At 40.7% G+C, this 143,225-nt stretch overlaps 7 protein-coding genes across 8 annotated transcripts; 5 read left to right on the top strand and 2 right to left on the bottom strand.

Moving 5' to 3' along the window:
- Nucleotides 1–2,215: 2,215 nt before the first annotated feature.
- LOC147237908 (nardilysin-like) lies at nt 2,216–46,185 on the top strand. Its single transcript, XM_086155978.1, has 31 exons — nt 2,216–2,909; nt 5,326–5,563; nt 7,932–8,013; nt 10,256–10,409; nt 13,581–13,654; nt 13,831–13,926; nt 14,101–14,223; nt 18,596–18,653; nt 19,506–19,579; nt 19,804–19,873; nt 21,870–21,947; nt 24,427–24,547; nt 30,397–30,455; nt 30,794–30,848; nt 30,990–31,094; nt 31,578–31,701; nt 32,070–32,156; nt 37,375–37,494; nt 37,635–37,686; nt 38,072–38,222; nt 40,765–40,892; nt 41,063–41,225; nt 41,395–41,426; nt 41,661–41,799; nt 41,906–41,953; nt 42,075–42,127; nt 42,482–42,565; nt 42,795–42,885; nt 43,107–43,223; nt 44,041–44,130; nt 45,361–46,185. Exons 1-31 carry the CDS (start codon nt 2,689–2,691, stop codon nt 45,580–45,582), a joined length of 3,309 nt encoding a protein of 1,102 aa, XP_086012104.1. The 5' UTR covers nt 2,216–2,688; the 3' UTR covers nt 45,583–46,185.
- A 9,018-nt stretch (nt 46,186–55,203) lies between these two features.
- LOC147237907 (protein FAM163A-like) lies at nt 55,204–73,668 on the top strand. The gene is made up of 5 exons (XM_086155967.1): nt 55,204–55,478; nt 55,897–55,952; nt 67,194–67,297; nt 69,214–69,328; nt 70,054–73,668. Exons 4-5 carry the CDS (start codon nt 69,236–69,238, stop codon nt 70,402–70,404), a joined length of 444 nt encoding a protein of 147 aa, XP_086012093.1. The 5' UTR covers nt 55,204–55,478; nt 55,897–55,952; nt 67,194–67,297; nt 69,214–69,235; the 3' UTR covers nt 70,405–73,668.
- Nucleotides 73,669–74,662: 994 nt separating this feature from the next.
- Nucleotides 74,663–79,894, top strand: LOC147237906 (rab GTPase-activating protein 1-like). Its single transcript, XM_086155935.1, has 8 exons — nt 74,663–75,125; nt 75,676–75,756; nt 75,900–76,010; nt 76,769–76,873; nt 76,945–77,028; nt 77,124–77,195; nt 77,433–77,684; nt 79,466–79,894. Exons 1-8 carry the CDS (start codon nt 75,015–75,017, stop codon nt 79,664–79,666), a joined length of 1,017 nt encoding a protein of 338 aa, XP_086012061.1. The 5' UTR covers nt 74,663–75,014; the 3' UTR covers nt 79,667–79,894.
- Nucleotides 79,895–80,018: 124 nt separating this feature from the next.
- On the top strand, nt 80,019–83,722 carry ebi3 (Epstein-Barr virus induced 3). Its single transcript, XM_086155958.1, has 6 exons — nt 80,019–80,296; nt 81,473–81,587; nt 81,693–81,789; nt 82,330–82,447; nt 82,573–82,736; nt 83,545–83,722. The coding sequence occupies exons 1-6, from the start codon at nt 80,194–80,196 to the stop codon at nt 83,716–83,718; spliced, it is 771 nt and encodes a 256-aa protein (XP_086012084.1). The 5' UTR covers nt 80,019–80,193; the 3' UTR covers nt 83,719–83,722.
- Nucleotides 83,723–84,008: 286 nt separating this feature from the next.
- Nucleotides 84,009–88,072, bottom strand: odf3l2a (outer dense fiber of sperm tails 3-like 2a). Its single transcript, XM_086155947.1, has 5 exons — nt 87,994–88,072; nt 87,648–87,758; nt 85,241–85,363; nt 85,026–85,167; nt 84,009–84,358 (listed from the first exon to the last, which is right to left on the bottom strand). Exons 1-5 carry the CDS (start codon nt 88,040–88,042, stop codon nt 84,013–84,015), a joined length of 771 nt encoding a protein of 256 aa, XP_086012073.1. The 5' UTR covers nt 88,043–88,072; the 3' UTR covers nt 84,009–84,012.
- A 3,071-nt stretch (nt 88,073–91,143) lies between these two features.
- On the bottom strand, nt 91,144–114,451 carry crlf1a (cytokine receptor-like factor 1a). 2 transcript variants are annotated; one of them, XM_086155923.1, is made up of 9 exons: nt 113,726–114,451; nt 108,407–108,685; nt 106,019–106,148; nt 104,555–104,724; nt 96,925–97,082; nt 95,095–95,169; nt 94,911–95,004; nt 93,284–93,472; nt 91,144–93,145 (listed from the first exon to the last, which is right to left on the bottom strand). In XM_086155923.1, exons 1-9 carry the CDS (start codon nt 113,811–113,813, stop codon nt 93,129–93,131), a joined length of 1,200 nt encoding a protein of 399 aa, XP_086012049.1. In that variant the 5' UTR covers nt 113,814–114,451; the 3' UTR covers nt 91,144–93,128. The 2 variants fall into 2 exon arrangements, with proteins under 2 accessions (XP_086012049.1, XP_086012042.1); XM_086155916.1 differs by having other exon boundaries at nt 93,288–93,472.
- Nucleotides 114,452–123,594: 9,143 nt separating this feature from the next.
- Nucleotides 123,595–140,341, top strand: keap1a (kelch-like ECH-associated protein 1a). The gene is made up of 12 exons (XM_086155806.1): nt 123,595–123,876; nt 129,078–129,898; nt 130,756–130,955; nt 131,403–131,559; nt 132,359–132,451; nt 133,111–133,257; nt 133,641–133,747; nt 133,931–134,060; nt 134,806–135,002; nt 137,402–137,607; nt 137,711–137,887; nt 139,860–140,341. The coding sequence occupies exons 2-12, from the start codon at nt 129,686–129,688 to the stop codon at nt 140,036–140,038; spliced, it is 1,806 nt and encodes a 601-aa protein (XP_086011932.1). The 5' UTR covers nt 123,595–123,876; nt 129,078–129,685; the 3' UTR covers nt 140,039–140,341.
- The last annotated feature ends 2,884 nt before the right edge of the window (nt 140,342–143,225 follow it).

Genomic DNA, 143,225 nt, shown 5'->3' with positions numbered 1-143,225 from the left:
CTGTGACCTTTGCACCAACACGGGACCTGTGGGCACAGCTGAAGTAGATGTTTGGGAGGATCTACTGTGAGTGTCCACCTTCACCGGGGCCCACGGAAACCTCTACCTGGTTCGCTCTCTTTCTCTGGCAGACCCACTTCCACACAGCAGATGGTCCTCAGGCAACTCAGTGGGGCTGACCGACTGAGCCTGTGTAAAGCCCTGGGCGCATGACATCTTGATATCTTTCTCTCTGTTTTCCCTGCTTTTCCTACACTTTTGTCTTCATGTCCAGACACAGCAAGTCCAGCCTTGACTTGGGCTTACGCCTCATCAACATCTCTCTTCGCTGGTGTGCATCCAGTTGTAGTCTGTGGCGTGAGGCGGTGTTTAAACAGGAAACTTGAAAGCTGAGTACTGAGAGAATCCCCTTTCGTCGGCTTCAGACCCTCATTCACTGTCTGAGCAGCCCGCTCCGCCGATTCTTTTGAGGCTTGCTCAAAAGGAGCTGTCCGTACGTGATGAATGCCATTCTCTTGCATGAACTAAATGGCTCACTGGTAAACGTCGGACCATTATCAGTTACGGCGTGTCAGGCAACCCGTGGACTGCAAACACTTGCCAAAGTTAGTTGATGGTTGTGGGGGCTGCAATGTTGCTCATGATGTTGGCTTCAATCCATTCAGTGTGCATCCACTGTTACTAGAAATCACCTGGCCCCATAAAAAGGGCAAACAAATTTCAAATGTGGGGAGACGGTCTGACCACTCACATGGCTACAACTTAGCAGGTTGAGGTGTGTTTTAATTGGCCCAACAATGTGTGCACTCTTTTACCTTGTCTTTCAAATCCCGACTCACCCTCAACCACAAGACATGGGATCTCACAAGGTTTTTCGTCCAAGACACACCCGGATGACCCTCAAGTAAATTCTCAACGTCCCGGGGAGGGATCCTTACATCCCGCAAAATGCAGCTATCCTGCAGAATCAGTTTTGTGTTGCCTTTAGCATAAGGTGAAAGCTCCTCTCCTTCCACCACACCGGGCTAGCCTTGTAAAAAGGAAGGTTTCAACCCAGTCCCACTCTGTTGCTTCAAGTGTCTCTGCCAGCTTCTCCAAAAAGAAAAGTCTCGGGTAGCGCATAAGTAACCGTAGGGGTCTCAGGTAACTCTGTGCATCAGTGTTTGTATTTTCCACACTTGCTCTGTACATTTAAGTATACAGGTAGCGTGTCTCAGTGAACAAACTCTACTTTTATGCTATAGCTGTAGAAAGAAGGGACACTTTGCTAAAAAAGGGCTGAGGCTCAAAGGGGAAACTAGAAAACTAATCAGACTGCGGTCGGGGCGACATGGAAGACTCATTCCTCAGGGTCGGGGGAGGCTATCTCCACCGCGGTTAACCCCCTTTTTCTGTTGCTTGGGGCTGAAGGTGACTTTTCATCCTGAGGCGCTGGGCTCTTTCATTTCAACGACAGCTAGCTAAACCACCAACGTCTAACATGACTGTTCTGGAGGGGGTAAAAACAGTAACTATCTCCCCCTTGACACACCCACCACAACAATAACAACACCACCTACCTAAGTGTGTTTTGTGGGGAGTTCGGAAGACCGAGCCAACTAAATCTTAAATTAATGTCGAATGAATAGATAAATAAACAGATAGATATATAACAAATGATTGTGTGTAATATTTGCCCAGCACTCCCAGTGCCCTCTGCCTGCCACCTTGCAGAACGGAAACCTATCATCCCAGTTTGAGCATCGCATTGAGGGATGTCGATGTGGAGAGGGGCGGCAGTCGTGTTGTTATCTGACACCACCTTTCACATCCACTCCAGCTCTGACCATTTATTTAATATGTTGGCTAAGAACATCGAAAACCCCTTGACATTTACCAGTGATGACAGGTTGAACACTCTCTAATCTAGAAGCTATAATCATAAACAGATGGCTTGCAGCTGCTGATAGATTCCGGTTTCCGGGTCCGTTCAGGTGACTGCATCTTATTACTGTCACCGCTGCAGACTGCACGGCGCACGTGTTGACAAAGTGGGCCGCGCCCCTTTATCCGCTTGAACCAATCACGAATTGTGATATTGAAGCAGTTGAACTTCTCGGCGAATCACAGTGCCGCTTGTTGCGCAGCCCCCGACAATCACACATTCTCAGGCCTTTCAGTTAGCGACACTGGAAGGTATTGATACTGTCACCGCACCGGGATAATGGGAAAGTTTGGGAAACAGTTTTAGCTAACGGGCTGTTTGTTTCCTGATATAAAAGCTTGGAATCTTTAGCTAGTGTATGTCTTCGTCTGTAGGGCTACTCTTGCTCCATCTCTGTGGCCGTTTCCATGCACACACCTGTGTTTGGTCGTGCTCACTCGTCCGTTTGGAGGCTGCCCGGGTCACATTTTAGCTGACATCTTGCTGAATAGGACGAAACCACCAGAGACCATGTGTGAATAGCTGTATTGTGGGAGCTCGCCGGTGACAGTTCTGCCTCAAACCGACAGGCCTCCGACTTTTAGCTTCCCCGTGTTGTATTGGACCCGCGGGCTTATCCCAGCATCATACGTGCGCTGAGGCTGACACGGCGTGTGGCCGAGCTGACGGGTAAATCACTGCTGACAGCTAGCTGTCCTGTCGCTTCTGGTCGCGCCCTGCTGTCGGCCCGCAGAGCCACAGAGCCGACACCCTCGCTGCCGAGGATGCCACAGACAAGCAAATCCAGGAACTCTCCTGCCTTAGGTTGTTCGGTATCGGTCCAAGCGGGGCAGCCGGCGCAAGATCCGGACCCAGCGCCGAGGGAGGAGAGCCGGACTGCCGGTGACGCTGCTGGAGGAGGAGGAGGAGGGGTGGAAGGAGGGGGAGAGGACAATCGTGGAGACAGCGAGATCATCAAGTCGCCCAGTGATCCCAAACAGTACAGGTAAGGGATGCTGCTCACGCCTCTCAGAGGACATTTTTCCTAGTCCGTCTTCCAATAAGTTCATTAGTCACAGTTTGACAAATACAGCAAGTGCCTACCAGTGTCACTGGCTTGAGATTCACCAACTGGGTTTCTTCTGGGTCAATACAGAAAAGTGTTGCATTGATAATAATTGATCAGTTGTTACTGTTAACCTTGCATGTTTTTTCCCCCTTTTTTTTAGTTAAATTTTTTTAAATTAATTAATCCAAAAAGTTATATAGATATGTTCAGATTAGGGGCAAGGAATACAGTTATTGATTAGTATTGGACATCACCTGACCTTGTTATCATGTCCCTGATTTAATAGTGGATAGTTGTTTTACACAGTAGTCAATTTGATATGCTACAACATCCATCAATGAAGTGATGTTGTTTGTCTGGTGGGGGCCGGGGTGGGGTATGCGAAATTTGCAAATGAATATGTTTCCTTAAAAATTAGCGTGCATGAAATGTTGATGTTATCCTAATATGTCGGTGCATTCCTGTTTTAGTCTCCTTAGTAAAGAATGATTGTCTGATTTATCTATACTGTCTTTTTGGAGATTTGAGAAAATAAGAGAGACGTAAAAACACACACACACACACTAAAAGCACCACCACCCAGGAACCAACAAATATTTGCAAAATCAAACATTTAGAAATCTTGGACTTTTTTTTTTATAAAGTTGAAAGAGCCCTCTTCCAGACAATATCAAGGAGTTGTTCCAAATGTCAACATAGACTGAGACGAATTTGCATGTTTATAGGAAGCAAGATTACAGCAAATGCAAAATAATGATCTATATCTGTCAAGAGAATTGATTTGCAGAATAGGTTTGAAAAAAGATAGAAATGTTACACACATAATATTAAACAGAGAAGATATTAAAATTCCTCATCACCAAAGTGTAAAACAGACTATATGTGATAGGCTAAGACCTCCATCCTGCTTTGTTTAATCATTGCTTCAAAGGTCACAGGTTGTTTATTTGCACATATAGATTAGGCATTCTTTGTGCAAAATAACTACAAAAAACTAGACTAAAACTTGAAAGCCTATTTTAAAAAAAAGGAGTTGAAAAAAAATTATGTAAACTGAAAGAATGATTGCATCAGTGGCACCTGAGTGAGTTTAAGACAGGCTTGGAAAAATCCTTTAATACGCATAGTCAGATAATGTTTCTACTCCCTCTAGTATTTAAATTATGCATTATAGTACTGTTTCATCATTTATTCCCTCTATTCTGTAGTTATTCTCTGTCTTTGTTATTAATATGATTGTATTTGCAAAGGAAAAAGCATATGAAGATAGTCTTTTTACCTTTGCCAAGGAGGTTAGGCTGTCTTTACTTGTTTGTAAGCCAGTTTGTTTGTTTGTCTGTTTGTCTGGCATCTGGATTAGGAATGAAGAAAGAAAAACAGCCGCACTGATTATTCATGAAGATTTCTGTCCGGCCTCGAGCATTGGTCAAATAATAACCCGTTGAATTTTGCGGTAGATCCAGACATCTTAATTTTTCAGGATGTACTATGACGACCTTGGCAGAGGTGCTCTTCTAGCCTTGTACTTCGAGTGAAAAACTGATCCAAGTCCACAAACCCGTGCATTAGTGCAACGCTGATTTTACTGTTAGTCGTTTTGATGATTTCATGCTACTACCATTCACCAGTGCCTTGGGCATCTGTGGGGCATGTGAAAATTTGCTATGAAGAAACTCCAAACAACTAAGTCTCAAAGGGTATGAGAAGCAGTCAGCAAAGAGACATCTGAGCTAACAATCTGCTCGATGAAAGGAGCAACACCCTACTCATTCCCAGATCAGGCTTGTGCCATCTCATCTTGTCCTCAGCATACCATCACAAATCCCGGGCGTGCTAAGAATTTTTCATATAGTCATAGTCAATCCACTAGGTATGTTTGGGCTTTTTCAGCAAGAGTATTTTCCCGTAACCGATTGTGTTAGATAATTGTTTTGGGTCATAGTAATTGTAATAAATGCTAGCATTACCATCGTAACTAGTTTTAAGTTCAGAGCTGCCAGGAATTGTGCTGCTTTATGCACTTTACACCATCAGATGTAGTAATATTTTTGCGCATAGTAATGGTGCAACAAAATTGTCATCTATGCTTGTGTGAATTTACAGTATATATATATGTACATTTACAGTAAATCCTCGTTAAAGGATGCAATGTATCAGTAAAATGCAAACACGAAGTCCTTTTTTTCCCAAAAGCCTGCTATCTTCTGATTATGCAACTTCTGGAAGCCTTCCAAGGAGCAATGCTTGAGCACATCAGAGGTGGACTATGACTGGAGAAGCCAAGATCTGAAATCTGTAATGTAAATAATCAAGTTGCCTTCTAAAACTGTCTATTTCAATTACCCAAACTCAGGTACATTGTGCTAGACAACGGGCTGCGAGCTCTGCTCATCTCAGACTACAGTGGCCCAGCAGCATCAGAGGATGAGGACTCTGAACCCGAGGATGAATTAGAAGAGGAAGAGGAGGAAGACGAATCAGGAGATGAAACAGGAGAGGATTCTGAGGAAGAGGACGATGATGATGACGACGACGACGATGAAGATGATGACAAGGAGGGGAAAAAGAAGCGAGGAAATGCGGAAAAACAGGTACGACTGTGGAGAGCAATGCAGAAGGTCTTGCAGCTTCAGTCCACAGAAGGACGAGACTTTAGTCAGTGCGAAATGCATTTGTGCCGAACCGAAAGTTTGTCCAATTGATTGCAGATATAAGCAAAGAGCATGGAACTGGCACATGTTTAACTCAATAGGAGGTATTTTTCTATTTAATGGCTTCCATCTCTTCCTTCCCCATCTGAGAAGGATAAAGAAACCCTTTACATTTTGGAATAAGGGCTTAGTGTTCTTCGAGCTGAATCTTCACAAGAGCAGGCCAACTGGGTCACAATGTCAGATGTCTGACGTTTTCACCCAAGCAGCAAACCTGAAGGGGGCACTGAATGGAGGGCAGGGTAATCAGCCATACTTTACATTATACTCATGAATGTTTCCACCGAGTTTCATGGCAACACTGGACAAGTGTCCTTGATGTTCAGCAGAAATGCAAAATGAAATGTAATCAGAAATGAGTCAAGTCTCTTTCCAGTCAGCATCATTGTTTGTAGTCCACATCCTTGAGTTCTAGAGGTTAAATTTGACTGGAACTCAAAAGGAAGGGACTTAACTCTGATATTAATGTTGTCCTGTACTCCAACATACCTTAATCCTCCAAGTTTCAGCATTTTAGTCTGTTAGTCGATTAAAAACTTTTTCATCTTCTGTAATTGGATCTTCTCGTTTCCTTCTATAGATTTTTTTTATATTTCATAGCACTCCTCATGGCCAAGTTCCAACGAGCATAAACTTTCATAACTAACTTAATATGATATCCGGCCTGTCTGCCTTCATGTGCCATGTGATGTTTTGTAATACACGTAAAGGGGGTTTGACAAACACTCTGGACTTGACATCGAATCCAACACTGGCTCAAGGTTTGACTTTTACTGGAGATACAGGGACTTTACTCCGACGCTGTCTCCAACATGTGATCAGGGGCTGGAAAATTCACAGCGACTACAAAGTAAAAGTTTCTGACGCTGACGAGGGCACAGCAGTGGTGAAATCCTTGTTGGTTTGCACCATGTTATGTTTCTCCCCAAATGTTTCATAAATTTCCAAGAGAATTTTCAGCATACTGGGAAAATGAAAATACAAGTGCGTTGTGCAAGATTTGCAAGTTGATCTTTTGGTACAGGACTTTCTATTTCTCCGTCTTACAGAATCAGTCATGCTGTTTTATTTCCTTATTCATTCAGTACAGATCAAAGCTAGTTTTGAAGCATATTAATTAGTGGTGGTTTACTGTCAGGAGTCTTACTGGATATTAGTTTGTTACTCAAAGATGCTCTAAAGTAACTGCTTTGATGCATATCAGTCATTCTGTGACTGATGTGTTTTTTTTTTTCATCTGTGTTTTTCATCTGCACTTTTCGTTACGGAGCTGTTTCTTTGTCTTGACCTGCACAAGGGACTACAGATGCAAATTAGACTGAAGATATAATCTGGTGTGGTGCATGAAATGGTGACATTTATGTTTAAGCCGAACACTGTCCTTTTTGGATAAATGTGAAATAAAACTTTCTTTGAACATTTAAAGTCCACAGCGTCAAGTCACCCTAGGCTCAGATTCAAATCTCTGCATGTCCTTCATACCCGTGGAAGTTTTTTAGTTCTGTTTTATAATTGGAGCTAAATGCTGCCAATGACCAACTTTATTCCCAGAAGCTCTCTCATAAAGCAGAATTTACTGCCTATCCATTCAAAAGGCTGAAAATAACTCATTAGGTCCTTAAGTCATTCAATTATACTATGTGCAACAAATTTTAGAAGGATACATCCCAAGACCGGTAGACAGTGGTTTCAGGACCGCTGCTCATGGACATCTTTTCAAACAAGTCATGCTACTTGTCACTATGATCTGGTCACATAAACAAAGCTACTTTGAAAAGTTCTGAACCGTATCGCGACTTTAGGGGTAAAATTTATACATTTTCGCCGCAATTCTTTTTTGTGATAGCATCGCAACATTTCCATGACCCAACTGTGGGATTAGGTGACCAAAAAAATTGACCGTATTTCAAAGGGAAACAGTTTCCAGGAACTGCAGCAGCGCTGCAACTATCAGCCACTCCCTACAGCAGAGAAGATATTTTACTTGCTCTTAAAAAAAAAAACCCTAGCTGGGTTGTAGCTGGTGGAATAATAGGGTACAGCCAAAGTCCGTAGGCTTCATCCTCTGCTGCCGTGAATGAGCTTGTGTACAAAATATAATGAGTCTTTGTCAGACAGTCATTGACATCGTTCAGAAAATGGCATGGAAAAGCTTCATGGACACAAAGCTTATGCCACATGAGCACATTGTAGAACCGAACTTGATATATTGTGTGTGTGTGTGTGTGTGTGTTTGTGTGTATGTCAGTCTGCAGCAGCTCTGTGTGTCGGAGTGGGCAGCTTCAGCGACCCCAGTGACCTCCCTGGTCTTGCACACTTTCTGGAACACAGTGAGTAATTATAGTAATTACGGTGAGTAGATTTGGATGGAGCAGAGGGGTCTTAGTCTCTATATCACCCTTGTTACTTGATTATGCTTTATATTAAGAGTAACAAGATACTTAGACTACTATTGTAAGTTTTTCTTGTGAAACAAAAAAGAGCAGTCTTTCACCTCCTTGTGAGATGCAACAATACCTCTCAATTGTATTTTGCTCTATTGATGCGTCTGTCAGCGGAGAAATTGTTGTGTCTGTCTCCTCCAATGATTTGATTGGTGAAGATTGCTTCTGACTGGCCATTCTGAAAACAAGCCCTTGCTCATTGTTACACACTGTCGTCACCGCTGTCACCAATGTTTACATCAATATGTAGGGGCAATCGCTAAAGCAGTATGCGCGGAAAAATAACTGTCGTATTCTAATTCAGCCTGGCTTGAATATGCCAGGATGTCTCTAGTTTTGGGAAGTTGACATCCTAAATTTAGAAAAAAACACAAGTACATTAACTGCGATGGGCGTTCAAGATTCAAATGCAAAGCTAGGAAGCAACAAATATTTATGTGGCAAAAAGCCTCAAACTAATGCCCCCATACTGAGATCAATGCAAAAATGTCAGCATGTGGGTTGTTTGGGAAGCTTTTCAGCCCATGGTTATTGGTGTTCTGGGGATCTCTACTTTTGACCTCAACTTATAGCTCCCATACCACATCACCCAAGAAAACTTTTTAATAGGGCTCGACCCAAACACAAGTTTTTCTTTCGCAGTTCCACTCTATTTGCTGAACATCAGCTCGTCCAAGCCAGGGCACGATCAGCTGTTGTCCTTATAGTAATTTAATTTTTTTTATCTGGACCCCTTTTGTTAGTATCACTGGCAAATCTCACCCACGGTGCCCCATTTTTTTGTCAGCCTTCTTTTCCTGCCTTCTCTGCACACCGCTGTGTACCCATCTCCACCCACCTCCTCATTTGCATACAGTGGCTTACTTAATCAACGCCACTTGGGTTGTTATTTTTGCAGACAATTCCAGAGGCCTTTGCTGATGTGCTTCTTCTGCACCTTTGCGTGTTAGTGTATTAAGGGTATCGTGGCCCAACAGCTACAGTATACCGCCAAAATGAAATATCAGGGAAATAGAACATACTGCAGCCTTTCTTCTGTTTTACTTGGGCAATTAATTAAACCCAAATTAAATGGCAGAATATGGGCCATTTTCTTTCTGTATTCACATAATTAGAAAGTTCCGACAGACAAATGTTTTCTATGTTTAATGAAAAAACACCACATGTATTTAGAATTGTTGATTTCGTGTTGTTTTGTTACCAGGTCTCGAAAGGGTTTTTTACTTCTCTTCATGAAGTTGTCTTGAAAATGTATTTTTGTATGCTTGTTTCAAAACATTAAACTGGAATTTTTAAGCCTGACAGTCGGTCATCCGTTTGCCTTCCGTACCCGAATTATTCCAGCAAGTTCCGCAGATTGTTTAAAGATTGTTTAAAATCAGATTTTTGAAATTTGAATAGTCAAATCAAATCAATCAAATCATTGTCAAAGAATCATGGTATATAGTTTGCTTTCTTTTATTTATTGTTGGGATTTCCACTGTCAGTCTAATATACGTAACATATCAAACTAGAGTTGGTCCATAAAAAAAGAAAAAATCTAAAGCGAGAAAGTAACCGGTAGTTTGCTTGAATGTTGCATCATACTCATGGCATGCCAAATTGTTTAAGAATATATTATGGAACTCAACATTTTCTCTTTTGTTAATTGGTGCATGGTGTGTGAACTGCTTTGTTTTGCCACATATTTCATTCGCGCGTCAAAGGAAAAGCCATGCTTGTACGGTGTATGATTAAAATACATGGCTGCATATTTGAGCAGGTGTTTTTTGAAGCCCTTTTTGATTTGATAATTAAATTTTAATTGTGAATATGCAAGTCAGTACATTTTTTCCCCCGATGCTTGAAAGCCAGTGCTTGATTTTCTATCCTAAGTGGTTGTAAAGCCATTTCTGTAAAGTAATGACATGATGGACTATTTGAAGTGAATAGGAAAATAACTGACTTCTAGACAAGGGCTGTTTAATTGTCAAATGCTAATTAACCTATTTATATTTCCGTTCACACACTTAATGGGTGAGGAGATTATTTTATGGGACCTTGAAAGGTTGCATATTGTGGATTTACAGCCCCTCTCTCCCTTTACTGAATCCCCCCTGCTGTTTTTATTCACATCCGTATGTCGCAGTGGTGTTCATGGGCAGCGAGAAGTACCCCTCAGAAAATGGCTTTGATGCGTTCCTTAAGAAGCACGGAGGAAGCGACAACGCCTCCACTGACTGCGAGAGGACCGTCTTCCAGTTTGACGTCCAGAGGAAAAGCTTCAAAGAGGCTCTTGACAGGTGAGAAACGATCAGAGGTTTTTGTGGTCGGAGCAGTCTTTCCGAAAAAGTGGACTTAAGAAGTATCAGGGATTTATAGGTAAATGTCGAAATAGGGGAAGATGAAAACAAATACCTGGGACGATATTCAAAACAAGCTTAAACCCCATTCTTCTGTTTTAGTTTGAACATAGAAACAGTGCTGTTGATTCTAGTATTACCATTTTGGACACACTGTCTGGATGACTAACATAAAGGTCACTGTTAATCCATTTGCAACCATTGAAACAAAGTGATGTATCACCCCGCCGAGCGTGTATCGAAACATACATTGTTTGTATGAACAAAATGCAAATCAATACTATATGTAAATAGTTTTCATTTTTCCTGTTTTTTTTTTCTTTTCTTTAAATCTTGTGTTCTGGCAGCATGGTGGCGCAATGGTTAGTGCTTGTTGCAGCGGTCTATTCCCACAGGGGTCTTTTTGTGCGGAGTTGGTGTGTTCTCCCCATGTCTCCAGTTTCCTTCCACTGTCAAAACACATGCAGGAGGTTCATTGGAATAAACTGTAAAAATTGCCCAGATGAGTGAATGAGAGAGTGAATGGTTGTTTGTCTTTGTATGTGGCCTTGCGTTCGACAGGGTTTCCAGACAGACCGACTCGCGACCGGTTCAGGGTGAATCACAGCTGGGATAAATCCCGGCATCCCCGGGACTCTTAAGTTAAGGAGAAGTAGTAGATAATGGATGGATAAATCTTCTGTTTGTGAAAATAGGCTATGTCCAATCATGTCTTGTTTTTAAACATTAGACAATTTCTGATGGAATTCCAAGTCATTTCTTGATAGGTTTTAGGTAATATCCTTCAAATTTTAAGCCAATGTCTTTCTAAGACCAATAGCTTTCTCAGCTATCTTTGTCATATGCACTCAGTGAAAAGAAAATACACGGTGCCATCAGCACTCTGTGTCTCTCTTAAATTTCAAATCTTTTGCAGCCATTATTCTAATTATCGAGTGCAATCGAGAGTCACTCTGACCTGTGATGTTAAGCTCATATCTGAGCAATGCAGAATTCTGCCTTAACCTAAACCAAGACCTCACTTTGATACCTTTTGGAGTCTGAGCCCAATTACCTCACAACATCTCCCTTAACAAGTTTACCTAATGGACAGTGGCAGCAACTTAATTTGTTCTCATTAAATGTGAAATTATTTGTCGGACAGGTTATTATGCTATAACAACACCCGATGTACTGATTTTTAATTTTCTTAATTTATGAAAACAGCTCCGAACAAGTTAAGGCGTAAATTAAAAATAGCCAAGGTAGCTGAAAAAAAAAAATGCGATGTGTCGGGGACAGAGATGGGCATGTCATTCGAACAACTGTATTCGGGCTCATTCTGAAATAGAAGAAACTTGGCTGTGAAAATAAAGAATGGCTGGTGTCTGCATTGGATCAAAGTGAGATATGACACAAGTTACTTGAATTGAACATGCCCCAGATAAATAAATAAACAGAACATAGATCAATAAGTACACCGCAGGCCCCACATAAGCCAGTGAAATACGGTGTGAGAAAGAAAGACTTGACCCAACATCAGGTCCCGTTGGGTTTGGTCAGAGATCTGAAGCAATAAATGCAGCCAGCTCTACTTTGGCCCCATTTGACCTTTTGCATCACGATCATTTCAAATTCTGACTGGTTTCTCGACAAGCTCTCGAGTTTTGCTGCAAGTTCTACCTTCCATATCCACACAGTGACCAAAGATTTATACATAAATATTTGAAGTGGCAGAATTGTGATGAATGCGGATTTTGCTGAAGTTTCAAATGAAAAGAAAAACTCAGATTCTGTATCCAAGTGAGAACCATCTTTGGAAGTTGTCCCAATCTGATTGGAGATGCCCAATTTTCTGAGAATTGTTGTGTTCATACTGATTCACTAAGTTAAGGAGTTCCCTTCAAACCCGGTGCCACAGTTTTATAAAATCAGACACCTGGCCGTTCAATCTGCATTTAAAATCATTTGGGAATGAATGGGTCATTCGGAAGAGCTCAGTGAATTCAAACACCGTACTTCGTAGGCAATACATCAGTTTGTGGAATTACCTGCCAGATATTCCACACTCAACTGTAAGTGGTATTATTGAAGAATGGAAGTATTCAGGAACAACAGCAGCTCAGTCATGAGGTGTCAGTACCAAAGAAAGGTACAAAACACAATGTGCTGAGACACATAGTGCCCTAAAGTTGCCAACACGCTTGAATCAGTAACCGCAAATTTACAAGCCTCCTCTGGCATTGACTTTTTAGAACAAACACTGCGCGTCGGGGTCTTTATGCGGCGGGTTTTCACAGGGCGAGGAGCTGCATGCAAGCCTTATATCACCGAGCACAATGGCAAGCATCAAATGGAGTGTTGTAGAGAATGGTGGTATTGGACTGTGCTGCAGTGGAAACATGTTCTGTCAAGTGATTGATCTTCCCTGTCAGTCTGATGGATGAGTCCGGGCGTGGCAGATGCCAGGAAAGCGTACCTGCTGTGACTGCCTCGTGCCAACATTAAAGTTTTTTTGGAGAAGCCATAACCGTGCACAGTGCTGCACTTCCCCCTAGTTTTGGTTCAGATAAGTCTTAGTGGATCAATAAGGCATTTTTGCCAATTCCGTGTGGTCATATTTGAAGAAATTATTTAGCATTGGGTCTTTTGCAGTGTAACCATATCTGAGTAACCAAGGCAAGGTTGTTTTGACGTGTAGTAATGGTTTTAGGAGACTTGACCTGCCCGTTCAGATCCCTGACCCCAGCCCACTCCAACTCTGCTAGAATGAACTAGAAAAGAGAAATTGCCCGATACTTCCTGTTCATCCAACACCAGTCTCTAAATTCACAGATTTATTTTTTACATTCATTTACTGTTTTTTTGGATGAATGTGAATATTATTGCCAAGTTTCCTCGTACTTTAGTCCTTTATAGTGTCAATGGTAGATGAGTATACAATGGATTTGACCCACTTTAAGTTTGCGGCTTCAATATGGATGAACCCCGGAGGGTCAATCAGTCTTGATTCTGCACCTTCCTGTTGTCTGTATCAGTCTACATCTGATTGTTTTTTTCTGACCTGCGTGTGTTTACTCTGCTCGTATGTGGCCCCTGATTATGGCCTCTCTCTTCCTGTCCCCCTCTTAGGTGGGCTCAGTTCTTCATCTGCCCCCTGATGATCAGAGACGCCATCGATAGGGAGGTGGAGGCTGTTGACAGCGGTGAGCCTCGGCGTCGCGCTGCATCAGTCCTATGTAGTGACAAGTTAAATTTCAGCTGTTGTACTTGGAATTAAACTTCAGATCTGCCGCATTGCTGTCACGCAGCTCTTTTGCACACCATTGATCGGCGTCTTTCTTTGAAGTCTTAAGTTTCTCTCTTTTCCCTTGTCTTTCAGAGTACCAGCTGGCTAAGCCGTCAGACTCCCATAGGAAGGAGATGCTGTTTGGGAGTCTGGCCAAACCTGGACACCCCATGGGCAAGTTCTGCTGGGGTGAGTTAGTAAACAACCACTGGGACACAGAGTACACACAGGGCCTCCTGGGGGTATGTTCAGCAATTGTGAGGGGGAGTGCTGAGACCGACGCCAAGTGTCTTTTCTTTATGATATTCCTTGCAAATACAATTTTTGTCTGCCACGTTGAAAGATTTGTCGCTCATTTACTAGGGAACGCCCAGACTCTGAAGCAGGAGCCAAAAAAGAAGAAGATCAGTGTCTATAAGAGGTTGCGTGCCTTCTGGAAGAAACACTATTCTGCTCACTACATGACTCTGGCGGTCCAGTCAAAAGGTCAGGAAAACCCCTTTTGTTTACTATACATATGTTTTGACCAATGAGAATGAGTGACAATGTAGTGTCTCTGAGATGCCGGTGACACATTTGGGCAAACCTCAGAAATTGCTCTGAACACCAGAGCATCATCCTCCACAGTCCATTATTTGGTGCTCTGGTTAACACATGGGCTAGATTTGATACAGCGTGAGTGCAAAATCAAAGATCTTGACACTAAATGTATTGACAAAACTTTAGCTGTTATTATCTTTGCGCAGGATCAGCTCCTGCATATATTGTGTCTTGGTGTAACTTTCACATTTGGTATTCAGCAGGTGTAAGTGGGAAGGTCACACTTTTATCCTTGGCAGCGGTGATCACATGGTCTGCAAAGAAAGACAGCTACGGCAGCCTGTCTTGCCTACGGAGCTGTAAATCACAGGTTTCATTATGATATGGTATTTGGCAATATTGCAAAGTCTGCAATGATACATCTGTTGCTGCTTAAATTTGGCATGAATGCCAAGGTCATGGGTGAAACTATTTAATGAATTGAACTAGATTTAACTGCAGTGGACAGCAATAACTACCCATTTGTACAAGTTAGTTGTCAATACAAAACACCTTACTTGTTTAACAGACCTCCTAGAATACAGTGGGAGAGTTGCAGCCTGTTTGGTATTCTTAAATGCAACACAGTCTTAATTTCATAATTTATATTTGTTTTATGACATGAATTATACCAACCATCTGTCAAAACAGATTAGACTTTTGTTATGTGATTCAATCAGGAGGCTGCAATCAAATGAGATGAAAAATTGCCATTTAACACTACCAGTTATATTTATATCAACTCTCGAAAGTCAACTAAAATGTAAATTTGACTAATTTATCGCAGAAAATTAAAACGAAAAGCCATATAACAAGATTGCAAACGTTGTACTTTTGGTTTGTCATTATCCAAATTTTAACAGGGATTTCAAAATGAAAGCAGATCTGAAAATAAATCAAGGTTTCACATTTAAGTTAATTACAGTTGATTATCAGTCACAGGATCAAAATGTTATTTCAATTTCATATTTTATACCTCTACATATCGACAGAATGATGAAAGGGAGTATTTAGAGGGGGATGATTCATCTGCTCCACTGGCTCTTTATTCCAACTGAGTAAACTGAATGGTTTGGCTTTGAGAGGGCGAACCCTGCCTTAACAAAACATAGAGTTCCTCCCTCAACGACGTGATTTCAGGGACTGCAAGGCTGCTTCCCCTTCCCGCCCTGCTGTTTGTGCTCAGATTGCACTTTGGATAGTGGATGTTAGTGACCTTGATCATTAGTGTGAATGCAGCGACCGGCTGCAGCTCGATCGGTCAGCCTCATAGCATTTACACCAGTGGAGAAGTCTTGGCGCAAAATTGGACGGGGCTCCGGCAGCTGCGAGAGTCAAGAGACACGCGGTGCTCGGTGTATCATAACTGCCGAGGCGGTAACATATTACAAGTCATCCGAGGAGGATTTCAACACTCATCTATTTAGGGTTTTCCCTTTCATTTGTCAGCAGTCTGTATTTCTAGGACCAGCTGATTGGTAGATTGGCACAACTATAATTGGCCTAATTAATTTCATACACCAAGTGAATTGTTTGATTGAAAAAGCAATTTGTGGATTAATTGACTATTAATTAAGTGGTTGCTCTAATCACGTTCAGCCGACTGTGGATAATAATTCCCGGAGTCACGTCCAAGTCCTAAATTTCTCAAAATAACGACGGATAAAAATTGCTCCAACAAATTTTTATCCGGGTTTCACTGGAAATATCATGCAACAAATTAAGCACCGCTTAGAATTGGAAGGATGACTGGTGTTGGCATTTGTGACGAAAAACAACAGCCCTCTTCGAAGTTTCAGCAAAATGGTCTTTGCCTCAAAAAATTAATCACCGTGAAATGAAATGTAACACGCTGTGTATAACCAGTATTTTAATGGATAAAATAATGAGCCATTCAAGAACAACGTAAAGTCCAGATTAAGAGGTTGTTCATCATTTCACCATGATATTCTTTTAAATGTTTGTATTAACCAGTGGCAACAGCGGACCCGTCTTAGCCTGCTCTGCTGTCAGAGATGCAGAGGAGCGACTCCTTCATCTATTTACAGCAAAGCCAGATTCCCTGTGTCATGTTGTTTTATTAAAGAATAAAGTCTGTAATTGACCTTTTTCCATCACGCTGTGAGCAATCTGATCTTAAGCCTCACACAGAGCAGCAGTGGCTTTCCACAAGCCAAAAGCAGCTTTTATCAATAAGAAAATTATGACAGAAACACTGAAAAACAGTTCCTTGTGAGTATAATTTGTGTCCTGTTGAGAAAAGGCAGGCTGTGTGGACTATATATAGAAATACACAAAGCAAGTACACTGAATTACATTTTGCCATAAAATGAGGGAGTACCTCTTGCATTAATAGTTGTATTGTACAGACAAATTCCCTCGCCATATGCACACGAAACCATGGCATGATATGAGCAAAAAGACCGCATGTGGTATTCATTGATGGAAAGTGGACATATTCTCAAGGAAAGGCTGATTGTTTCTTTTTAGTTTGTATAAAAACCCACCCAATGTCTATTTAGCAGTATAAAGTTGTTGCTCAGTTAAAGCAGGAGTAGATTGCACATTTGATGCATGTACAAAATAAAGACTGCAGTCTGTTTATTTGTGCCATTTTAAAAGCAGCTTGTGTTTTTTTTTTTAGTCTGTCTTGCCATCTCTTTTTCACTTCATCCGCTATATGTCATAGTATTATTTAAAAAAAAATTTTTTTTGGACAATATTGAATTGAATTTCCCGTCCTTCATGTCCCGTCATCCATCTGGGCATCCAGATGTCTGGCAGAACAAGAACATGTTAAGTTCACTGCAGAAAACAGTCAAGCCGCCCACTTGTGTTTGAATCCAGAATCCTGGATGAGCTGCTGTTTTAAAAAAACAAAAACAAAAACAAAAAAAAACAATGATGATCAAAACACCATGGAAACACGCCCGACCCAAGATCTCGGTACCCAGAGATAGGGTATTGTCGGACTCCTTGTGGAGTATTTATTGTACATAGCAACCAGTAGAGCAATGCAGAGCGCATACTTGCTTTCGGACATGCCCGTTTGGGTTTTCTGCAAATACCTATCCTGTTAGTTAGGGACCGAGGTAATTAATCAAAGCGAACAGGAATGCCTTTTAATAAACTGGATGTTTATCAAATGGCAAAAAAATAAAACCCACAGTTGAAGCTTTTACTGCAAAGTCACACCTTTGCCACGCTTACAATGGCTTGGGCAGGACGTGTCCTTTTTGTGCCGTGTTGTGTACCATAATGAAATCCAGTAGGACATTTGCTTGTCGTCATATATTTAATCTTGATGTTCTTACTTTTATGTCGTTTTTACTTTGGATTCAGACGCAATCTTTATTTGTTACTGCAAACTTTGCAAAATCTCAACATTTGAATTGGAGGTCAGCCCTGTTGCATGTTTGATGGTCCTCTCCAAGTTTGGATTCGGTGGTCCACTGTGATGATGTTATTTTGATGCCTATAGAATAATTGCACCCAATTTATCGTCTGCGTGATGAAAGACTTAAAGGCACGTGTCCAATTCCTGATCAGGAAGTGTTTGCTTTTCAACGTCGCTTCCTTGATTCCATTCAGTTGCACGTCCGGTTCGGAAGAAGCTGCAAATTACTGTCAGGGATATGTTTGGGCCCTTGGTACAAAAAAAAGAAAGCAATATTACAATAATTATCTCAGCGGAAAAAGACACGTGTCAGATTCGCAAGGTGTTTTCCCCTGTGAGAATTATTCACATTCCTTTTGAGGATTTTAATAAAATGCCTTTGGCACAGAGCTTTTTCATATCTTAAACAAATTAGAAGTCTTTGAAAATTGTTTGTTTCTTTTTTTTTCTGATACTTCCCATTATTTCATTTTAATGTGGATTTATTTTTGCATTTTTGGATTGGAAGTAATGAATTGGTCTTTTTAATTGTGTTTTTTTTTTTTTTTCCTTTTCCAATCCAAAACATGACAACGTTTAATTTGACAAGTGTGTAATTTCTTCATCCATTTTCTCTTAATTGGAGGTCATGATATATATTCAGTTGTATTTTAATGTAATGAGCATTTATGAGAGTATCGGAACATAATCCATAGCGATGAAACAATTTACAATACATGTAGCCTCTAATGGCTGCATGCAGAGCGTTGTCACTTCTTCTGCAACAAACAAACCACTTCACACTAAGATCTCGCCCTAACCCAGAATTATGAGGTCTCTACCAGAAATATTGAGACACACTTGAGTTCTAATTTATCCTCCTCCACTTGTTCTGTGCTTTAGAGAAACTGGACACACTGGAGGAGTGGGTTAGAGAGATCTTCAGCAGGGTCCCTAACAAGTGAGTATTGGAGAAGAGCCACTCAGTCCCTGTGATGAGTTGCCGGCGTGATATGGACTGCAGTCTGATATCCTCGGAGATCTAGCTCAGATGTAAATGTCAAGCCGTCCCCTATCTCTTGTCTCCTCGTCTCAGATATGTTTTTTTTTTTTGTTTTGTTTTTTTTTTCCTCCGACGCGAACACCTGAAAGGGATCATTTATCCCTAAAGTCATGCTGCTTCCTTACGCAGCTCCGCTCTCTGTTTGCTTTATGACTCATTTAGTCATCAACATGCATATCACTGGTCTCTGAAACCCACATAACCTCCTGTTTTCAATTAAAGAATGATGGGCTCATGGGTGGATGAAAATTCTTTCATCTAGGAGCTCGTAAAAGAATTTCAAAGCCCCTTCGCCGAAGTAAATTCGTTCTAACTGAGAATCAAGGTCAAGCTTTTTAGCTTGTGCTAATGTTACCCTAGCGTGTAAACAAAATTCACAAAACAGATAAAATATATATTTTTCCTAAAAAGCTATTACGAATAATTGGAAATCAGTATCAGAAAATGTTTCCTCAAAACGAAGTTAAACATTCAACACATATATTTTGTTTTTTTCTGTTTTTGATTTTCTACATAATCTTTACTCCGTCTGTTTTTTTAAAAATGAATATTTTCTGAGCGAGCTGCTGTGTTAACAATAATCCATATCTCCTCCACGGCCATGATATTTTCTCTTTTGCATTTGAAGACATAGGAATGTTTTCAAGGATTCCTGATCACTGATGTTGTCATAGTAGCATTGTTCAGTTGATGCTCATTAAAATAGCGCCATAATTCTTGTTTCCCATAGTTGTGTTTTTGTTTGTACAGCGGTCTCCCCAAACCAGATTTCTCCGACATGCTGGATCCTTTTGACACACCGGTCTTCAGCAAGCTCTACAGAGGTATCCGTCTTTTCAGCACAGCCTCCTTCATACTTTGAAGCACTCTGACTCTGTGCTTTTCTTACCATGGGTTCCGCTGGGGGGGTCGGGAACCACCTGTGGGTTTGCTAAATAATTGGAAGGCTTTAAAGCATCGAAAAATAATATATTCACAGTAGAGGAAGTTTGTAAAACAGATGCACTCAGACATCAGTAACCACCTTTAACTCTTTTTGTATTTGCAGTTGTTCCTGTTCGGAAAGTTCACGCCTTAAATATCACCTGGGCCCTTCCCCCTCAGGAGAAGTACTACAGGTGAGCTTTGTCCAATAGATTTACAGCTTGTTAGTACAAGAAGGGCAGTTTTGATCTTTGGTAAACAATTTACTCAAACTCAATATCACCTAAGGCATCAGTTGTAAAAGGTAAAGTTTACTGGTACAAACTGACTGAGGAAACATGCTTCAATGGAAAACAATTCCTTTTTATGCACATTTAAGCCAGTTACACGAGGCAGAGTAAGAGAATCCTGCTCTTTAGTGTTTGAAATTAAATATGGATACAGTAGATATTGTCATGTATGAAATATATACAGGTAAATTGCATCGACCCAAATTCAATGGTTTATGTTGCCTTGGACCAGAATTTTGTTGTTTTCCAAGTCCAAAGTCCAGACGGGCTTGTCTGGAGCGAGTCAGAAAGTGGTTTTAGAAGTGGGAAACTGTTGTGTCGTGGCAAACGATTTTAAAGCACCAAAGAACTGAATCATGAAAGCTTTCTATGATATGCACAGTTTTTATTGTAGTTTTGCTCCGTGGTTTTTTTTTTTTTTTTTTTAAGCTGGGGAATAGCTCTAGATCTTTCTTGTCAAAGTGATGTTACGAATCATCGGGGTTAAATTTGTGTTCAAGTTTCAAGGTCTGGCTGCATCAAATTTAATTGAGTCGAGCCTAAACTCTTTGCCTCACACAAAATAAGACTTATGAAAGCTTCGAACCGCCTCATCTGTTCTAAAGTGTACGGCGAAAACAAGCATTTTAATAGTTTGCTTGTGTTCCTCCGGAGTGAGAGCGCATGTGTTTCATCAGCAGCTTGCTGTGCTTATATCCAAAATCATTTTAAGCCCTTTAATGCAGTAAAATCAGAACAAAATCTGGGTTGGAAGTGGTGTTCCTTCCAGACGGCCGAGCAACTCACAAGTCTTGCATCTGCACCTAATATATTTTTGCATCAATTTCATCATTTCAACTGACTCTGAATGATGTAACGGACCCAGACACGAGAAAGCATTTAGTTTTCCGACTGGACCTCCGCAGCACAGACAGAAATGTGGATGTTTTAGCCACACGTTGATGACTGATGGAGGTAAACAACAGCGATTGCGTCTACCTGTATGCGGAGGTGACTGCCTCTTCCTCTCCTCCTTGAAAAATGAAAATGGAACTTTCAGAGGTTATTCACATTTGTTATTTCAAGCTACTCACAGGAGTAACACAAACTAGATCAAGTAATCCCAAGAGTAATTTACGAGGGATGATAATGATTTTCAGCGAACAAAAAGTTAAAGGATATTCTGTAGAACAGAAAAAGAAGTGATGCCACAAGAACCTGAAATTTGTTTCTGATAGGTATATAATATTCATCATAAATAAACGGAATCTAAAGGTAAACGTGCAAAGCATCACAGCATCAAATCATGTATTTATGGAGACAATAGATAAAAAAGTGTTTTTCCAGGCATGTGCTTTTGTCATGTGTACTCCTTCAGTTCATCATCAGTTCAGGGTTATTGCTTACACGTCTTATTTTATTTGTGCAAATTTCCAGCCTACTTTCTTGCTATTTCCCATGCTTTTTGGGTGGCATTGCTTGACAATTTAAGAGTAATTCTTTGAGTATTTCCAAATGATTTTAGCTCATTTCCTGAGGATTTTCATTTATTAAAAGGTATCTACTTGACAGTCTGCTCATAGTCGGCAACCGTGAGTTTAAACACAATCACTTTGCTCGAGATGAAAGTGAGAGGACCTTTAGTAAATAGCAGTGGGTTCAGATTTAACTGATTGTCAGGTTGGTAACACAAGTTTCTATGGCTCATAACTGACTCTCTTCCCTTCACTTGAGTGAAATTTCATCAAATGGGTCTCTCTTTTGTTTTTCCACGCCTCCGTCTCCTTTCTCTGCATCGTTGCCTCTTCATGTAAACATAGAATTAGAGCAGCCAAAAGATGCCATGCTTTGCCCTGATTGTAGAGGGATTGCATCAGTGGGTTTTGTTTATCCTTTTCATGCTCTCCCCTCCTCTTTCCAGAGTGAAGCCTCTTCACTACATCTCGTGGCTGATTGGCCATGAAGGCACAGGAAGCATCCTCTCAGTGCTAAGGAAGAAGTGAGTGTTATTGCCTGTGTCTGTTTGTTTTTCTGATTTGAGGGCACTCCAAATCCCAATTAAAAGGTCTTCAATTTGCCCGGTATACATGAGCTTTTCCTCCCTCCCAGGGAGCCCTCTGTGTTTGAACCAATCTTCAAACTATACACTTTGCTAGCCCACTTGATGGTGTGATTCATAGATTCTCATCCCCTGAATGTGGTTTTACAAGAGCGTTTCACCCTCTTGTTGCTAAGTGGCAGAATGATTTGCCAAACCCTCGGTAGTCCCACAATAGTGATAGCCCTCCCAATAGTCCCTTAGCATCAGCACCACTTATAGCATTTGGTGGAATATTCCTATGTTCTGTCCGTGTCTGCTCTTTTCGAGTGTTGATAAGTGATAACAGGGACGTTGAGCTGCACTCTGACTCCTATTCTCAGTCAAACTGAGGTCTTTTTTTTTTCCCCAGTGAGTTTTTCACAACATGATTATTTTAAAAATTGCCCTTTAAAGGCCCCCTGCGATAAACTGGGGAAGGGTCTGCTCATGTGAATGTCATGTCATGGTAATCCTCATTTCTTTGCATGTCTTAGAGCAGGGGTGTCAAACTCAAATACACAGAGGGCCAAAATTCAGAACTGGGACAAAGTTGTGGGCCAACATTGATATTTATTGCAAAGAATCTTCCTCCAGGTATAACAATGAACCTTTTCACAGGGGTCCAAACAAGTTTTGCTCAAAAACTAAATATGGAACAAGCAAAGCTTAAAACTATACAATATATAAGCATGAAACTTTCATCTCTTCTACTTTCTGGCGCGTTTGTGTTATGTCAAGGTCCTTGTACTTGTCTTTGGATTTGTAGTATTAGCGGCACATGCGTGTAGGCTATAATACCGGCGAGCCAGAGTTTGACACCTATTTCTTAGAGCAACAGCTAATTTACAATAAGCCAGAATTTGACGAGAAGAGAGAAAAAATAAAGTTGCAATATTCACACCGAGTATCCAGTTTTATTATATGTGATCATCTTCTCCACAGTGGAAAGTAGCTGACACAAAATTTACAAGTGACTTAGTTAAGGTCGTTACCTCTGCTGTTAACTGAATGTTTGGCAGTTTTCAAGACAATTCTATCAAATGTAAATGTTACTGCCTATTTTTTTTTTTTTTTTTTTTTTTTGATGATGATTTTCAAGTATTTTTTCCCGATTGCAAGTAATTTATCGCTGATTTTTAGCCGCGTTTTAGCTAGATGTAGTAGCAGCTCAGTTGGTAGAATAAGGCATCCTTCTGGTCAGAAGGTTGGTGGTTTGATTCCCTAGCTCCCCCTGATTGTGTGCCAGTGGGCAAGACATGAAATCCCAAGTTGTTCTGATGGCCTGGTTAGCACCTTGCATGGCAGCTGTGTGTGTGTGTGTGTGTGAATGGGTCACTGTAATCTAGTGTAAAGTGCCTTGAAATTGCTGTGAAAGAGCACTATTAGTGGAGACCATTTACCATTTAATTGGCAGGTAATGTACTAGCATTTCATTTAAATGTAATTTTGTGTTCATTTTAAAATCACTTTTGCATAAATATGTGCATTTTTTGCACACATTTTCTTACTATTGTGAGTTTATTTGTTGTTTTTTTTTTCCATTTTGATTAAATTTCCTGTCTGTTTTGGGCAAGTAAAGTTAAATAGTACATTGTAAGTCAAAGGTATTTTGGAAGAAATGAATATAGTGGACACAAAAAATATTTCAACTGGCAGTAAGCTGGTCTTAGACAGTAATATTACCAAATCACAATCTGTCAGCATCAAAAAAAAAAAAAAATCCACAATAGGCTTTCACAGTAAAACAGACAATGTTTGTATTGCGAGGATATACAGCCGAGCCGTACTCCAAGCTGTATAACATTTTCCGTTGTATACATTTTTTATCACATTTTACAGTCCACTGGTTTCAGTTCAGTGCAGGATGAAAGGCCTGTGATATTCAGAACTTGCTCGATATGATTCATTGCTGGGAATATCATCTCTTCTTGTGTGTTGCATCGATGCGCAACAGAAACATATCTTTATATAGATAAAAGCAGACATTTTGCACAGTGTGACAGATTAACCATCTCAAGTAAGTTGATGAAATGCCATGAAAAGCAAAGCTCGCCTCTAAGGGAGGATAGACTCGGAATAGAGTCACACATCTTATTTCCTCATTGTCTGGTTTTAATGTTTGGCTCGTCTGTTCAAGCAAGGACGCGAGGATATTTGTCAAATTGCTTCAATTGAGAAACATGAAGGGATATATTTTCTCATAGCCTGGGTCATATTTGAACACTTGACGTACATTTGCCCTCTAGCCCGGTAGTAGCACTGAATCATGCAGCAGTGCTGCTAAATTTACAAGTTAATTAATTCATTAATGACTCTGCACTCATGTATGCACGTGTGTGTGTGTGTGTGTGTGTGTGTGTGTGTGTGTGTGTGTGTGTGTGTGTGTGTGTCACTGCAGATGCTGGGCCCTGGCCTTGTTTGGAGGCAACAGTGAAACTGGCTTTGACCAAAACACCACCTACTCCATCTTCTCCATCTCCATCACCCTCACTGACGAAGGGTTCCAAAACTTCTATCAGGTATTTGGAATTCTGAATAATGTAGAGATTACTCTGCTTCCCATGCAAATGCATCTACATTTTTAAAAGAATTTTCACAAGATTTGGAAAGAAATGCACGTGCATCTCCATTCGGATCGGCCAGAATTATTCAACTGGAGAAAGAAATTGATGGGTACTGGGGGAAAAAAAAAATAAATCAATATTTGTCTGTGGAGAAATCAGCACTACCATGTTCTGGCGTAACTTGGCTACAGCACCGACTCCGGTTGATGAGGGAGTCATGCAACGTCACTTTCATTCATTGATTGGAAACAAAATGTAGGTCAAACTGATCCACCTAACAACAGCTGTATGGAAGTGCCGGCGGAGAACTGAGCCGAGGGACATCGTGATCTCTACTCCCATGTTGGAAGTTTTGCGCATTTTGGTCCATTTCAGTTATATATAATTGCAAATCGCAGATCACGTAATGAGTCCTCTGATCAGTGATTCGCCTGTCACTGAAACAGTGCGATCTCGCTCCCGTACCGCCCGTGGCTCTGGAAGCTTGATGTTATTTTGGTTTGTTTCATGGTCTGTAAATATATTTGTTTCATCCACAAAAGTGAAACCTGAGTGTTTTTAGAAACCACCCCAGAAAGTAATGCATTGGCCGTTTGGCCTCCCACTATGTGGAAACAGAGTTTTGTCTTTCCTTTATCTTAGCATGCGGAACGAGACGTTTCAGTTTCAATTTCTATTTCTCCACGCATCAAATCTTGTTGAGTCTATCTCTTACCTGGATGTAAGTTTGTTGCTGCTTTTATGATCAAAGTTTACTCGTACTCAGTAGATTTATCTGAACATTTTTCTGCCCACACACTCAAATAGCACTCAGCATCGTGTTGCGCTGGGTGAAATGGGGCATGGGGGTGGGGGGGGATTCATCCACATGTCCAGAAGCCCCTTTTTCTATGTGAATAGTTGTCAGGGAATTACATACCCAAAATGTATTAGGCATGATGATGAGTAGGTTCATTCAAACTATTAGATTATTAGACATTTACTAATTTTTCTGTATTTTCTTTGCTAGTATTGTTTCACATCTTGCAAATTTCTACAAAATCTTTTGATATGTTTGGAGGGAGTCCCCTGATGGTTGTGGCAAATTCTCTCCGATTTTTGTCAACGTCACTGCAATTTTGCAGTTATTTTGACATTGAAGTGAATAAGCTCATTTTTAAAGACCTGTCACAAAAATTTCTGTTTTAATAAATCCATGAAAAGCTTATGCAGAAAACACTTACACAATCTAAACTATGTTACCCTTAACTCTGCATCACCCTCTTGTGGACGTGGAATTTCTTCTTGTTTTCAGCAGGAGTTAAATGATAACCGGGTTCGAAATGATTCCTCCTCAAGTTAGAGGAATAGATTCAAATGGTTTAACGAAAATATGACTGTGCATCACAGAGGCAAAAAATAGGGAAAGAATTCAGAGGTGTTCACTGTCGCCTCCAATTTGCCACTCAGGTGAGATCATAGAGATTCTATTATCCCTATCTTATTATTGTGCAGATACATAAAGATGACACTGTTGACACAGTGTGTTCAGCACAGACAGATAGCAGTATAACTTCAATGTAGCCTGCAGGGACCCAGCTGGCCTATTTATCTCCGTATTCAGTAATACAACAGGTAATTTCAAGGAAGTGATATGTCATCAGTTGCTATGACAACTCTTGTTAACCTGGGAGGCAGTGGGTGATCACTCAGCATGAGGACTGTTTTCTAATCTCAAGTACTTAATGGAAAATGCCGCAGTCAACAAACATGCAATGATAACTGCTTTTTAAATGTTGCCTTGAAGGCTAGGTTCTTTGGTCATCAAGAGCACTACATTTCCCCTCTTCCACTCACCATGAGTTGTTTGGATCAGAGGACACTCTCTTCTCTCAATGTATAAATCTGTGTGAAGTCACTACTAGAACTGCGTGCCCACAATGCAGGAGACGTCGATATGCATTTCTTTGTTCAGATTTGTAAAACTGCACGCATGGTACTCCTTCATAAATCTCAATTATTATCTGGCCTTGAAGGGATTTAGACACTCCCTTAATTAATTATTTGCATATAAAAAGGCTGTGTGCAACAAATAGTATTGGACATGGTAATGAAAACAACAGCACAAGAGAAGGACGTTTTCACTGAATTTATAAGTCATATGCTCATAAGAGAAGTGGAGAAAATGAAAGGCGTGTGATTTTGTGCTCCCACTTCTGAAATTGTGTAAGTTCGACGCTGTGGCTTCTTTCAGTTCAGAGCAAAAGACCCCGGCAGAGGTAAACTTAAGAAAGGGCTCGACCGTATCGAGGCAAGAAAAGTACATCAGATCTTGCCAGGAAAGCATGGCCAATCGTCGAGACTGAAGCTATTTATAGCTCTCCCAGCTACCAAAAAAAAAAAAAGAGAGGCGTGTTGACGTTTAACATATGGATGTATTTACGATACAGCAACGGAAGGGTAATTTGCATGTGTAAAAAAAAAAAAAACAATGCAAAAAAAACAAGCTACATGTTGAGATTGCTTGCTGATATAGAATAACTTTACCGATTTATATATATTTTCAGGTGCTGATCAGTTTGTCCTTGAATTCCCACCATGATCCCAACCTTTTTTCAAATACATTGACACCTTTTGGTTCATTGCAGGGTTTTTTTTTTTCCTTTGTTTGTTTTTTACTGCAACGTTGAAATGGCAATGTCAACCATTTGACTGCGATACTGACAACAGCTTACATTTATACTGCATTGTCAAAACGTGAATGTAAAAGCTTTGAGATTAAACTGACATCTAGCGGAGCTGGACAGATTATTAAACAGCATTGTGTGTTTAAATCGCACAGGTTTACATTTACATATTCCTCTTTTAGCAGACATTCTGCCGGTATAGGAATTTGTTCACTCCCAAATACATGAATCAGGGTATTTTATTTTGAATCCTGCTCTGTGTTTGTGCAGGTAAATGGGTACGCCAGTATTGAAACCAAAGTGCAAGGTTCACGTTGGGAGCAGTTTGGTGTTATTTGTTACGTTTTTGCCTCACCTCCAGTTCACTCTCCATCTGCTTTTAAACGTTCATATTTGCATGGTTTTCGTGAGGTCACACCACTTACACATCACGCTCATAGTGGATCAGAGTTGCCCTCGATTTAACCCTGCTTGGATAATCAGAGAGTATTTCTGAAACAGAGAAAATGGTACGAAATATGTAGCCAGTCATCAGCTGTTTGATGAAGAAGCCATTAATTTTGGTTATTTCTTCACTGCGGTGTCTTGTGGACATGTTAAAAGACACTTTATAGTGCAGAGGTGTCTACATGTCAGGCTACTGTCTTCTACAACAGTGCAAGTGTTATCATGACTAATGAAGTTTTAATGTTTTTAAATGTGCTCGATTATCAAACCGGAGTGGCCATAAATAGAGTCCAGCAGGCGTAAGGTGGAGAGCAGAACACTGACAGTCTTGACATCCAAATTGCAGAGTGCCGCTTGATTATCAGTGACATTCTATCTCAGCGGCAGGTCCTCCCTTCAGGCAAATAAAAAGTAATTCCAACATGAAAATGGTGCAGTGACCAATTACCAACTCACTGAAATCACAGTGGAGGAAAGGTGTTCAGTCTAGCGTACAGATAACGCCATCATGTCCATGAAACATCATCAAATGCACATAAAATTGTATGTGTATAAATATTTATATATATATTTACATGTGTGTGTGTGTGTGTGTGTGTGTGTGTGTGGATATATATATATATGGAATAGGCAAAGAATAACTAGTTGTTGCCGAATTATAGAGGAGCAGGGTAAAATGGGAAAATAACAAACTTTAGAGGAAAAAAAGTACCCTGAATTTCCCAGGGTTCATCACTCATGAGTCAAATCACCTCATTGAACGAACTGCCTCTGAACTGCCCGTAATTAAATTTCCCCTCGGTCAGAAATGTGTTTTTCTTCTCGCTCCAGCAGTTGAATGTTTTTGTAAAACTATGAATAGTGTGACTAGGAGGCTCTTTGGAAGAAGGTCAACGTTTTTTTTTTTCTGCCAGTGCTCAAGTAAAAACTCACTTTTAAAGGTGGGCCTTCGAGTCATCGCGTGCCCAGCAGTTTAAACTTGGGTATGTCAAACTATTTAGATATATATGTGGCGGAAGAGGGACCAGCATATAAAGATTTTAATGTCGGTATTTTGAAATTGAATTGAATTTTTGATATTGAATGCCTTACATTCAATATTAGCATTCCTAAATTGGCCAAATTCAGCTTTTCCTCAGTTCTCCAGGTTTTTTTTTTTACTTTGCTGTATTTTACATCATGTTGCAATAATATACCTATTATTTATTATTTTATGAAGAAAAAATGCCTTAATTGTCACATACAGTTGTACATTGAGCACAACGTCAGCGAAATTTGACCAGTAAATTTAACCCATCATGGATGAACCATGAGCAGAATGCAGCTAAGGAACAGCATCAGTTAGGGGTTCGGTGTCTTGCTCAACAACACTGACAGGCTTGGAGGATCCGGGAATCGAACCGGGAATGTTCGGTTCCAAGAACGATCGCTCAAGGACGAACCACAGGCCTAATTCAAGCATTGAGGGGCTCTTTAAACCGATTGTCTAAAAGCTGTTGCATGCACCCATTGTATCCATAGCAACTCTGAAAGTCACGCTTTGAACTGTTTTACCTCTCTTACAATCAGATCTGTGGAGTGAAGAGCCTTTTTTCACAGTTAATAATTATTCATCTTTATTCACAAAAGCAGAGAATCACAAAAGCAGAGAATATTTTCATTGACACGTTTGAACCTCTACATGAAGCTCAACTAAAGGCACACAAACACTGTTCAGTTTTTAGCTGAAGTTATTTTTTAAAAGGAATTTTCACCTCTTGTAATCAATCGCCATCGCAAGTACATCTGACTGCATTTTTTTGGCCTCAGGTGTATTTATTACCATTCATCAGTCTCGAACAACACATTTCACTTTCTCATGTACTTTTCATTTTGTATTTGCCAAGGAGAATATTATTGAACTGACAACTAAGATTACAGTTGCATTATGGAGCACAAGTTGCATAAAAAGATTTGGGGGTTAGTTCCCTAGACTCTCAATGTATCTGCTTTAAAGCATCAGTTTGAGTTAAATAATTGAATTCTGCCTGGCAGCTTGTAGTGTTCTGGACAAGAAGGGTTTGTTGATATTTTGGATTGTAAGATGATGGTTGATCTTCTTCCAATATCATTACCTAGGTAATCTCAGCAAAATGTATTAAAAAGCGAGAAGCAATTAACTTTTATAATCTTGGAGGCAAATTCTACATCATACACTTTCACTGTACATTAATTTTTATCACACAAATCGGGCATGATATTTTAGTTGACAAAGTAAAACTAGGTTGATTTAAATCTAAAGAAATACCACTATCAAAATGACTAAAGTGTGACTTAGGGATGTTAATATATAACACAGCTTGAAAACAAGACTGCCCATTTCATTAGTTGTCAGTTTTAAAGAATCAAATCGCCGGCATTAAATGTTCAGACCCTGATGTCTCAAACCTACATTCAGCCACATATAACTCTTATCTGGCTGTAAACTTGCGATCAGATACAGTATTTTACTTCTAGAATTCTGATGTATAGTGTTTCTTAAAGAGATCAACATTGAGAAGGTATGTCAATAAAAGGTTGATATAGGTTAGCAATATCATTTGATGAATATATTGACTCTATACTTGATATCCAATTTACATCAGTTTTCATACAAATGACTGAACATGACTAGTGGACTTTCATTTAATGAAAGTAACTCTTTTCTTACAGGTGACTCACCTGGTGTTCCAATACCTAAAGATGCTGCAGACACTCGGACCACAGAAAAGGCACAGTCTTTCTTCCTCTCTCTTTCTCTCGCTCTCACACACACACACACACGCGCAGTACAAGAAAAAACAAATTAGCGACGGCAAATGGCTCTCGTGATTAAACGCAACCTCTAGATTGTGTTTACAGGGATTTTGAGGACATAGTGAGATGGCGTATAAAAACTACATGAAAGAAAACATTGACAGGTTAATGTGTTTGGCTGGTAGTTTCTATATTTATTAAATTTTTATTGTTTATGCTATTCCCCTGGAACTGTGTATTGATGTTATGAAATGTGAGCGTCTGTCTGGGATTAATAAAGGTAATAAGTCTGTCTCTTTGTTCATGCATTCAGAATATATGAAGAGATTCAGAAGATTGAAGCGAATGAGTTTCACTATCAGGAGCAGGTGAGACTCCAAATATTCCTGCTGCTGCTGCTCTCTTAGATACTTTTTAGATAAGTTGTGGCAAATGTTGTTTCCTATGGCCGTAACTGGGTGGGTTGAAGCTCTGTTTTTTTTTTTTTTTGCCTTCTTGCCATTTGCTAGAGTGACCCTATAGAATACGTGGAGGACCTCTGCGAGAACATGCAGCTGTTCCCAAAAGAGGACTTCCTCACAGGAGATCAGTTGATGTTCGAGTTCAACCCGCAAGTAGGGACAACTGTCATTTGAGGCATTAACTGGTCCCGCCTTTTTTTATTCTGAAAAGCTATATCTCATTTTCTTGTTGAAAGGAAGATGTTACAAAAACACCCCACAGAATGTGGAAAAAAAAGAAAAAAAAATACCCATAATTTCTGTCTGATGCATATGTATATTTGTAGCTAACACCTTTCATACAAGTGGGGTGCCGGATACATATTTGTTGGCATAGTACTTGATAGGTGAATATTATTTTGCTTGAAAAGTTAAAGTCTAATTGTGGCTTTTGTACTCTGTGTGATGAAATGTCCTCTGCTCATTGTTCTGTCTCTTATTGTGATCGACAGCTGAAATTGTGCACACAAACACAATTTCAGAAACAATTTAGACGCTGAGAGAAGAAAATTTGCCCTGCTCTCTTGCTCAGTAGTTGACTGTGTGTGTATGTGTGTGCGTGCACGTGTGCGCACATTGCCGCATGTATGCGTACAGGTGATCAGAGCAGCGCTGTCCCTCCTCACTCCTGAGAAAGCCAACCTGATGCTGTTGTCTCCAGAACATGAGGGCCACTGTCCCCTCAGGGAGAAGTGGTTTGGTACTCAATACAGCGTGGAAGGTGTGTATGGCTTGTGTGTGTGTTTGCATTTCTGTGTAGCAGCGCCTTCACACAATGTAGGCATTCAACGAATGCATTGTCTTTTTCTCCTTCTGCAGCGATATTGACCCCGATGCTAGCAGCGAGCCAGCAATATAAATGCCAGCATTTAGCTCTGTCTCTTAGATGGCAGGCAATATTGTTGCAGCTGCATTTACATGAAAACTGTACAAAACCAATATGTCATTTTTTATTAAGTGGGGGGGTTTAAGACACTCCGTTTAAATGACAAATTGCTTTAAGACTTGTAGTTACAGGCGGGGATATAATTAGTTTGTGTACTGAAAGGAGAGACTCAATGTGCTGACAAATGTTTTCCCCGCTCGCAGACATTGACAGGGAGTGGATTGAGCGTTGGACAAGGAACCCGGAGCTGAACGCAGACCTCCACCTTCCTGCCGAGAACAAGTTCATCGGTGGGTGAAAAAACGGGCACCGACCGGGCATTTTATTAGGTGCACTGCAGCGGAATGATAAATGGCCCTTGACCTTTTAAAACAGAAGCCAGGCCTCGTTCTGATTACAATCACCTGATATAAAACTGAACAAACATTTAACAATTATGATAATAAATCACAGTTTAATCATGTCTACTGGGAATTTAATCCAAATTGAGTCAATTTTAATCTAATTTAAGGTGTCGCTGAAGTACTCATGCCGTTGCTATTAACACTCTAAAGTCAATAATATTGGCTTATCTGGTCATTTCTGAGGACATAAAGTGCAAAACCTCCATAACAATTAAAATACTAATACTGCTATAAATTGTCACTCCCGAGTTTAATGGTCCGTCCAGTGGACCCAGAGGGCCATAAAGCAAGTGTGAGACAACTCCGACCACTGTAGTCCGTGACTTTGTCCTGGTAGGTAAGACCCCAGCCAGACCAGGGATCGCAAACTGCACAGATTTGTCCACAGAAGTGGGTGTATTATGAGTAATGGGCGCTTTCCCACTACACAGCTCTGTAAGGACTTGTCTTGGTCCTTTTTGTGTCTCCGTCACAGTAGAGATTGTACCTGGTATTATTTTCGGACCTGCTCTGGTGAAGTTCCAAGCACTACCCAAGCGGATGCCAGCCTCTGATTGGCCAGAGATTGTCATCACTGAGCCGACATGAGACTCCAACCCATTATTTAAAAAGGAACAAAAGCCTGCAACTAGAGCGTCGCCTGTAGCCTCTTCTGGCTCTCCTCTCCTGCTTTTTGTGCGACAAAAAAGCCGTGGGCCTGGCATCAAGTACGCCATCGCCCCTCCACAGTTTGCGTTTTTATTGTAGTGCATAAAACGACGTCACGGCAGTTTCACGCTGTCGAGCTGTGACGACAGCCGCCCACGTCGAGGAGGTGTTTGAAAGTAATGGAAACACCATCCAAAGCGAGTCGAGCTGAGATACGCCGCAAAAGCGCCATAACAGATTGTTAGCACCCAATGATGCCAAGTACACAACACCCAAGAAATGTCACTATTGACATCTAACGGTGGGCTATTGATGATAGGTGATTACTTTGGCTCAGTCAAAGACCTACCTCAGGCCTACCTCCCTCAGGTTCTGTTGAGATTGAGCAAGACTCGTGGAAAACTATCTTCTCACACATGCCTACATCTAAAGACTATCTTTTTTAGAGTTCTAAGTCTCAGCCAAGACTGAGAGTCTTACAGGGTCTCTAATTACAAGACTACAACTAGATTTTTTCAGCTTTTTTTTTTCCCCACCGTGCAACGTATTTATCAGGTATTTGCAGAGCCATCGCTATTTCGGACTATTCCTTTTCCTTCTCCAATCGGTCATGATACATTGGAGATTTGACAACGTACGAGCTGGGCTGTTCTGCCCACAGCTCCACCATCCGCTCCTCCTTCTGGTTCATACTGATGGAGACGTCCATCCCTGTTCATCCATACCGCCAACAAATACCGTCTCTGCCGCCAATACCACTCTGGTGATTGTTTGGCAACCCCTTTTTCCAGCTTTGTTAGAGCTCATCTAAGTCACCATAAAGACTGAAAGATTTGCAATAATATCAAACATGTTATATATTATCGTAAGCCCAAGACTAGGAAAAGACTTATCTAAAACAACTCAGAAAACAGCCCACCTAGATGCTGCTCCAGTAAGCCTCCATTAAAACTCCCAAAATTTTCTTCCGACTTTCAGTTTTTGGTCAGCGACCATGAAAATCATTAGACGCAAAGCCCAGCATGATTGAGATGATAACCAGATTCTTGAAGGAGTGAACTGAAAGGAGAAATAACATACCACTGACAAAAGACGCATTTCTACAAAGTGGAATAAAATTAGTCATACAGTCTATTTTCTACATAGTTATTTAAATAAAATGAATTGGTCACAATGTCAATGATCAAAACTTTAAATCTATTATTTATATCATTTTAAATAATGATGTTACTATTACTGATCCTTTTCTGAAATGATTTATTTATGATTTTCCAGGTTATTTCTCACTTATTTTCAAGCGTTGTCTCATAGGGGTTTTTTTGCGTTTTTTTTTTTTTTTTTCACGCAGTTACTCAATCAAGTGACTAATTATGAATTAGTGACATTCTCTCCCCAGTGTTTCAAACCAATCAAATGAATTTATTGCAGAAATGTGTGTTTCAAAGTGGCAAATAAAAAGACACCATCAAAAAAAACAAAAAACAAGATGTTTACCAGACACAACTTTGTGTTTGGCTACAGAGCATGATATCACTGTGACAAGATACACACTGGAAAATCCAACTCCCCCCTCCGAAAACTGCACCCCGTCTTTTTTTTTTTCCATTCACAAACTAGTTTCTAGTCACTGAAACTCTCACTTGGTCCTCTCTCTTGGTCCTACCTTCTAATAATATGAATGTCAGCAATGACTGAGTTTTGTGTAACAATGGCCACAGTGGACTCGGCTGTGCTGCCTGAACATGGGCAGTATGAAAATCCAGTGTCTCACCACACGCCACGTACTCGGTCACTGAAAAGAACTGTGAAGTTTACGACAAAAGATGGAATATGGGAATTAATAATTAAACGAACCATCCATTATTCAGATTCTGCTTGGCCACCGCTGACCCTCACAGTGGGATTATCAGCCTGATTACTGTCATAGATACTGTAGACACCAGTTGTTGTTGGTTTTTGTTTTTTTAAACTGATCATTTTTGAATTATCTTGTCTATTTGAATGTGTACTTAGATTCTACACAATACCTACTCCACAAACTCCCCTCCTCAAATTAGTGTTCATCCAAACACACAGCTAAGTTTTGCAAGTTAAACAGAGACATGGTTAAGTCAAAAGTGACAAAATAAAGTTTGGGACACGAACAATAAATTTGACAGAGAAATGAAAACAGGCTGAGGGAGAGTTCATCCATCCCTTTTAATGCATATAATTATCAAGCAACTTTTTTTCTCTCTCAACTCTTTCTGTAAACTCAATTCTAGTGCATAATACAAAATTCATTTTTCTGTTTATGCTCACCAGTAAACACAATTTAATTGCAACAGAACGGGAATCTATTTTCTGATTTTGTGATGCGTTTCGCCATGTTTGGCAAATTGTGTCATAGCAGCACTTTGCTTTACTCCTGGGCACAGGCTCTGTGCATCTCAAGAGTTTGGGCGCCATACAAAACGTAAATATAAAGACAATATGATCATATTTTTCAATCTTCTTTCAGCACTGATGATGGTACCACAAATATGACATATCAATTCAAATGTTAATGGAAAGCATATTATGGAAAATTAATGGAAAAATGGCCCCTCCAAGAGGCCAGTAATTAACAAGAATGAGGAGGTCCAACAGTAAAAATTCAGATATATAGATTATAGATCTTAAAACAACCAATCTCAATGTTCAACCGTGAGAAATCTAAGTATTTGCAGTGCTGCCAGAAGGTAGTGAGAATCCAGACATATCTCTTTCCATAAAACAGCAATCACAAAAAAAGAACTATTTGACTGTGACTTTTGACCCAATCAGGTAGCATTGCTTTAAATACTAACATTTTTCCCTCAAGAAAATTTCTACATGAGCTCAGCAACACTGTGAAAAGTTATTGTCAGACAGCTCACCACCGCATCTACATCTGCAGGAGATAAGATTCAGCTATTCAAACCGCAGGCAATATATTAACAATACCCAAACACGCTGCCAACTTATCCGTGCCCAACTCATCTAAGATGGACTGGTGCAAATTGCAAAACTGTGCTCTGCTCTGACAAGTCCATAATTCAGACTGTTTTTGGAAACCATGGATATCCTCCACAAAAAGAAGAGTCCCACCAGGATTGTCCAGGCCAATTTTAAAATCCAGTCTGTGCTGGTTTTGAGCGTGTCAATGTCCTTAATTTGGTAAAACTTGGCGCTTCCCTAACCTGGCCACCACAGCTGAAAGAGCCATACCTTTTCTGGAGCAATTTCAACTGTCATTCATAGGATGCCCTCTTCATCAACACTCCCAGTATCTTTTGTGACTGTGCTGAGCCACATTCTGCACCTGTAAACAACAGAGTGCTGGGCTGACCTACCTGCATTCAGGACCTTGCCACAAACGACTGACACTTTGCAATCCACAAATTTACAGCCTCAGAGACCTTGGCGTGTTGAGCTACTGACGTCATAAATCAAGCTACAAAAGGGAAGAATTCCACTTTCAGAGCTCGAACAATTAGTTCCTCTGTTCACAAAGAGTAAGTTTTAAGACGCTAGATGATGTAACAGAGTGGTAAACAAGCCTCCGCCCAACTATTAGAGGCATGTTGCAGGTATTAAATTTACAATTTCTTTGATCTAATAAAACACTCAAAAGACTTTCTCTGGTAATTCTGTTCTCGAAAACAATAGCATCTTTATTCCATTGAAGTAGTTCATACTCACTATTTAAATTCATGTGCAGTGATATGATGTAGCATCGTGTTTCAGCTATTTGGTGCAGTTCTGGCCTTAAGTCAGGGTGGACTTGTTTTGCACTGTATTGTTTTTATACACTTCTGAGGGTAGCAAAATTGCCATTTGTAATCTGATGTGCAGAAGTCATAGTCTGTTGTTTCTTTTATCAGCCCTGTGGTTCCCTGATATTCAGTAGAAAGGTAGTTTCCAAAAAGGTGATTGGAAACTACTGAGCAAGTTTGAGCTCGGGGAAAGGAGCCATTTTAAATGTTTTACGAGATCGACAACTATTCACGATATAAATTTCTTTAATAGAAATGATCTATTATCATTTCTGTAAAATAAGTTTGAATATTATCTAATTGGCAATAGCTTTTTCTCTTTTAAATTTACTATCATTTTTATGTATGTATTTATCAAATTATGGGATCATGCAATGAATAAATGATGTATTAATTACCATGAAAAAAGCAAGAAATCAAGTAAACTTTTGTGGAAAAAAAAACAACAAACCCTTAAGTTATATACAGAATCCCCCCCCCCCAGTCAGCAAGAACTCAACCCCCCCCAAAAAATCTCAAAGTAATCTCAGTTATGATGAACCAAAAATCAGCGTGACCCGACACCGATTCGTCTGTTTCGTCAAGTGGCCGCATTTTTTTAAATCCCACGCCTGACATTTTGACATATTGGTCATCACGTATTATTAACGCGGCCGTGATGTTTCTGTGCATTCATTCAGCAACCGACTTCACCCTGAAGCCATCCGACTGCCCAGACACTGAGTTCCCTGTGCGAATCACCAGCAGCAACCAAGGCTGCCTCTGGTACAAGAAGGACAACAAATTCAAAACCCTGAAAGGTGAAGTGTGTGTGTGTGTGTGTGTGTGTGTGTGTGTGTGTGTTTGTGTGTGAATCATTTAGTATGCAAGAGGTATTTCAAAGGACATTTAGCATTATTAGGGAGGTGTTGACACCCATTTGTCTTTCCTCCTGCTGCAGCCTACATCAGATTTCACCTAATCTCTCCTGTAATCCAGCAATCTGCAAAGAAGTAAGTTCGGGCTCAGAAATGACCTCGAGAAAATAGTGTTTATTTTCCCAGTAACATTCATTAACATCACTATCTTTACTGCTGTCCCTCGCTCGCTTTCTTCGTGCCTGTTCCCTTTTACCCTCCTTTGTTATTCTCCTTTCCCCTCTCTTATTCCATCTCTCCAAATCTCCTCTTAACCTCCATTTCACCTTGCATCCTTTGCTGCATCAATTTCTCCACATCACTTTCATCTTTTCTCCATCCTCCATCCTTTTACTCCTGTATATGATATCTTTCTCCTAATTTTTTTCCACTATTTTTTTTTTTTTATCTCTCTTTTTGCATTTGCACTTTGTTACTCCCCCAAACCACCACCTAATTTTAACTCCTCCTCGTCCTCCAGCGTGGTCTTGTTCGACCTGATGGTCAACATCCTTGGACACAACCTGGCAGAGCCAGCGTACGAGGCAGAGGTGGCTCAGCTGGAATATAAGCTGGTGGCGGGCGAGCATGGCCTGGTGATCAAGGTCAAAGGCTTTGACAACAAACTACCCGTGAGTGTCTGCAGTCACAGAATAGCACATGTGCAAATTTGGGGACACAACCACGTGCATATCGGCATTTAGTCGAGAATCTTTGTTTTGTTATTCTCCCAATTAACATTTTTTGGAGGGCATCGGTGTTGATTTGGTCTATGAACCACTGGAAAATCTCATGAGGCACTCTTCATAATGAGAAATAATTAAAAAAATTGAAGCAATAAACTTGAAAATATTTTCTCATAATTTGCAGGAAATCAACTTAAGATATTCTACCTAAAAATAAGATTGTAAATACTGTGATATTCACAAGAAATGATCTGAAGATCTGCAAGATATTGTATCAGCTCCCGCAATACCATAAATCAGCTACAAGCTGCATAGAAGTCAGAAAAGAAACCTAACGGAACTGCAAGAAGTTGGGAAAGGTCCAATATTTTTATCTGATACTTTAAATTTAAATGTCAAATAAGAGCTGCTGTTTCATGATTGTAAAAGGGTTTTAAACACATGCCTCATTCTGCAGCGCGTTGGCGCAGTGGTAAGCGCCTCCACGTCACAGCAAGGCACTCCAAGGTTCGATTCCGACCGGGATTTTAGAAAAATTGTTTAATTCGAGACCCTAAAATGCACAGATGTGAACAAGAGAGTAAATAGTTATATGTCTCATCATGACATGTAAATGAGAGACTGAATGTTTGGATGTCTCTATATGACATGTGAATGAGAGTGAATGGTCGTGTCTCTATATTTATTGACCAGCACCGGTCCAGGATGAACCCCGCCTCTCGCCCTGTGATCGGCTCCAGCCCTCCTGCAACCCTGAATACAGGATAAGCAGTGTAGATAATGAATGAATGAATATTCCTCATTGCCGCGCAACATTTGTTATCTCTGTAAAAAAAAGCAAACGAACCCCAATTTTGTAAAATATCCCCTTTTTTCCATTGCCCTTTGCTACGAAAACATCCGAACAAACAAAAAAAAAAAAACACTCTTTCATAGATTTTGGCACTGAATGTATTATTTCATATGATTTCATAATGAAAAATGTGCATCAAAGAAGTCTATGCTGTACTCAAGAATTGAAGGTGTTTTTGTCCAGCAGGCAGTGTGAACACTTCAAATGGGGCTGAAATACTGTTTGTGCTTTATCCTAATTGTGTTTTCAGACCAAACAGAAAAATCTTTGTAACTTATGCAAGTAAAATGAACAAACACAATTCATATATTAATATCCGAGATAAGAAGTGCAGGCTTTTGCTTCTATATTTTGCTGGCTGCACGGTGTTTTTGTTTTCGTTTTTTTTTCCTACCACCATTTCTTTGCATCAACACCCACTACTGGAACACTCATACCGGTGCCCCGCACTGGTCGAAATCCCGTCTGAAAACTAAACACCTTGAAGTCTGGGTGTAAAACACCATCCAGAGGCAGTTAAAATGATGAAACTGATGTGAAAAATGATTCAGTGCGAGCAGCGGCGCAGACGCCGAGAGCCACAATCAGCCTGGCAGGTTCCATCGCAGTAAGTGTGAATGACTGCCGCTTCCTGCTCCGGTTTGTTTCTGATTTTCATTGCAATAACAAGACCAACATGACGCTGCAGGAACAAGATCTTGATGTAAATTTTAGCTCGGAGTATGAGTTTATGTATCATCTAGTCTGTCCGCATAAGTCATAGCTTTACAAATACTGGACCGTCTTTCTAAAAGCCTTTTGCAATGACAAACATGATCGAGAGTTACATCTGCTGGCCAGCGGTGTTGTCTCACAACAAGAAGGTCCCTGGTTTGATTCCAGTGGCTTGCTTCTCCCTTTGCTCGGGTTCTCTAGCTTCCCATCCACTGTCCAGAAAAAAAACAGTAGGTTAACTGGCTTTAAGTGAATGGATGATTTTTTTTTTTGTTTGTTTGTTTTGTTTTGTTTTGTTTTGTTACATGTCAAGGTTAAACATCGCAACCAGTTAGGGGTGGGGATAATAACATTCATTACCAGTTTTCTTGATTGGGTATAAAAAAAATCGTATTTGGCACACCTAAAAAATAATTTGTTCTTTTTCTGACACATAATTTGGCATAGTTAAGTCTACATTTGTATGTAATTCCATTATGTAATGATAAATTACGTACATTTACATAATTTTATCATTTCAGTAGTGATCTACATAATATATTGCAATTGAGGTTATTTTGAATTTGGTGTCAATTTCTTCTCTTGCTGCCTTTTGGGTTGTTTTTGAAAAATTTTAAAAGATGAGTGTCGACCTAGGCATGCCGTTTTCCCATCATTTTGAGCAAGTCATCACAAACAAGATTTGTGATTTTTTTATTTATTTATTTTTTTTTTTCAACTGGATGTCTAATGTGTAGAGAAAAATAGCCCCGGACCAATAACAATTAACCCTGTATTCAGAATCGTCACCAAAGTCGTTTTACTTCGACACGTATGAAGGATTGCCGACATAAACTGGAGACCTATTTGCATTAGCGTGTACACCCCGATGATACTCTTCGCCTGTTCGCCTGGAAATCTTGCTGTCGTTTCCCTCTGCAGCTGCTGTTCCACCTCATCATCGACCACCTGGCCACGTTCTCTGCGCCGCCTGACGTCTTCAGCATGTTTGCAGAGCAGCTCAAGAAAACCTACTTCAACATTCTCATTAAGCCGGAGAAGCTCGGCAAGTAAGTCTCTTTCGCTCTCTCTCCTTTTTTTTTTTTCTGTCTTTTGGTGGTCTCATCAGACTCATCTGCAAGCTTATGACGCCTTCTAGTGGCGAAACGTACCTCGGTCTGTGAACAGAGGACCCCCCCCCCCCCCCCCTTCATCCCCCCATCCACTGTCATCCTCCCAGGGACGTGCGCCTTCTGATTTTGGAACACTCTCGCTGGTCCATGGTAGAGAAGTACCAAGCCCTGACAGCCAGCCTGACCAGCGACGACCTGATGGAGTTCAGCCGCAGATTCAACGCAGAGCTGTACGCCGAGGGACTGGTGCAGGGCAACCTCACCAGCTCTGTGAGTTTAAAATAAGTAGCTGCATTAAAGTTAATCTTCAGGTCTTCCTCATTTCCGCCAGTTTGACTGTGAGTGAACTTGACATTCTTCTTATGATTGCCCCCCCCCCCCCCCCCCCACCCCTGTTCATTATCCCTTTTTTTCTGCCTTTTCTGTATTTTCTCCACAGGAGTCCATTGAGCTGCTTCACTATGTCACAGAGTAAGTCAGCCGTTAAGTCTAAATACACACCCTAATGAAAACGCTGATACTATATCATCAAATAGATTTTTACCTGCCGCGCAACGTCATTTGCATAAATTTAGCTGTTAAATCCATCTAATTCTAATATATTTGCTTTCAATCCCTTATTCTCATTCATCCCCCTCTCGTCTGTCATCACTCATACCCTTTGCCCCCCCACCCATTTTGCGTCTCCACCCGCTCCTGCGGCAGCAAGCTGCACTTCTCCCAGCTGCCGGCAGAGGTGCCGGTGATGTTCCGAGTGGTTGAGCTTCCGCAGAAACACCACATCTGTAAAGTCAAGTCGCTCAATAAGGGGGACGCCAACTCTGAAGTCACGGTTTACTACCAGGTACTGAGCTTAAATATTCCAGGCATCATAATGTGTAATATCGATCGATTTAATTGCCTCTGTTTCACTCCAGTTGTTCCTTCATTGCTTTATTTTCTCTATCCAGTCTGGGCCCAAGGCGCTGAGAGAACACACGCTGGTGGAGCTGTTGGTTGTGAGTACGGTTTTTATTGATGTTTCTTTCCGGTCATTTTTCCATTTTCGCCCTCTGAGCCCACCTGGTCATCACTCCGCACTCTGACAGGTCACTATTAAAATGATCCCTTTTCCTTCAGATGCACATGGAAGAACCCTGCTTTGACTTCCTCAGGACCAAAGAGACCCTGGGGTGAGTGTCTTTAGATTAATTCCGCTGATATTCCGACCGCCATTGAAATCAACATTTTACCGGTATTTTGAAAGAATAAATCGAATTAATTCGCCGAGGATTAAGAAAGAAATGACTGTATCTTCAGAGCTTGATAGATTATGACCCATGCTTTGGTGTAGATACAAAAATACATTAGTATAGTCAACACTCTTGAGTTCTGCTTTTAGGATGAAATTGTCATTTTGTTTCTACTTACGGTTGAATCTGGAATTAGCTTGTTAGCGCATGATACTCAAAGGGGAAAGATCCGTCTCCATTGATCTCCTGAATATGCCGGGTCCTCCCTGTCATGTCCTTGCATCTCCTCTGCAGGTACCACGTCTACCCCACCTGCAGGAACACCTCGGGGGTCCTGGGCTTCTCGGTCACCGTGGAAACACAGGCCACCAAGTTCAAGTGAGTCCCGTGGCCCATTTATTCACCTTTCATCCCGCGAGCTGAACGCAATTCATCTTGAACCCTTTACCAAAACAGCGGCCCAATTCATCTTCGCGTTCGGCCAGATCCAAGCGGCCATCCATCTGTGTGGCCTTGGAAAGAGAAGCAAGTGGAGCTGATAAATGACTAAAAGAAATGCACCATAGCCAATGATCTATCTCTTACCTCCTGAACATTTCTCTCTCAGCACAGAGCTGGTGGAGCTAAAAATTGAAGAGTTCTTGGCTTCATTTGGGGAGAAGCTCAGCGCGCTGACCGAGGAGGCCTTTAACACTCAGGTCTGTGTGTGCGTCTGCGTGTGCGCCAGCGGCCCCATGTGTTAGCCTTTATATATGTGGAAGAGGAAAAAAAAAAAAAGACGACGCCTACCCGAGAAGTTTTAGAAATGTCAGAAGTTGCTCTCAAAGCGAGATGGCGTTCACATCCGTTGTCACATTTCAGTCAGCAAAGCGAGAACAGCGTATCATAAACCAGACGCGTGTTGTTGTTTTTTTTCCAGGTGACCGCTTTAGTGAAACTGAAGGAGTGTGAAGACACACACCTCGGGGAGGAGGTGGACAGGAACTGGGCTGAGGTGGTCACACAACAGTATTTGTTTGACAGGCTCAACAGAGAGGTGAGAGCTAAACACACACACACACACACACACACATTCTCTCACACACAGTCTGTTAAATTTCCAGAGGATGACTCTGCATGTTTGCTCAGTTTTCTGGTCGCACAGTCGAATCCCAATATTTACAGGAATGTATCTATATATAATCACAATCTCTGCTGGCGAATGGAAACTGACATGCTAGATACACAACACTCATTGAGTCTGTACCCAGTTAGGTGGTAGTTTAATTCTGATGTGTTTTTTTAAATATGACTCTGAACAAGGAAAAAAAGAGAATGAATGAGAATCTAACAGTTCAATACATTCTGCTTTTCTCAAAATGAATTTATCATTTTTCAGATAAAACTGAAGTCAGTTTCTTGAATCATTTTGGAGTTTATTGGTTTCTTTTTTTTTTTTTTTTGCTAATTATTAGGACGTGTCTTGCAAACTCCAAAGTGGTTTCATTTTTCTTAATTTTTAATAATTCCTTTTTTTGATGCATATATATATATATATATATATATATAATTCAATAGTTCATTTAATTGCATGACTATACTGGCCTCAAATTTGATAAGTAAAAAAGACTGGATGTACGCAGTCATGTAATGTCACAGAACTTTCACCTTTCATTAAAATCCATAATGAATGTCAAAGATGATAATGTGACTATATATCTGAATATATATATAGCCTCCCTAGTCATGTCATTAAGGGTTCGTGTGTGTGTGTGTGTGTGTGTGTGTGTGTGTGTGTGTGTGTGTGTGTGTGTGTGTGTGTGTGTGTGTGTGTGTGTGTGTGCGCGTACATGCCTGTGTGTGTGTGTTTTCAGATCGAGGCTCTGAAGCAGATGAAGCGGGCAGAGCTGGTCTCCTGGTTCCAAGAGCATCGGGGACGGAACAGCCGTAAACTCAGCGTGCACGTGAGTGGCCGTGTCCTTTTTTTTTTTTTATACGCATCTCTCTGCCTGTAAACACTGTGCACCGAGCCGTCAAAGCACAGATGGACCGTTGCCTTCCCAGCTGACCCGCCTCAGGATTTTATCGGCCCAGAGTTGCTTCAGCGGCAGACTCTTGATGTAGATTTCGCGAGTCCACGGGGGTTCGAAGAAGGGCAGAATTTAGATTTTATACACGAGCGCAGAAAACTTTGGCGGTATGCCTGCACCCCTGACACCAGTCCTGCCTCTACTGCAATTCTGCTCTTTTCACATTTTCATCTTGTGTACTTTATTCGAATAAATCCCAAAAACACTGAAGGACAAATAACTGCAGCTGTAATGGACTGAATCGAACCTCCTTGTTGGCAGATTCTCAAAATCAAATCTCTTAGATGAGATCAGGGCGAATAAGGATGTTGACTTAGATGTCAGTCTTTATTCATTTCTTATTGTGTTTTTGTATAATTACCAGTTTTAGTACTGTGCAAGTTTTGAGTTTTGTCTAAAAATTGATTTCTTTAAGGCGCATTTCTAATTTTTCCTTTGTCGCTACGTACGAAAGAATACACAACAAAGCATCTCGGCCACATCATCTTGTTGTTGAAACATATCTGTTGTGCACCAATAAGTGCTAGTCTGGACTGATTGTCACCCAATTTACTGAAAAGTGATTTGAAAATGAAGGCTAGGGAAGGGTGAGAGTTGAAACATGTTTCATGGATTGCAAGGTGCAGCACAGGGATTAAAACCAAGAAGCCAGCAATAACATATAAATTTACCAAAATGTACTGCATGTTTTTCCAAAAGCCCAGAACCACGCAGAAGGTTCGCTGGAGACGTAGTAACCAAGACGCGTGAATGATTGGATGGTGAATTGCTGAAGTTTTTGTTTTGTTTTGTTTTTATCATGTGAAAATTAGTTTCATATTAGCTTTAGAATGGAAAGAACCTTTAAAATGTACCTAAAAATTACGTATGAAAATCATAAAATGCATTTGAATTGAAAAATTGATTTAAACAAAACAAACCAAAAAAAAAAGGCACTGCATCATCTTATTTCTTTCATTTCTTCTTGTTAGTCCAGCAATTTAACCGAAAGTGTTTTATAAATTAATTCATCATTAGTATAATCACAACCTATCTAGTGCTGATAAGACATGAAGCACAAAATAGCTGCTACAACTCCGGTCAGATGAATCTCTGCTTCTCCAGGTGGTGGGATTTGGCCCAGAGGAAACCGATGCAGATGGCGTTGCTGAGAAACAAGACGAGGAGGGGAAGCAGAGGGATTTAAATAGCTCTACTTATGGCGAGGTGTCCAAACTCACCTTCCTCTCCGCCTCTCCAAAGATGGCAGGCGCCACGGCCATCATGGACATCCCGGCGTTCACAGAAAGCCTGCCGCTCTTCCCCTATCATAAGATACTGGAATGAAGAGCGAGGGGACGTTCGGGATCCGATCCGGACTGATCCACGCCGGCAAAGGCGGCCTCATTCGAAGTGCAGGCACATCAGATGTGGAGGTGAAGGAAGGTTCTTCAGCTCCTCTTCTGTTCCCCCGGGCCCCAGCAGTGTGCATCGGCGAAACGCCTGGAAGTGATGATAGCGTGTTATTTTAGTTAAGTGATAATCTATTCTACTTTCACACTCTCAATTATAGTGTATCCTCGAGAGCGTGAAGCGCTCCATCTATTTCTCTGTCCCACTCTGACGGGAAATCTTTGAATCCAATTCTCATTTGTGCTTCTTTGGTTTTTGCTGCTAACACAGGCATGATCTTTTTTTTTTTTTTTTTTTTTTTCTTGCTTTTCACCGTTTGTGTCTGAGGCCGGGCCCAATTTAGCGCCGTTTAAAAAAAGAAAAACAAACACGAAACAGTTGTGAGAACTGGACAGGCTGAGAGCTCTGAGCTCCAGATGCAGATGTGCGGATTTGATTTCAAGCTCCTGCGTGTGCGACTGTTATTAGCTGACCCGGATCATGCTGTGCTCTGTGACTGTGCAAAGAAATAAATCAATGGGAGGAGAGTGGAATCAATGGAGCGGTCTGCTTTTAATTCAGCTTTGTGGCACAAGTACACTCCAGCGAAAAATGTTTAGACCAAACTCGATTTTAATTTTCAAGTTGCTTTCCCCGTTCATAGTAAAAGTGGAAAGGATTAGCATTTCGACACCCGCTGTATTTTTCCCCCTCGGTAAATGCCAATTCCACTGAAATCTGCAATTTTCGCATGAAGTGAGCCACGTTAAGACAACAGAAATGGAACAAATAAGTATTACTCAGAGCCGCTGAGTGACAAAACGGGTCACTTGAAATGCTTGTGCCACAGCACGGCCTCGACTTTTTAATTTACACCGGTGTAATTTATGTGTAAATCACTCACAGACTCTGTTTCCCCCTGCGGGACATGTTGTTGCAGGTGGGCTTTGAGCCGCTCATTGTAATTAAAAGGATCCAAAGTCATGGGCGGCAGTGTGTTAACGAAATTGACTAATAAAACCCACGGGGGGAAAGGAGGCAGGCCGCCCCCCACTGAAGCCCAAAGACCAGTGATAGCTGCTACCTGGACGAAGGAGGCCGATGCACTCCGCTTAATTAAAAGGTCGTTTTACAGCCGTAAAGGCAGCGCATGATCCCGCACCCCCTGTTTGTCCCACTTTAACCGTTCTACAGTTCCGCTATAACAATTTCCACATGAAAATTGGATGTGGCGGCAGGGGGAGAGATGACGTGACTGATGCCGCGGAGGTGAAAATCTCTTTAGGAAGCTAAAAAAAAAAAAAGAAAGGCCTGTGGCTCAAAAGTGCCTTGGGTATTTTCGATGTATGTATTTATTCTGCTTCCCCTTGAATTGTCTGATTGGCATGCTTCACATAAGCCGAAAAAGAATTGTTTGAATTTAAAATAATTTATCAGGAACAGTTAACTTTAAAGAGGATTAAGTGGCATGATTATATTTTTGTTTTTCTTTTTCAATTTAAACTCATTTTCTTTTTTCTTTAAGCCATTCATTTAAGGGGTCTCCACAGCGAATCATCTAACCCTCTCCTCTGCATCTTCTACTCTCACACCAACTAACTTCATGTCCCCTTTCGCACAATCCATAAATCCCCTCTGGTCTTCCTCCAGGCTTCCCGCCTGGCAGTTCCACCCTCAGCATCCTTCCACGCAGATCTTCACTGTCTTTCCTCTGTCCACGTTGAAACCGCAGCTGAGCGGGTTCCGTATAAACCCCTACAAGCTTAAAAAAAAAAGAATCCAGGCTGAAGATTAGATTTTTTTTTTTTTTTTTTTGTAATGACAGTAAGGATCTGCTCTGATCTGGTGTCAGCGACATGCTGTTCATTCTGAGATATGGCAAACAGATCTAATTACCTTTCGGTTTTTGCCATCTGAGCTTTGCCCCTCTCCCCCCCTCGCGCCTGATCATCTGGTTTAATCTCCACCGTGGAGAAGACAGGTATGAGGAAAGGCCGCCTGGCTTCATAACGCAAGGCCAAAGATAAAGGAACTGAGACGCGGATAGCGATCACTGAATATTTTTAAAAGCTGGCAGAAAGTCTGGTTCATCTCTGCCCGGTAGACCCGCTCTGTGATGAAGACTCCTGATCTGCCACCGTTTACAGGTTGAAAGTGACCTTTTTGAAGTCGCTAACATTTAATCAGGAGCGTTTGCACAGGATGTGGACATCAGATAAATTGGTTGTCTTTTTTTTTTTTTTTTTTTCTGATTATTTTCTGACATCTAATGAGGTATTTTGAGGTGTGTTTTTTTTTTGTGTGTGTCTTTTAACAGGAAGAATCTTTATTTTTATCTTTTTTTTTTGTTTGGTAGGACTTTAAGGTTGATCTTAATTGAACAGTTTACTGATACTCCCTGAGTGTTTTTTATTTCTACTTCTATTTCTTGGGAGGAAAGGGGGTCATTTCAGACAGTTATGTTTGCAATTTGTGTATTGAAAATACAGAAAATCCTTTCTAGGCCCATTCAGCATCGTCACTTAGTTCTCAACACTCATCCAATCCAAAGCCATACATGTAAAACCTGTTCAGTCAATCATTTTAATTCATCAATTTTATTTTGTTGTACCTCTATAAATTAAAGTTAGACTTTTGATTACCCCAAATAGGACATTTTTGGAGAAGACTACAGATTAAGGAAAAAAAAAAAAGATGCCAAGTTTACAAAAGCGGTGCTGACTGAAGTACTGCAGCACACCTCTTAACCACTGAACCCAGAAGTTTCACTCGGACTGACTGTCACAGGACTGAGGCACCGCGTCTTTCGGCCAGCATTTTCTGAACAACTCGTGAAACCCAAGGTGGGGAGTCAGTTCGGTTCATTCTCTCCCTGCTTGATATTCCGCACTTCAACAGCTTCCTCCGACGGAAACTGTGCTCTGGGAGCTTCATCTGAGGGTTTCCATCGCAGAGCAGCTGCACGCTGGTGTGGGACCGAGCGATGGAAACGTGATCAATCATTGCAGTCTGACAGGTGAGTATGGCAGAGGCTCTTCTCCTTATTTTGCAGATCAAGATGTTTCGGCGATTCTGTTTCAGCATTCGTGGGAACCCCCCTGTCTTCTTGCACGATCTTGGCCCCGGTTTAGAAACCAATGTCTGCCAAGATGTGCAGGGATGAGTCGACGGGGCCGTGTGAAATCGGCACCTAACCTCCCAAATGCTCTTTTGAGATGATTGGGAACAATTTTCAGTCAGCCTTGAAGAGTGAAAACCGATTCAGTCATAAAAAGGAAATGGGATGTCATGCTTTAGTTGCAGCGGCCAGGTATCTAGCTGCATATGGGGAAGGACACCTGTTCTCATGAAGAATTGCTGCACTGATTGAACTGTTTTACTTATGAGGACAAAAAGTGCGGCAGAATGAGTAGGATTAACAATAAGGTAGGATGCGGGTGTTGGAGTTTCACTCCATCAACAGATGGAGCCAATATTGACCACCTTCACTGAAAAGCTGGTTGGAGCACTGGACCATCTAGACCCAAGCTCTGCTCCCCGGGACATCCCATAAATGTGCAGATGTTTCAGTCTACTGGGCTCAGAGACCCCGGCGATCTCACGTTAAGACTTCAGCGTCCTTTCTAAACCTGCCGTAATGCCGCCCGTCACGTGTGTTTTCATCACACACGTATAGCCTTTTCATGCCACGTGGCAATTCACCCCTCAGCCCCCTCAACCCACGGCAGGCGGAGGGGCCCAGGGAAAGATGGGGTTCACCGAGAAATAGATCAGTTAGTGTTTCTGCTGTCATAACAAGATTTACTGTTGTTGTGTTCTCCTCGTCGCCGCACTTTGCCGCGTTGCAGCCGGTCTGTCACCCGCAATAAAAGACTCCATATATTTGTAGTTTATCTCGAGCTCCGTGAGATATTTGGACCAGTTTCCCTTTTCGCGGTGACACTTCAATTTCAGTGGCCGAACACAGAGGGTCTCCTTTAAGGTAATTTGTTACGTACATATGACACCCCATTACCCTCAGAGAAGAAAAGGCATTAAGACCTGGGAGTCATGCCAGCAGCCTACATTCCACAGCCTCTATATACATTTTTTTTTTTTCTTAATCCTTCACACATGACACCCATAAAACTAACGTGAAGGTCCCAATGGAGTGTGAGAAGAATGGGATACAAGGGAGAAACAAAGTGCTCAACCAGGGAGTTTCCTTAAACATTGTGTAAGGACACTGATCTCGCCACAGCCATGCCATGTTTTGTCTTAGTAGTCATTTTTCTCCATTTAACCCACATAAAGTTGCTTGCATGGAAAATCAAGTTAAAAATGCCCCCAAAAATCTGTCGTTGAAAGCATAGGAACCTCATGGAGCTCGAGTGGGCCTGATATTAAGGTTTGCTCATTTGTCAGTTTACATCAGTATCACCCAGCGCTACTAGGTTTTCATGGTTCTTGGGGTTAGACGTTATGTTTTTTAAAAAAGTCCCGTTGGAGGGGCGCCGCCTTTCACCCTTCAAGGGAAACACCAATATTTTCCTTCGCATTTTCTGATTGTGCAGATACCAGTAGTGCCTCAGCATTTGTTCGGATCAGAATATCATAATTCAGCCCCTGAGGAATGTAAGTATATCGAAGCGTAGTATTTCTGCTAAATGAAATGGGACTGCGCTGTCAACAGCAGCTGGTGGTCCCACTCGCACAAGCTTTGTGATTTTGTCCCAGAGAGTCGTTCTCAAGCTCTGTTCTGCTGTCAGAAGCCATTCGGTCCTTTGGCTCTCCGTCGCCATCTCTTAGACCGAGAACATGGGCAAAGAGGAGGTGTATCACAAATGCATGCCGACAAGCTTGCCCACAAATCAGAGAAGATTAGACGTGTTACACACAAACACGTACAAGCACGCACAAAAATGAGTGCGCGCGCACGAACACGTGCATCCTCAACTTCACCCGGTGTAAACTTTCCACTGCTGTACTCCGTGTCATTCTCATTGTCATTCTAATTTCATCTAAGAAACCCTGCCAAGGCAGTAATGATCTGGAGTCATGAGGCGGCGGGAAGGGGTGTGTGTGCATACGGTGCATGCCGGGAGGCTGTGCACTTGTGTGTTTGTGTGTGTGTGTGTGTGTGTGTGTGTGTTTGTGTGTGTGTGAAGAGAAGATGAGAGTGGAGGTAAATGGAGGAAAAAAAAATGATGTTTCTGAAGAGAGAGGCCGGGTCAGACTCCCTCCTAGCTGCTCCTCTGGTTGGTTTGTGCGTGCGAGCGTGTGTGTGTGTGTGTGTGTGTGTGTGTGTGTGTGTGTGTGTGTGTATGGATGTGCGCATCGCGTCTTACATTTAAATGAACGGGTTCCACATTTAAGCCACTGTCATGTGTCAGTGCTTCGTTTTAATTTGAGCAATAATCCCAGAACTCCCCACCGGCCTGCCTTCATCAGCTCTCTACTACACAGAGAGCTTCACGCAGTCTAAGACCCTTAGAGTCGCTGAGATGAGTCTTCTGGGGTCCAAGATTATTTTTACATGATATAAAGCTGCTCATTATGAGTGTATTATGATCAAGATGGACCTCATGAGCCGGGACGGTGAGACTCAGCTGAACTGGTGAATTAGAGAGCCAGATGGTGTAACTAAGATTATGACTTCAGTCGCATATAAAATCAGATGTAAGGTAAAATTAAAAGGGACATTATTGTTTATCTGTTATAGATCAACTGCACACATTTTTGCAGCATAAGCAGCTTAAAGTACCAAACAAGTGGTTATTCATTTTTGTTTGTCATTTTTATCCTTTTAGTGAAAGGAATCTTGTATATTCAGAATATCACATCAGATTCTTGCTTTACTCTGGCACTTATTTTATGTGTTTAATCAAAGTACTCAGAAAGTCATGAAAAGGCGCTGACTTGTGGTTTTAAACATATTCTTGGTTCTGAGGGCTCTACTGGGCATCCCTGAAATATTGTCCCCTGCCTTGAGAAGGCATAGACAATGAGCTCAAAAAATTAGCCCCTTTTAGAATTGTGAGGTCTGTTGCTGGATTAAAAACAGACAAAAAAATAAATCCCAGATACACTCTTACTCTAAAAAAAAATCTGATATTGGGGAAAAAAAATGTTTTTTTCCTCATGATTATCTCCATTATTATTATTATTTAAACCAGAAAACGCATGAGTCACGCCATTTGTGTGGCCAGTGATGAGGAAGACGATCCCATAGTGCTGCATTCATTGTGCTAAGCTAACTAGTAGAAGACGGGTGTCAAGCTTGTCTGTCAGGAACGGGCATACAAGTTTTGTCTCTTCCTGTATATATCATGGAAAACAGTTAAAGCGTTGGCATTTTTCTCGGACGATAGCTACAGTTACAATCAACCCTGGGATATCAATACAAGACAACGGACACTGGTCTTGGGTACTTTCAGAATCAGCGTCATTGACCAAGTGTGTTTACGCAAACGAGGAATTTGGCTCCGGTCGACAGTTTCACCTCGTACTGACATGAATGTATAAACAATGACTGGACCAGAACATCGAGATGGTGCAAAGATGAGGTCATTAGATAGACAAAATGATAAATGAAGTGATGATCGGGTATGGATGTTGTCAGCGCATGACGATGTGTAAGGTGCTTTGGGGATTCACGTGTTGAGCAGCATGATGGCTTGTTGGAAATAAGCTGTTCCTGTGTCTGGTAGCACTTATTGCACATACAGAGATCTGTCCTGTTTGGTCACCGAACCAGCAGATCCACGTTGAACTGACACAGAAAGTAAATACTCCTTTGGGCCTTTTTGATCACGCCATCTATGCTAGATGACCATCTGAGGTCCTTGGAGATGGAGGATCCTTGAAACCTGCAGGAGCCAGTGATAGTGACTTAGTTAGTTTGGTTTGCACGTAACCGGTATTTAGTCACGAAAGTTGGGAGACATCTCAAACCGTCTTCCTCACAAATTACTTTTAAAATAGCACACAAGACGTTACATATGACCTTAACACAGACTGGATAAAAGAAAGGGGCGGCCTCCGACGCCATAAAAGCGAATCCACTTCTCGGCGGTGTTCCTCCACTGTGCCTGAACTGAAGTCCTCCGTGTGATTGATTGCCTCAGTAGACATTTCGCAGCTGAGTTAATTCTCTGAATCACCGGTTTCAAATCCCAGCGTGATGTTCATTTTTTGTGTTTTCAGTAAACAAGCGAAGGCAGGGTTCGGGTGAATGCGTTACTGTCACGGTGGGTTAATAAGACATCAGAAACTCTCAGCGACTCATCTGTACTTCACAAGAAGCCGTTCGTAAACAGCTTTGATTGCATTTTGAAGCCTGAGCGCTTGATAGGTAATCGATTGTTTTGGATTTTGGTTTCTGGTGCCTGCGGCCACGTCTGTGCTTTGCTGGAGGAGTTTGAGATTGACACTTCTTAGAAATTTTACTTTTCTGTTCTTGGTTTATATTGATTTGTGAAACTATATCTGTAAATCATTTGGGGGGGAGGAAAAACATTAACAAACAACTGATGATAGTCATTCACCCTGCAAAGATCTAAGAGACCCCTGAGGCTCTGGCTGACATTCACCATGGCAACAACCTTTTCATCAAACACTTGACTGCTTTTACTTATTTTAATCTAAATTTAATGAAGACTAATGTTTTTTTCCCCACTTCTCAAAGACAGTTAATATCTCTCCACAACGGCGTAGTGACCTTTTTTTTTTTTTTTATCTTTTTTTTTTTTGTTTGTTTTGCAATGAAAAATGTCATCAAGTGAGGCGCCATTTTGGATTTCTGGATTTTTCTCTAATGTCTACCAGAACACAATGCATGCAGTATAATTTGTTGTTTTCTGGTTAATATTTCTAAAGCGTTAGTCACAACGACTGGAGCTGCATTTTTTAAGAGCACACAAAGATTACAAACATGGGAATTTGATTTTAATTTTTGAATGATGACACAACTAAGATATTTTTAAGCACAAGGAAATAACGGGAAAAAAATCTCTGCTCCCCATATGCAAAAAGTATAGTAGATTTTGATAAATACAGTTATGATGTTTCAGGTTTTTATCATTCATTTGTTTATGACCTTTTTCAACAGTTCTTGATCCACCAAGGGGGAAATTGCTCTTTTCGTTGCAGTGGCTTCTACTCTACCACTACTACTGATAAGAAATATAAACAACAATATGAAAAGCAACAAAAATAAAAATCAATATGAAAGTAGAAATAAAGATATATAAAAGTATATACAAAGACTATACAAGTATATTCACAAATGCATGTGTATAATTGCGGTTATTGCACTATTATTAGCTACAGGTTGTTGCGCAGAAGGAAATTATTGCAAAAAAGTCCAGCGAAAGCCAACAGACTTAGTGTTTGACATATATAGTGAGGAGTTAAACAAAAACACAAATACGAATTAAAGTCAAGTCAGTACTGGACACACTGAAGAATCGAAATGCGTTTCTCACAATCCCACGGTGACGTGAAATTAACAAAATAATAATAATAGACCAATGACGTGCAGTGAGGTTCATGGCCGGTGAGGCACTGACCAATGTGCCTCATGATTGCTCAGCACAAGAAACTAGAAATACATGCAGTAGTTGACAAAAAAATGATATTGGAAAAATAGTTCATATAGCAAAAGTGTTTAGACGCTTTAATAACGACATACAGAGACACCGCAATAGGGTTTTAGCGCAGAACATGCCAGCAGTCAGCCGTGATTGCGTAATGTATGTTGAGGCTCAACAGTCTGCAGCCTCACCGCTCATCTCTTCTAAGTATTTGAACAGTAAATGTGAAAATCTAAAACTGGTGAAGTCATATGAAAAATTCCTTTAATAGTGCAAATCACTGATAAATATATCCATTACATTCTTTTTTTCATTTTGCACTTTTTCTTTTCCAAGATTGGCAAGTGAGGCACGGCCTCCCCTGACTTCATGTCACTGTAATAGAGTGCTAATTGGCGGTAAAGTGCACTGTCACAATAAACAGTAAATATAAAAGTATGCGGTATGAATTGCATGTAGATACAGATAAAATTGACGCCGTCTATATATCTGTATATATCTATATCTGTTTATAGTTGCGGTGAGGTTCATGGCTGGTGAGGCACTAACATCATCACCGCCCGTCTCTTCCTCATTTTTGAATGGTAAATGTGAATTATTTTTAGCGATTTTGAAAAAAATCATTAAAAATGGTGAAGTTACATGGAAAATAACTGAATAAATATAACCGTTTGATTTATTTTTTCATTTTGCATTTTTTTCTTTCAGTGATGACAGGTGAGGCCCGGCCTCCTCTGCCTCCACTGTTTGCACGTCACTGGTTGACAGCATGAGAGAGTATCTTTAATTTCCTCTTTTTGTTAACTTTAAAGTTGAAAGTGCAAAAAGTCACCGGGGCAGGTTTGAATGTGATTGTTTATGTCTGATCTCTCCTGCTCGTCCCGTCCATCCGGCGCGGTGTCTCTCCCGCCGCTGCTCCCCGGCCCCGCCCCGCCCCGCCGGGACCGCCGGCAACGGGTTCCAAGCCGCCCCTCCAGGATCCAGGCATGCCGAGCAGCGACGCTCAGCAGCCGGATCTGAGCTTCAGCTCCCCGCGCCGCTCCTCCTCCTCCTCCTCCTCCTTTTCCTCCGCCTCCTCCGGGGAACGGGATGCGATGAGACTCCCCGCGGGTTCTCTCCCGCACCTGGCCGTGAGCGAACCGCGGGAAAAGAGCGGGATAAACGACGGCGGAAAATGACGTGATGGTTCCGGTCTGATGAAAGTGCCCGTGTGCGGCTGCGCGTCCGCGACCGGACCGAGCGGTTCTGAGGCGAACAGGGACGGAGCGCCGGGCGGAGGTAAGGCAGCTGCCCCGCAAATTTTTTTTTTTTTTTTTTTTTGCGGTAACGGGAGTCGAACCGATGGTGTGAGTAGTCTAATCCTGCAAGGATGTGGACGCCTGGAGTTCCAGACCCACCTGTCCTGCTTGCATGTCATTTTTAATTTTTTTTTTTTTTTTTTTTTTTGAAGACACGACAAAATTGTAGTGGATTGTTTTTTTTAATTTTTTTTTTTTTTTCTATATTAATAGCAAAAAAAAAAAAAAAATTCAGTCTTTGAAAACAAATTGGTGTTTGTTTGCACAGAGAATCTTGGAAACTGTCACTTTTGGAGTTATAAAAGTGCAGGAAGTGGATGGACGGTTGAAGGTGTGACTGGAGAGGCTGCAGCATCGCTTCGGGTCCCATTCATGTTCTTGTCTTTTACTTTTCCCAGGGGGCTTTGCTGCACAGCTGGAGGATTTTCATCCCCCCAGATGGTGACTTTTACAAGTAAGTGTGTCATATTCACACCATCTCCCTCTCTCTTTCTCTCATACGCACAGGTGTGAGACGTACAGCCAAACAGAAAATAAACTTTAAACCGTTTACTTCAAAGATATTCCCATAGCACGGCTGATCTGGGGTCTTCGGTACGACGCCGCTGTCCGTCACCCAAAGTGTTCACTTGTATCCCTGCTCTTGTATCATCAAGTGTGATCATTTGGATTTCAATGACCCCTACACACACTCCCACACACACTCCCCCTCTCCTTAGTCTGCGCACGGCGTTAACCCCTGCACTGCAGAACAATAGTCCTCTGGTACTCAACCAGGAAAAATGCAAAGTAAATAACACCGGGGCAATTATGACTCACTGTAACACTCCAAATACACAAAGCGATTGTGCTTGTTTTGATTTGTATTAAAAAAAAAAAAGGGCAAAGTGAATTCCATTTATGCTATTTAAAAATGACCCCCCCCCAACCCCCCCATTTGTTCTCTTTCTTGCCTCTGTTCCCCACTGCTGTGGCGGTGGGTGTCTGTCCTAGATGCGGCCGTGTTCCTCTCCTCACACGCTGAGATGAGTGCTTTCAGAGGTGGACGAGGCAGAAACTCCCGATTTTACGATCTGGCGAAATCGCCCCGTGATGGAAAAATATTGTTAAAGGGAACGATAGCTGAATAATTGAAGTGCCCGGGCTTTAAAATTGCAGGGACTCACTGTGATTTTCAGCGCATAGTTGGAGGCCACCTCAACGAAATATTCATATCATTATTTAAGAATGGATACGTGATGGATCCACTCAGGTGCCGTCACCCTCTCAAGGTCTGTGTCCTCTTCGCTTTCACTTTAAGGGGAATCTAAATCTATACACATTATTTTACTTGCGTTGTCATTCGGTGCTTTTATGAAGAGAATTTGAGCACAGGAGTTTTGTGTATGTATGTATTCATACCTAGATAAAGCCAAGGAGATAAGAAAAAAAAATGATAGGATGTTCTGCTGAAAGAAGCGCGAGGATGGAGAATAGAACATCTGCTTGTTCCATGTTTTGTAAATTGAAGGATTTAACGCTTTTCTCCCTTCGAGTTCACCGTGAATTGATTTTCTTTTGGGGAATCGACACTTTTACGCGTTCGTAGATACGCAGATGAAGAAGGAGAAAGTGAAAAGTAAGAAAAGCAGTGGACAAATTCTAGAGGCCATAATTAATTATTTTAGAGACAGCACAATATTCATTTTCGCAGGCTTTTCACAAAGTTTCTCGAGAATTGGGTTTTCATTCGTGACGGGATGAGGAGCTCCTCGTGTTTATGGAAAAAAAAAAACAACTAATTAACAAACTTTGTTACCGTTCCTGCAGCGTTCCGCAGCTTCGACCGCAGTTGGAAAAAAAAATTTAACGTCTGGAATCTTATTTCAGCCATGGCTCCCGGACAGGTATCGGGAGATTCTCCAGACTAACACTTTCAGGGGCCGGAGGGTGGGGGGCGTATTCCTCAGAACTGGGTGTGTTTCCAATTATAGGGGTGTTAATCTCACCATTGCCTCAAATTTCTTTCAAATACTCACTTCTGCTTTGCAACGTTTGGGTTTCCACTTAGCAACACTGAGACGTACATATCAGAAAATGGGGCGTCAACTCATTTTCACCGAGGCTGCATTGGCATAATGGTTGCCCTCAAAGGGCCAGATTAACAGCGCTAATGGAACAAAATGCAAAGTAATTTTAATCGATTAAACTACACATTGTTAAATAACTGTTTCTGTATTTATCATATTTCAAGTAACAAATATTACAGTCTGCTGCAATTCTTTGTTTTTCTTGGAGGCTAAAATATCCAATTTGGCTCCGTGTTTGGTGCCAAAATGCAGACATAGATTATACGCTTTTGTCCGACACGCCCTCATAAGACAGAAGACATACTGTTTGTTTTTTTTACCATGAAGTACAAACATGAATTCATTTAGCCGTCATTCCCGAAACAGTGATCTCCGTGCTTCAGTTTTTCTCTTCTTGGACATGTTAGGGTTATTTTGTGTCAATTTCTAAATTCCAATTTTCGGGGGAATCATTGACGTCTAGCCAGTGGTGAGTTACTGTTACCTTTGCGGATAACCTTGAAATGCATTGTTGGACATGTAGCTTATGATCAATTCAAGCTTTAAAGCTGCATAAAATTATTCTAAGGCAGTCATGCACAAGCTCTTACAGGCCACATGAAATAGTGACGCGGGACACATATTGCTCGTAGGCCTTGAGTTTGACACATGTCGGTTTAAGCGGCAATTCACCATCAAGGATCTCATCCCAAAAGACTTGAGACCCGCCGATGTTGTTTTTGTACAAACCGAACACTCGATGCATAAAATGCGAATTACACTGCACATTGCCCCCCCCCCCCCCCCCTTTTCCAGGGGTTAAACTAGAAGTCTTAAACACCTGCTGTACATTTTCCTCGACCTGAATTGCATAAGGAGTTTCACTTCCCCGGGCGGAGCAAAAAACATTTGCAATCAAACGACCCGCGGCTGTATGGATCGCTCTTCTATTGACGAGTCCAAAAGCTTTCGAGGGGAAGAACTTTCTGTCAATGGTATCGACACAGACAACGGTGATGGAGAAACACGCCGCCATTACTCTCATTGTGATTTCATGACTTGAATTAAAAGGGAAAAACTAGCCAGTGGGGATAAAAATGATTAAAACCTGTATTGATAAATACTAACATAAGCCGGTCTTCAATCAATACGTTTTACCATTTTGTTGTCATTGATCATTGTACTGTTGCCCCTTCTCTCCTCCCCTCTCTCATCCTATCCTCCTCCTTTCTCGTTTTCTAGTATAAATATCAATGGGCCCTAGGAATTGACAACTCTTTATCATCATTTCACCCAAATATCAACCCAAAGGACAAAAGCAATTGGCAACAAGCCTCTCCAAAATATGTTGCTATATGTCAGATTGATGGATGGATGAATAGAAAGTACTTTATTGATCCCAAAACTGGGAAATTTACTGCTAAGCACCAAAGTCATCCAGTTGTGGCTTCAGACCACATTCTGAAGATAATCTGCCGCTGAATTTTAGATCAAATATACAGATCTAGTCTGACATTATTCTCATCAAGGTTTCAAATGACAAAGCTAACAGATGCAATTTCTAATGTCAAACTATAACTTTAGGTCTGATGAAAGTTATAATTTAATTTCTGTCTCTGGGTTTAGCCTGATTTTCATGGTTTACCAGGGAATCATGTGGGATGGAAAGCTTTTAATCACCTTGTCGTCCCATATGTCCAACAAAAGTGATTTACCTCACCGCTTTTCAATCAGCGCTAGTGAGGGATGCGTAAATGTGTGTGTGTGTGCGCGCGTGTGTGTGTGTGTGTGTTCTCATTTGGCAGACTGCTAGGACCCTTTTGTTTCCCACAGAGAAGGCAAATTAAAATATGACACCTCTCTCTGCTGCCTCTCATCTCCCACTTTACCCCATCAAAGGATGACAAAACTGCTAAATATATCCCTGCAAGTGGAAGTTGAAACCTCTTCACCTCCGTCAGCCTGTGGAACATTACACATGTTTGAAAACATGTTATATAGGACGGAGCTGTTGTGGGCAGAACAAAAGAAAGAAGCATGTAATCCCACATTATTACGCCATCATAAAAAAACACTGCATCCCTCTGTATCAACAGACCAACTTGGCAGAAAATTTTCAAACAAAGGTAGTGACACGGCATCAGATATGAAAAAACACCAGGAAGTATATTTTGTATATCTGTTTGCTTTCAAACATGCCCTGCAGCTATTGGGCCGGATTTTTAAGACATCTTTTTCCACACTGCGTGCTGTCCTTCAGTGCAGTCCTGACCACCAACAGTTCCCCGGTTTGATCTCGACAGGTGGCCCCTCTGTTTGGTGTTTGACTGATTTCTAAATTATTAGTTATATATGCCTGTGAATGGTTATATGTCTCTTTATGGCCTACCAATGAAAGAGTGAATGATCGTCTGTCTCCATATGACACGTGAATAGTTGTATGTCTCACTATAATGTGTTGATGAGAGGGTGAATGGCTGTTTGATTGTATTAATTTGAATGAAGGAGTGATTGGTTGTATGTTTCCATATAACATGTAAATGAGAGTGAATGGTTGCTTGTTTCTAAATGTGTTCCTGTGATCAACCGGTGACAGATTTAAAATTGCCTCCAGCAACCAGCATGCAGGATAAGTGTTCATCCTTAAGTCATGGATGAATGTCAAAAATGCTACTGCAACATCAAATCATCCTTTTTTTCTTTCTTTCTTTCTTTTTTTTTTTAAAGAGCCAAACCACAATGAAGATGTTTTCCCAAACCCAAGCGATGGGTTTTTGTCTTTCTGGGTCATGTTTTTGAAAAGAACAGGATTCCCTTTCATCCCCCAGGGAAAACGTACCTTTCCAGGCAAAGACAGCGAGCCTCGGGACACAATCATATCCACCCGGGTGTCGGGGACTCTACTGCAAAATTAGAGGCAAAGAATAAAAGTAGCTTCACCACTGCGCACTGATGGAGCAGCGAGTGCGGATCGGGGGGTGGAAGTTTGGTTTCCATAACGATAATGAACTGTGACTAGTCGATGGCGGGAATCAGAGGACAAATCAGAGGACGTTGTTTATGCCAGGACATTCATCAGAAGGAGCTCTTCACTTCCGCCATGATGACCTGCCAAGCCATTTGCACTGTTTTTTTTTATGCAACACTAACGCCCTGTAGCCAATGAGGCGCTCTTTGGGGTGGGTTATTTCATTATTTTTCTGGAAACAACAGCCTTCGAAACACTCGAGATACAAATCCGGTGGGATTCATAATATCGGTGATTGGGTGTCGATCACTTCTTGGGTTGTTTGAGTGACACGTCGTCTCGCTCACGCGTTCAACTTGTTTCTTTCACTTCACTGTCACGATCACATCCCGAACGCACCCTTTTCCGCGGCCCTTTTGTTCTTTGTTTCGGCTCCTTCGCTCACCGGAGCAGGCTTGACAAGCACACTGTATGCCGGCCACCTGGGACTCGTACCGACTCAATGACATAAAGGGGAATTTGTTTTTTTCTGAAATCAGATGCCTGTCGGCTCTTCTGGGAAAATCCCCCTCGTCCCTTTTTGCTCCCGCCACTTATCCGCATCGGCAGTCGATGGCAGATCCTCTCTTTTACTTTCGGGTCACAGGCAAATGTGAGGGTTGTCGTGTGGGTGTGTTTGCTCATAATTGTGTTTGTTTGTATTCCCCCGATGAATTGGGCAGAACTGAAGCCACGCCGAGTCATACATGAACTGTGCCGGCTAAGACACTCTGACAGTGTCAGAGTAGAGTCTCCCAACCTCTGTCACTTGGCGTCTTTATCTCTCCAGTCTTTTGGAAACTCTCTAATCTGAGGCTTTACCACAACGCTCCCTTTCCAGCATAATTTGGTTGCATGTTAGTCAAAATTACTTATTTTCGGTCCAGGAGTGAATCCATTTCTTTGTCTGTGTCGATGTAAGTCAGCGCAGCTCATAATTTCTGCATAAATGCGCTATAGTCACTCGCCCCTTATAAACAAAGGTTTTATCATGCGAGAGAGCAGAGAGCCGAGCAGACGAAACTGATAGACCGAGAGAGGGAAAAGGTACCGTATGGGGAGAGGGGAGAAAGCGGCCGAAGGAGTGAATGGGCAACCGAGTAAAGAAAGAGACAAGAAACAGGAGGAGGAGCGGGGGGAAACGAATGACAGAAGTACGCGACGGTGGAATGAGGAACAGGAGAGACTTGACATCGCTTTTAACAACATTATCAGGGCCTGTGGTGTGTATAATTTAGTACGGTGACGCAATGCAGGAGCTGCACAGAGGGAGGGAGGCACATTCGACTCTCACACACTTTTCGCTCAGTTACCAAAGGCACTTAGGCATTCAGCTGTAAGATTTGTTGGTGTGTGTGTGCATTTTTTTTTTTTTTAATACAATCATTGTCAAGTGATGAGATATCGAATTGTAAAAGCTGGAAAAAAAACTGCAGATATTCAAGATATATCGCATTGTATATATGAATATAATACTCCCAAAACATATGAGATATCCATTGTGAAAGTGCACACCGACCGACACGGTAAAGTCCGACGCTTCAGGGCCAGTTTGTTCTTCGGTTTCTCGTGCGTCCTGTTATTATGTTTAGAAACACTGTGTTTATTCTATACCGGCGGCTGTTTTTTTTTTCCACGCTGATTTTCCTGATCTTTCACACCCGTCATTTTCATAAAATTCCAGATTTCTATTTACTATTTACAAAGACGAATTCGATTTGCTCCGGCTCTAGAGGCCGCAGTCGACGGCAACGGCCACATTCGCGTCAAGTCGAACGGATCCTCTATAATAGAAGTTAAGATGACAAAGCAACAAAGTAGTAAAAAGTACTTTTTTATTCTTTTTTTCACATCATACCAAGGACAACCTCAAGTTCAAAATAAGAACATAGAATGATGTCGTTTTACAAAATTGATGAGTTGTATTTTGTCGATACTTGTATCAAGCTATCGGTACACCTTCAGTAAATCCAGATATTGGAATGAGCTTCGATGCATGTAGCTCGTATGTCTGGTTGGGTTTCAGACACACTTACTAATGGGCGAATATTCTACGTAATGAAAGTCAGTTTGATCCATCTCCAGGAAAGGTTTTGTTTTTAGTATCTACTACCAAGCGACCGGCTTTTTATTTATCCCAGAGCACGGGGGGAGTCAGAGAAATCAATTCGGGGAAGAAAATGAGATGGCGAATTCCCCCATTTCTCGTCGGAAAAAAGTGGCAGAGCGGCGGCGCAATATCCATTTCGCCCTCAGACGGTTGAAGAGCAGAGAACGATGTGACCGCAGGCAGGCCGGAGGGCATGTGGCTCCGAAGCAGCCAACCTTAATGCGGCATTTGTTTTCACCTTCCGACAAGGTTAAACATGATGTGCCAGGAAGATTAAGCCATTTCATTTCACTGCAAATTACTGCCTTGAGACGCTCATAGCTTTTAGAAAATTACCTTAATATGGCAGTAATGAGAGAGAAGCTTGATATTTTTATCAATTTAATTGGGATAATTAAATGTTACTCTTCCACTGAGAAATATCTGGATGTTTTACTTAATCAACTTGAACAGAAGATGAACAAAGTCATCTGGTGCGGTGATTACAATAATGACAGTAATTAAAATGTTATTATCTTGCCAGAGCTTGGCTGCGTAAATTAGATGTAGTATATGTCGAAATCGTCATCATGACAAGATCGGAAAGTTTGTTTTCTGCATGCCCATGAATATTTAGATAATGTGTTTATTTGGGAAAACCGGGTCCTTTCAGCACTGATTAATTTCACCCTGTCAGATAGACGAGCTCATAAGGTCTACTTGAGGCAAAATGGAAGTTCGAGCGTATGCGGCAGAGATGATAATGATGCGCGCACGTGCCTGTTTGCGTGTGCGTGCTGGCACGCGCTTGTGTGGGCTTCTTGATTTCCTTTCATTTGCAGCATTCTCGCTCTCACGTGGCTCTGCCAATCAGCGCTTTTTTTGTTTGGGATTATGTGCCTTCACATCAGACAGCTGCGACGCTCGGCGAGGCTGGAGAAATGCGGATGCGTGACTGCAATTTGGCCGAGTGCGTCTTCCCCGTACGAATCCATTTTGGTTGTTTTGTTTCCTTTTTTAACCCCGAAGAGTGTCTGTGTGTGTCATACAGTATGCTCTCACATGTTCTTAACAGAACATTAAACTGCATGTATTTTTTATTAGTCTAAAGCAGGTATGTTTCTTAATGACTGGGCCGGAAGCCCTGAGAGGATGCTCACCCTTATTTATCTATTTAAAACATTTTTCAACCTCATTTTTAGTAATCCTGGAACAATTTGTAGGGCATGACATGTTTTTTTGGCACTGTGTTTTTAATTGCCATCATGGAAATGCCTGAGTGTTTTTTTTTTTTTTTTTTTTTTTTTTTTTTAAAGAGATTTGTAAAAGCTGCTCCTGTCACATTGCCTTCATGAATTTGAACAATTGCACTGCAAAAGATAGTTACTGGGGGGAAAAAAAACCAAAGCAGCATTTCATGCTCGAAATATAGATGTCTGCGCTAATAGGATAGCTAAAGGCAAAGGCAAATTAGCATTGATCGAAAAACCTTGGTAGCTAAAAGAGAGATGATACTGCAAACATTTCTCACCAAAAGTACATCTAATCTGTGCTAATAGCAATGGAGAGATTAAAATTAACCTGGGACAAGACGCGCTTTTCCATGGACTGGATCCCAATCCACTCATGTGGCTGAAGTACATATTACTAAATCATAAAAAAATAAAATATAATAAAAAAAGATGGTTTGAGGGGTGTTCACAAAAGCAACATACAAAAAACTTCCTGAAGAGGAATGAATTAATAAATAACACAGCATATCTGCGGGCAAACATTATTTTACAAAATTGAACATAGTTCCCCTTTTACTTCCATTGAGTAAAACTTTATATTATTCATCAATATAGGATGCAGAGATCTTAATCCATTCATTTGTGAAGTCACTAAAGGATTATTGTAATGGTCTTTTCTCTGGGTTGCTTAATAAGAGTGTCCAAGGCTTTCAAATAATTCAGAATGCAGCAGACTGTGTTCCAACAGGAACAAGTGGATTTGATCACAGTGCTCCAGGGCTGGCCTCTTCTTTCATGGCAGAGAGCAGACTTTAAGGTGCTATTCCTGACTTAACAAAACAAAAAGGCAATGGTAATACACCATTTCAGTTGTGCCTGTACGTGCCAAGCTGCGAGGGTTCTAGCCTTTTTGTCCCCAAGGTCTGGAAAAAGATGGTTGGCGCGGTGGTCTTTTCTTTTCGTGCACCGGCATTTTGGAACAGTCTATTCCTTGACATCAGGCAGGCCGACGCCGGTGAATCTTTACAGCAAACCTGAAGACCCACTTGTTTGCCGCTGCATACGAGTCCTGAGAGGTGTTTGTGTGGGCGAGGTGTGTTTTCTGGGTGGCCCAGTGAAGGGTTCTGGTTCGATCCATAACCGAGGGCCTTTCTTTGTGGAGTCTCCATGTTGTCCCCCTGTCTGCTTGTGTTTCTTTCCAGCTCTCCAGTTTCCTCCCATGTTTCCAAAAAACACACAATAGGTTCGCTGCCTGCTTCTAACCCAGGCATGAGTAAGGGCGTTGGAAGTTTGCCTGGAATTTTATTATGATTAAAGCTTGTTTATTTTTACTTTTCCCTAAAATATTTACGGTTTTTAAAGAATACAGTATCAGCCGGCGGCAGTTGTGCGTCCAGGTGGACCGAATCAGCTGACAAGGGGAAGCTCTAGAAAAAGCGCTGAAAACCGTGACTACCGAGGCAAGTTTTATGCTCGGATTCAAACTAGCGATTAGCCATGTTTCCAAACCTCTGAAAGACGGCACACAAAGTGATATTAAAGCAGACATTCAGCATCATAAACACCTAGAAAGCCGTCACAGATCGACTTAAGTTCACTGACCAACATCTTCGATCCTTTCTGAGAATCACCACAACAAAACTAACTCCTGACTTTGATTCATTGGCAAGAAAGGAAGATCAACAACTCTGTTCCCACTGAAAGTGAAAAAGACTTTCTCTACCCTGCTATGAAATCAGTGCATTTGGAAAACAACTTGCACAATGAGCCTTGCATGTCCATGCTTTGCTAAAAGGCCAAACCCTTTTATGTAATGGCTTTTACATGTACTTCTATTCTACGTCATTTATATTAGTTGACACAAACACTCCATCCATCTGTTCCTGGCCCGGCCCCTCGCTCGAACTTAAGAACTCATTGTGGCCCGCGAGTTAAAAGGTTTGCTCACCCTTGTTCTAACCCCGTCGGGTCCCTCATTACAGGATAGTCTGAATTAATAAATTGAATGCGTCTATTAATTATTGTCCTCCTCCTCGATTGTCACTTGTACAGTATTATTATGGAAAGTGCTTCATAGATGTATTTATTATTATTATCAATATGATATAGACGCTTGGAAAAATGTTGGCAGAAACAACAACAAAACAACAGGGATAATCAAAAATTGACACTAAGAGACTGAGAGAGCCATAGAAATCCCTAAGAATAAGTGAAAAATACAATAAATCCCAACAGCTGAAAACAATGTAAATGAGAACATTTTAGAGAAATAATGAAATAAATAAAAACAATTTCTGCTCGAAGGCGCCATCAAATTAAGATTCAGATTAAAAAGTGCCCTTGAGTTGAAGAAACACTGCGAGGCCCACACTCTGCCCTGCAGTTAGAAAAAAAACAACCAGACGCTTCTCAAATTGACAACTGTGGACGCAAACTCGAGAGGTACTTGAAGTGTGATTAGTCTGCCGTGGCGTTAGTTCGCCCATGCATTCATCACGCTGATCCCTCCTCAGCCTCCATATGTTTTCACTCAAGTGGCACTTTGTGATTCTGTCAGAGCATTCTGTTGTTATTTTTAATTATTATCCTTACTGTAGGGACTTTAATTATAAATTGTTTGCCAACAGATGCAGATTTGCGTCTCATACTGTATGAAAATGCAGCTTTTTTTTATACTTTTATACTTGTCCTTTCCTTTTCTGATAATGAAATGGAATTAAACTACACCTCGGTGTACTGCAGTGTATTTATGCAATGTAATGTTCAGTTCTCAAGGAAATAATGTGTTGTATTTCAATACATTTCAAAAATGTTTGCTGTGTTAGTAACATAATTTTTCTTTCCTTTTGCTGTTACTGATAACACCTAAAACATAAGAATTAATGTTGTCAAATATCCATGACTGTAATCTACCTCTTGTTTTTTTTTTCTTATTTTAATATTGTTAGCATTTGTAGAAATTGAAATATAATTGGTTTAAAACAGTGAAAAATTGCTGTTACAAAGGGACGGGATGTGTGTGCGATTTTACTGAAAAGTGAAAAATAGTATCTGTGAATAATACTAAAAAGAGCACTTTTTCCTCCGAAGACGAGATGCACCACAATTTGCAAAGAAGAGCAGAGGGTTACAACTGTAACATGATAGATATAAGACAAACAAATGCTCAAATCAAAATGTGGCTTCCCATTATGTCAAGGTTGTCACGTCTCGCACAGGTGAGCCGTTTTTACAAGACGGTAATGGAGGTCAAACACCAAAGTATGTGCTGCTGCCAAATCTTTCCCACTGTTCACTGTCTCCTCCTTCCCTCCCGCAGGAGCTCAGGTAAAAGGAGGTTCTGGGAGCAACAAGTTACTGTCCTGTCATGGTTTCCGACCATCTCACACTCCTCCATCTCTGCGTCTCCCACTGTCTTCTAATGTAAGTGACCCCCCGTCGGGTTAGACGCGACTGCACCCCAAAGAGGTTAACAGATAAGCGGCTAAACTGAAAACATGTAACGCACAGCGTATATAAATCCTGACTCATATTGGAGGAAAAGCCCAGAGAGTCCGACTGTTAAATTAAAGATAAATATTCTTTACGACTAACCTTTAATTATCCTTTTTGTATGTGTGGGAGTCGATACACGGCAAAAGCAAAAGAACACTATTTCTCTGATGAAAATCAACCTTCCTGTCCACCCATCGATGACTATTCAAAGCTGCACATCTGAAAAATTGTCAGGTGGTGGACATTTGAGCCAATTTTTAGGGGAAAAGGTTCACAAAGCTGTTTCACTGACACTGACAATGTATACAGTGTCTCTACATCCAGCTCATTGCTTGTAAAAAGGACAAATAATCATCATTAAAGGCCTGTCTGCACATAATGTTACTTCTGCCTGTAGAAAAAGCATTATAACCGAGATCTTAGATTCACCTTTTTCCGCAACGCAGCCCCGAATCATCTTATTTACCAAAGCACAATGAACCAGTTGCCTAATGCATCTCGCAGAGACTAGATTTTAAATCAAACGTATTCAGCAGCTGGAAAAAATCGGAGACAAAAGAGTGAACCAAAAGGGTCTGAGTCTGTGGTGTTTTTCTGATTCCCTGAAAGAGTGTGAGCGCGTGTGTCTGTGTGTGTGTGTGTGTGTGTGTGTGTGTGTGTGTGTGTGTGTGTGTGTGTGTGTGCGCGCACTGCAGCTCGCAGAGCTTCAAGCTGACGATCTATGAACTTGTCAGAATTGTGCCGGCGTCATTGCCAGGACCAGCCATGCAGTTGTCTGTCTTGGGCCTCGGGACCCGTCGCCCTAGTCGGTAACCAGAGCAATGTGGAAGAATACTAATTGTGCTATTTCCGTCCATCCTGGCCTACTGCAGGACATCCTGATATGTCTGATTTAAAATGCCACGATGGAGAGTGAATATTCAATTTCAGAGCCTGTCAGCTGGACAGCGAATCCTCTCATTTTGCGCATCATTTCACCGTATCAGGCTCTCGGATCACATCACACGCGTCTTCACTCCCCGGCCGTCGGACAGCGGAGACGGCGAGACCTCGCTGACATAACAAGCAATCACACAGATGCTTCCTCTGGCTGGTAGTCATGGTGATGGTAATATTATTATTAAAGTGATAAAGGGGTAACATCAAGCGAAGTGACGATTCTTGTCTCTTTATACTTCGCTCGGATGCTGTCCCATAAAATAATGCCAATGACCGGCGCCACATCCCAGCTATTTAAAAGCATGTTTTACATGAACGCGGGCCTTGAGATCAGAAGTACGTAGGGTTGCTAACATGGAAACTGCACACTGTCTCCTCAAGTGACACGTGGATAAAAATCTCTGAATAGCCATAAATTCAAAATCCAGCGCTTTGCCCGAGTCCTTTTTCCATCAAATCATATTGCACAAAAATGCAGTACCAGCTCTTCTAGTTACAAACACTACATTGTGCTGTCTTGGCTTGTTGCCCCATGGTTTAAAGGACAAGAAACACCTTTCTGAGACTCTTAAAGTGGACATTTATTGTAATTCGTTAGCCATCTGTCGGTGTGAGGCCATAAAGAACCCCATCTGTATGATAACAGCTGCATAATAACCCACAAGTTACAACACGTTTCATCAGTTGAGTTACATCACGATGGTACATGAATGTACTAATTCTGCCGACATTACACACATTATAGAAACCTTTGTCGGACATGCGGTTCTGCGGTAAAATCCCCGCAGTGTTTCCGCCTCTGTCATTTCCATTGCGAACATTGAAGAAACTAATTTACTTTTGACCGTCTTTATATTTCTTTTCCTTTGTCCTTCCATCTGTGTGTTGACTTTTTCTCCCTGAAGGGTTTGATGGGGAGCTGGTCGAATGTCAGCGGGAACTATCGTCATAAGTGGAGGAATTCTTGCCGGAGTGATACTGCTGTGCATCGTAGCAGTACTCTGTTACTGTAGACTCCAGGTATCACCCAGTCACATCGTGTGTGTGTGTGTGTGTGTGTGTGTGTGTGTGTGTGTGTGTGTGTGTGTGTGTGTGTGTGTGTGTGTGTGTGTGTGTGTGTGTGTATGTGTATGTGAGAGAGAGAGAGGGAGAGAATGAAACCAATATGACCTATAATTAAAATAAAGTGCTTAATTCCATTAACTATTAATCTGAATTGTTTATTCTCATGTGTAGGTGATTTTTTTCCCTATATTTTGATCTGTCCTTATTGATTTTCAGCTATTTTAGGTGATTTCAAGGTTTTTTAAGGTAATATCCTATTTGTTTTGTTATATTGTGCAGACTGTTGTAAATTATAGCCAATTTAATGGTTTTAGATTTTAGTTAAGTGAATTTGGAAAAAAGGTGACTGGTGAAAATAATTGATTTAATTTGGAAATAGTTATATCTTAACAGGCAATGAAAATAAAGTAGTTTCTTGCTAATGATGCTGATGGTAGTTATTGATTTTTACCCTGAGTAAAGATTGTGGGTCATTACAGCGGCCTCGAACAACTTGTGTTGTTCGTATTGTGTTTTTGGGTTGTTGTTTTTTTTCGTCTGTTTGTGTTTTTACAATTTAGCCTACAATTTTTCGGTTTTGGGTATTTCCTGTCAATCCGAAATTTGATCTGATTTCTGAAAACCCTCGCCTTGCCTCCACTTTAGGAACCTGTGGACTGTCTGTGTGTCTCTTTCCGCAGTATTACTGCTGTAAGAAAAATGATTCTGAGGTGGACCTGGGCTCCGCAGTAGGAGCCGACCCTCTCTCTCACTTCCCCTGCAGCACTTGCAACGCCCTAGCTAATGACGGCACCGCCATCACGCCCGTTTCTCTGGATCAGCTGGAGGCCGGATCCCGACATAACCACTGCCCCACCTGCTCGCCGTACAACCTCCGGTCAGGACACAAAGACAACATGCTTAACGGAGGCGAGCGGCTGGGCTTCCATACCTACTACGAGAACCCCTCCGTCTCTCTTCCTCTCTCGGCTAACTACAGCCCAAAGCACATGTTCCCTCCTCCTCCACGTTCCTACAGCACCGTGGTCTGACCTCTGATACGCAGATCCAAAATTTCAGTGACATATTGACTGACTCGTGACTGACATTTATACCCCTGGCACGTAATCTTTTGAGTTGGACCAAAGCATTTTTTCCAATAACCTTGTGCAAGAGATGGACTATGATACACAATTTTACACGCACACACGCCCACATGTATGCCGACACAGCCTGCCCACTGGAGCCACAGATTCACTGACTAGTTCATCCTGGGGAGTCGGCCCACTGGGGGAGCCTTTGTGTGGGAGCTAATCCGTGGACCAAAGCCCCGGGGAGCTGAATATACTGTAGCTCCGTGCAGCGGTGTCTGATCAGCAGGGAGACCGAAAAATGTTCGCACAACCTCAGGTTGTTTCACTCAAACCATTTGAAATGAGGTCCTTAGCAATAAAAGCTAAATCCCGCTGCGATACAGTGATTCAAGCCATGTTTGAAGGTGGTCGGGAGCATTTCGTACAGCACAAAGACATGGGTGCACTTAGCATTTTTATGTTTTGGGTTGACTAAATTACTACTTTCCTTTTTTTTTTTTTTTTTTTAATTACTCAACACAAACAGGAGTAGTTTAATTTTCCTTTTTTACTCTTGTGCGTAGGCTAAAAAATCTGACCTTTAGATAATCCGAAAAAAAAATGCTGTTTTTTTCAAACAGTAAAATTTTGTACAGTTCGGATTTTTTTCTCTCACCTCCTAGCCATATTGTTTTAACCTATTTGCTGATTTCAATGTAATGTTCCTGTTTTTTTGTTTTTTTTCATCTGTTTTTGTAAACCAAACACTTGTGTTTTATTAATGGGCTGACAGTCATGTTATTTAATCAAATTCTTCAGCGAAAATACATGTTTATTTCCCTGGGGGCTTATTTGAAAACGATTTTCCAGCACAATGCATTGGAGAGGAATTATAACTCCAAAAAGAAAAGTGCTAAATCATAGAAGTATTTACCTTGACTAAGATAATATGCAAGGCCATTTTAACAAAATGCAGTCCCAAGTTGTTGGCAGATCAGCATTTGAATGATTAATTTCCACTTCATTATGAAAGTTCTCTCCCTCCACTTCACATTTAAAAATATCCAGATAATGCAAGGGTGTTATCCACAACTCTTCAGAAATTACTACATGGAATAATAATGCTTAAGTTTTAAGAGCGGACACCTGGAAGCAACTATCAGGAAGGCAGTGGCGACCAAGCCAATTATAAAGCTATTTCAATGATTGTGTGTGCTTGCTAGAGATCCACTCATCAAATCTACTGTCATTCTCCCCACCAAGAAAACAATAATCAAACTCTCTATAATACAACTGGCATAAAAGCATTTTGTCTACCAATCATCAACAAGGTGAATGTTGGTTGATAAGCACCCCGCATTGTATATCAACACAATCAACACAACTCTTTTATTTTATTTTATTTTTGTGTGTGTCTTTGATTCTGTTTTCCACGATCATTTTCTACATGCAAAAAACAAAACTGGCAGGGCCGCAGCTGAAAGCGAAACAATAGCTGACTTTCACTATGAGGTGAGCACTAGAACTGCCCGACAAGGGCTTCCCTGTATGTGTTCCCCTAAAAAGAAAGAAAAGAAGAAAGAGAGAGAGAGAAAAATATTGACGACTGAACCATCGGTGGAGGAATATAGAAGTCACAGATACGAACCAGTCCCCGGGAGACATTGTTATAAGAAGTGTAACGTTCTATGGTCTATTTTTCAAATGGTAAAGCCTCATTGTTTTATTGTGAAGACCCGGGGAATATTTGCGTGTGATTTCAGTGTCTCCGGGGCGGCCATGAAGGGGGCAGGGCAGCAATACTGGAAGTCAGCTTTCAAACTTCACCCTCCGAGTTTCTATTGTCCCCTCCATTCATACATATCGAGGGTCCCCATCCCCTGCTACTGTACAAGAGGGCTAACACTTCTTTTGTGTGTGTGTGTGTGTGTGTGTGTGTCAGTCTTCCTCGGTGGTTTCCCCACACCGTTGCTCACTCAGCGTAAAATCTCACGGTTTCACGTGTGGCCTCAGGCAGTGAAACCCCAGAGAGCAGAGTCTCCTGTCTCTTCCTGATGTACTTCAACTATTTTCCATGTTGACAGGTGGCCTGAGGCTGGGGGGGGTTGGAAGGAGGCTTGAGATATTTGGATCCTGTAAGATATTTTGTCCAGCTAGAATCTCAGTTTTTTTGTATCTACCAGCCACTCTTATCGGCTACAGTCCAGTGAAGAGAATGCAGTGTTAGCCCACAGCATATGCCTGAATCTATATATTTATAAAGAGTGTTGTAGTATTTTGTGACAGACGTCAGGGTTTTTAGTGAGTTTGTGCCAAATGTGACTTTTCCTGTGCTTTTCTGCTTTTCGTCCACCCCGGTTTCCTCCTGTGCGTCATGGGGAGGAATCGAGTATTAGATCATGGAAGAAGCACCTTTGGAGCTCCAATTTCACTTGCAGTTTGTCTTAAAGGAAACGAAAATGTGAAGCGCGTATTTCCGATGGAAGACTGTTTGTTGAGTGACATTTAGAATATATTTATCCGATGTATCCTCACACGTTATTGTTGCCACTGAGCTTTAAGCTTCATTTTCACGATGAATCTTTCCCCCACTTCCGTCTTCCAATGTGTCATGTTTTCACCGAAGAAAATTATTTTATTTTGGTGTTTCTTCTACTAGAATCTTGTGTACAAAAGAAAAATACTTCCCACACACAACAAGAAAAAAATGAATTGTTTCACAATTACATAACAATATCTTGAGAAAATGAAAGAACCGACCGTTCTGTTCTGTTTTTTTAAAGAGAATACTATCACAGTTTTTTCTTTAATGACTCATGTTTACCAAGTTCTGTCTTTTCCCCCCAAATTTCTAAACTAATGAGAGCATATCATTATGTTGTCATGGAGGTTTTTTAGGAAGTTATTCTGTAGTAAGAGATATCAATTACAGGCAAAGGTATGCTTAATATTATTTATATGTCCACACAGTGTAGGTGTTTACAATATACTGCACAAGAGTAAGTAGTTTTATTGCCACTGGTTATGTCATCATTGCACCGTTGCTGTATAAGGACCGACCTTTGACCCTTTTTTTTCACACCTTTGTTTTGACTGCTGCAAATGGCATTTTTCTGATTTTTCTGTATTTTAATATAGCTCCTGTTTTAATAGTTTTAAGATACGTTGATAGAGTGAACTAAAACGTCACCGTGTTCACGACCTTTTTTTCTGAAGAGGAATAAATGTTTATATCCAGCTGAACCGGTGCGTGTGTCTGCTTGTGGGCAATTTGTGTGTGTGTGTTAAACACGTTTAACCCGTCGGCATTTATTGTTTCATTATCGTCCCAGTTTTTTTTTTTTTTTTTCAATCTTTGCAAAAATAATATAAACGATGTCAGGATGCCAATTTGATATCAGTTCAAATTATCCTGGCTATGTTATTCTCAATACACCTACTTTATGTATAGAACACAAAATGCATAGATATGTAGTCAGGAAATTATGTCATTTTTAGGAGAGTGTGTGGATGCGTGTGCGTTTGTGTGTGTCACTCCACATGCCCACTCAGAATAACACGGGTTGATGAAACATGTTTCCCAATCTAAACTTAAAAAACCTCAAACCATGAATAAACAGTCAAACTGCAAAGAGAAGTGGAAAAGAATGGCTTTCAGCAGCACTGAGAAAGGGAAGTGAAAGGCGAGTAAAGTGGAAAAAGAGCAAAAAAGAAACATGAGAAAAAGGGGGAGAACCTGAGCAAGAAACCCCTTTGGGACGGAAGTGTTGATTCCTCTTTTATCCTCTCTTAATGCTCTAGTATTCTCTGGCTTTACCTGCTGGACCTGTTTGCTCCAGAACAACAAGAAACTGGCAGGAGTGTCACGACGACACCCCGGGGTGAAATACCCCAAATACCACACCATTTAATGTTTTCTGATACATCTCCAGATCACACTTAATTGCTTCTCAGTCATCTGACAGCCTCATAAAGATGTTCAAAAAATAATTAGTAAATCCATTTTCAAAAGTACAAATGAACAATCTACATCACCCCCCAAAAAAAGCTCGGCAAGTGATTTGTTTCTTTAATCTGTGTTATTTTTTTGTTTGTTTTGCGTGTATGTGTGTGTTTTTAGAAAGACAAATGGCTGTAGTGGGTGTGTTTTTCTCAGGTGTTGTATAAAACCCTGTCAAACCTGTTGCCGACCATTCACCTGCACCACACACTCCCTCGTCCGACAGGGTGAGAATGTGGTTCAGACTCGTCGAGTGTGTCAGTGTGTCTTTGTTTTTCACCTTTGGAACATTATAATCCTTTCCTTGTGCCTCGACTTTACCCCGCTTATTCTGCTTCCGTTCCACCGCCAGACCGACTGCACCTGCATCGATGCAAGTCTAACTCAACACAGATTCATCTTCTTGAGCATAGATTTGTCTTCTTAAGCGCTCTCCTTCTGCAACTCTGACCCCGAGCTTCAACGCACCAAAGGGGTGCGGGGTGCAGAGGGGGGGGTATCCTGATTTTTCCGACTAAAATTGGATTTACCTGCAACAGCCTGGATTTGATGCCTCTGTGTGGATGGTTGCACCTCTGATCCCAGCAAGATGATGCAGGAGGTTTCCGTCATGATGGCGCCGAATTCTCAGTCAATGGAGCAGATGAGTGAAGAGGAGATCCTGGCCTGCCTGGTGGCTGAGACTGAGCCCAGCTTCACTGTAAGGCCCATTCTGTCATGGGGTCACTTGCTTACTTTTATTAATGAGGGGCCGGACAAATTGGGGAGACATGGGAAACATCACCGTTTGCGCATTTGTCGTATCTTCCTACAATCACAGCTAAATCACCGACGGCAGGCCGGGTCGAAACTATTCCAATTACTGTCTGCTGTCGTCTCGCAACACTTTCTCTCCTCCGTGAGCTCACTCTCACGCACCATTCATCACATCAGATCTATGACTCAAAATGTGAGGAAAATTGACTGATTGGACATTTCAGATATATTAGGGACGGAAATTGCCATTTCGGGTTTTGAAGAAAATTCCCTTCTTCTCTTATTATCCCTCCATGCTTGCCTGTGTGCTGAATCTTATCTCCTTCTTTCCTTATCTTGATCTCTGTTATTGATTTGTCGCGCTTACACCGTGTCCGCCAACACAACTGTTTGGGGGAGATAGCTTTCTTTCGGTTTGTCAAATACCCCCACCCACCCACCCCCCCTATTTTTTTTTTTAATGACATGACTGAATTAAATCAAATTTTCCCAAGGTTCCTACAAAGAAGGCAAAACGGAGAGAGAGCCTGCTTCAAATAATGGATAATGAAGAAGACCCCTTGAGCAAATATCTGGTCAGAAATCTTTTAGTTTCTTCATTGATTACCATATTTATGTTTGTATCTTTGGAGCATCAACATGATACGAATGTCCCAAAGCTTTTCCTCTTCGGCGATGATCGTGATCACGTCCCTGTTTGTGTGTTTGTTTGTTGCAGAGGGAGAATGATCGACTCCAGCAGGCCAGCCTGCGACTGGAGCAGGAGAACGACAACCTGGCACTGAGACTGATCACAAGCAAAGTTGCCTTCAGAGATGCTCTGGACAAGGTATGGTCGCTCCCGTTCCTTCACGTAAACAAAATATATTAAAAGAAAAGGGAGCTGTTCTGTGCTCTTAGGGTAATAGTTTGTTATCACTTATCATTTTCAATTTACAATAGAAGAGTAAATACCTGCATGCAGGGGTTCAACAAAAAAATGAAATAGCGATCAAAGAATTCCAAGCAAAGATGTATAATGTGTGTTGATTAATTAATTGAATTGATAAAGTTTCATGAGACCATGAATTATTTAAAATAAGATAAAATAGTTAAAAACTAGGGTGGCACAGTGGCGTGGTGGTTAGCGCTTCGGCCTCACAGCACGAATTCAGGTGGATTCCGACAAATGGGACATTTCTGTGTGGAGTTTGCACGTTCTCCTACATTCTCCAATGGGTTCCCTCCCACCTTCCAAAAACATGCAGCAGGGTAATTGGGATAAACTGTCCAGAATGAGTCTTGCCCAATGACAGCTGGGATAGGCTCCAGCGACCCTGTGTGCAGGATAAGTGAGAGAAGATGGATGGATACTTGAAAACTATGTAACAGACCAAGAAAGTTTTCTGAGTTCATTTAATTCCATGATTCATTATTTTTAAATTCTGAGCCATCATGTCCTAACATCTCATCACTTGGTTTAAATCCTTTTTTTTTTTTTTTTTTTGAATTTGCGAATGTTTTCTGACATGATTTTTGTTCGTCCATATCTGGTTTGTTTTCATTCGAAGAATTATTTGTTAATAATAAACACGCTTCTCCCAACAGGCAGAGGATAATATGGAGGAACTCAACAAAGACCTTCTGGTGACCAGGCGTAAACTGCAGGCGGCAGAAGAGGAGAAGCAAGGGAAGGAGGAGGAGGCAACCATGGTAAGAACAAAGAACCGATGTGCACGTCGTCGAAGGCGCGCAGGAAAATTGGAAATCATCTGTTGCTCTAGTTAAAGGAGGTGTTTCGGAGGGAGCTGCAGAAAGCCGAGCGGGAAATCAAAAGATCTTCAGGCATCATCACAGACTACAAGCAGGTAGGGGAGCGCGATGGCGGTGTGATTACAACTGAAAAATGAGAAACCGAGAAAGTCTCAAGAATAAAACCAGAGGTTTTTTTTTTTCTTCTCAGATCTGCTCTCAGCTGACAAGCCGTCTGGAGAAGCAGCAGACCGCCCACCAACAGGAGTCTGATTCTCTGAAGGTGAGAGTTTCCAGCGGAGCTCCACTCATCCCTGACACTTTCATCTCTCGCTTCGGCTCAGTTTGAAAATCACTTTGCACAGTTTTGATTCTGCAGCGTTTCCTAAAACTCTGCACTTGCATTTCAAACATGGGTTTGCGACTCCACTTTGTCATTAGGAATCAATTTTACCGGGAGGTGATTTTTGTGCTCGTCGGCTGACACGTAGCTCATATTCTGGCTATCCTCCCGCTCCAGAGTGCGCTGAGGGCCTGCTCCCGCTGTCGGCTCATTTTAGACGCGGATGGAGCGGCGGGTCAGACCGAAGACGAGGGGTCGCCCGGGTCGGGTCTGGACGACTGCGTGATGGGTCTGACGGAAGGAGAGCTGAGAGAGGAGAGGAGGAGGCAGGAGCAGGAGAAGGCCAGTCTCAAGGCCCAGATAAGGGAGCTAGAGAAGGAGTTGGCTCAGACCAAACTTCAGATGGTGGAGGCCAGATGTGAGATCCAGGTAGGTCAGCCAATCACAAATATAGCAACAGCTTTAGGCAACTTAGAGCTTTCCAAAAAAAATAAACTAAAATAAAAAGATTGCAAGTCATTCATCCAAAGAAAAACACAACATCAGATCAGCATTTATATCACATATCATGGATTTCGAAGTCAAGGCAACTTTTCTTTGCAAACATTCTGGGTCCTGACACTGAGAAGATAGTCATGGAAGAAAAGTCACAGTGATAGAAGCACACTAAATGTCCAATCTCGACACACACACACACACACACACACACACACACACACACACACACACACACAAACGCGCGCACACACACACACACACACTCACACACTTTAACCTTCAGATAAACACTGCTCTGTTTTGCAGCCAAACAGTCCCATATAAGACCTTTTTCCGGTATATGTTTTCACTCATGATCAAACTCACCTTACACTCAGTTTGGACGCTCCACAGACGTCTGGTACCTCCCCAATGGAAATAAAAAAACACAAATAACAGAAGTGTCTGAAACCACATGGATCCACTTTTTTCATATCATTTCAACAAAACCATGCTAAGAGGTAATTTTTCTTGAAGTTTCTGAGGTTTTGAAAGCTAAATGCTGCTCAGACGGGATCAATATCAGTATTTTTTTTTTTCAACTCCCGTAATTCCCACCAAGCCAATGAATTTTGCCTTGACAAACTCTGTGAAGACGGTAGGACCTGATGCTGATTTAGTATTGAAATTGTACAAAATCAAATATAAATAGTTTTTGCATGAGTAATAAGGGGATAATGAATTTAACCAAAGATAGCTCATATTATTAGTTGACATTGTTAATTAAATTTGTTGAGCTCAACTGCTACAATTAAAAATTAAAAGTAGACTAAAGTACAGTTGTTTCTTAACCTGGATTACACTCACGAGCTTAAACTGTGTTCCTTCTCAGTTAAACACTCACAAAGACAATATTTTAGCACGAGTTGATTTATTAAATCCCAAAGTCCAATCATTTAAAAATTTGATTGATAGTAATCCTTGACAACAACCCTAAATGCATGAACTTTTGCGGGTTAGAGCAGGAGACTTGATGGACTTACTGCAAAATTGGCCAAAAATAAGTTGGAACTTGGAAATGGAGACTTTTTTTGACAAGAAAATACCATGTGAGACTGGACGTTTAGGGGGGAATCCCAAAATAAACTAGAACTTGAAATGGAGAATTTTTTTGACAAGAAAATACCATGACAGACTTGACGGGAAGGAGGGAATCCGAGGAAATGAAACTAAGAGCTGCAGAGAAAGAAAGTGAAATAATAGTGTTGACAGGATGTGTTTCAAGGTGTCAAAAAGGAGTATAAACCATACCAAGGTGTAAATGTCAGATTGAAAGGTTGTTTGTCCCTACATTTAGCTTTGCGTAAACAAGGACGTTGTATATGTTGACACGGTCCTGAATGGGACAGTTGAGTAATGACTTTCCGGTAACTCCGGCCACAACAACTCGAAGAACTGAATGAGAAGTTTATTTCTTGATGTGTTAAAAAAATCAAACATGGTTTCATGACGTAATTGTTTGAGTAATTGAACGTACAAAAATAAAAACATTCAGGAGAGATCCTGGGGAATGTGGATTTTAAGAAGTATCATACCCTCAATGCGGAAAAGATGCTGATTTTGCTGAACATGACGACTCTGATAGTAACAAGTAGTAGCTTTATTACAATTGTCTGTGGGAATTTTCTGGATCATATTCATCTCTCATGCGATACTATGCAATTACCATACAGGAACTGGAGCACCAGAAGGGTGTGCTGGCCCATGAACTCCAGGAGGCCAAAAACAGCTGGATAAGTAAAGCCTTCACCTCACTGAAGACGTCCGGCGGGGGCCTCCACGGTATTAACATGTCCAAGGACGGGGCTCCGGGACTGGGATGGAGTCTTCAGAAGCTGTCGTGGCCTCACAAAGACCATCGAGAAAACATCTGACAACCCAAGGAAATCGACGGATGCCTTAACATTTGTTACAGGACACACGTGAACAATTAAACCTGTGTTAACCCAGGTGGACATGAGTGCAGCTGCCATGTCTTATCATGAACATCAGGGGACAGTTTGGAACATCATCAGTTCCTTACAGTCTCTCCACATTTGTACCATGTATCTTGCTAATGTGTGTGTTTACAGCCCAAAAGAAATTAAAAAAAAAAAAAACACTGAGCAAAGTATGACACATTCTCCCTATGATGTAAGGAAACCTGATGTTTTGAAGGGGAGGTGAGACTTTCCTCTGAGAAACCATACATTATGTTCCTCTTTTGGTTTCAACCAGAATTGCTTTAAAAGGCTGGCAACAGACAGCCAAGAGTTAGGAGTGGACTCTTATCTCTGAATTTTGACAAGCACAGTTGAGAACTTAAGATTATAACACAGAAACAGAGCAAAGAGACAAGAAAGGACTACATTTTAAAACATCTATAGAAAAGTGAACTCCGTTCTTCTTGAGTGACAGGCAGATGGCAGGGATGATTTTCAGAGTGTGTGTCACTGTTGCTCTTCTGTTATGTCTTCTTGAAAGTCAAACATTGCTCAGCGCTGCTGCAACATCAGGGAGTGAGGGTAAGTACCACCTGTTCCCTGCTTGCGTCCTGTGTGACAAATGGATGAAGGATTTAGATCCTGCATTCACTCAGTGGTCTCCCAATCTTCACTTTAAAATGACGTCTCGAGTCAAAATTGTTACTGAAAAATGAAAGTATAATCAGCAATGTGTTTTCAAAATATCTTATGTGTTCGTTATGCCGTATGATAGCGTGTGCTTTTATCGTCGACAAATACCTGTGAGAGCATTTTGTGGTACAGCTCAAAGATGTGATGCCAATTTAAGATGCGCTGTGTGGATTTATAGGAATATCGAAATAACCGGGTTCTCCGGTTTCAACCCGTAATCCAAACATAGAAGAAGTGGAAGCAACGACTATTCTAAATATGTTTCTAAAAGTGGTCCTGTGATCCACTGGTCGTCCGGGATCTCCCAAACCTCTCGCCCACTGACAGCTCTGATTGGTTCCTGTTGTGGACTACGGCTGAATATGTCATATCATGTGTTTTTTCTTTCTCATAGAGTATGACAACATCTATGAGTTTCATGCTCATAGATGTTATGAAATGTACGTGAACTATATAAATCTATAAATGTTGCATATTTATTCGCAATGTTTCACGCATTGCGCACAGTCAATCTTTTACCTGGGTATTTCTGTGTTCCTTGACACACAACCGGACATCTTTATGGCCCCTGGTACTGACGGCGTGCGAAAAGGGCAATTTTTAAAAAATTCAATAGGTTTTTAAGCATTCTAGCCTCCATTTACACATGAAAATTATGTTATTACTGGCTATGATTCACTGTTACAAAAATGCAGCATTTGAGAAAACAAGTGTCTAAAAAAACCATTAAAATATTAATAATTCTTACTCCAAATACCTTGCGTCTTTAATTCAACAACCTAAGAGTGCAAAACATCATCAACAACGTGGTCTGATCATATATATAAAAAAAACTCTGACCTTGCTCAGGAAAGGGTTTTTTTTTTCATTCCTTCTTTTCCTGTTTTACTTTATTTAGATTTAAGGACTTTCCGTATCAGAAATATTCTTCCTTCTTCCTCACTTTGAACACAAACACTTGGTGCCCCACAGTTATTTCCTCACAGAATCTAATAAAAACAATCCAGTGTTTTCCCATATTTCTTGGTGCTGCTTATCTGACTAATTGCATTTCCTTTGACACAGATCCCCACCCCAGCCCTGCGGTGCATTGCTGGTGTGCAAGGTATCCGAACTTGACCATGTGCTCCTGGCCTCAACCTGCCCACTTCCCACCTTCACACTACATCGCCACCTACAGGTGAGTCTGGCACAGAGAGCCGCTGTCCTCATCCTGCAGCAGACTGCACCGGTGACCTTGTTCAGAGCGTCAGAAAATTGTTTAATTCTTTGTGTGTTTTTGCAGTGAGAGACAAAGTTATGCGGATGTCAAACACTGCCAGCCTGTCAAGTCCCACTCTTCATCCTCAACGCAGAACTTGTCATCATTGTCATCCGATATGGTACAAACTTTGTTTAACCTCGAATAGAATCTCTTTTAATTAGTTTTTTATGTTTGTCATGAAAAATCGTGTCGGGGTCTTCACTCCAATAAGTTGGATAAAGTTACGACTAACTGAATTCTCTCTCTAGAAACCAGTTGGAAATAGAATGCAATTTAAATCATTTTTTTCAATCCAACAATGAATATGCAGCTGATGTTTTTGTAAGGCTGAGTTTTAAAAAAATCTGATTAAATAAAGAACCAACCAACTGCCCACCATCTCCAGCCAAAATTTACTAGTTGAAATTCAAAGATGGCATCACCAACTGATAAGACTTGTGAGAAAAAAATGGTGAATACTGTTAATAATCACATATTTCTGATGAGGATAAATTAATTTCTTTGACATATAGATTACCTGCAAGGGCAAATTAAACAAAAAGCACATTTCAGGTCCAGTTCTCATAGTTTTCACCCAAGTGGACCCGCCCGATATGCTGAGTGGAAGATGAATTACAAACAGAGCTACAAATAACACAAGTCATCATATTCCCGACAGCTCTGGTTCTGCCACCTGCCTGACTTGAAGCTTTTCACTGACTACATTGTCAACGTCACAGCCGTTTATCCCCACGGGAGCAACTCCCATCTGACAAGTTTTATGATGGAGGACATTGGTGAGACTGACAGATTTACTGCTAAATAATACAAGATTTTGAATCCATGCTTGCGGCTGACAATCACGTGGTTTGTGTCAGAGCTGTGAATTATCATTTTTTTGTCTTTTTTTTCTGCTCTGCAGTGAAACCAGATCCTCCTGTAGATGTCAGGGTTTCCCACCATGGAATCAGAAGCATGTTGGTGGAGTGGTCTCCTCCCCCAACATGGAATAACCTGGACATTTTTCCCCTAAAATACTGGATACTTTACCGGTGGCAAAACAGGGGAACTCAAAAGCAGGTCACTGTAAGTACACTCTTCATGTAGTAAAATAGTCACATGATGTAAAAAGACTAATTTGACAGATAAGAAAAGACCATTGAGGAAGTTAAAACTGACTAATTCAAACAAAGAGACAAACAGCAGAAACTTCCTTCTTGCCTGCCCTCTGATGTAGTTATTTTGGTCCATTTAGTCCAAGGGAACACTTAACATTTAAATAGAAAGTATATGATTTTAATCTGGTGGGAGGTATATATTACATTTTCAAGAGCAGTGCAAAAAATGCTTTCTTTTATATATAGCCATGTTGTGAAAAATTCTGGTTTTTGTCATTCATTCCCTAGAACTTAGGTTGTTTAGTTGTAGGTCGTTCATTATGCAATGTATTGATCAAATTTAGTAACATTTACAACCTTATCATCTCTATGCTAACCTGCTAACAAAGTTATATTGAAAACTTGCATGCAAAAAATGACCTGAAATTTTGTTACACATCACCATCAGTATCATTATTATTTTTCTTATTATTGTTGTTGTTGTCGTTAAGTAATAATGTATTATTAATAATATTACTGTATTGCTGTTGATATTAATAGTTATTCATTTGTTAATGACAATAACATAATGGTGAGATTTGTCTGAACTGTAATAACCCTAATTGCCCCTTGGGGACAAATAAAGCTTTTCTGATTATAATCACAATAATAATAATAATAATAATAACTCAAAATCCCTGGAAATTTTCACTATGGGCCACATCACACTCAACAATCTGAGCATCAATTTAATTACGATTAAATGCAACTACTATTGCATGATTTTGTTTCTGCAGTTGGGTCCGTTTGAGAGTACCCAGATTGAACTGAAGGAGTTGGTTCCAGGGAAGACCTACACTTTTCAAGTTTGCGCTAAAGAGATGCTAGGTCTGGGCGAGTGCAGCAACTGGAGTTCACCTGCGCGGGTCACCATACCAAGACCACACCTCAAGAAAGCTCCCTTTTTTTAAGCTTCCACAGAGATATGCTAAGGACGCCAGCAAAAGTCCCTAATATTTTATTTATTCAATTAGACAGGGAAATGTTATGTAAAATGTATTATTCGCTTTTCCATTTCAGTTATTAATATTTCAATATTTATTGTCATGTTGTTGTGCATTATATTGGTCAGTTTGGATATTGACACTCATGACCCATTTTGGTTTACAGATATAGTTCATTTTCTTTGTATCACTATGTTGTAGCGGCACATTTCAATAAAAATTTGTTCAAAATAAGGTGTTTTAAATCAATCCATTGTCGTGTCAGTCTATTACATCCACTACAAGTGGGGTGACAAACTCAGAGTGCCGAACCCCCAGTGTGAAAGAGGGAGCTTTGCGAAGATGAAGGTGAGACTTCTCTGGGCTGTAGGTTCCTGGACCAGGAGTAGCAGAGGAGTAACTGGGCCTCTTAGTCCTACTCTGCATGGAGAAAGAGGGCTGGCGTTGGCGGTAAATGTCTGGGTTGGTGCTGTTATATTTCCCTGGTCCAGGGCTCTTAGCCAGGTCTTCAGAGGGCGCACCGACCTCCCTCCGGGATAAGATGCTATGGCTGATGCCAGAGGGTATGTGGGGAGCCTGACAGCCCAGCAAGCTAGGAAGACTGTACCTGAAAACGCAGAATATTTAACATCCGTTTTTTAGTTACTCAGTATTCAGTATACATATACATGAATAGACTCCTTCTATTTTCTTTCAAAAGAGAAGGGACTTTTGGGGAAAGTACTTTCTGGTACTTCGGATCTTCGGTGACTGAATTGCACTTTTTGTAAGTCGCTTTGGATAAAAGCGTCTGCCAAATGACTGTAATGTAATGTAATGTGATGAAAGGTCTTGTTCCTGTCAAGCGTCCAATGCAATGGCGTTTTACCATATTCAGGTTGTAAAACAAAAAGGTATTTTGTAATGTGAGTCTATATAAAATATTCAACGTGACTGAAATGGACAGCATAGACAGACAAAACAAAGGAGAGAAATGCGGTGATTTTAATGGACATTGAAAAATATATAATTAATAGATGATCCTCAATATGCTGAGAGACATAGGCTACAGTTAAGCCTATAAGTTTACATTTTCACAAATTTTATCAAAGTCAAACCCCTAAGTTTAATCTCATTTTTGTGTATTACCTTTTTATTTTAATTTGTGGGGTCTGTGGGGAAATTATCAATTCTTCTTAAATCTGGACAACCAGCAGACTAAACTCCAACCTCACAAAGAATGGTTTATAGTGGTTTCTTGACAATAACAGTAGTGAACATCAGTGTTTTTCTACCTATTGGGTGCTGGGACGGCATCCATAAAACAGTATCTGGTGCGGGTGCTGATGGTATAGGACGGTGGTCTGCGGTGGGAGTTGAGAGGCGGGGCTCTCTCTGGACTGTAGGCTCCTGGCCCAGGGGTGTGAAACACGTCACCTGTTAAACATTGATAAGGATTGATATGAATATTCGTTTTAATTTTATTTGAAACTTTTGTCTTGTTTCATACCTTTACTCCCGGTGGGTCTCCATCTTCCTAAAATGGAGTAAGATGGGGTGTCCATTTTCCCAAACCGTGTGACTTTGGCATCAATGCAGTATCTGGGTCCGGGACTGGAGTCTACAGAGACCACTGCAAAAACAACACACCCATCAACTAGATCTCTTTCCATTTATCAATCTGTCAGCTTTATCAATAGCTCCCGGTCTTTATCAGATACTGCATATGTTATTGCTGGTAACTTTACTAATCAACATCTACATTTCATTTTATCTGATCAGATATTGTTTTTAAATTTACTCCGCCAGAAGCCAACATATTACAGACTTGGATATTTCATTGGTTGTAGTGTTGGTGTGGAAACATCTATTTTTATATGTTTGATTAAGGCTGACACTGTTTTGCTCTTAGGTTCTGTTTTTAACTAACTTAAATACATCAAGATCTAAAAGTCTGATTGTTTACAGCTGCACCATGATGGCATTTTAACATCCTTGAGATGCTGATATTGTCCTGAGTGCAAAACTGGATTTTAAAAACAACAACATTTTATGTTCCCTGTGAATAAATTGCCTATGTGCTATATTGCTTATGGCAGCAGGTTGTCCAAGGCCATTTAACTCAATACTGAAACACATTCCTGTTACGCTGATACTTTTAGACGCTCCTCAAATACCGGAATCATAATCAATCAAAAAAGCAATGTCAGTGGCACCTGAATAAATCCAATGTTGTCTGAGCTCCACTTCAAAACTTTAAATAAGTCTAGAAAAGTTGGGTAAAGTTAACACGTTAACTACCGTAGGGAGTTCATAATCTATCCAGAACTTCATCTCCCAGAATCACCCCTCCCCGCAGGCCCTTGACCCCTTTTCCCCCTTTTCCCCCTTGTCCTCGTGTTAAGCTTTTATTTGGCCTTCCTATGGTGCTTCACAAAAACATTTATTATATTATTATGAATAATTCAAAATAAATTACATTGAACGAATGGCGAGCATCCACCTGAAATTAACCTGCCGTCAGCACAACAGGTCACGGCTAGGCGCTAGCTCCTAGCGCCTGAGCGGAGGCTAGAGCTGTCGTCGGACCTCTATTCAACGCACACAAAACCCGGTAAGTGGGAGAGAAATCGTGTTTAACAGCGGAGTGGGCAGAAGTTGTATTTTAGTTGGGCCAGCACAAACTTGGATGGGCCTTTGGACTCAAAAACTGAGCCACATTAAGCTAACCGGGAGAGACTACTGGCGGCGGGCTAACCGCCTTGTGAGCTACTGATTCCGTACAACAGAACTGGGTGGACCGGCGGTTGGAGGCGATGGGGTGTTTTCGTGTCCAACTTTTGCTCTTTAGAAATAGAACATTCGTGAACTTTTTTTGAGCCGTTGTCAGATTTTAAAGTTTTAAACAAAACTTTAAAATCCGCTAACTAAGTTGAGTTGTTTTTGCCGTCTTCCCTCGCATTGTCGCTGTTGGTATCTCACAACGTGTCCGTTGTAGGGCGGGACTTAGCGAACTGTCAATTATGTTCCAGAAGCTTCGTTCCACTTGTTGAGCTCTTTTTAATCCATATATTTTTTGCATCTATACCTACCATTATCATTTCACTTTTACCACCCACATCCTTGCATTTTCTATATCCATTCACTGCACAAAACATTTCTTTTTATATTTTGTATTCTACATACTTTTTATGTACAGTCTTTGTTCATTTCATTTGTTCATTTGTATCGATAACCCAGATTAGCATATCCTTGCTATTGTCTTTGCACTGTTTCCTACCCTGTAATGCTGCTGTGACAGTTTAAGTTCCCTGTCTTGGGATCATTAACTCTATCTTATCTTCTCTTATCTTAATTATTTAACATTGTAATTGACTGGCAACTGGTCCAGGCTGTACCCCGCCTCAGGCTGAATGACAGGTAGGAGAGGCTCCTTCCCCTGTTGAATCTCAGAGTGGGATAAGACAATGGATGAACAAATAACCGTAATATTGTATTCATGTTAGTTATTTCACATTACATTTTACAGTCCTAACACAATTGTACTTCCCCTTTTTTGAATTTCAGCAGCTGCCCCTTTAGAAGTCTTTGCATGGTAATGACGATGGCAGTAGAAGTCAACATGGCAAAGGTTTCCCCCTTCATCTTACTCCTCTTCTTCATCGTTGCCTTTACATTTTGCTAATGATTTTCATCTTTTGACTCATATCGGAAATAAAAACAGAGGGCCAAACTTCCTAAGTTTGCAACACAAGTATATGCACAGTCACTCTTACTTTCGCCTGAACATGCAGACCGTATTTCATGGTCGAATTTGCTTTGCTTTGTATGAAAATAAATATGCATGCTGTTTCTTCAGCGTGACACAACATTACTAATATTCATTTTATAACGTATGTGTGTGTGACAGAACTCACTAGCACTGCTCAGCCGGCTGTGGAAGGTGTAGGCAGGGCTGCTTGGCTTGGTGTAGTCGTGGTTCATGTAGCCCACTGTAGGGGGCAGAGCATATCTTCCAGGGCCCGGGCCTGACCGGGAGAGGAGAACAGTGATGGACATGATGCAATGGGAGTGTGTGTGTGTGTGAATCCACACACCCACTGCACTCTGGCCAGGTCTGATGATTTCCAAATGGAGCCTCCCTTTTTTCCCCGGTTATGCATTTGACGTCCCTCTGGTGCTTGTTTGGGAATAAATAAATTCTCAGCAAAGTCTCAGCAAAGTCTCAAGTGACAACACACACCAAACATGCCTTCTACTGACCTCTTTCTCTCGCAGAGATTATTGGGCGTTTCTTCACCACCTCCTCCATAATCTACAACCTCTTCCTGGCTTCCACTTTGTTCCCTTCTTCCTCTTTGGGTCATCTGTCTCCTCTGTCACATCCTTTTCTCCTGTGACTCTCTAGGCGATCTGCAGCCTCCCAGGTTGAATTATACATGACCCTGAGTGGAGGAAACCCAATCTTTGCTGATACCATAGGTAAGCTACGCCCCAACCTGCTCTCTACCTCCTCTACTCAAGGTCCGATAAGGACAAAAGGCCCTCCCAACTGAGACCATAAATGTATCTTATCCATAAAGGGAACAAGCGATCTCATAACATTTTTCTCAGTTAAGGAAGCACTGCAACATCAATACCTACTCCAAGGCATTGGGTCACTAAACCACTTAATGTGCCGTGAACATCTGAACAAGGATATTTTACTTGTAACCTGAAACCTTGGGATTCAAAAGCAATTAAATATGGAAGGACTTTCACTGATCTTCAGTTGCAAGTGTACGGAAGCTCTAAGCAGCCATACAGTGTTATTGTGTAGAGAGCTAATTAAGTTATCTTATCTCTAACAATACATGGTTCATTTTGATGATAAAATAATTTGTTGACTTAATTTAAGACAAAAAAGATTAATCAAATGTGTGAGACAAACATGACATATGATGCTGGATGCCTTTTGCAGTAATTCAGAATAGAAAAATAAAAAATGTCATCAAGCATATGGTAACTAGGAGAGGAAGGGTTTTGTGTTACTGGCTAAATGATGCTAATAGATTTAAAAAGATTCAAAATAAACACATTTTTACCTCGATAAAATTCTTTAGTTCACTTAAGTTGTCTGTGTCACATTATATAACAAATTGACATTGAAGTTAACACTATCAGGTGCAGTGAGTAGAAAAAAAAATAGAAGACAATGATGTCAATATCAATTCTATCCGTCTTATCTCAAAAATAAATGTGTGAAATATACCTGACAATTGTCGAAAACAATTCCAGGACAAGGCAGAATGTGATGGATTTTTAATGTGTATCCGCCTCTGGAACAATGTGAGAAGAAGTTCTGCATTCCACAACAGGCCCTGCTAAACCGTATCATCACACAGGCAGTCTCTGTGTGTTTGATCGGTAGCAGAAAAGCCCTGAGAAAGATCGATGTTAGGCAAAGGCCAAGGCATTCATATTCCAGAATGAGACACTTGGTTATAAAATTTACTCTCTTTTACTTTGTCTGATAGTGCTATGCCTGGACACCAAGGTAACTAAAAACCCCTCAAGCATAGCCAGGACAAAGACCAAACCTATGCTGGTTAAATATTAACCACTGGTGCTTTGGAGTGGTCACACACTCCGTAACTAGACTCTTGTGTGTCACCAGCTGGACATGAATTAGTTGCATGGCCGGGCAGGACAGGACAGGAAACACATCCTCAGTTTTAAGTTTCCCAGTGAGAATGCAACCATCTGTGTGAGATGTTTGAGTAGATGTTGCTCATCATGAACACACTGGGATGCAGATTGTTCATTATTTATCAGGGATGTCAGTTCACCATCAGCTTTTGCCAAGATTATGATTTAATCCCTGCCCCTTGCCTGTTCATTGCTAGCCAGCAAGGACCGCAATTAGTATTGTATTTGCTGATAAGTAGGTCAATGGCCAAGGAAGACCACATGTGTTTTAGTTCTGAAATAGCGCCACCATGTGCTCAGAACAAACTATGCACAGGTCGATCTTCTTTTCAGTTTCGGAGAACAAGTCTTTGCTTTGCTAAGTTAATATAATATATCTAGTCTGAGCATGAAGGCCCAGCGGTAGATGTAAATAATTTTGAACTATTTTGTTTCTTTAAGCATGAATCCAGCCAAAAAAAAAATCTTAAAAATCTTGACAATAGCTGGCGATGAATTTGAAAGGTGATAATTTATTGACACTTACATACAGTAGTTTAGGGACTTCATTTGACACACTCGTTCTCTCTAAGAGTGGCATTTGTTCCCTGCATTGAACTCCTCTCTGAGGAACAGCGGCTGACCTTGTACAGCCCAGGGACCAATTACTTTTCTGTTCAGGACATCAGTCAGACACCAACGTGAATATTAACCCAACATACATATTTTTGCCGGTGGTGGGAACAGAAGCTCCCATATGGAACCCACAAAAGGACAGGGAAGACATGCATACTTGGTAAGAGGAAAGCCTGCAGTGGCCAGGACACTCTTTCTGTGAGGTGATCATGCAGATCAAGTAACCAGCATAGAATTATATATTCAGTGGGAAAAGCAAGACACCTACTTTAATTTAAGTTCTGTTGAAAATGTAATTTTTGAGCAGATCATGTTAGAAATAGCAGTTTTTCATATGAAGCCAATACCTGTTGATACTCCAACTACATGCTCTGTCAATATGGCTGTCCATTTTCAGCACTGTTTCTTTGTTCTTTATAAACATCCATCAGCAAGTAAGACTTTTGAGGGTATCTAGATTTTTAAATGTGCAAATCTTTATAATTTTCCCTATTACTGCTGCAAACAATTTGAATAACTTCTGTTAAATCCAAAGTCTGAATGATCTGGCGCTGTCATACACACAGTAACTGAGCTCTTTGTCTGAACAGACCAGTTCAGGACCTTCAGCTTCCTGGGAATAAAAAACAAAGCCAGTCTACTTCTTCACTTTTACCTTCTACTCAGTATCAGATCAGCTATTTGCTGCTTTTATTCTTTCTCTTTAAACCCACCTCATGTAAAAACATAGCTCCTCTGGGAAAGCTATTTCAGGTCAGGGGACAGTCCATGAAGGCTGGGCTAACTTTTTTATTTTTGTAATTCTGCATATTGAGTTTGAAGAAATTATATTAGAAATGTCGCATTTAATTTGGATTCCAACTCACAGTCTGACGAGTATATTCGTATTCGTGCGCAGATGAGTCGGTGTGATCAGACCAGTGCAACTCGGTGCTCAACATTGCCAGACAGATAGTAGACGCCCTTTAAAACTTGTGTCATTTGCTCATCCCTCTAAGGAGGTTTCTTCAAATGTCTGTGTATTTAAACTGCATGCGAGTATTTGGCAACTGCTCCACTGATGGAATAGTCAAGCTAGAAATAAGAGACTTTTCCCTGATTGATGCTTCAGTCGTTCGTTTATTGAACCGGAGAAACCAGAACACAATCCTGTCAGATTGTCAACAATTTCATGACATAACTGCTGACTGACTCCTGGTGGTGATAAGTATGTTTACTGTCTTTAAAATTGTAATGTCCCTTGTTGGTCGTTTGAGTTCTAGATGAAGTGCTGTATAAATTACTGGAAAAGTGCGTGGTAAATGAAATTATAATAAACGTTTGAATTTTTTAGAGCTAACCCGGGGGTAGTTATAAAAACCTACTGGCCTATTTGACAGATATTGTTATGGGTCCCTAACATACTGTGTCATGGTACTGTATACAAATGATGTGCATTTTAACACGTTTATGTATTATTAGAAAGATAAATATTACATTTCATAAACTTAATATTGCTTGTCTCATAATGTCTAAAAGACAGAATTTGAACAGCGCATTAATTTAAAGGGTTTTCTGCTGCCTCTATTACTCTTTCTCTCTCTCTTGGCAAATTTACAAGAAAAATATTTTTCATTGCTTGATATACTTGTATTTCACCAGAGGAGGATCGAAAACAATGTTATACACTGTAATTACCGAGACAATCTTCAATTTTCTACTAATTTCATGAGGTAACATGACATTGTGTTCACTGTAGTTTTGCAAACATTTGGCTACTTTAGGCCAAAATATACTGTGTCGGATTTTTTTATTCAGATGCATGTTAAAGGTTTATATACTGTGACTTTTTTTACTAACATAAAAAAGTCAAATTAAGCTATTCATTTTATGCCGAGGATATAGTTTAAATTTGCAGTATTTTACAACATTGTTTGTTAAATTCAAACTGCAACAATGTTTACAATGACAAAGGGATTCATTGTCACACAGAGCTTCAGGAGTCTACTGTTCATACGTGGAAACACAGCTAGTCCTTCAGTAACACATAGGGGCTGGACTAGAGTCAAAATTATAAAGATTATTTAAATTAATTTAATTTTTCTTACACCACCTGCTTGATAATATAATGAGCCCAAAATTTTTTTCCCTTTACATTAAATCCAAATTTACTGTCTATTTTCAAAAGCGAAAAAGATCTCTCTTAAATGCAGGTTACGTGAATGTATAGTGTACTTCTTTTTTTTAATCAAAATAAACATTGAGAATGTCGGTGTGCGTCTGTTTGTGACCTCTATACCATTCCCTCATGCATACAACTCGTTTTCAAACTTTGTAATTCGTTAAAAAAATGTATACACCATTTATAAGATCATACCAACTTCAGTCATTTATATGTCTTTACTAACTATATATAACTTAGACAATAAAACATAACTTTATACAGTTTTAAATATGCTGGTACAATTCAGTACAAAAATAAAGGCAGTGAAATGTTTCCATCATACCCATACTGTCAATCAGAAAGGGATGAATCCTCACGGGTTAGAAATACTGTAAAACAATTAGTTACGGTTTACAGTGAAAGACAAGTTTTGCTGGGGAAAACATTGACACTGATAAACCACTAGATGGCGCTTTTGATCCATAGGAGATACCCTGAAAAACGTCACAGAATATTTGCAGATGCTTTGGCAACACTTCTTATTTCTTTGACTGGTTTCCTTTGTGCACATTAAGCACAGGTACGCAAGTTTGTTATGCTGTAATGTCTTTTATGAGCAGAGAAGTCCGCATGGTTTGTCTCTAACGCTGCAGAGGTACCGCTGTTTGTGATTCGTCCATTGGTCTTCTCGTCTCTTCCAAGTTGCACCCTTTTGGTGCAAATCAGTGCTTGTGTGGGTAGGAATTGATGCAAAAAGGAAGGATATCCCTCCATCTCTCTCTCTGGATGTCTTGTGACCCACCAAATTGTCCAAAGCAAAAAAATGTCTTTATAATTTCCATATATCGCTGCAGTCTCTCATTTCACTTGCACACAAACACAGGAACACAAATCAGTCGCTCAGTTCATTCTTGAATTGGTTTCTACTTGTAAAAACAGCATGTGCTATGATTTATTCCCTTGGAGAACCTAAATGAAAAGACAAAATCTGTTACAAATTAGCTTTTGAAAAACAGACAGTTTTTACTTTGAGTGTGTCTATGTGCAGCAGATGTGTGTGCATGAGTGCGAGTGTGCATGGTTCATCTTTGCATTAGTGATGCTTACCTACCTGGTTGCGTGCTTTGTGAGATTTCTGCATCAGCACTCTCCACTGGTCGTACAGCTTCATTGACATGCTGCTGCAGCCGTAGGCGTGTTTCCGCACCCAACCAAAGAACTGCTTCAACTCCCGGCGCAGGGTTGAGTTGGAGTCACTGCTGGATTTGGAGTCACAGGAGCCTGACATCAGCCGCTCTACACGACAAAAGCAGAGGGTGGCAGGGTGAGAAACAGAGGTTAGGTCTGGTGTGACATGGTAAAAGTATGCAAAAAGTCCAACTAGTAGAGAATGAATGGAACTGAAAGAAAAGTAACTACACATACACAGTCGGTTAGATCCTTATTCTGCAAAAGCTCCTCCTTCCTTTCCAAGAAAATATGAACCTAAACTACATTTTGAACTGATGGTTGTAGCAGAATTTGGTAATCAAAAGTTCCAGTTCTTATAAACAGGCTGAAATTTGAACATCATTAGTGTTCTCATAGAAGAGGAAGTTATAGCCCGTGATACTGGTGAATAGCCTGTAAAAGCGAGAGGCATATGATCAAAAACTGTCAAACAAGCATTAGAGCTGAAGATGAAATCCAGCTTGACATTAATTTCAACATAAGACATGTAACCTATAATATCCAGCATTGGATTTTGCTTACTTAATTACACAAGTTTAAAAGAACCTAATATTGATGGCAGCTGTTGTCAGTATTTTCAATCAAATAGTTCTCACATTTAGACATGAGGATCATTAAACCACATAAACATCAAGACAGCATTGATTTCCAGCTCTGCGCACGCTGGGATTGATTATAGCAGACACTGATCAGATCCTTAACATGTAAAATGTTGATCTGTAAAAAGTTTATTGGCCAACAAATGTGGCACTCCTGATATAAATGTGAAAGACTGACAAAATAAACTGACTTACAGATCTGGGCCTCGAAAGAAAAGATCAGATTGTGTTATTTATGCTAATCAACTTATCTTGCATTCACTGAGATCAAATTTGGGAAAAAAAAAACCTAATAGGATTATCCCTCTTGAGCCCAAGAAAGCAACACTTAGGAAGCTACATCTCCACAATAGTTGGGCAAAATATTGTTAAGATTGTCTTATTCTTTTATTGTTTTGTAAAGTCTGTAGTACTTCAGTTTTTTAACAATATCAAAGCCTGACGGTGAAACTAAGTAAGCTATATTCGCAGCTAGTCTTGGGCTTTAATTTAATATCAGAAACACCCAATGTGGGACAGATGTTAAGTACTAAGTGAAAATGGAAATCAGGCTGGTGTAAAATCTCCTGTCAGTCTGACATCAAAAATTGCTGTTGATGCTGGCAAAATAATAAATGATAATATTGTGACAATGCACATGGTGAAGACTAACATTATTAAAAAGTATCTGGTTAGGCTTGGTTACGTGCAAATAATAATATAAAATCATCATCTGTCTTCTGAATTTTATAACGAACATGACATTTGTATTAGACATTGTCCTGACATTGAATTTGACTCCTGTCATTAAAACCCACATTGAACTAAATGTGTAATGGAGAACTACAATATAAAAAACAGAAAAATAAATATTCTGTGCGTGTGCTTGTGCGTGTGCGTGTGTGTGTGTGTGTGTGTGTCCTCACCACTATGGGGTGTAGATGCAGCAGTGGGGTGGCTCCACTCACTCCAGATTCCAGCTTTGCGAGAGCCATAGATGCCCACAGGGTTACAACGCACCTGGATAAATTACAGGATTATAAATTGTGAAACAAACCCAGTACACTTACCTTGTTGCTCGTACATGTCTGAGAACACACAAATACAAACCTGGACAAAATACACTGTTCCAGGCCTCAGACCTGCCAATCTACAAGATGTCTGGTTCCCAACATCATCCATCACCTATGCATCAAAAATGAAAGAAGACAATGAAAAATCAGAAGGGTTGTGTGGTGGAGGTCTGACCACAGTATTAAACACCAATGGGCATAAACCAAAACACAGGTCACAATCAAAGCGTATATAACAAAACCGCAAACCATCTGCAGACCCGGACACAACATTGTTCGGGGGCTCCTGGTCAGTATGTTTCTGAAAATATTTTAAAGTAAGTGTGCCTTCTGGCTACAAGCTGTACTGTATTATTTATTACAGAGCTGCGGATGCTGATACAAACACATATACACACACGCACACGCACACAGGAGCGTGCAAAGGTAGTCATGCAAGCAAGCAGACAATTAGGGACTGGCAGATAAAGAGACAGGAAAGGACTTTAAAAAATAGTTCTTATACTGCACACTGTCATTCTGGCACTTGGTCTGTAAACAGTTGTTAAGAAGGACTACAATAGAAAACAGAACATGAAAATTACAAGCATCGGACAACTAATGATGTGACACGGGGAAGCCAGATCAGCAGAAGTTACCGCTGTGCGTCTTCGCAGCCATATTGAAGACATTAACAGCTGTATCCCTCCATTCCTCAGCATGACCTCATGATTAGGGCCAGTTCGGAGGGAGATGGCGTGTTTTCACCACCAAACCCCTTGAAGCCACTTGGATTAAAGTCTGCTTCAAAGTGGCCTCAACCGTCCATCACCTCTCCACTCCCCTCCTTTTCTTTTTCCATTTTGCAAGTGAAGACTTGCTCATATTGCACCTGTGTAATTCCCCCTAATTGCCAGTGAATCTACTCTCACCCAGAGGACTCAAAGGAATTTTGGGAGGCACCGTCCACACACGGATGACGGTTTTACACAGTATTTTTCATTCATTAAAAGTTCGAAGAGAGCCGTCAACGGTCTCGATCAAATCCGACGGCGAGATTTATGGCCGCTGAAAGTTTTTGAGCGGCCCGGCTATTAACTCTTCTGGCGAAGGGCGCCTCGATCAGAGTAAATTAGGGGGGGTGGGGGGATTAAGATGAGAAACAGCTGGAACAGTGATGCACAGACAAGTAACAAATTGTAGGAAGAATATGAAAGGTGCGGTTCCTTTGCAGGCTGACAATGCCCCCAGTCATGGGGCACAGAGGTTACTGAATAGGGCGATGGGTGTGAGGATGATGTGAAACACATGCATCAGCACTCACCATGTTAAACAGGGAATACAGCAAGGAAGAATGGTGTTCAGTCCAGCCACGCTTACAGACATGTGCAAAATCTATGCCAAAGCAGGAGGTTGATATTCCGGAGATGCCTTTTTGTAAATGAGTTATATCAGGATGCCTGCTCGGTATGTGAATTCCAAAGTCAGACACAGAAGGCTAAAGAGTTTATCCCGAACTCGAGAAATGGTTTAATCCCACTCTTATTTGTAATGGTTTTTGAAACCGACTTTCAAGTTAATTCCTCAGATTCCTTGTTTCCGACTTATATATAACTGTCCGCTATTGTTACAATTCTGTTATTTTCCTGTGAAATTTTGTGCTAATTTGCGGATTTTTAAATGTATTTATTGGGTTATTATTATCTATCGTTTATTTTAAAGTGTGGCCAAGTTAGTAACTTGTGGATTGTTTTTTTACGCATAACTTTCCAATCGCTTTTCAGGCTATTTAATGAATTTACTATAAAATAATAAAGAGATCGGTGCACTAAAATAAGATTGTATTTTATAAGCACAGTCCTTATCTGTGTGTATCCTTGTCCTCTACCTTCCAGTCTTGGCTGTCCTCCAGTCTGTAGCGGATCTGGTATTTGGCCTGAAACAGGAAGTCTTTGAGCGCTGGTGGGGCCTGCCAGCGAACACTTAGCTGGTCCTCTAACTGCCCAACGCGGCTCACAGCCACACCTGACGGAGGGTCCGTGGTCACTGAGGAAAGAGGATCAAGCGGATTAAGTCAGGAAATCCCATCATAAAAGGACATGATATCAAAATGCAAAACACAGAACGAAAGAAAAGAACAAATTCAATGATTATCTACTCATTTCATTTTTCATGTCAATAGAACGTCTGGTGAGGTTTCTTTTTCCACAAAACAAAAGAAAGCCATTTTGCTGCTTCCTCCAGAACAACTGCAGTGAATTACAACACATTTTCAAATACAATAAAACATAAAAAGTTCCATACTGGGGAGTTGACTTGAAAAGATGTTATTTACACCATGATTTTTCTCATTAGCTCCCAAGCTCCATTCTGTATGTCAGGGATTTTGGATGCTTGAATTAGGCCTGACAAGCAACATGAAGCTGTTTTTTTTCCCCTCTCAGTGATAATGTTTAAGTGGTCCCAGTTCACTTTAGTTATTTGGGAAGAAGTTGCAAAACAGTTTTCTGTGAAACTCCGGGAGTGTTTTCTAGAGTAAGAAACTTTACCCAACCTTCTATTGGCACTGATTTGAGTGGATAATGATGTTTGTATTTAGAGACGAATTATTCCTTTAATACATAATGCGAATATTTGGTGACTTTTGCAGTCCCTCCGGATTTTAAACTGGAACCAGAGCATGCCAGTTTTAACTCGCAGATCATAGACCTTGTCATGGGCCTAGTACAACTCTTTCTTTTCATTTTATGAACATTAATAAAGAATCTTGCGATCTTCAAAATGCAATAGACATGACTGATGAATAGAACAAAAAACAAAAGCAGCTTATTTTTCTACATTCTATTCGAGAATGGAAAGTGAGAAATACTTCAAGAAATCGTGTCCTATTCCAATTCCAATTTAAAATACAGGGTCCTTTAGGGGCCCCTTTAAACCCAAAGCCATGTTTAAAATATTAAAATCATAAGAAAAGTCTAAAATGTTCTAAACATTGATTTAGAATACAACATACTAATCGTATTAAATACAAATAAAAAGAACAAATGGGTCAATTAGGCCATGCCTTGTAGCTGAGAGAATACCAGCAATTACATATTAACATTTACATACATTCTTTCCACTTGCCTTCGAAACCGGAGACAGGCCTTGTGAAACTGGTTAAAACCCTCATTTTTATTGTTTATCTGGTTCATTATGGGACTGCGGAACAAGCTGGTAACACAACACGGGCAAATACTCGGAAAGCTGTCATGGCAAACATGTGTATTTACATACAGTATTAGGCAGCCAAACGGCAACATTAGCTTTTAATTGGAATCACGATTTGCATCCAATAATCATTCCCTCTTAGCCTAGTTTGGTCTGAATCGACTCTCTTCCCATGAAGAAAATGCAGAAAATTGAACCATTTTTCATTTTGCAGATTTTCATTCGAGCATTTGTGTAAATTCAGAAATGTGATGAGAAGGACTTACATAAAGAGTTTTTTTTCCAATGCACAAACAATGGTTTAATCTCATCACGAGACTGAAGTTTTGTCTTATTGATTGCATTGATTAACAAGTTTATTTCCATCTTAAGATCGTATTGATTTGATTGACTTCTAGGGCAGACAGATGGCACGGATTAGCATTTTGAGTCATGACGAGGAAAAATAGTAGCTTAAGGGGCTTCTTTCAACATCATAGCTTATGTTTGTGGGGTCAAGAACTCCATTCAATTCAAATTTAAAGTGGTGGTGCTGATGTCTTTATGTGTAGGACTGAAGGGCTGCTCAGGGCTGGCCGAGGTTTGTGGTCTCCTCCTTGATTCTGAGGACTTGATTTGTGTGTGCTGGAGATCGTTTCATCTGACAACGATTATCTTTTTGACAAACAAACATGTGGTGACAGACCATTATTTTAACCATCCCCTTGTTTTGTTTTGGGCTTTTGCGATCGTTTCAATATCAACCTCAGTTCCTTTTCGTAATGTCATCGCTTACCAATAACAAACAAAACGACCCCGGGGGAAAGATTTCGCGGAGGGAAAAACTGGGAGTTGACACGGGGGATTTGTCTCTGGTTGAGAATGTCTCTGAACTGCGTGTGTGATTTCAAAAGTAGCGGATGACAAAACAATAAGAGACTCAAAGTTATGGTAACACACACTGTTCGTGAAGGTATTAACTGCCCAAACCACTGAGGTGGTGAGGAACCTGGATTCTGACTTGAACATCCAATTTCAGTTTGCACTAGCATGGTGAATTTAACGTAGGCGCATATAAATGATTTGATTTAAGTTTTGCTAAAGAAAGACATTCACCCTCAAGGAGAATCAAATTACTGCAAAGGCTTGAAATGACAGTGGTTGTTAAATATTGTATTTTTTTTTTTGTCTATTGTGGACATCTCTTGACTGTAATTTGACATAATACATTATCTCAATTTAAAGTTTGATTAAAGATACGATACTACAGCAAGAGTATTGCACAGCTAATATGTTTTACAGAGTAGCTGCCGGTCTTTACAAATTACAATTTCTGAAGGAAGATAGATAATGACTATGACAATCAATATGAAAATACAGGAAAAAAATTCTTAGCAAACAAAACACCATATTGGAGTTGCATATCAAAGTGCCTCAAACTTGGAAAAAACAAGAACAATATTCAACAAGCTAAAATAGAAGGAATCTCTTTGCTCGTTGTTTTTAGTATTATTCCATTCTATATTTAGATGTTGATGTCATATACCTAAGTTTCTTTTTTTTTCTTCTTTTTCTTGGAGATGGCAACCATCTCAGTGGGTCTCTTTGATCAGTGTGTGTGTGTGTGTGTATGTACTGTGTGTTCATGTATCTGTGTGATGGCGAAGCCTTCCGTGACGCTTCTCTTCCACGCCTTCTGCATTTTTATCGGGCAGTGTTTGCTGTTGGCTCACATGGATGGGAATGAAAAAAACAGTTCCATTTGGTTCTCAATTCTCTAATCCGACTTAACTGTACACCTCAAAGCTGATGAGTTTCAACCACCAGCCAGCACGTCATAAAACAATTATTATTCCCCTCCAACGCAAAAAAAAATAAAATGGAGCCGAGCAGATCGAAAAACAATCGGACGGTGTGTCAGTTCACTACTACATGTTGGTGAGTATTAAAAGTATAACTAACAGTTTTGCGTGCTTCTTGACATTTTTTCCATGAAGTCATTAATCAGTGGTTATTATAGTTAATCAAAATAAATGGATAAATAAAACATTATACTGATAATAGCATTGAATTCATTAAAAAATGTTTTGTCAATTCCCACCCCTCAATGATCGACATCAGAATAACAAAGCCATACTTCCACCGCTTTTTGCAGATGGGCATGGTAGTATAATGCAGTGAAATTCATAAACACAGATGTATGATGTAAACACCGTTTCAGAAACTCAGAGCAGAGTTAATTCAGTTAAGGTACAATGGACAAACGGTTACGCGCTGCAGGCAAACACTTTTTTTTTTTTAAATTGCATCCACATTTCGGTAATATTCCACAATATTCAGGGTTTTAAAGTTGATTTCAAAGTTGAGACTGCAGTGCTGTGTCTGTTTTTAAATAAAGCCAATACTGATTTTGTTTGCCGCAGATTTAGTTATCTATGAGGAAAAAGTGGAGATCTGTGTCATAGGTAATACTCTTTGAAAAATGCAAAAGCCGTCTCACAAAAATGTATACCGTCATTTTAAACCGCTTTTGGCACTTTGTTTGAATATTTAATAATGAGCGGCGGTGGTGGTACAAAAGTGCTTGAAATTTCATTGTCAGCTAGCAGTTTGTTTTACCATGAAAACTTAACAAACGGTGCATTCATTGATGACGGGCCAACGTAAAATTAAAAAAATATATACACAGTACATATCAACAGCAAATGTTTCAGAGTGAACTATTAAACAGCTTTGAATTTAGGTAAGTAACCGTCACAACCTTTGTCATACTCAAAGTTTGGCAAGGTTAGACAGACTGAGCTTGAATTTCAGTGACAAATTCCAAGTATCGGTGTCACTGGTAATACACGAATAACAATTCTCTGAATTACTGATATCCAAACTTTCCAGTCAGTCGACATCCGTTACCTTATATATAACTACCGGAGCTGAAAAGTCATAATTCGGAGTCGTTACATTGGATCCCCCCTTACAAAATCTTACTTTTCGACAAGGCGGTGATGCATTTTAACATAATTTCCCAGTTCTCAACACATCCTCATCTCGCTATAGAAGACATAAATGCAAGTTGTCTCTAGTCTCGAGGCTACGGGTGATCCCCTGCGTGACTAAGGAATGCAGAAAACTGTTGGTGTTTCCGCCACGGTTTCAAAACCGATTGGATCTTACGTTGGACGTGAGTCACAGCCCATGAATCACAGGTGTGGTGTCTCCTGTTTATCACCTATGGAAACTGAAATGAAAGGAGCGGGCAGGATAACCTGAATGAAACAAAAAGCGTACGTACAGGTCCAGAAACCGCCCCCTCACTGCCTGCTTCTGTTTCCATACCGCTACTAGGTACAGCCCTGCCCTTGGGGTGTGTTAACAGGTGTGTGTGCGTGTGTGTCTGTGCAAGCGTGCATACATAAGATGGTCATGCTTTTGATTGACACCTACTTCCTTGCAAGTGACGTGATCGCGACTGAGAACTCTTATTTGGTTGATTTGGTACTTTTCCTCAACACAGGAGCGTGTGAGGAGGAAGCGAGGGAAAGGGGAGGTTGCGGTGGGGTTCCAGGCTAATCATTTTGTATTATTTCAAGTCCAAGCCTCAAAGCCCAAACTCCTCAAGCCTTGAGGGTCTGCAGCAGGGCTCAGAGACAGGATTAGTTTAGAGGATCAGTGTTGGAACATTCCAACACCACATTAAAGGGGGTTAGCAAATATTTGCGTGTTTCTCTTAAGCGCATGCAAAAAAAAAAAGGGGGGGGGGGGGGCGCTCATCAAAAGATGAGGCGTTTCCATTGGCCGCATTACTACGTCTACCCAGGTGTGTCAATGAATGCGTTTTCTGTGGGAGTCTGACATGAGAGGACTTTGGTTTTAATGCACACTCCGTTAACTTAAATCCCACTAAGCTAGCCAGCAAACCACATAGCGAAGCTTTAAAAGGGAATAGCGTTCACTTCCTAGCGGTCTGAAGCCACATAAGTGAACCAGCAAAGCTCAAGCCAATGTCCTGTCTGTGGAAATAAAAAAGATGAATGTTTACAGTGAAAAGATATTCTCTATTTTAATAAATTTAAAACTGTATTCATAAAGTTAAAGGTTGATTCTGAGGAGTTGTGACATGATGAATACGGGGTCGGCTATAAACCGCCCTATTCCACTTAAAAAAAAGATTTACGGTTGGAAAAGAAAATAATCTCTTTACACATTATCTCACATATTAAGGGCTTGTTTCAAGACGAAGATTAATCATATTAAGACCGGGAGATATATAGAAATACGAGACAAGTTTTCGTGGCAACGGTAAATCTATCAAATAGAGGTATGTCTTATGAGTCATTTTAAGTACTTTCCCCAAATCCAGCTGTATCCTGAAGTGTATGATATTGTCACCCTAGTTTGAAAAATCCAAATACTCTGTGGTCATCTTTCTCTATAAGTTTCACTATTAATGACACTACCCTGGAAAACACTGACTTTCCACTTTTTTTCCCCACGTTTTTTGTTGCGGGGGTAACATGTTCAGCTATTTCCTGGCAATGAAGATTATTTACGGTTTTCCTTTGTGGGTTATTTAGGCAGATGCACTTGTCCACTTGCTGGAAAAGTTATGAAGAGTAGAATGTGATATTAATATAACTTTAATGATTACGAAACCAAGCAAAGCATGTAACAGATTCCACAAATGCTTCTAAGGGAAAGCACTTGCACATTTGTTATTTTACAATAATAACTCATTCTATTTCTGTAAAGATACATACAGTTTTACGAACTAAAAAGTATAACCGAAAGAAAGACACTATAAAAGGTTTCAAAGCTATTAAAAACAAGACCACAATAAACTTTGAGTTTTTGTTTGAAATTATCACCAGAAGATGTTTGTCTAATGTGGTGGAAGCATGTTCCAAAACTTTAAGCCATAGCTAAAGAAAGCTGCCTCACCATATTTTTGCAATTTGTTTGTGGCTTATTTAGAAAACCAGCATTAACTGGCCTAATCGGGTGGTTTGGAACAGACTCTGACAGGCAAGCTGAAAGATATGAGGGTGCATTTTCAGCTTTAAAAACAATTACGCATTCTAAAATCTACCCTCAAGGTTAACCAGTTCTTGGACACTAATAGTGGGGTACTGTTTTCCGTAATTCAGGCTAAGATACTCGCTGAAGAATATTTGTGTAACTATTCCTTTGAATGGAACTTCTCTTTAGATTAAAAAGTATTGAATCCACGAGAGCGTTTGAAGAACGGAGTCAGCTGGTCCAAATTAAGATGACCATTTTGCAGGCTAACATCCTGTTAGCCCGAGTATGCTAAGGGACAGTTGGAGAAAGAGACGACACAAATGAAAACACAAAAGCTATTTATATGTTATTTCAAATTGTTCATACCAACTTCCTTTGCTTAATAATGTGCTTTTAATATATCTTTTTTTACTGTTACTACAGTAGATACACCATTTTAAATTTAACTCCGTTACTTACCGGTGTTTGTCTTCGGAGTTATTCTTTTTCACAAAGAAATTTCATATTAAATCGCTTCTTAATTCATGATGGTCACAGACCGATTTCTTTTTACTTAATGAAAACAATTTTTTCTTGGATAGATTATCAACACAATTGGATCTTCGAGGTGTGGTAATTGCTTTGCATTACATCACATTTCACGGTATATAGGAGCCACATTACTAACAGTTCCAATTACTTTAAACTTTATTTGAAAATGACGGTTTGTTGATTTGATCAACTATTTCAAGATGGAAGTTGAAAAAGGTTTTCTTAATGGAAAATTATTTCCAGGAATTTAATAAAAGAAAAGACAACAGTACTTTCATTTTGAATGATTTAAAGGGGAAAAGCAAGAGTCAGAACTGTGCAACTTTATTTTGAAGTCAGATGGCTTTAGACTCCCTGAAAAGGGGCAAAGTCAAATTGGGGTGAAAAAAATCTAACTGAACTGGGGGGTGCAAAACCTAAAAATAAGGTTGAAAAAGTTGAACCCTAAAAATCATTAGAAACAATATAAATCTGCATTGAAGCTTATTTTAAAAAGTCAGAGAAACGGTTTGGCTGCTCATAAAAGGCACTGCACTGGATCAAGAAATAAACAACCATACTCTGGTTTCTGCCCAGTTTTAGGATAAACAATGAGGGGAAAATCATAAAATCCCTCATTTGTTGCAGGTCAACTTTGATTTATTTTCAGAGCTGTAGCTGTCCAAAGTCATTGTTCTAGATAACAGCCTGGAGGAGGGGGAGGGGGGACTGACACTCAGATCTAAGCTCTGAAAAAAAACATTAAAGCAACAGGGTTACATTTCACTACTTCTCACACTCACCCACGTCTAGGATGTCCAGTGTGATGACATCTGAAGTAGCCTGACCCAGCTGATTGGAGGCCTCCACCCAGATCTCATAAGGCGTGAAGAGGTGCAGGTCCCTGGTGATGCTGCAGGAGTATGGCTGGGTATGAGCGTAGTCTTCACACTCCTTCTCTTTGCCGTACCACCTTAGGGAGGGGGGAGGGGGTGAAAACAATTGTTGAATAACTGTAAACAGCTTTTAAATGGTGTATACACATCATTGTGTTCGGTTTATCTGCCAACCATTGTTTTATTAGGTTCTTGTTTAAGAGAACTGGACTGCAGTTGCAGATGGAGTTGTAAAGCCTGTGGGCACTATGCGTCAAGTTATTTCTCTTGTTTTTAAATAGCTTGATTTCATTATTTTAAAAAATGTGAATAGAGTTTAAGCTCCATCTGAAACTCATTTTTAAAAATGTATCGCTCCCAGATGAGAACCTGTTTCTCTAATGCTGATGAAATTTAACTTTCTAAAGACAGAGGGCTTTCACCTTGGCTACCACTGATGTTTTTTTTTCCCCTGCCAAAAGATAAGGTCTTTTGAGTTGTCTCCAGCTCAACCTCAACTTATTTTAGGGGATCATGTCAACAAACTGCACATCACACCAGAGCTATCAGGAACATCTCTAATAAAAGAAGGATTCTGGGCATACAGGTGTTCATATGGGGAGGCGCATATAGATTTTGTTCTTTTCCATAAAACTGTTAATACCATTACCAGGGTTGTGATGGAAACCTAGAGCTTAAAAGGAAAAAAGATATTTATTTTTCCTATAGAAGCACAGAGAGAGAATCACTGGACTGAAATGCTTGCAGAGTACCAAGCTTACATGCATAGTATACCTGCAGCACAGTCAGCTGCCTTATAAGTAACAACTGAGGAATGTGCATGCAACACAAAAAAATAATAATAAAGGGACTTTGTAACCTTTCAAATGCAGTAAAATCAATTTTTAAAAGTGATGAACGATGAAAACATGAATGAAACAAGTTGAAAGAAGGGCCTGGTTCATGTTTTTGGCAGTTATTGCTAACAAAAACCTTTTTGAAATAGCATTTCTGTAATACTTCATAGATAAATTATGGTTTACCTGTTCATTTACATTTAGTACAAAAAGAATCCCACTGAATTTAACCACTTTACTTAAAAGCCATAAACAAGGTTATGCATGTTGCTAGACTATTTAAGTCCAGGTTTTTTTTTTTTTGTTTGTTTTCTGTCAAAGCTTTACAAAGGTTGAACAGACTCCAGCACAGACACACGAGTAAGCCTTTGAGTTCTTATTCCATTTTCCGCTCAGAAAAAGAACTTGAGCCATTTGCTGATCCAAACTGCATCGAGATTTTCTGATTGAAAAAGGATGTCTGATTTTCAGGCTGAGTTTAATGACTTAACTGAGTTGTTTTTTTTCTCTCCATAAGATGTAGTCTGGCGTGTACCTGAGTTTGTACTTGAGTGTGTACTGTGTACTAATGTTCGTCTCCCCCTTTCCTCCTGGAGCCCAGCTGCAAGTCAGGTCTTTGGTGTTCCTGGACCAGCAGGTCAGATCGACCGGCTTCTCCGGAGGCACTGGGGCCAATAGAGAGTGAGAGGGGGGAAAGGAGTGACAGGGAGGATGACAGAGAAGAACAGAGAAACAGAAGATTGAGAAATGGAGGGGAGAAGAGAGATAGAAAGGAGATACACGGGTCAGTGAGGGTACAAAGTCACATCCAGCCATTACTCAAGCCCTCAGTGTAATTCACCCACTAGCGATGTTCCTCAGAAATTGGTGTGTTTTTTGTTAATCTGGTGTGTCTGATAACCTGAGAGAGAACCAGAGTGTGTATATATGTGTGTGCAGACTGATTTGGTCAGACTTGGGATCCCTGCCAACATTCCTCGTCTCTCAGAACACAGGGTCCTCAACACCAGTGTCGCGCTGAGATTAGGATCCTGGCTTCATCTCCTTCTTTGTGCGTAAATGTGTATGAGTGCCATGGAAAAAATAGCCAACCATGTTTTTTCTTGGCTTGGCTTTTGTAAAGTCAAATTTGTCTACTAATTACCTTTGAGGCTGACTTGGAAAACAACAAAAACTTGAAGAACATGCAAGAGAAAGTCTGAAAAAAGTCAGTAAACCATTCAGAGTGAGGTCATTTTTAAATAATTAAGAACTGTTGGCCCCTCCCGTTTATAACAACTTGACTTGCTTGGATTTGGTCATAAGTCTCATCCATAGTAACAGCGTGGAAATGTTGAAATGTCACTAAAGTGCAACTTGAGAAGAAATAAAACGAATCATGTGATGATAAAAATCAGGGAAATATATCAATTTTTAATCAATTAATCCTTGTCAGTGGACAGCAGACTTTTGGGGTGCAAAAAATGGTCCCCCCTCCCACACACCCCCCCACCCCATCACACACGCTATTTAAGCTAGATTTACTTATTTGCATTATGTGTCACCAAGCATTATATATACACATCAATATGGCTTCTGAAAATTACGACTGATTGTTTTATAAATCTGCAAACACCCAATGTCTTATTTTTATATGATTTGGGAAACGATATAAAACCCAAAATTGCTGCATCTCTGACCAGTACTAGATTTTTTAAGCCTTATCCAAACATTTTAATGGTTTAGTAACCTGGACCTTTCCTCTTTCTTCACTGTAAAATCAAGTTTATTGATATGTATGAAATGTATCGCTAACGGATATAATTGTTGTCATTTCTTACCGTGGCAACTGGACTTGTTTTTTTTTTTTGGTTTGTTTGTCTCTAAGACGTTTCACCTCTCATCCGAGAGGTTCTTTGGTTCTACTAGACCTTGGGGAGTTTCCGGTAAAGCTGCTGGGGTTGCGGTTGGGCGTTGGTCTAAGTTGCGATGGTTCGTTATGTTAATATGTGAGTTGTTTTGCAGTAACTAGGCTAAATGTGGTTGTTTTGTGTTTGTGTCGTTTGAGTCACAGAAACAGTGCTAGATATAATCAAAGGTAAATTCTTGGTTTATGTATACTGGAAAATTCAAGTATTCTACTCTGGTATATTGCTTATTTGATACACTTGCATTTTGCTCTCTGTCAAGCCTTTTTAACCAAGTTGTGAATTACAATTCATGCATGTAGATGCAAGTCTTTCACTCTGATTCAAGCAGAGGATTGAGAAGCTTTCCCTCTCCAGCAGATCAATGTGAAGATCTCGAGTCAAACACATATCGTTCTGTACAATGGAGGTCAAAAATCCAACTGAGGAAACTAAAAGCTGTGCACATTTTTGACCAGAGGGGATATTTAAGGCTTGGTTTTAGTGGTCAGGCTAGAATTGACAAGAACACTGTAAAAGTAAGATACTGTTCAGGGGCTAGTTGATGTATTATGTCAATGCTGGTCCTCATAAGCAGAATTACAAACATGTGTGTGTCTGTGTAAGATGTCAGACCCGTGCCCTATGAGTGATAGTGCGAGTAATGGACCACACAGTGACACACACTCATGGAGGCCTCTCACTGGCCTGAAGGCAAAAACACTAAACATAAAATACAGCCACAACTGCGTTGGGACACTTAAAAATCTGCCCACTACTTCCTTGTTGTTTCTCTTTATTCCCATTTCCTTTCCACTCCTCTCACTTCTATGCTGCACTCTTAACACTCCTGCACTCTGTTTGCCTCTAACATGCCTTTATTCCGACAATTCCTCATTGATGCAGAGGGACAAATGAACATGGTTCACCAAGAGGAATCAAAAATATTCCAAGGTTGTAAAATACACCAGAAGGGGAATGAAATAACAAAGTACAATCAGGAGCGAAAAAAGGCTCACTAATGAACTTTGACTTACTTCCAACATAGAGGCAGGAACCGGCCAAGATGTGCCCTTTGTGATTGTGACAAACCAGGTTGTCTCCAGACTTTTGCCTGGAGGCACTGAGTCCAGACAGCGTCACACTGAGGTTGGTGGGGCTCAGAATCCGGTACGAGGTGCTTGGGAGTTGTTGGCCGTTCAGCGTCCAAAACAGAGAGCTGGCATGCATGCCAAGGTCAGGGTGTACCCAGCAGCTGGCAGTCAGGTTGGAGCCCATACGAAGAACGGGGTCCTGGGGATAGATTAGCGCTACATCTGGATTAGAGCAGAAAGAGAGGTGATCACTGATGTCATGGGAATATCTCAACGTGCAAGTAGGTAATTGGTCCTACATGAAAGCTGATGGACACCAGACTTTGGAAAAACAGCCTGGAAAGATTAGGTCAGCTGTCAGTTTTCACCATCAAAATATAGCTATACAGAATAGCGTTTCAGCATCAATGTCACAATGTGAGCAAGTGTAAAGTCACATTGCAGGACACGCAAAGTCAAATAAGGTCAAGTTACACGAATACGTCATGCTACAGCCTCTTTTCTGATACATACAAAACAACTGGAACGCTTATTTCCCATGACGAATCAACCAAAAAAATAAATATCTGAGTGGTATTAAATATCTTAATCCGATTTATAGGCTTCTTGGATACAAAGACTTGATTAGTTCCCAATGTGCTGTGGTGGAAGTTTGACCATCAATTCATCACACAAGCGAAGCAGCCCCACTTGGAGCACCACGATATCAAATAGAGCTCTGCCTGTTTTTGATGGCTCGTTAAAATAATGATTTCTTGTATGTTGAACTGAAGGTGCACTCCAAGCTGATCCATGACGGTTCTTATGAAAGAAATGCCACAAACTATGAGTTATTATTTTCAAAGATACATTTGTGAATTACATTCAATTTTATTTCCCTGTTTCGATGTTTCAAAATATATATTGTAGAAAAAAAGAAATTGGACAATGTCATTTTTTTTCCTATTGTCACGCTAACCTACTTCAAAAAGCAAGTTCACCCTAAAATTAAAAAAAAAGTTTTTCCCAACCCTTTTGTACTGCTTATCCTTCCAGATTGCTCAGTGTAATTGGATGACTTACAGATATCAGTCTTAAATGTCTGTTGTATCTCAAATAAAATTGAACTTAATGGAGTTGGTTTTGTAGACTTGAAACTGCCAAGAAATTACATTTGAACTCAACAGAAAAGTCTCTGTCTAAATATCATGGCCAAAGTACTCAAGATAATCCACAGACTTGTTCTGAACAGTTTTGACTAGTAACTTCATATGGAGAAAAAAAAATCTAATGACATATATTCCGGGGATAATGCATTGTGTGAATCATGGTGGCAAGGCCGTGATTTGTCCTGAGATTTTTTTTTAAACTGCAGTTTTCTACACTTCTACACCAACATAAAAGAAACTCAAATCTGTCCCTGATAATGATATAAAAGGCAAACTTTCTTACCGCAAATATTTTCAGCTGCTCAAAATAAAAGTTCTGAAAAGGAAAAAAAAACTTCCAAAAAAGGTAAAACTTGCTGTTTATTTTAATTTTGGAAAAAAAACAATGTCTTTGATAACTGTCAAATTAGAGCCGTAAAATTCAAATGTCAAATAATACACATAAAGTCGTTGCCTTTTTCAGAAATTGTGACTCTATGAAGCCACCCCCAACCAAATAGAACAGCAAAGTTACCATTTCTGATAACCTTACGCAAATTCAGATGTGTGATCAATAATGATGGTGACGATGATAATGATAATCATGACTCAAAGCACAGTTACCACCAACATGCAAAGACCTGCTTTCGGCCAGATGACTGAATACATAGCCAAACGTTAAATTCATTCACACCTCACTCACTGAACAGTGAATTGTCCAAACAAGGTGTGAGCACCTAATTTGTCTGCTACATACCACTCCCTTTGGGCAGCAATCCTCTTCACCCTCTCACTTTGCACTGCAGGCACTCTGGATACTAAACTGACTTAATGGCATCTCTTGGGGTGTTTAAATGTTGTCATGACTGGGCCAGATTGATACAGTGTATGGGGGAAGTACAGAAGCATCATATGCGGTACTTCCAAGCCAAACTTCAGTCCCTGCATGAAACTTTTAGGTATATTGTTGAATGTGAATACTTTGGGTGTTTAATAAATTGTTTCCAGCTTTGTTTATGGTAGCTTCAACATTGACAGCAAATTGTCACCAAATTGGTTAGGATTAAGCAACAGAAATACTCGGGTTTAGTCAAATTGTACATTGTCTTGCTAAACATAATAAATCTAAAAAGGGTCAGACTTTCTGTTACAGGGTCTACCAGATTAACATTACAAGATAACACTGGAGCAAGCTGGTTTGCAGAAAAGTAGATTGTTCAAGTAGTGGTGAGACTGTTATTTTTCACATTGGGTTTTATATTATTTTGATTTTCTTTCATTTTTGAAGAACTACTTTCAGACATGCTTTCTTTCAGAAGGAACTCTGAAGGAAAAGAGTTTCCGGGTACTAAGTCGCTAAGAAAAATGTTTCCTCTTCGCAGCACTGTCGGCTAATGTGTTGGCTAAAATTTGATCAAAAAGCATTGGCCCAACTAATAATGACTACCAACATACTGTATTGGACCACCACTAAGCAGCGGTAATGTCATCATTATCGCCTATGCCATAACTGTCACGCAAAGCTAACCAGCTAACCGTCGATTCGCTTGGAGGCGAGCACTACATACCACAAGAATGCAGCTGGCTAAGCTAACTCAGCTACGCTCGCACATTCAAGAGGTACGTCGCACCACTGTTGATGTTGTTACTGTTTTATAACATACTTTCATGACAAACAATAGCATCCATATCAATAACAAAGTCTTATAGGATAAAAACTACATAGCGGTGTACTGAGTGTATGCTCTTGCTACAGGTAAATAAACCCCCAAAGAAGAAATGACAAAGATGAATATGAAGTAACAGAAGAGGATGAATTTAAGAAAAGTAATGCTGCCCACCCAAGAAGGAGGCACACAGCATGTAAGTTAAACTACTATGAAATGAGTGAGCGTTGTATGAGAGTAAAAGAGTGTCAGCACTTTGTCAGTCTACCCCAAATCTGCGCCCGGGGCCACATCTAGCCGGCCGCCCCACAACCTCTGTTGACAGACATTGTGTGGTCCTTAATGGACTCGCCTCCCTATGAAGAAATGATTTAAACTGTTTAACCCCCTGCTAGAATTAACACTGAAACTCGAGCTTCCACACATTCATTCCACAAACACAATGTACAGGAGCAGTGGATGTGTTACACGACGGGGTAAAGTGCACAGGGTCATGACTATTCCATAATATGCTGATCCGGCTGAATAACAATCAATGTTTATGTATTCCAGGCGGTGGGAGGGGGTCCTCTGCCCTGGAGCGCAGCGTGAAGCTCACAAACACCCTTTTGAAAACATTATTACTGTTTATGCTCCGCCTGGGGAAATGACTTGTAAAATATTATTTGTTCGAAAAAGTTAGAGTGGATGAGTTTAACCTTTCGGTAATGGAGGATGGATTTAAAAGTAATTCGTAGCGAGACGGATCGGACCGGCTCATCGTAAGCTCTCTTATTTCACACTCTTCAAACACTTTTATTTCTTGTCTCCAGAGCTCAGTGAGCTTGCCCCAGGTCTCACAACAGATACTCTATCATTTGGATTAACAGAAACACCAAATGTTCACTCAACCCGTGTTTCCTAAGTTTAATCTACAATAAACTAACTTGTGAGGGTCTGAAGTGCTTTGGAGCAACATGTGATACCTCTGAGACGCTGGATTTTTCACGACTTTTTATAGATCTACATTGTGGATAGGCGAAAGGAAGATTCACATAGAGCGCCATGGGCCACAAAAGAAAGAAAAAGTGGTGAAAATGTGTTTTCGGTTGTTTGGAGTCAGATATGACAACATTTTCCAAAATACACGTGTCTTTATGGGCCGACGGGACATAAAACTACAAAACTTATGAGCTGCTCTTAAAAAGTAATTGTATGTTAGTTTACTGCCAGGAAGAAAATTCCTCATTTTAACTGTTTTACTCCAGTGGCATCGAAACCACAACAGACACAGCGAGAGGTGAAGAACCATCCATTACTGCAATAAATAAAACTGTAATGACCAATTAGCCCTAAAAAACAAACAGCAGGGAGGCTTCAGCTCAGATCCCTCTGTTTCCTACAAGGACCCATAAAACTAAACCCTCTTTTACGTGCACCTTTCAAAACCAATGGGGGTGGAGGGGGACCTCTCTGGGCCACTGGACTCCCCATAAAAGAAAAAGAACCCCCTAATCCAGGCACTAAACGGAAGAACCGGACATAACTTTGATTTATTAATGTTACCGTGCGTTAAGCTGCCGGTTAACATTCTCCAAAGCCCGAGCAAATGATGTCAGTGTTTTGATGCGGCTCGTAAAAGCAGCTCCGCTCTCCCATGTGTTAAAGGGATTATGGCCGGGGCTCGAAGAGACTCTGCGCCCCGCCGCCGCCGCCGCCGCCGCCGCCCCGCCACTCCGCCCCGGGAGGCGGATCGCTCCGGGATACAACGGAGGCACCTCATCAATAACCGGAGCTGTCAAATGGGACAGTAAGTGGCATTTGCGTGTGTTTATCCGCGGTAGGCGCCAAGCTTTTTGCGTGGGGACACTGAACTGACTTCTGCAGCAATCTCCACATGATGGGGCCCCTGCGCCCCCCCCCCCACACACACCCTCTCGGTTTCTAACCTGTAAAACACACTCTATATTGTTGTGATAACCCAAAACGTGTCTCCGTGAGCTGTCAGGTGGACGAACGTCACTTTTAAACTTCTGGATTACTGACGAGCCTGGATCTGGATCCGCAAAGAGAGCCAAAGCAGGTGCTCTCCTGGAGGGGCCCTTTGCACTTTTTGCACTGATCTAATATACAGCGATTTCCCAGTCAACGGGATTTTCGTTTTTGCGCTCCAAAAGTGCGTGTGCCAGTGAGACACTCCATTAAGAAAAAAAAAAAAAAAAAAACGTTTTTTTTTTTCTTAAAAGTGAGGGGGGAGACTTTTCGGGTTCTTCCATTACCAAATCGTCACAGGCCACAGCTTGCAAAAGTGATTTCCACCCTTGCAAAAGGTGTCTACTTTTTTCCGACACATACACACGTGCCACTACATCTGGGTAACACGCGGATTAGAGAAATCGGCGAATCAATAAACCAATCAATCAATCAATCAATCAATAATCTGTAGACCCAACCGCTCTCCCAGCGCGGCACATCTGTGCGGGACTTACGGGTGGACAAGGGCAGCACGCCGGGACCCCGCAGCAGCAGTAGCAGCAGGAGCGGCACAATCCAGCACAAATCCATGACGACTCGCATTTTTTTTGTTTACTACCCCTCCCGGTTCTTCGTCCTCCTCCTCCTCCTCCTCCTCCTCCTCCTCTTCCTCTTCTTCTTCTTCTTCTTCTTCTTCTTCCTCGCTCCTGGACTCGTCGTCCCGGTATTGTTGTGATGTGGCTTGTGTCGATCCCGTGCTGCGTTCAAGGCACCGCGGGCAGAGAGGGAGCACGGCGACGCGCGGCTCCCAGCTCTCAAGCCTCCGGCGCGGACCGAACGGGCAACTCTCTGGAGCGCACCGGGGGGAAACACACATAGAAAAATAAAAAGAATGAATAAAAAAAAAAAGACAACAAGAAAGAAGTTGAGATCCGGCGGGGAAAGGGTCTCCCTCCCCCGGAGTCCGCAGGGCAGCTGGTCCTCAGCGGAGGTTGGAGGAGTGGATTTATCACGTCCTGCTCGCTACCTTTCCCCCCCTTCTTATTGCTTCCTGCAGCTAAATCATACACAAGTTCATACTTCTAAGCCCCTCCTTCCCTCCCTCCCTCTCTCTCTCCTCTCTCTCTCTCTCTCTCTCTCTGTTTTCCCACACAGTCGCCAGTCACCCCCCACCTCCGCTCTTCCCGTCGTTCGTTTCCTTGCTCCATTACCCCCTCCTTCCCTCCTTCCCTCCTTCCCTCCCAACCCCACCCCCGGTCAATGATGGGTTTGCAGAGTCTTGACTTTACTGAACTGTTTTTCGTGCTTCAGGTCCCTGCCTTATAATATTTCACCACAGGAGGCTGTTGAGTCAAGGAGGATTGGGAATCGTGCCAACCCCCCTCTGAACCCCCCCCCCCCAAAAAAAAACATTATTTATTTTGTCCGCTGGGATTTGGTTAAAAAAAAGGAGAAACCCACAAATCTTTACATAACAAAACTCTCAACTTGTATATGCTGTGTTATAGCAAATGGCGTCAGCGCCCCCCCAAAAATGGCTTTCGAGGTATTTTCAAAAACTTTCTCCGTACATGTGTGGGAAATTTTAAACTGCTCCTGCAAACGTGTGTGAAAACAAAGTATCTCACATTGGAGGTAACAGAGCACAGATTTGCTCGCTGATTTGCGGAGATCGAAACATATCATATCATTTCAGCAATTATCCATTTTCTTTTTTCATTTTTATTTTTTTTGGAAGGTTTGGCGCGAAACTTGCAAAAGAAAAAATTTTTTTTTTTTTGTTTTGTTTTTTTTGCTTTTGTTTTCTGAAACCCTTTTTTTTCCTCTTTCAAGGGCTACTTGAATGTTGTAGTTGCTCCCGTGATAAGACCTGCAAAAGCTGCCAAGGCAATTTTAGGTTGTTGGGTCTGTTGTGCACAATGAAGGTTTCTTTTTGTTTTTGGTTTTTTTTTTTTGTTTGTTTTTTTTTTGTAAGATGAATCATCATAACATTTTCATTAGAAATTAGAAAGCTTTTTTTTTCACAGCGGGGATGAGTTTCTTTTGGGTCCAGCTGCAGTGTCGGCTGAATGAAAGCCAGTCAGGATCTCAGTAAGTGTCCACTGAAGTAGGAGAGTCACTCCTTGGCAATTACAGACACTGGAGAGGCTGTAGGGAGGGGAAATACTCCCGCAATTGATCACATTAGGATAAAGAAGTCCACATACGGGGCCCCAGTCTGTCTTTAGAACAAAAACTCTGAGAAAGTTCATCAACTAAATGGACACTGTGACTAATGTTTGACGAATGGTGGTCAAAGACGTACACAAGTTAGTCCTGGTTGGACCAGCCGTGAGTCAGCAGGAGACCAGACATAGCAAGAGCCTAATAGCCATGATGACCTCCGGGCCCCTGCGGCCAGCGCCTGACAATGTGCCCCTTTCTCCCACCTCAGAGGGGACTCTTGTTCGAGGGGCAGTTCCCGCTCAAGTGCTGGAGTTACAGTCAAGGAACAGTGACAAGAATTTCATGACACAGCTCGGCTGTAGCGTCACTTTCCGGTCATTCCCCCCGGTTGCCTTGTCCCGATGTCAGTGGGATGAGTTGATTTATGACGGGCCATTGTCATCCATTTCTCTCCGTCAATGAAAATGTTGTGTCACCGTCTCAGTCACCCTGTCCTTCCGCCCATTTACAGGGAATATGTAGACACGGACGCAAACTCTCTTAACTTCTCACGCATATTTGTTCGCCAATTCGCATACCGTGACCCGGATGTGTGCCATACACACAAGCAACAGCACACACGGTGTCATTTAACTTCTAACATCTTCCAACCAGACAGTGCTTCATCCCAAACAGCAGAGAAAGTCGATGCCAAGGCGTTGAGAGGCAGAGAAACTGAGTAATGGTGGCGACAGAGAGCGAGACATTGCGAATCAGAAAGATCCAAAAGGAAGAGCTGCATTGATGAGGAAGACTCCTCTGTAACAATGCCAGTCCTGCGAGGACAACAAGCTAACATCTGTCTGTCCAGAACCACAGCACGAGAACAAAGGCTCAGTCAAAACCAAAGGTATGTCTGACCGGCTGGGGTTTCATGGAAAGTCAGTAACTGTTTTCCCACTAAATTGGTCCTGCTTGATTCTTGAACCAGGAAGGGATTGCTGGAACCTTGGCTCAATCTACCAAACTGGCCAGCATTCCCACCAGCAAAGAGCAGAACCATTGCATCATCTGTGAAGGGTGTTGCACAATGCACAATGGAAGCGAGGGCCTTCTTTTTATATATCCTTGTGTATCTACTGGATGGTTGCAGACAGCGACTTGTTCTTTTAGCACATGTTCCTTCCAGTCTTACCCTCTTCTAAGGGTGTTATTGTGTTACCGTCCCTTTTCCGAAACAACTTGTTTTTGTTCCTCTATAAGTTCCAAATTAAGTTTGCAACTGGAGCGGAGCCAGTGGTATAAAAACAGTAAATGAGACTGGAGAATCCATGTAGGTAGCCGTTTTGGTTAAGTAGCTCAGTGGAATTAGAGTGGATGTCACATACCTCAGTGGTACCTTCAAAACTGCAATCAGGAACATTTTAATCATCAGCCAGGAAAAGTTAAGGGGTTAGAGTAAGACCTTTTCCAAATTAGAATAGCACGACTCCATAAAATATATTACGAAAAACTTGCACAAGCATAATAGGAGGAAAATGTCGTTTTTTTTTTTTTTCTCCTGCAGACCATCAAAGTTGCATATTGTAGTAGCTATCATTACTCATCAGATCACCAGCTTTTGGCGGCTGTCCTCAGACTACTAAGGACCTTTTCAATTCAGTTGCTAGAGATTAAATGGTTATTATAAGCCATGGTTATTATAGACATTTCAAAGTTCACTGGGGACAAGTTGGAATAATTGAAGTTTCTTTATCTTTTTTTTTTTTTTAACAGCAAGAAGTCATGAAATGTCACAGAGAAAGAACAGTTAACAAAATGAGAGTTCACTGTTTAAAAGTTTTCTTCCCAGCATTGAAGAATTCATGTCTTACATTTGGTAACTGAAAGCCCCAGAGAAATCATCCAAACTAATGATTGATTCAGCTGGTGAATAGAGAGTGCGCTCGGTGGTTGCTACCAAACCACAACTGTCTCTGAGTACACATGAGAATCTGACCAGAATCATACTTCAAGTTCATGCCGTACACTAAAAATTCTATCTCTACACCAGCTGTTCCATCTGTCCACTGGATACATCCACAGATGATGTAATGCCTACTGGGTGGCTGCGTCTCGGTGCCCTCAATACATGTCCGGCTACATTTTTAAGTATTGTATTAGGATATTTAGGAGTGATTGCAATGATCACGGATTCCTCATGTTAAAGCGTCCAGCTGAATTATAAATGTGTCAAATGCAAAAACATATTAGATACAAGAGACACTGCTATTGGCCTCCACTATACACTGTATTTTGCGCAAATTCAGAAATTAACCGGCATGCTTGGGCGTCAATCACCAGACAAACATCATTTAAAGGTGTCTTCCCTGACAATATGTTGAGTTATATTGTTTGGTATAAAGCAGTGTTCAGTTTCGAAGCACAGTAGAGCTGAGGAACCTCCCAGAGTCCTTGGCAATGCTGCAAGCGCATGACCACACGTACATGTGCACACACACGCACACATACACATGCTCAACTAGTCCAACAAGATGGTGGGATCTGGACTACAAGGTTTTATTCACGCCAATTTTTAATATCCTCTATCAATATTCAATATATACTTCAACTGTATATAATGAAATGCACAATCTGACAATACTATTTAAGATGTTTCTGCCAAATTTTTCCAAGCACTCCTCTTTGGAAGAAAACCATTTCTGCTGATCTGATTGTAAAGAGGAAAATATCCTTATCGATAGAAGTTAATCATTTTCACTTTCTCTCCTCACTCTTCGAGAGACACAACATTTTCCCATCTGGGCAAAGGGGTAATTCAGTTTTAAAAGGGGACCAGGACCAGACCTGAGGTCAGCAGCAAACCACTTTCACTGTATGTGTGTGTGTGTGTGTTCCCGAGAGGGCATGTTTACTGTGGGACCTCATTTAGTGTTCACTGCATAAAATTAGGAACCAATTCGAAATTTACATGATATGTACCTTTTTGGCTTTCCTTTTGACTGCTCCTTCTCCCAGTGGTGACCACAATGAATCATCTGGCTCCGTCTAACCCTATCCTCTTTACCCTCTTCTCTCACTGAATGAATATTTATTATTTGTAACTCATAATTACAGGAAGTGGAATTTCTCTACATTTTATCTTTATGTATCATATACTGTAACACTTAAGGATTCAGTGGCAAAACCTGACTTTGTTTTTGACTATGTTTTTCTCTGTTCTGAGATTAATTAAACATGTTGCTTTTGAAATTATTATCAATTTACTGGTTAGGGTTAGGGTTAGGGTTAGGGTTACTAGTTTTACTATTGAGAATTGCATTGAATTGCACTGAATAACAGTAAAATATTATTATCGTCCTTTTCACTGTTTCATTAATGCCCAGATGCTTAGTGGCACAATAAATGTAAATGGGTATTTATTTATTTTTTACTGTTTCATATATTATCCATGATATTTAGGAAATCTGTGTTCTCGGAAAGCAAATGACTGAGAACTGCTTGAATGGAAAAATGAAGGTCTGTTAGAAGAGCAGAGAGATTTCGTTTGTTTATATTTATGATAAACCTGCATTTTTTTGGGGAGGCGCACATGTTCTGAGGGAAGTACACAAAAATGTATGATGTTTTGAGGAAGGCTTGTGGACTATTAAACGGTCAAAGTTATGTCAGAGCTCCGTATTTTCTGTGGAATTCCAGTCAAAATTTGTTATTCACGTTAAGAACTCATAAAACATCTTACCTCTGCAGTTATTCGTATATTAAAAAATGCATTGCAATGTGTTATTAGCCAGAATTTATAAGATTAAACCATCCCAAAGCTGGGGTGGGGGGGCTGTTGTGTCTGCCAGGGGACAAACTTAGGGACGGATACAGGCAGTACGAGTGCATTAAAAGTAAAGCAAGAGGACAGACAGACAGGAAAGAAAAGTTTGAGTTGGAGACAAGAAGAGAATTAACAGCCACTGAGTTGAAGGGAGAGCGGGGGGCGTGAGTGGGGGGGGGCAGGGTGCAGGTGGGGGGGGCACAGACTGAGAGAGGGAGAGAGAGAGAGAGAGAGAGAGAGAGAGAGAGTAATCAAGGAGAATCAGGATGTTTCCTCTGTAATACCCACAGGCCTCGGCTGAGCCCCAGTGCCTCGGCTTTGCTGATTGGAGGGAAGGGTTTGTTTGAAGAGGAGGTCAAGACCATCAGTACCTTGTTAAGGAAAACTTGTGTCCAGAGGAATGAAGAAGGCTGACTCCTTCCTGAGGAATTCATTGGGGGATGGAGTGTGTGTGTGTGTGTGTGTGTGTGTGTGTGTGCGTGTGTGTGTGTGTGTGTGTGTGTGTGTGTGTGTGTGTCTGTCTGTCTGTCTGTCTGTCTGTCTATCTATGTGTGTATGTGTGCGCTCCTGTGTGTGTGTGTGTGTGTGTGTGTGTGTGTGTGGGTGTGTGTGTATGTGTGTGTGTGTGTATGTGAGCACGTCTGTGTTGATATAGCCACTAAAATGAAGTGGCAGAGAGAAGGAAGAATCAAACTGTGAATCAAGGAGGACCCGTCAACCCCCGCCTCAAATAGTTTCTAAAGCCAGGATAGCAGCGTTGGCATTTGCCGCAATAATGCATGACAGATGTACATCAACCGTGCTCGCTCTATATATCTCTCTGTCTCTGTTTCTCCCTCTCCCTGTTTCTGCCTCCCCCCATCTGGACCCAGTGTGTTGTCGGTAACGGGCATCGTGCATTAAGGCATAAACCACTGAAAATTTGAGAAAGAAGGGATTATGGTCTGCTGAGGAGACCTCCAGTTCCGGTTGAGCTGTTGACAGGCAGGCAAATGTTTACTACAACGCTGTGCTGTGTTGGGCTCAGGCGTTGTGTTCAGCTTTTATTCATTGACAGCAGTGGCCACCCAAGTTTGACTGGACAAAATGAAGTCATAAAATAAGATGCTCTATGAACATTTTACGAAGGACCATCAACAATGATTATGGCTATATCAAATGTGTATTCTTCAAAAAACGTGCCACTTATGGCTGTAAAAAGAGATTTAAAAGAGAAAGATGTTGCAGAAATAACAATGTTACAATAGCCTTCACTCAAAATGATTTTCAATCGAACACTAAAATTTGAAATCATCACAAAACGTGATTATTGCATTTTTATTCCCTCCTCCGTTCAACAGTACCCCATTCAAGGTTACCAGGTCATGACCTTAAAACCAATTCTATGCGTAATAAATATTATGACCCTTGTACCACAGTTATCAATATATTGACTTTTAGTCCATATACTCTCCCAAGTATTACACATGCTCGCTATTACATTTCCCATATTGCAGTCGCATTTTTTTTCTGTCACATACACAATATTTGATTTTCACCCTTCTCGTCTTCTGTTTCGTGTGCTGGATTCCGTTCAGACATTTAAGTGTCATTTCCAAGCTGATCTATCAAACCGTTCCAAAGCTTTCCAGAGTAACAGGAGATATTCTATTACTTTTTGATGCTCGAGAACAACTCCTCTTCACATGAAAAGTATTTTAGCACCCATGTGAAGTGCGATGAACCCGTTGCTTAACCCCTGACACGGGCTGTCCTTGTGTTTCTAGTTTTTAGCAGCAGGGGGCAGCACATCCGTAGAATATGACCCTCCCCTAAACGCTGTCCCATCTCACCTGACACCAAAATTAAATTCAGCCCTGAGTTAACCTCACCTCAGTTAACTATTTGCTCACAAGATGTTTATAGACTTTTTGACACCTGGAAAATGAAGTTTGTTATTATTCAATTTTGTTTTGCACAGAACTGGCCCATGAATGATCCGGAAGCAAGAGAAATTCATGACTGTCCAAAGAGGCGTACATTTATCAAGAAGTGGAGATGCTTCTCTGCAAGAAGGAAAAGGAGAAGAGGTGGATAAAAAAATCAATTACAGCAGTGATAAAAGTGAAGTTCCATGTAGTTTTGTGATGAGTACTTTGAGCTCCAGTGAGGATTAATTACTTTCTCTTTGTGCTTGAGCAACAACAGCTCTGCCTGACTGAGTATCATATCAATTGAAATTACAATCAATGTTAATATTAGCTCAGATTTTACAAAAACCTATGTTATCCTTCCACCGTTGTTTTTTTTTTTTAATTTAAAAGGCATAATATAGCAGAGGAATCCTCTGGCACTGAACCCTGAGAAAATGCTGTCCTGACACCCTCCTCATCACTGGAGTTATAGATAACATTCACTGCCTTGATAACATTTAACTCAATGCAGCACGTAAAGTTCAATAAGTGATCCCACATAAATAGATAAGATGTTCAAAAAACTAAAGTCACAGCAAAAGTGTATTTTGATATAAACACATCAAATACAAATGAATATATATACATATTTATTTTAAAGTTTGTAATTCAACTGTTGTTTTTTCACTGTTTATTCAGCCTTGCAGCTTTACATGATTTATTCCCCATTCAAGTTGCATTGACACATTGCAATACAAAACACATTTTCAGGCACATGCACACTTGGGCATTTTTCCACATGCTCATGTAGCCACGCCTTGAATAGTCTTTTTTGCAACCTAAGCATGAATCATCCACAGTGAACACAATCAGGAAATAGTTAAATTGGCTACAAAAGATACACTTACTGATGGAAACATATTGTATTATATATTGGATTTTTTTAATCATTGTAAGCAGATGAACCTGTCAACTAATTTTCTCTTCGTTGGCATGATTGACATGAAAAAAATCTTACCATAAAGCCATTGCACCTGGGCAAGTGTGACACCCTAGCTAAACAATAAGAAAGTGACTCACAGTGAAACTTATTTCAAACTAATTTTATGTCAACTGAAGAAACTATGACCTCTGTGGAGGAAGGCGCTTTAGCCATAAAGATAGTGTGGAGATCAGATAATAAAGGTTATATGTTGAAATATTTATAATACATATAGATGAATCAGTTAGCAAACCCAATGATCTGGCTCTCCTGATCATCCGTGATAGTGCAGAGATACTTTATTGATCCCGAAGGAAATTAAGGTGTCTAGCAGGTGTCTAGCAGCACACACATAATACACACTTAGCAGGGAAAAAAAAAGATAAAATACTACTACCACTATTGCTAATAATAATAATAATAATAATAATAATAATAATAATAATGATAATAATCCAGCAATGTAGGAAAGTGTCCTGGTAAGACTGCCCAGTCTTATGGAAGAGTCCTTAAGTGCAGTGGTTGTCCAGGACAGCGCAGTAGATTGTTGTCCAGGGTAGTATAGGAAAGTGTGTCTTTGTCAAACCAATTGTATGTAATTTTCTGCCATTTTTTTTATTTATAATGGGAAAATCACAGATAATTATGAGCGCCAATCAAACTGAAACCATCGCGATGGTTTAACGATAAATTGAAACAATCTCTTGTCTCGAGCCGGAATGATGAAAATACCAAGTTGGTCATGTTGCATTCATGTTGTTGGGTGTGGTGAGCCAAGCATTCATGACCATCATATAATGCAAATATTTTGGATGTTAGCTTTTATGGCACTGAAAATATGCTGCAATGCAAGGAAACATCTATTCGCCATTTGAAAGAGAAACAATGTATAAACTCTATGTAACACGTGGTTTCAATACGTGGTCTATTTGTATTCACTTTTGGGATAGGATTTTTATCAGCAATTCTCGGGTATCCTGATTGCCTACGCTTCTTTGATATATCCAAACATAAAATACTTCAAATATCAAAAATTGATGCACGTCTGTGGCAACGATGAGATTCTTCAAAATTGTTCATCTACAAATAAAATATAATAAATATAAAATATATATACTGTAAATATAAAATATGATAAAATGTGATCGCGCTTTTTATCAGGCTTTATCTGTCAGATGACCAATTCATTTCCACTCGGAAAAAAAAAAATCCACTCAAGTAACATGGGCTTTCTGGAATGCCCACTCGAGTTATTCCACGGCGATCGGATCCAAATAACCCCCGTGTGGGTGCGTTAGTTCGACTTATCTGCAGAAACGTCTGCGTCGCGAGATGATTCATCGCATCTGAAACACGGAAGTGACTTCTGCAGACACTTTGTTTTTATCGCTCGTGCCCTCGGCGGTTTTCGGAAAAGGAAACGCCGCCGCGACTCGTAAGTGTCGAATATTCGCTTTCAGTTTGAGGAACCTCCTCCTTCTCTTCCTCCTCCTCCTCCCCCCAATCTGGACTCCCGGCTGTTTAACTACACGGGTGTTTAGGAAAGAGTTGCAGAGTCATGTCGACGCAGAAATTCCTCCCCACCGCGGCCGTCGGACGCCCGCCCGCCCGCGGCGACTCCCGTTCCGGCACGCTTGACACTCGGAGCAGCAGCAGCAGCAGCGGTGGAGGGAAACTTCCACGGGCTCCGGCCGACCTGTAAGAGAGAGGAAAAGCCCCGGGAAACGACCGCGGGGTGGACGCGTCGAGTCTTCGGAGGCTCCCTTTTTTTCCGGGGTTTCCTCAGAAACATGGAGGGGAACAGCTGTGTTTGAGGTCCCGGTGAGTGCAACCGCAGCTGACAGAGGTTTGTTTATCAGCAAAGAAATGTGGGGTTTCGGAAAGGATTGACGCGCCCTTTTGAGGGGGGGAGGGAAAAAATGGGGGATTTTTTTTTTAATTTTATGTATTTTTAAATGTCAAATTCAAACCTAGTCGTCACATTTTGTTAAAAGCGGGAGTCGTGACATTGGACGTGACAGTAACTTCAACGTCGCGAGGTTGTTTTAACCCGCCAGTGTCGAAAGTGCTCTTTATTTCCTTTGTGACACTTTTACTTTGCGACCTTTATCCGCAAGCTAATGGCCGACCCTGGACGCTGATTTAAACTCAAGCTGTGTTTTTCACGTCTGAAACATTGTTCCGTTTACGCCTCGACTCTTGTTTATCCCCGTTCAGTATTTCATTGCGTACAGTCTTTGACACAGTAAGCGTGTTTTCACCGTCATTCATGACATTTTAAACTTCCTCTTGCCCATCGGATTGTAACAGGCGACCTTTAAGTGCACGACCTGTGGCTTCAGCAGTATTCTTCAAAAGTAATCCTGATCAGCTATTTCAGCACAAAGAATTTTAAAAAGACATGTTGTGCGTTTAAATAGTATGTTTTTGTTTTTTGTTGTTTTTTTTTTTACCATGCCGCCACCAGTCACTGGTCTGTTTGGACAGCATTTTCATTCTGGTGCAAGTTTTTAAATGAAATCATAGAACACCACGTAACACCATTGACGTAATGTCAAAGCACAATGCTTAAATCCAATTCAGTAAACGAGAAATTTAATGGTGTAACTCAAAATATGGCTGCAATGAGTTGAAATGGGCATTGTAAAAATAAAACTGCAGGAATGATGAAGTTTTTATCAATGCTTTTGCAATAGCAGTGATAACAGTCATCAGCACATTGATTCGCATAGATGCAACCGATCATCGTGTCTATGTTGCAAAATACATTGCTGACATAGATCCAATAATCTGGAAAACGGACTGTGAAATTGAAAAGACGTAATGTTGGAAAAAAAATCTTGCTTGCATCTTGGTCAAAACTTTGGCAATGTTTTCTACCTAAGATAACATAACAGATAAAGCACTTTCTTCTCTTTGCGATTTATAGTCACAGTTTACATTTCGTGTTTCTTAGAAGTGTGGGCTCAGCACGCTCAATATGACAGCTGTCGTTCTGAGCTTCCGATCTGTTTCCATTCAATTAAAGTGTCAATTAAATGTTTTGACCAGGTTTTTTTTTTTTTTACCAAACATCACCTGAGGGTCTACAGGCTAATATATCCTGTTAATTTACCATCAATATCCGAAGGGTCTGTCAGTTATGTAGTCACCTATGAGCTCTGACCTCCGTCAGCTGCTCGGACACATGAAAGATGACATGACATATGGCATTATGTAACTGAACTGAACAAAAGGTGTGTGGTTGTTACAACTCAGCAGTTTTGAACAACATAATGTCGAAGGTGAAAGCATGTCCACTCTTAATGTATCCCGATGACTGTCAGCAGCTGTTCTGTGCTGACACATGCTTGCAGAAACTCTGTAAATGGTTAACTCTCTGTCAATAAGTGTTGGTACCATGAGTTACTGTGCCAACATTATGAATTATTTTTGATATCTTGAAAAAAAAAAGAAATCCCATCTATAAGTGCAGGTTTTGTATTTATCTTCCAAACAAAAGATAGTTTTGTTGCTGCAGTGTCTCATGAGATAACACTTAGTGCATGCGTAATATGGTTCAGCAATAAGTTAGACTGGTCTTGCATGAAGGTATTTACTTTAATTATAGCCATGAAATGTTTATTGAATATTTACTTTTTTCGCAGATACTTCACAGTAAGTCACATTTTAGTTATCAGGATTTTAGATTGCGCCCTGATTATTTTCAGTTTTTGCAAAAATATACACAGAAATGAAACTGGAATATGTAAGTGTTTATAGAATTTCACAACACAGGTAGAATTTGGTTCTTGAACAGTGAAGTCCCTGTATTCTGTGGTGCTAGCGGTAAGTATCTTGGTCAAACAGACACATTTTGAAATTGTGCCATAATCAATACACTAGTCACCAAATGTCACAGTTTTTCTGCAGGATTGAACAATCATTTATTCAGTATCCGCGCTCTGCATGTCGTTCATACTCTATGTACACTTAACTTTTGTAATTTGTTCATTGGAAAAGGCAGACTGACATATTCATGGGCAGGAGTAATTTATTCATTTATAGAAAAATTTTGTTCCCTTCCCCCATCTTTTATTGCCTCCATGATCTCTCCCTGTGGTCTTGCTCATTCACAATACAGTGCCCTCCTTCCACTTAATGAGAAAAACTTGTGCTCCATTTTACATGTCTCCCGCCTACTCACTGTATTTTGCCCCCACAATCTTTCTCTGTATTGCCCTTCCTCCCTCTCCATCTTGCTCTTTTGGTCATATGACCAGCAGTAGCTGACTGACTGAGAGGTGAGGGAGCTCCAGGCTTTGCAGATTTGATTGTGCAACTCCATAAAGCTGCAATCCTTTAGTAGGCAGTTAAAATACAATTTGAAAAATACTAATAATAACAATTTAAAAACAAATGTTATTTGACCCTAATTGGGTAAAATTAGATTTAACTTCTGGCATTGGAATTTGTTTGTTTACACTTTCATCCTAAAATTGACTACATTAGTTTGTAAAGATACAGAGGGTGTCACAGATAAATACTCTGACCCTAAATGGCAGCTCAGAAGTCTTTTCTTGCTCTCCAGCTCAAGAGCTGATTTGTTCTGCTTCGAGCTGTAACAACAAGTGACACTGAGGAATGCAGAGATTTCTCATTTGTAGGAAATTGTGTCTTTGTGGGGTTGTAGTGTTGTCTAAAGAGACATGCCACAGCGCAGACGTTTTTGAAAATGTAAATAAACAGCAAGTGCCCTCAGGTTGAAAATAAAAACAGAAAAACAAGACACTGATACATTCAAGAATGTTCCTGAAGTCGCCGGGATTATGACCCATGTAATAGAATAGAAACACACTATACTTTTGACCTTGAAAAAGCGTCTTCATTTATATATATTTTTTGTTCTTCAAATAGTTGAGGATGCCTTTAATTTGGTCTGACCTCCTCCTTGTTTAATTTGTCCATTGCTGAAAACCAAGACAGACAAAAAACGTTTTTTTTTCTTCCACCAGAAGAGTTTGACTATCTGAAATAAATGTTATCTTTCGAGCTCCAACTCATTAGTTTTATTCAGCAAAAAATAAGCTGAATTAACGTGCATAGTTGGGTCAGTAGAGCCTTTATTTAGAAGTTTTTAGAGGTGCAGAAAACAAAACAGTGCTGTCTTGAAACCCTGTTACTTAGACAAAAATATTGTTTGTCAGGATTAGCAAGGTATCCGCTAGATCACTTGTTACCGTTACAAACAGATGTCAGAATACAATGAAAAATGTCAATGGCTATATCTTAAAGCCCAAGATGATGTTCTAGAATCAAGTCTAGAATCCAGTCTGTAACATCTGTCTATCCATCTTCAGCCGATTATCCAGCACTCTGGGGAGCGGGTCAGCTGTAAAACAATTTCTTAAAAAATTTAAAGAAGCTAAAAATGCTTCTGAGAGTGGAAATATGCCATTTAATGTTACTTTGGATTTGCATAAAGACTTGCCGCTTGCATGACAGGAAGCCTGGCTATGGTTCAAACCCAGCAGTACTGACCTTGACCACTAAAAAAGGAATCCCCCTTATGTTTGCACTTTTTGTTCTTGAAGGGATATATGCATACATAGCAGTTAACTACACTGTCTCAGCTGAGAGACAGCTCATGCAGGGAAAAGCTAACTGAATTTGAGAAGTTAGCAACTGCAATGGTGGGTGGAGCTTGACAAATTCAGAATTTCTCAATGGAGAAATAGATGTTCTTCACACTTTGTTTATTTTCATGACGGGAAACACAATGAATTACAAAATAAACATTATTCATGGTGTAGTATTACACAAGTGTGTCTGGGGGAATAACATTTATCTCTGGAAGCTTATTTATGTTAAAGAGTTTATTAACTAAATGGCACAGTGAGTGCAACAGTAAAATATGTATATTAATAATAATCCTAAGGCCAAACCCTCGTATTATTGTCTTTGTTTGTAATGAAATGATAAAGACCCTTTTCTTTTACTGGCAGAAGCATATTTGAAGTTATTCCTAATAAGTTTTTCCTTTGCATTTTATAAATTTAGAAAGTCCATCTGCTAAAAACTGTGACACTGAATTCTTCTGGTTTGTATCAGATTAGGCGATTCTTTAACATCCTGGAGACAATGAGCTGTTAGCAGGGGCCTCAAGCTTTCCTTACCATTTAATAAGCTGTCATACTCGTCTTAGTCATTACTGTCGTAGCAGCTGCTCCGACAGTAAAGAGAGGTAAACAAACACTGAAATGTGTCTGTGTGTGTTTATCAGGCTGCTACTGTCTGCAGAATCCCAGCAACTTCTCTGAGTCATGCCCAAAGTTAGTTGTTTTGAAGGGGAAAAGTTAAATGACCCCGTTCTGCTTGAAATATTATAGGATTACAGAAAAAGATCACATCATTCATGATTTTATCTCTTGAGTTTCTAAATTGTCATATTGTGTTTGTATTACAAATTGACAGACACAATTCTACAAAGTCACGCAACAACTGACAGCCTCTTGAAAAATCCACAGTGTAGCAATGCGCTGGGGCTGCATCAAAGGATGATCCAAAAATATGCCAATAGGCAGACTGAGGTTGAAAAACAGGTCACAATGTTGAGTTTAGGGCAGGGCAATATGGAAAGGGGAAAAAAGACAGTATTCAGACACCTTTTTGACATAACAGGTAAGTTTGGAAAATCATATTTTGGATTGTCAACTTGTATTCAACTTGTATAGGCAAAGTTCTCATCTATGTAAATCATTTAAATGAAGAATTGGAATAGCTTTTCTCGAAATATGCACAAATTAAAACAAATACTCACACACCCACTGCGACTATTTGAATGTGGTGTTTATAGGTCATTAAGCAGTTCAAATATTTCTGTTTGTATGGTAAAGAGGTGAATCATGAATGAATCTGACACTCCTATGCTCATGAAAAAAGGAGGGGCATTTTCACATGAGACAAGGTTAGAGTTGATTTACGTTTATTTAAAGCACTAAAAGTCTCTCATCTATAATATCTTTTTTCATCTCTCTTTACAGCATCATCATCACAACAGACAACAGTAAAGAAAACCGGCTGCCAGGATCTAGGATACAGCCTGTTGTGCTGTAACATTCATTCACCAACCATTCCCTTTTATCTGTGGAACGCTAAATTACTGCAAACTCACTGATGTGCCAAAATGGATTATTTTCCAAATGCTACAAAATCTGGACCGGCAGCTATTTCATGATCATAGTTTGACTCGTGCCTTGGGAGCTCTCTGATCCTGATACAGCTGCTGTCAGTCATGTTGGAGCCTGGATCTGTGGGTGAGGGTGTGTTACGTGGTTCACCGTCATCCTGGACTTGCTGCTCTGCCTGTTGGCTCTGGTCGGGATCGCCAACGGAAGATAAAGCTTCACTGTTAATGTTTCGTGAAATGTATCCTTACTAAGAAAAGTTTTGTATTCAACTTGAGCGAGAAAATGGAGGAACTTTGGACATCTGCTTCACATCGATGAGTTGAAAAGCAAGGCCTGAACTCTCAATGGGATAAGACCATTTAGGAAAAGAAAGGAAACATGAATGCTGTAGAAAACTGTTAAACCGTACAGGGGATTGAAGGCAGATAAAACCCAGAGAGCTGTTCTAGTTCCCTCCCATCATGCATTGCTCGATGAGGAAGAGACGACCAACGCGTGTCTCCGATTTCTCGGCTATAGCCGTCCCCTCGATGCACGGCTCTGGGTATCTTGACTACACTGTCGAGACCCACGCCTCCAAGTCCCTAATGGTCATGGATGAGTTCAGGCAGCAGGAGATGCTGTGCGACCTGGTGCTGCATGTGACATACAAGGAGAAAACAGTGGACTTCAAGGTGAGACACTAGAGCTGTAGAATACACTAATTGTTTAATCGTCTCTAAAAGGGTGATTCACAAGTTTATTGTGTGGTTCTGAACATTGATACCTGTCTGGTAAAATACTTATTTTTTGTCCTCAGTAAATTCATGTAATAATTTTCAAGATAATATTAAAATGTTTTCAATAAACTGCCAATTTGAACAATTTGTCACCTTTAAAATTCAACAAAATGACCACCATTACCTGCAAATAGTAAGTTTTGCAGAAAATTAAGAATATTCACAGATAAAGGCATTAAAAAAAAAAGAAGAAAATGATCTGCCAGACATCTTTAGAGAGTCCGAATTTGAATGATTAATTCGATAATTTCTCGAAATAAAATCTAGACTTTAGATGTATTGTTGCAGGGACCATAACATTTGAAACACAAAGTAACACACCTCTTCTATCTCATGTAGTGAATTCATAGAGTCCAATATGCATCATTTTGCTTGAGGTCAAATGCTCACAATAAAAACAAGCTCCTCAACAGATACCCCATATGTCCAGATCTGTGTCCAGTGGAGGCAGGATATCAACTGAACACTGATAAACTCTCACCTCTCTCTCAAGTTTGTTCTTGTTCTTGTCTTTTTCCTTGACATTGGTCTTCATCGCGGCAGATTTAGTTCTTTCAGCTTCAGTCATTACGTCCTGTTTCACCTATTGTATTGAAGTCATTTGCAAAGTACATGGTTCACATATTTAACTGCCCATAATCGTCATGTTGTATTTTGCAATGTTTCTGCTTGTTCATCTATAACATATTTTTGCCTTTGTCAGAGTCAATACATAATTCACAAATGTATACTGAATTATTTTTGCTTTTCAGGTGCACAAGGTGGTCCTTGCCTCCTGCAGCCCATATTTCAGAGCGATGTTCACCAGCCGCTTCAAAGAGTGTGATGCCTCAGAGGTCACTCTACGTGATGTCTGCCCCCAGGTGGTGGGAAGGCTCATAGACTTTGCCTACACTTCTCACATCACTGTGGGAGAGACGTGCGTGCTGCATGTTCTTTTGGCTGCCATGAGGTAATTGTATCACAAGAATACCATAAGAAGTTTCATGGTGACTATTTTTTTTATCAGTGTTTTCAAACGCAAAGCTTACCTGACTGCTGAAATGCCCTGCACAGGCACCACAGCATAACAGAATACAAGTGCAAAACAATAAAAATGAGCAAAGAAAAGTCATTTATAATCCAATTGAAGTTTAAGGAACTATGTACCCAAATCGTATTAGTAAGGCAAATGTAAGCAAAGAGCCAATTTTTAAAAAATTGAATTGATTTGTCCACACCCAGATTTCTGTTTTGTTTATTTCATTAACCAGGGTGCCCCCTTGTGTCACTGAAAACTGTGGCTATTTAGACAAGGTTGCAGCTCCCCAAAGTTACCTGATGAATTCAGTAAATGTGTCATTTTTGCAGAAAAGCCCCTGGCAGTAATCCATCCTGTTTCCTCCTGCTATCCCAACAGGTATCAGATAGAGGACGTGGCCAAGGCGTGCTGCGACTTCCTCACTAAACACTTGGAGCCGGCTAATGTCATTGGTATTGCTCGCTTCGCAGAGGAAATCGGCTGCACTGAGCTGCACCAGAAGAGCAGAGAATACATCAACACACACTTCAATGAGGTGAGCTGCATAACACAGCCCAAAAACATGCGCTAGCTTCATTGGAGATCTCTACTCCCACTGCCACCCTGACTGCAGGATAGGTGAAATGGACAATAAATGAATTAATTAATTAATCATTTCTTATTTCATTGTGTCTTCTTCCTGTTTCTTCATGTCTATACAGTACTTTGATGGAAAAGGCTGTATAAATGTAGTAATTATTATTGTAAAAAGCACACACACACTCAGTGTTTTCAACTTCGTTTGACATTTATGGTACCACACCACTTTTGCAATTTTCCTTTGGGATGGAACTTATAAAGAATTGTTATCCAATAGTTTTGCGAAACCACTGAGGACCAACATCTTCAATATTGTAATATCAATTCCTTGAACCACAGATAGGAGTCGAGGTCAGTTTTATCATAGTTTCAGTGTCCTTGAGATTTTCACGCCCCGTACTTTTTTTGTGGTGTCTAAACAGAAAGGCTTTTGTCATTTAATGAGTGAATGCGGTAATGCTGTTTCTGTTTCGAACCCGTGCACCAGCTAATGCTGATAATGCAGAATTCTCCCATACAAACCTACATGCTGTGCAAGTCATACATATCTATATCTATCTATCTCTATATATATGTGTATATATATATATATATATATAAAAGCAATACATTATGATTTGTTGTTGTTTTTTTCATACGGCATCCCTAATTTAACCTATAAATGAAGTCTCAGAAAGGGTCCAAAACACAATCATTACCCTGTTAAATGCCATGTTATCAGACAGTCTTCATGGCTTCCTGTTGTTCTTTCTAAGGTGACCAAAGTAGATGAGTTCTTCAGCCTGACTCACTGCCAGCTAATGGAGCTGATCAGTCAGGACAGCATCAAGGTGCTCTGCGAGTCCGAGGTGTGTTTGTGCTCGTACACAAAGCAATGTAAAGATGAAACAGGACCATTTTTTAACCAACAGAATGTCCGCTTCATTTAAAACAACTGGCCAAGCCCATAAATTTGAGAAGGTTTTTATTTTACTGTAATAGGTGAGTTTCAATTACAGAAACTGTTTAATGTACTTAAATGTGAAATGGCACCAACTATATTACGATAGTGTAATTCATTTGATATACATCATTCAGATTTGTCAAAGTCCTATCAGTGGTCCAAAACCATCTGAGGAAAGCCCTGAACATCACCATGGCTGTAAGTGAGGTTGATAAGATTGGATTTTATGGTTGAAATAAAATCAGAATGATATACTTATCTGATGATTTTATTTTAAACAGAGGTCTGTTAAGATATCCATTCATAATTATGTGTGATTAAATCCTATTAAATTCTCAAGGTTTGTTTGGGTCTTTCAGCTTTAGTCACTGTTCTTTAGATAAGTGCTTGCAGGGAGTGGTCAGCCTTTCTTTGATATGACTAAGCAGACCTCAAAGATGAAAGGATTGAGAGCCACTGATCCAAGCTAAGAGAACTTATCAGGAGTGGGTGAAACTAGCGCTATTTTGAGCTACATGGGTAGTATAAATTACATACTGACACAAATTGATTTTGACTTATCAGGTGTATAAAGCCTGCACAGACTGGGTGCGCTGGGATATGGAGGAGAGATCCCAGTACCTACACGCCCTCCTGAATGCTGTCCACATCTATGCACTGCCTCCCAAGTTCCTAAAGAACCAGCTCCTGTCGTGCCCAATCCTCAGCAAGGTCAGAATGGTTTTAGCATGGAGATGTTGTCATATCGTCACCCTCCTAAAATAGTTGCCGAAGTCATTTTTTCAGATTTTTCAGGAAACACAAAAAACTGAACCATTTGACACACTCTTGACATAGGCAATTTCTACTAAAGGGGTAGAATGACACAATCTGTTAAACTGAGGATGTAGGCAATTTTGCCAGAGATGGTCAGCATCATGAGGAGATGATTTAGGCTAAAAGATCATTTTTGTAAAAAAATGACTTTGGCGATTATTTTAAGGGGGTGACGATATGTAAAATGGACATCTAATATTGTCTTTTTTCCTTCTCCTTTTAATACCGTCAACTGTTCGCAGGGGTTTCATTTTTCCACATTTTGTTTTCAACTCTAGGCCAATTCCTGCAAGGACTTCCTGGCTAAGATCTTCCAGGATATGACATTACGGAAGGTTCCTCCTGCACCAATTCGTGGAACCCAACTCATCTATGTTGCTGGCGGGTACTTGTCACAAACTTTGTCTCGATCAGTAATTTCTGTTCGTTTTTTTGTGACAAATGCTTAAGACAACAAATGAGAGTGTTGTGTGTGTATATACTTTGAAGGACCAGAAACATTTCGATGGATGACCGATACACCTTGTATTGTAGTAAATCCTCTCACTTTTGTTTTTTCTCCGGGAAGATACCGACGGCATTCGTTGGCGACTACGGAGGCTTATGATCCCAGGAGAAATGCCTGGATAAAGCTGGCTGACATGGACTATCCCTGCAGTGGTCTGGGAGCCTGTGCCCTTTTTGGACTGCTCTACACTGTAAGTTGCTGAGAATGATGGAAAATGTTTCAACAGTCATTTATTTGCTTCAAGCGAATGACCTCACCAAAATTATGGGCAGTTTAAGGCTCAGGATCACAGTAATGACATGAGATCATGTGATCATCTCGAACAGTGGTCCCCAACCCCCGGGCCGCGGACCAGTGCCAGTCCGTGGATCAATGTGTACAGGGCCACACAAAAGATAATAAATTATTTCCGTTGGATTTATCATCTGAGTCTGAACAATCTTTATTTTGAAAAATCTCTTTATTTTGAAAAATGACCGGAATCTCTTGGTTACATCTCGGTCACTCTAATGCCAAAAATGTAACCGACGAACTAGCAAAATGTGGAAAAACAGACGTCAGATAGAAAGTTTCTTTTCAAAGGGGAAAAGGTGGATCCACGCTTATTATTATTATAGTCGCTATATAAACAATCTACGTGTACCGACCCCCCGCTAAACAATCTACCGACCCCCCTCGGCCCTTGGTAACGTTGTCAAGCGTTGACCGGTCTGCGGTGATAAAAAGGTTAGCGACCACTGATCTAGAACAAGAGCCTAGAATTTTCTCTGCCAGTTTTGCTTAAATAACCTATTTTCTGCCATAAAATGCACCAAAAATCAAGTGATTTAGTTGAAAAAAAAAAGGTGTACTTCAAAAAATCTTGTATGCATGAGAAGGATTACGTGAAACACCTTCAGGATCTTAAGACACTGCCTCTTTTTATGTGAATTCAGGTCGGTGGTAGAAACCTCTCTCTTCAAAACAACACTGAGTCTAGTTTGCTGTGCTGCTACAACCCCATGACAAACCAGTGGAGCCAGCGTGCTTCCCTCAACATCCCCAGGAACAGGGTGGGTGTGGAAGTGGTCGACGGTTGCATATATGCTGTAGGAGGCTCCCAGGGATCCACACACCACAGTACAGTGGAGAGGTAAGTCATTTAAAAGGCGTTCACTCAATGTATAGATGTGAGCATTCATTTATTTAACTAGGCACTTGAGTAAATTGAGTTTAATGACACCTTTCTTCCTGGAATGAATGTTATGAAGTCAGATTTTCCACTTTTTGCACACATTCTCTGATTAAGTGGTTTTACCACACTGTAACGACATGAGAGAAAGAAAATGAAAAGCCATTCGACTTAAGGAGCAGGTATTCCTCTTAGCCTAATTAGACAACAGCACAAGTTCTTTCAAGGCATGTTCAGACACACGCTCCAGGAATGCGGTTCAGGAGGGGTGGCTTCACATCTCACTGCTGCATTTGCAAAGCCGAGAGGAATTTTAATGCTTAAAACGTTCATTAAAACATTAAAACATTCCATAGATCTCTTAATCTGTCATTCAACTTTAACCATTGGTAGCTTCTCAGTATAAAAGCAACTGGGCTCTAAATGCACCATCAATCCCCTGTCACTTCCAAGTGTACAGATCTCATTAGTTGCAGACAAGCTTCTCTTCTCAAGAGAGGCTTTTCAAAAAAAAGACAGACATTTAATAGAAAGTCAGGCATCTCTCTATTGAGCTCGCATCATGTGCTCTTGTGACTGAAATTCAGATGCTCAAACCATAAAGGGTCGAGATTGCAAGGTCAGTTTCAGCGGCGTGGCCTCAGAACTGAATGGGCTTAACTGGAATTCTCAAAGGCACTCAGCGGGTGTCAGAGGGCCAGTTTTGTTGGCCTCCTTCCCATCAAGGGTTTACTACTAGAATACGCTGAGCAACCAACATCATCATCACTAACCAGTCTGTGAACTTGCTGTCTAAAGCGGAGCATCACAATTCTGCCCTTTCGATGTTTTAACCCTCAAGATTTGGAGATAACAATACTTTGAATACAGAAAGGTAGTTTGTGTTATTTTTTTTATTTGTATTCATAACCATTTGTTTGAAGAGCCAAGTACCAGCTGAGCATTCAAAAACAATCACTGTTTGAAAGTTGTGAAAAACATTCCTCGAGCACATGTGTTTTATAGTTCCCCCTCAGTGGATTTGATACTTTTCATGTTTGAATAGCTGCATCTCCCATGTTCCACATAATGAGGCAACATGTCATCATTACAACTGCATCACTCCTTTGGGTATTTCACTTTACGACAACTGAGTTCAGAGCGCAAAAGATAGAGGCTTTGGCTAAAGCAACACTTTCTGTCTTTGATTTAAGTTTGTCAGCAGAATCACAAAAAGAGCCTCTCAGACAGTGTTTTCATGCTGGCAATGTTGTGCGGCTGTTAAACCTCACAATGTAGTGGAAGCTAAGTGATGAAAAATGACAAGGTTGATGCTTACTTTTCCTCTGCAGGAAATTCATTTCTACGTCTGTACTTTTTCTCCTTTGCCAAAAGCTGTATCCGTTCACACACTTCTCCGTCTTTAGATATGGTAATAAACTTCCGATTATTTTTGCTTCAGACGCAGTGCAAGTGCACAACTACAGAAAGTCAAGAGTTTGGGAACACTTAGTTTTAATTTCTAAGAGAGATGGATAACTTGACAGAAAAAGAAAAAGAAAAAAGAAAAAAAAGTGTTGTTCTGCTATAAAGACAGAACAGCTAACCTTGTTACTTGCTTCAAGCAATACTGTGATATGAGCTGGAGGTGACAGCCGCCCCGCCAGGGCTCTGAGCCCAGAGGGGTGGTGGGCAAGCCATTTTTATTTCCAGGCCCTGTGGCAAAGTGCTTAAAGTGACTATTCAAACTGTTTGCCGCTGCATCACAATTCGTGTCTGTTGTTTCATGTTTTTATTTGGGTTCTACAAGAGTATCTAATGAAGTGAGGGTAAACTTGCTCAACCTTGCAATCTTGCAACAGTCACTTGTGTCCTTCAGTAAATATACACTTAGTCATACGGTGGTTGTACTATACATAATAGAAGAGGAAACTACTGTTTTTAACTTGATTGAGGTTTCTACCTTTTAGTCTGTAGAGTATGTTCTTCCTCGGTATTTGATGACGTCGGATATATTTTTGATATTGTACTGTAGGGAATGCTCTGGCGTGTGGATGGAGAGCGAGACGTCAAATGTAGAACATTCTGCCAGGAGACAGAAGGCATGTCTCGTCTGCTGTCACTGGTGTTACAACCTGTTTAGCTTCAAATAAAGCTCATCAAACGTTGCCAAAGGGGCTGCCAGCTCAAACTAATCCACTTAAAATTGACCGGCTGCTGCAGATTGAGAAGGTTGCGGCATGCAGCCTGGCCTCTCTTCGTAGTTCAAATAGCCGTCTCGGAGGATTGGTGTGATAATTTGATGATCCTGCCATTATTTATTTGTGACACATTATCACACATTGATTTGCAAACACTGTTCATCTGCTGTTTGGTTAAAGGTGGGATCCGGAAGCCAATCGCTGGTCCTTTGTTTGCCCGATGTCAGTGGCCCGTCTGGGCGCCGGGGTGGCTGCGTGTGGGGGTGCTCTGTACGTGGTGGGGGGGTTTGACGGGGAAAACCGTTGGAACACCGCAGAGAAATACCAGCCGGACACGAACACCTGGCACCAGCTGGCACCAATGAGCACAGTACGCAGCGGACTGGGTGAGCACGCCTCACACTTCACACAGACTCTTTGATTTCGGTCAGACAAAAAGTCGGGCTTTGGTTTTATTTTCACACAAGTGTAATTCTATCTCTCCCACAGGCTTAGTGAGCCTCAGCTTTCACCTGTACGCTATCGGCGGCTACGACGGGCATAACCAACTGTGCTCGGTGGAGCGTTACAACATAGCCCGGAACACATGGGAACCGCGGGCCTCCATGCAGTCTTGCCGCAGTGCTCACGGCGTCACCGTCCACCTGGGACGCATCTATGTGCTCGGTCAGTTACATCACCAACGTGACACCCAAAGAAACGAATGTTGAAATGCCCCATGGAACAGAAGTCAGAGCTGCAGTGGCTTCTGAGCTGTGCTGTGTAGTCTGCTGAAATGAGATACTTGAGCTGTGTTCGGTGACAAGAGGGATTTAGTTCATATCATGTCTATGTGCTCGTACCACTTACTGTTGCCGGGGCTTACTCAGGTTTCACTTCATGAAGAAGCCCTGCAGATGTCTTTGCCACATATTACTCTTTTCGTTACTTTTACACACTCATTGTGAAGTGCAGTTTGATGAAGAATTCACAGCTTCTCCTATGGCTGGTCACGTTTGGCTAACTTTTCTAGATTCTCAAGAGGGTAATGAGAGTCAAACAGCAGTTGAAAGGAGGAGAAAACTCTTACTTTTTGACAAATAGAAATTCTGTTATACTGACTGTAAGACAACAGACAAATACAATACTGAATCGTAAGAAATGTACATTAAATTTCACATAGCCCCTAAAGACACATCAATGTGAGAGATTACATTTCTTCTTTTTTTTTTTTTTTATGATTTTTCTTTTCTTTTTTTCCACCAGTATATTTGTTTAGATTGTGCTTTTTTTACATGGTTATATGGTAACTATTTTGTTAGCAGACAGAAGAAGAGAAGAGTTAAGCAGAAATGAACTATTAAAACACAAGAGGGAGCAACAGGCTCTCCGTTTAGACTGACTGACCTGTGGTTGACTCAAAGGTGCATTAAATAGAGGTTTGTTATTTCTGCTTGGAAATTTGTAAGAGCAATGCTAAGATTTTGTTTTTTTTTCTTTTCTTTTTTCTTTTGTAAAATATAAAATCAGTTTATTAAGCCTCACCAGGGTGAATCAAATTACCTCATCTAACATTTACCGGCCTCCTTTAGAAAACTGATTTTTCCAAAATCATGTAAGTAATCAACATCCCTGGTTCCCTCAGGTTTGATTCTAACTAGGCTTATTTACCTGATTTTGAAGGCGCAACCAGTCAAATCCGATCAAATCTTACCTACCTGGCCCTAATGAGAGTCTACTGAGCTTTTGGATTCTGGATAGGAATGAGTTCTTACTAACATTTGTGTTTGCTGAATGTTACTCTAAGTCTCTGTGTATTATGCGAATGCCATACAAGAGCTAAAGGGGCTACAGTGACTGATTTTTACACTCTTAAATAGATAATGAACACACATAAAAATTTTGCATGTGACTTCTGCCAAACAAATCCTTTCTTACTTTTACCATTTAATAATAATAATTTATCCTTTATTAATCCCCGTGGGAAAATTTGTAAAACCCATAATGGATGAACCATGAGCAGTAGGCTGCCATCGACCAGCGCCAGAAGGTGCATTTAGGGGTTCAGTGTCTTGCTCAACAACGCTGTGAAACACTAGGATGAGCCGGGAATTGAACTGGGAATGTTTGGTCCAAAAACGATTGCTCTACCTCCCGCACCATGCCGCCCTCCAAAAATTGTAAATCTGATCCACAATAACACTTAAGACGAGTGGGAAAACTAATTAAATTCTCTCCTGTTACAAAAATGAAATTAGAATCTTTGTAATATGACCATAAAAAATCAGTTGCTTTATTGGGCACATGCAATAGACTAAATGATTTTTCCCATTGTCATAGGGGCCAAATCAATCTGGTCTTTAACCAACTTCACAACATCCTGAATTTTGTCATCTATTTATTCATTCCTTCCCTCCTTCCTTCCTTCCTTCCTTCCTTCCTTCCTTCTTTCTCCCCCTACCTCCCTCTCTCTTTGGTAGAGTTTGTGATAGATTTACAAAATAGAATGAGGAGTTTGTATATGTAGATACAGTAAGGTGTTGAAATGCAATCCAAAAAGATTTTTATTTCTTCTCGATCAAGATTTTATCCAATTGCTTGTTCATTATTATATTTTTAACATTTAATGATATTTAACACCTTTCTTCTGTCTTTTCAGGGGGTTTTAACCAGCACGGTTTCCTGTGCAGCGTTGAGTGTTACTGTCCGGAGAGAAATGAATGGACGTGTGTCACTGACATGCCTCTTGGACGCAGCGGCATGGGCATCGCCGTTACCATGGAGCCCTGTCCTGGAAGCCTGCCAGAACAAGAAGAGGATGAGGAAGGAGCCTTATAGGATGAAATTCAGATTTTTGAAGACAACTCTAGAGCACTGCTACTTTCCAGGAGAGAATGCATTTGAACAGAAGCATTTCCGTATCAAAGTCTGAATACATCCTCTCCCTCAAACATCTGAGGCATCACACTGGGGAAGCATGCAAGAGGAGTTTGTGGAGAAAAAGGAAATACCAATGATGAAGCGTCACCTTTCTTAAACTACTTAACTACTGGGGATCCCGAGAAAAACTGCCCACATGTGCGGAACAGCTGGCAGTCAACAAGGTGCTACGATCGTAATAAATTCAATTTTTCCTCTTAAGTTTCATTTGTACAGGTATATTGAATAACTTTTGTGTCTTTATTGCGCAGACGAACAGAACAGAAGGTTTGCAACAAAACGAAAGCCGTCTCGAGATCTTCAGCAATGAAGCAGAGACGTGCGAAGGAAAAAAAAATTGAAAGTAATATTTATTTAAATTCAAATCTTAAGACTTGTCCACAGATCCAAAACTCTAAAACAGGTATGCTGATATGTTTCTCATATCTTACTTAGTTACAACCAAGAAAAACTTTTTGGCCCGCCGAGAAGATTTAGGGTTTTGTATTAATTAAGAAATGTGACCAAACAATCTGTTTCCACATTGACAGTTTTCTCTGAAATTACTCTTTGTGTTGCAAACCGCTGAAACAGAAGTACTCTGCTACAGAATGTTCTGGTCGTGAACTCTTGTCTCTACCTCTGTCTGCCTGCCTATTTGAGCACTTCTCTTACACGCTGTGCCAACGCTTCACCTCCTACTGCCAAATGTTTGTGGTCGGCGCTATTCAGTACAGACTGTTTTGGGGGACAATATTTTATTTTGAAGTCTTGAAATAAAGTGAATCAAATGTTGCACACATACACACAACCCCCACGGCTCAATTCTCTCTCTGTTGTGCAGCATATATCAATTGTTGACAAACCACAACGTTATGGGGTTTCCTACATTTCTCTTTTTCATTCCTTGGTAATTATACTGGAGAGTTCCTAAAATAATTAAACTTACTTCACAGAAGGAAGAAACTACCGGGGTAACTGAAGATTTCAAGGAAATAATCATAATTATTTTTTAAATTGGCCTAGAAAGTACCTTTAAAAGTATTTGCTATTTAAATGATGTATAAATTCAATTAGATCAAATAGATTTTGTGTTTGTTTTCAGTCTGACCTGTTAGCCTGTAACGTGTTATGCTTTATATTGATAATGACCTCTCAGTTGTTCCCATGTCCTGCAGCCCTATAACGCAAAGCTGTAAGGAGCCTCTTCACCGTGTCATTTGACCGCCTCCCCTGGGTGTGAGACCCCCAGTGTGTGACAACACATGCACCACCACTAGATGGTAGAATAAGGCTAGAAACCCAGTTGAACGCTCAGCAGCACATTGCAATAAAACAATGTCTTTTTTTTTTTTTTTTGTTTTATCGTGTAAAAACAACTCCCATTGTACTAAAGGCTTAAAGAACAAGTACATGAAATTAGATTTTTTCAGAAAAGAGTCAATTGTGAAATTTGGTGAGGGGGAATTTTCTGTTTTTATTTTTCAAATTTCATACTGTGAAAGAAAGCAAAAAATTTCTGAAGTCATCGCCTGGATATCTCACTGGGGTGTTTTCATGAGTGTCTGCGTGCGCGTCTGCACAGCACTGCTCACTTGCAATTATCGTAGCTGGTCATCTAAGACAGTTTTGGACGCAGTTATTATTCAAATGTGGCCTTGCATTCCTGACAGAGCACATTCATCAGCGATGTAGGAAGGGAAAAATGTCTTATCACCAGCCTCCAGTAATAGACAGGCAGGTGATCGTGGTCACATGTTTGTCTCCCTTGAACTCTATCTCAAATTTCCAAGTCATGGACAAACAGTGTATTGTGAGCACTGATTATTGACAGAGCAACCTGTTGGGCGAAGAGCTGTCGAGGAAGCAGGTTGTATTTTTTTCCAGGCCACAGAAAGTGAGAGGGCCGACCAGTGATTCACGTAATTGTAGACCCGAACGAAGTGACTCGCATGTGGAGAGCATGACGCAGGTATCTCACACATTGTATGTGGACACGCGAACACATTTGGTTCCCCTCGCCCACATTTTTGAATGCGAACACTTGTGCCAAACAAATCTGGCTGTCTGTTCTACTCAGGTGGAGGAAACACATTTGCATCTGCACGTTCGCCGTCGTCAAATGAGGCGAAGAAACAGTCCCATGTAGAGGAGAGATTTGCCTTTTTTTCAGGAGCAATTTACATATTGATGTCCATCTTTTGATTGGTTATTGCACAGTTGTGTAGTCTAACACCACCAGTATGTAACACACATACCGTGGAAGGTTCATTTCATCTTATTTTGTTTTGTTTTATTTCATACATTCTCAGTCCTCAACACCTATTATGTCAGATTAAATGCTACATGATGTAATTTTGCAGAGCATGTATTACTACATTTCATATTTTTGAACTTTTCCCTTCAATATATCACGTTTCTTCACCGTTGGACACTGAGAGAGAGTTTTTGCATTTATTGATCAGATATTATGAGTAAGATTTCCCTGAAGAGGCATGAAGTATGATCAGTGACATCACTGGTATTTGGAGCCCATCCAGGTTCAAGGTGCTCCCTCCTCCACTTTGTATAATAAGGGATACCGTTATGGAGCTGGTCATTAAATGCATCGTTTTAATTCTGAAATTTTTTTAAAAAGAAAATTCCAATTATGTTTGTTATTTCCCCATTACTTGCCAATCTCATTTATTGATTTATTGCGTTTTTTTTTCTGGCATGTTTTTTTTTTCCCTGAAAATTCTTTTGTTTACTGATTTGTGAAGTTGTGTGTGTGTGTGTGTGTGTGTGTGTGTGTGTGTGTGTGTGTGTGTGTGTGTGTGTGTGTGTGTACATGTCTTGAATTAATATAATTTATTTCTGATGATAACAGTCCTGATTCAAATCATTAAGCAGTTCATATTTTCTATATTAAATAGTGAAGATAAGAAACAGTGACATTTTAAGGACTTTACTGTGATCAAATGTGATCAGTAGTAACATTGTAAGACGTGTTAAAATTTTAATCACCAGGAGGGATGGGAAGATGATTATTAGAAGACTGACTTTTTCATATAAACAATTTATAACAAACTCACTTTCTATCTCCCTCTGTTAAGTTATACAGGGA

This window comes from Fistularia commersonii, chromosome 1, assembly GCF_037954325.1.
Source record: "Fistularia commersonii isolate RoL2024-O1a breed Wild chromosome 1, RoL_Fcom_v1.0, whole genome shotgun sequence".
In the NCBI taxonomy this organism is placed as follows: Eukaryota; Metazoa; Chordata; class Actinopteri; order Syngnathiformes; family Fistulariidae; genus Fistularia; species Fistularia commersonii.
Note: the sequence above shows the minus strand (reverse complement) of the source record. Positions and strands in the feature narration are given on the sequence as shown.

What these genes read in the sequence shown, in the direction of transcription:
- crlf1a (XM_086155916.1), bottom strand. Translation starts at nt 113,813, where the DNA reads ATGCGAGTCGTCATGGATTTGTGCTGGATTGTGCCGCTCCTGCTGCTA. An exon ending in CGTGCTGCCCTTGTCCACCC is followed by an intron (nt 108,686 to 113,725) that starts GTAAGTCCCGCA and finishes GCTCTAATCCAG; the next exon opens with ATGTAGCGCTAATCTATCCC. An exon ending in AGGACAGCCAAGACTGGAAG is followed by an intron (nt 95,170 to 96,924) that starts GTAGAGGACAAG and finishes TTTGATGCATAG; the next exon opens with GTGATGGATGATGTTGGGAA.
- odf3l2a (XM_086155947.1), bottom strand. Translation starts at nt 88,042, where the DNA reads ATGGAGGAGGTGGTGAAGAAACGCCCAATAATCTCTGCGAGAGAAAGA. An exon ending in AATCTCTGCGAGAGAAAGAG is followed by an intron (nt 87,759 to 87,993) that starts GTCAGTAGAAGG and finishes TCTCCCGGTCAG; the next exon opens with GCCCGGGCCCTGGAAGATAT. An exon ending in GAGACCCACCGGGAGTAAAG is followed by an intron (nt 85,168 to 85,240) that starts GTATGAAACAAG and finishes AATGTTTAACAG; the next exon opens with GTGACGTGTTTCACACCCCT.
- LOC147237906 (XM_086155935.1), top strand. Translation starts at nt 75,015, where the DNA reads ATGATGCAGGAGGTTTCCGTCATGATGGCGCCGAATTCTCAGTCAATG. An exon ending in AGACTGAGCCCAGCTTCACT is followed by an intron (nt 75,126 to 75,675) that starts GTAAGGCCCATT and finishes AATTTTCCCAAG; the next exon opens with GTTCCTACAAAGAAGGCAAA. An exon ending in AGGAGTCTGATTCTCTGAAG is followed by an intron (nt 77,196 to 77,432) that starts GTGAGAGTTTCC and finishes CTCCCGCTCCAG; the next exon opens with AGTGCGCTGAGGGCCTGCTC.
- ebi3 (XM_086155958.1), top strand. Translation starts at nt 80,194, where the DNA reads ATGGCAGGGATGATTTTCAGAGTGTGTGTCACTGTTGCTCTTCTGTTA. An exon ending in CACTACATCGCCACCTACAG is followed by an intron (nt 81,588 to 81,692) that starts GTGAGTCTGGCA and finishes GTGTTTTTGCAG; the next exon opens with TGAGAGACAAAGTTATGCGG. An exon ending in GAACTCAAAAGCAGGTCACT is followed by an intron (nt 82,737 to 83,544) that starts GTAAGTACACTC and finishes TTGTTTCTGCAG; the next exon opens with TTGGGTCCGTTTGAGAGTAC.
- LOC147237907 (XM_086155967.1), top strand. Translation starts at nt 69,236, where the DNA reads ATGTCAGCGGGAACTATCGTCATAAGTGGAGGAATTCTTGCCGGAGTG. An exon ending in TCTGTTACTGTAGACTCCAG is followed by an intron (nt 69,329 to 70,053) that starts GTATCACCCAGT and finishes CTCTTTCCGCAG; the next exon opens with TATTACTGCTGTAAGAAAAA.
- keap1a (XM_086155806.1), top strand. Translation starts at nt 129,686, where the DNA reads ATGCATTGCTCGATGAGGAAGAGACGACCAACGCGTGTCTCCGATTTC. An exon ending in CGTGCCCAATCCTCAGCAAG is followed by an intron (nt 133,258 to 133,640) that starts GTCAGAATGGTT and finishes TTTCAACTCTAG; the next exon opens with GCCAATTCCTGCAAGGACTT. An exon ending in CACCACAGTACAGTGGAGAG is followed by an intron (nt 135,003 to 137,401) that starts GTAAGTCATTTA and finishes GTTTGGTTAAAG; the next exon opens with GTGGGATCCGGAAGCCAATC.
- LOC147237908 (XM_086155978.1), top strand. Translation starts at nt 2,689, where the DNA reads ATGCCACAGACAAGCAAATCCAGGAACTCTCCTGCCTTAGGTTGTTCG. An exon ending in TTCAAAGAGGCTCTTGACAG is followed by an intron (nt 10,410 to 13,580) that starts GTGAGAAACGAT and finishes TCCCCCTCTTAG; the next exon opens with GTGGGCTCAGTTCTTCATCT. An exon ending in CATGGGCAAGTTCTGCTGGG is followed by an intron (nt 13,927 to 14,100) that starts GTGAGTTAGTAA and finishes CTCATTTACTAG; the next exon opens with GGAACGCCCAGACTCTGAAG.